The sequence below is a fragment of the Martes martes genome, assembly GCF_963455335.1.
Source record: "Martes martes genome assembly, chromosome: X".
Lineage (NCBI taxonomy): Eukaryota > Metazoa > Chordata > Mammalia > Carnivora > Mustelidae > Martes > Martes martes.
The window spans coordinates 16,321,133-16,465,311 of NC_137897.1; the positions used below are offsets into that span (position 1 = coordinate 16,321,133).

General features: G+C 43.4%; 1 protein-coding gene and 1 pseudogene across 3 annotated transcripts; one reads left to right on the top strand and one right to left on the bottom strand.

The window, feature by feature from the left end:
- Nucleotides 1-21,090: 21,090 nt before the first annotated feature.
- On the bottom strand, nt 21,091-75,509 carry SMPX (small muscle protein X-linked). 2 transcript variants are annotated; one of them, XM_080794993.1, is made up of 5 exons: nt 75,201-75,509; nt 71,561-71,617; nt 60,221-60,307; nt 54,183-54,331; nt 21,091-22,823 (listed from the first exon to the last, which is right to left on the bottom strand). In XM_080794993.1, the coding sequence occupies exons 2-4, from the start codon at nt 71,597-71,599 to the stop codon at nt 54,197-54,199; spliced, it is 261 nt and encodes an 86-aa protein (XP_080651119.1). In that variant the 5' UTR covers nt 71,600-71,617; nt 75,201-75,509; the 3' UTR covers nt 21,091-22,823; nt 54,183-54,196. The 2 variants fall into 2 exon arrangements, with proteins under 2 accessions (XP_080651119.1, XP_080651120.1); XM_080794994.1 differs by lacking the exon at nt 75,201-75,509 and adding an exon at nt 71,746-71,834 and having other exon boundaries at nt 22,117-22,823.
- A 61,313-nt stretch (nt 75,510-136,822) lies between these two features.
- On the top strand, nt 136,823-138,231 carry LOC308337003 (keratin, type II cytoskeletal 8-like; annotated as a pseudogene). The gene has a single exon. The product of its transcript is annotated as a keratin, type II cytoskeletal 8-like (transcript).
- The last annotated feature ends 5,948 nt before the right edge of the window (nt 138,232-144,179 follow it).

Genomic DNA, 144,179 nt, shown 5'->3' on the forward strand with positions numbered 1-144,179 from the left:
ATGATAACTTGACCTATTGATGTGATCGTTTTGTGATGTATAAAATTTTCTAATCATCTGTTGTATACCTGAATCTAGTATACACTTGAGCCTTGAACAACATGGATGTGAAATGTGTGGGTCCACTTATATGCTGATTTTTAAAAATAAATAAAGTAGGGTACCGAAAATGTATTTTCTCCTCCTTATGATTTTATTTTTTTTTAAGATTTATTTTATTTATTTGAGAGATAGAGAGTGAGCAGGGGGAGGGGCAAAGGGGGAGGGAGAGAGAGAGAATCCTGAAGCAGACTCCCAATGAGTATGGAGCCCCATGTGGGGCTCGATCCCACAACCCTGAGATCATGACCTGAGCTGAAATCAAGAGTCGGCTGCTTAACTAACTGAGTCACCCAGGTGCCCCTCCTTGTGATTTTCTTAATCACATTTTATTTTCTTTATCATAAAAATACAGTGTATAATGTATATAACATGCAAAATATGCATTAATCGGCTGTTTATGTTCTCAGTAAGGCTTCCGATCAACAGTAGGCTCTCATTGGAGAGCCTACTGGTTCAGTCAGTGGCGCGAATGACTCTTGATCTTAGAGTTGTGAGTTCAGACCCCATGTTGGGTGTAGAGATCACTTAAAAATTTTAGAAATCTTGAAAGAAAACACAGAATATTAGTTAAGTTTGGGGGAGTCAGAAGTTACATGCAAATTTTTGACTGCACAAGGGTCAACACCCCAGCACTGTAAGGGTCAACTGGAATATTGTATGTCAATTATAATCCAGTTTAAAAATGATTTTTTTAAAAGATACACTGTTGAAACATGGAAAAGTGGGGAAGGAGAGGTGGGGGTGATGAGAAAGTATGAGCATCCTCCTTGGTCATAGCAGGTAGTCAATACTGTCTAAACTTGGAACAGGTAGTTAAAACATTCCACCTTCAACCACTTAATATTTTAGAATCTTCCTTCTTATGCTCAGGAGTCACTTAGGAAATAATATCTCGAGGTGAAGAAATATTGATTAGGAAGTCTTTAGTTTCACTTCAATTTCTTTTTTCTGTGATATTTAAGTAAAATTAGAAGTAACGTTTTAATTAAAATAGCATTTAACTATTTCATTATTTTAGTTAAGAAATAGCATCCTCTCAAAAGCCTCCCTGTCTGTGTCTATCTATGTAATTATGGTTTGTTTTTTGGGTTTTTTTTTTTTTTTTTCTGCCTGAGCCCAGGCAGTTATATGGAATCTTCTTAAGATCAGTGATAAGTGCTCCTGGATGATATTTTGTGGGTGACCGTCAACTTCCCTAACTTTGTACTTCTCTAAACTCTTTGAATTCTTGAAAATAAGCATGTATTGTGTTTACAAAAGAAGGCTAGTTTTTCTTTTCAAAAAAGAAAAAATCATTACAGAAAGAAAGAGAAGGAAGGAAGAGGCAGAGAGAGAGAGAGGAGGAGGAGGAAACTCTGGACACAAACATGCAAAGATATTAGCATTTTATTCTGGATGTGGAAATGCAGACAATTTGTATTTTCTGTTATACTTTTTTGATATTTCCTCATAACTGACATACAGTATTACAGTTGACCATTGAAAAACGTGGGGATTAGGGGTGCCGACTCCTTGCACAGTTAAAAATCCTCATTTAAATTTTGACTCCTGAAAAACTTTACTAATAACCTACTGTTGACTGGGAGACTTAGCAATCACATAAACAGTTGATTACCACATATTTTGTATATTATATGTATTATATAGTGTATTCTAACAACAAAGTAAGCTAGAGAAAAAAAAGTACTTTCCATTTGATTTTTTAATTTATTTTAGAGAGAGAAAGAAAGAGCATGAGCAGGAGGGGAAGAGGGAGAGGGAGAGAATCCCAAGCAGAATCCACGCTGAGTGTGGAGCCTGACCTAGGCTCAATCTCACAACCCTAAGATCACGATCTGAGCCAAAACCCGGAGCTGGACACTTAACTGACTGAGCCACCCAAATGCCCCTTTCCAGTCGATTTTCAAACAAAACAAATGAACAGGCAAAACAGAAACAGATTTCCCATTTTTTTCAATTTTGGCCTGTGTCAAAATTTTGGCCTGGGGAGTTGTGCTTAAGCATGGAATCATGGGACCCAGAATTTCAGATTCAGTGGGCTGAGTTGGGACCCAGAAATTAGCATTTCTAACGAGCTGTTGAGTACAGATATGAATTTCATCCTTCTTCCACATCCAGTGAGCATCACTGAAATATAATTAACCAGAGTGGAAATAGTATCTTCAAGACGCTTTAAATGACGAACAAAAATTACACTTAGAATAATGAACTAATAGGGCAATTTTCTAGTGATGGTTATTGGCCAGTGGAAGAGTTGCCTCAGCTCAGCAGAATCTGGTGGCCAGAGGAAGGAGACGGAAGCTTCAGTCCAGTGGGTGTTTGGGAGTGAGTAAAAGAGTAAGTGGACCCATCGGGGCTTCACTTCTGGAAAGTCCAAGTACAAGGAAGCGGGGGACAGCTTTCTCTGGCACGGGACTCTGCACAAGTGGGTGTGGCTCTGAGCCATGCTCTGAGGCTGTAGGCGTAACCACAGGAAGGGACAAAAGTTCTCAGAGTGGTCATCTGTGCATCTTCTCTTGGCGTCGGCTTCTGTAGCTCTGGAGAGCATGCTACGGGGCTCGGCACTGCATCGGCGGGGCACCGTGCTTCCCTTCATGTCAGGAGAACCCTCACTCACCGCGGCGCTGCTTTTGTGGGTGTGAGCTGCAATTTCTTTTTGAAGATTCAGCACTTGGACGCTCTTTTCCCTTTCCTCTAAACGCTGGTGTCCATGAAGTTAAATGAGCGCTTCTCTCAGAGAAAACATTTTTCACTTAATAATTGGGAACACCGGTCCTGTGAATGGTGCTGGGACACATTTCAGCAGCATGTATCCCCATCGGGCCGCAGCTGAGCTAGGACCCAAGCACAGCCTCCATCCTTTTACCTGGACTCACTTGCACCGTAAACAGGCTTTCTGGCATTTGCTGACTGATTTGCAGTAGGAACTGTTTGATTCAGATAGTAAATCTGGAATAAACGTTTCTGTAAGTCAGTTTAGTGAGTAGTTGGAGAGGGAGAGTTCAGCTAATGAGGGATCGTTGGGTGAACTAAACCTTTACTGTGTGGCAGGCTTAGACCTGGGTGCTGGGGAGGTAGGAATCAACACGATAAATATGGTGCTGCCCTCCCGGCCTTACAGCTAGTGAGAGAGAGACAAAGGCAATAAAGCAGAAAAGAAATAAAATGCATGCCCCTGTGAAGTGTGATAAAGACTGAGAGGAAAATAACAGGATGCTTTTAGAGATAATAATGTAGGGATGGAGAAGGGGGTGGGGAGCCCTTCTGAGAAGGTAATATTTTATTTTTGTTTTTGTTTTTATGGAACATTTTGTTTTGAGTTTTCTATGGAAATGTTTAAAGAGCAAAAAAGTACCAAGAAGAAAATAACAGCCACCCACATTCCCACCATCCAGAAATAACCTCGTACCACTTCAGCGTTGTGGCTTGCAATTAAGGCTTGTAAAAGAGCTCCTTCGCTGCTGGAGGAGAGCAGTGGATTCAGCGGAGAGCTCGGGGTGGCCTGGCTCAGTCTCTTGACTGGCTAAGGAGGAAAGGGGCTTGGGGGTGATGAGGTAAGTGGCTGAGGCAGAGGGAAACAAATAGGATGGACCCCAGCCTGTGTGGTGTAGTCAAATGGGCGATGATGATGTCATGAAGGAGCTAAGAAGGGGGTGTGTGAAACAGGTTGAAGGTGGGGAACGGAGACCAAGACTGCAGTCATTTTGAAGATTCACGTGAAACACCTAAAAGGAGCTGTGAAGTAGGCCACTGGAGGAAAGATTCGGGGGCACAGAAGAGACAGGATATTTGTTAGAGATGTTGTGTATGGATGCTATTTAAAGCAGGGGGATGGAAGAGATGGCCTGGGAAGAAAGTTTAGAGAGAAAAGAAATGGGGTCAGGACTGAACCCCCAAGAAAAGCCAACATGAAAATGAATGAGAGGAATAGCAACTGAGCTAAAAGAGGGAAAATGACTAGCCATGGAGGAGGAAAACCTGGTAAGTTCTGTGGTATGCAGCACAGTGGCCCGGAACCATCCACGTCCTGAATCCTGCAACCTGTGAAGCTTTACCTCAGATGGACAGAGGGACTTTGCAGGTGGAATTAAGGTTCTGGACCTTGGATGGGAATGAATCCTAGATTCCCATTTGGGCCCAGTAGAATCCCATGGGCCCTGGAAGTTGAAGAGGAAGACGATGGTAGAGAAAAAGGCTAGAGAGAGTCAGCGTGTAGAAAGACTCGATCCACCATCGCTGGCTTGGAAGACGAAGGAAGGGGCCATGAGCCCAGCAAGGTACTAGAGCAGCCTCTAGCAGCTGGTAGGCGCCCTCGGCAGCCAGGCCGTGGGGAAGAGGCACCCCTGGTCCTCCAGCCACTGGGAACTGAATTTTGCCTCCAACCTCAGTGAGCTCCGAGCAGATTCCTCCCCACAGCCCCTGGAAAGGAGCCCAGCCAACACCTCAGCGTTAGCCTGGAGGGACCTGTGCCAGACTCTTGGCCTCCAAAACTGTAAGATAATAATACACCGTGTTGTTTTTCTTATGGCATTTAGTGTTCAAACAATAGTAGCTATTATTCTTATCCTTTTTCAGACTTCACTGTTTAACCCATGAAAGTCGGGATTCTCTCTCAGTGGGTGTGGTCCTGTGAGAATTGCTCCTCTCTTCTGTGGCCTGGGGGTGTCCTTACAAGGTTCCCCAAACGACGCACACGGACAGCCTCGGGGGCGTTGGTTGATGAGTCTCCCGTTAGGTCAGCCTGTCTTAATCGGTGGCACGGCTCCCAGCTGAAGGCACAGGGATGCCACCTGCACACCGCACAAGGTATGCTGCTGTGTCACTCCGTCAGTTCTATTTAGGCCATCTGTAGTCTGCTGGCAGAGTCCCTTCCCGCCCCGTTAATGCCGCCTCCTCAGAGAAGCAGCGAGGAGTTGCATACAAAGTAGCACAAGTGTTGAGAAACTGTGCTCTCTGCCTAAATGTCAGCCTTTGACAACTCTGCGTTCTCTATTGTTCTGCCAACACGCGTAATGTCAGAGCTCCCGAGTCTGCTGCAGCCACCCCGGGAGAAGTTGCAGCCCATTGTCTGAGAGCCGTGTTTCTCAGCCCTGGCTGCACAGTAGGAGCAGCTGGGAAGGTTTTGGAAAATACTGGTACTTGGGCCCCATGCCAAAGGCAGTGAACCAGACCTCTGGGTGTGGGGCCTGGGCACAGGTAGGTTTTGAAAGCTCTCTCTGGGTGATTCCGAAGTGCAGTGCCATTGGAGAAGCATTTCCCCCTCCCTGCTGAGGGGCAGGGAGGCAGCCTCTCCACCCAGGTGTCTATTAGAGCCTGAAGCCCGAAGAGCTGATAGACAGAGCGTCCTCGAGGCAAGGATCCCGCTGAGAGACCGGGAGGAGACAGCCAAAGACAAAGGTCTCCAGGTCGGGGTGGAGGTCGCAGCTGCAGCTGCAGCTGCCTTGACTGGCGATACCGTGCTCGGGCTCACCCGGGCCACTGGCAGGGCCTAAAGCCTGGAAGACAAGGATAGTTCACTCTCTCTTTCATAAGCTTTATTCACGATGCTCATTTTTTGAGCTAAGCAGGAAAAGCTCATCAATTCTGGTTGCACAGCGGGGCAGACAGAATGCCCTCCAGAGGTCTTAGTTTGGGCTGCTGTAATGAAATACCACAGACTGGGTGGCGCAAACCACAGGCATTTATTTCGCACAGCTCAAGATCAAGGTGCCGGCCGATTCCGTTCCCGATAAGAGCTCTTATCCTAGCTTACAGATGGCCATGTTCTTACTGTGTCTTCACATGACTACAAGAGGAAGCTCTGGGGTCTCCATATGTGGGCACGAATCCCATCATGGGGGCACCCCCTCATGACCTCATCTAAACCCAGGTACCTCCCGGAGGCCTCCCCTCCTAATACCAACACAGGGGGTTTGAGGGCTTGAACACGTGAACTTTGAGGGAACACAATTAGTCCATAGCACCATATTACCATATGATTTCTTGAGAATCTATAAATTGAAACGATCAGTGTCCTGTAGGTACCTCCAGCAACCCAAGTAGCCAGAGCTTAATAAAGTGGCAGGAAACGACATCTTTTGAGCTCTTGACTAAGACTGACAGAGGATTGCTGTGGTAGGCAGAATGCCCCCCACCAAAGATGTCCATGCCCTCGTCTCTGGAACCCATGACTAGGTTACTTTACCTGGCAAACGGGACTTTACAAGTGTAATGAAGGCTACAGGCCTTAAAATAGGGAGATTATCCCAGATTATCCAGGCAGGTCCAATCTAATCACATAAATCCTTAAAAGCAGAGAAACTTCTCTGGCTGGTGGCAGAAAAGACAGTGCAAGAGGGGAAGTCGGAGAGCCTCGAAGAAAGAGAGAGCCTCCGTGCCCCATCTCCACAAAGAAAACGGAGGTGGCAACATGATAAGGACGTGATGTCCTGAAGGAACTGAGAGAGGTTCTCACGTGACAGCCAGCAGGGACACAGTGACCTCAGTACACTTAACTACAAAAGAACTGAATTCTGCCAACAACCTCAAAGAGCTTGGGATCAGATTCTCCTCCAGGACGTCCAAAAAATTGCTCAGGCTACCCAGCACCTTCACCTCGGCCTTGAGACCTAGACCAGAGGAAGCAGGGGTGCCCACCCAGACTTCTGACCTACAGAACTATGAGGTCAGACTTCTGACCTACAGAAACATTCGTATTGTTTCCAACCACGAATTTGCGGTGACTCCTCAAAGGCAACAAGAGAAAACTAATATAACAGCAAGACACATTCTGAACTACTGCCCCTCTGATAAACAACTTCAGCGATCAGCGAGGACAAGCCACAAGATGAGAGACGCAAAACTGGGCAAGCTTTGGTGGTCAGTTGAACCCTGGAACATGTAGGCCGACTGTTGACTTGCCAAAGATGAGCTGTGATGACAGCAACTTGGATAAGCTTCCTCCGTACGAAGTCCTCAAAACACAGTTAAGGGAAATGCTGATGGGTGTCAAAAATTGCTATGCCTGGCCAGCCCTCTTGGAAAAATACGATGCAGAGCTATGATGATTGCAAAAAAAAAAAAATGTTCACAATAAAACGCATGATTTGGAAAAGAGGTCTAACCATCATCAAGACAATTTTCCCCTGTAATAGACCTAGGAGAACAGTAGGGACTTCTGAGCAGTCTATCCTGGTCATTTCCCATGGACGTTATGCGAAGCAGCCAAACACACCCACAGCCTTTATGTTCTCCTCAATTTCCCGGCAACAGATTTCTAGCTCCTAGCCAAGGGTCTCATTAGGAAATGCCTGCATTTTAGAATCATAGCATGATCCTTTAAAAGGCTTCCTTCTGGGCATATTTTATTAACTCCAACAACAGAAACCAACTCTACTTACCTTAAGCAGAAAATTAATTTATTGCAGTAATTTATCGAATAGCTCACAGAATTAACAGGAAGGTTGGAGAATTGGCTGTGAAAGGGGGCAGGAAACAAAAGAAGCCTGGCAGTTGAATCCACTGCTAAAATTATATCATAGGAAGAATAGATTAAAGAAACCACCCCTGAGCCACTAGTGTTGTCACCACTGACTCTGTCACCTCTGGATGCTGGCTACTGTGCCTTTAGCTGCAAACAGTTCTAAACTCTTCCCTCTTTCTGTCTCCATCCAAAATCCCAAGCAGAAGGATTTAATCTTGCTCAGCTTAGATAATACGAAAAAAAAAAAAAATTTTTTTTCTAGCTACCAAGGGTCAGTAAAAGCACATATTTTCATTTCCTTAGTAGGAGGCTGGACTGTTCTTCCTCCAAAACTCCGACTGCATGCCATTCCTCAGACACGAGAAAAGGTACAAGGTGGAGAGGGCTTTCTGGCCCTTTCATTGTCCAGTATCTCTGAAGATGCCTTTTCACATGTGTCTGAACACACACACACACACACACACACACACACACACACATTCACCATTCATATAATGCAACCTACTCGATTCCCAAAGAAAATAACCCACTATTTCCTCAATTCCTTCTTCTGTCCTCCTGCCCAGGGCATCCGAGGGATATCTAGTTCTGTCTTAATCGCTTCTTACTTGTGTAAATATATACATGGCACAGTGAGGAAGAGAATCTGGGTAGAGGCTCTGGCCCTTGTTTCTGTACCTAATCATGAGGTATTTACCACCTCTCTCCTCCGTTACTCCATTGTGTTCCCATTACCCTCAACCCCGTTGTGACTGACTATGCCAGTATGCTGGTAAATGTTTACCCATAAACTCTCTGGGGAAAAAAAAAGATATTCATTATAAATGTAACTCATATAAAGGACATTTACCACAATGTACAAATAATAATAAAATACACAACGTTCTTTATTGTAAATTCCATATTGTGGGTTGATTGTCAAAGCTTAGGTTTTTTAGGGGCACCTGGTGGGGCTCAGTCGGTCAGGCATCTGACTCTTGATCCCAGCTCAGGACTTGATCTCAGGTCTTGAGCTCAAGCCCCACAATGGGCTCCACACTAGGTGTGGGGCCTTCTTTAAAAAAGAAAGAAAGAGAGGGAGGGAGGGAGGAAGGAAGAAAGATTCCAAAAAAAAAAAAAAAACCTAAGGTTTTTTTAATTTAATTTTATTTTTATTATTATTATTTTTTTGCCAACCTATAGTTGCAGTTCAACCATGATTTGACAAAACTGGACTACAAATGAAGGTTTGAGTACTACTCCAACTCAGCCAAGGAGTTGCTCAAGTCATTAATGAGTATAGTTCTGACATGGATATTGATTGATAACTCTGTTTGCATTAACAGGGAAGATGGCAGGAAAAAATAAAGATACGTGACAGAATTTCATTTATCAGTGACACGAGCAACTGCTTTACTGAATCAAAGAAGTTTTGAAATATTAGAAGACTATTTCCTCAGATTTTTGTGATATATATATATATGTACTAATCATCTAGAATTTTATATTTTATCTCTACATGTCAAAAATCTTTAGACTAACTCATCAGTTATTGTTCGTGCACAATTGATCAAAATGACATAAATGTAAGTACTGATAATCATAAAAAAACAAATTTTAATGGAAATTGCATTTCTTAGTGATATGGAGGCCAATTTTTTTAAAAGATTTTATTGATTGATTTGACAGACAGAGATCACAAGTAGGCAGAGAGGCAGGCAGAGAGAGAGGAGGAAGCAGGCTCCCTGCTGAGCAGTGAGCCTGATGTGGGGCTTGATCCCAGGACCCTGGGATCATGACCTGAGCCGAAGGCAGAGACTTTAACCCACTGAGCCACCCAGGCGCCCCAGGAGGCCAATTTTTAAAAACTCATTCACCTATCTGTGGGTGAATATGAATGCGGCAGGGTTCAGCAGCAATTGAACAATATATTTCTGCTTTTTCATTGTTAGAGATGTAAGTACTGAGAAATCTTGCTCACTTAAATAAGTACATAAAAATGGAGCAATTCTGTCCCTCAATCTGTTGAAGTCTTTCCAAGTATGTGCTAAACATTCCATAGCGACCTAGCAAGACATATTATTTTCAGTGAGGTAGCAGCTCCCAACTCATAGGTTTTTCACTTTTATCAAAAGCCAAGAATTAGAACCATATACTTGAGAAATAAATTGTCATCTACTCTTGGCATCATTTACTTTCTCCCATTTCAAAGAGTATTCTGAAAAGATATTACCGTGACTTACAACACAACTGTTAATGTTACTTGCTGCCCTTTGTGCAACAGTTGTCTCACTTAGCCTTTATTCTCAGAAAAATTTGCAAATACTTTTACCTATATGTCGTTACAGTATTATTTATAAAGTATTTTTATATTGCCATGTGCTTTAATTATATTTTCATCAAAAGCTTGGAACCGCAGCTTTATTGAGCTCTTTCAAGTTTTGGAAAATGTCTGCCATCTCATCTGTATGGGAAAGCCCATTATCATTGTCAAACCAGTTCATCAAATCCTATTTTTCTTTGTCCTTTTCCCTGTGACATCTCATACTGACTTGGACTTCTCATAGTGTGGTGGTCTCAAGGTAGTTTGGTCTTCTTACACAGCCAGTCAACGGTTACACGTAAAACTGGTATGGTATCACTTCCGCCCTATTCTGTGATCAGAGCAGTCACAGAGCACACACAGATTCAAGAGGGTGGAGAAATAGACTCTACCTCTCACTGGGGTAGTATCAAGGTCGAATTTCAGAGCACTATTGGGATGGGAGATACAGCATCCATCCTTGGAAAAGAAAACCAGTCTGCCACAGCCTGTTTCTGAGAATGTATTTCATCCATACTTAGGAACTGAGGCAACAACCCGGGAATGGGTTCCCATAGGCATTACCGTGAGGTGGACTCCATTTACTTTCCGACCATTCTGACTGATGGGCCATGGTAACTTTTAGGGTCCTCAGGAATTAATGTGTCTTAGAGACGGTATCCAGTAATCCCCCAGACAAGCGTGTGTTTCCCTTTCCCCAGTGTGTGTTTCCAATGGTAAACCATAGAGTATCTCTGGTGAGGGCCAGAAGGAAGATCCAAGGGGTGCTGGGAAGGTCTTTGCAGGGTCCCCACTTCAAGGAGCTCTGGTCTGGAAGGGGAGTGACTAAGGTTTTAAAATGGATGAGAGGTCATAGCCTGGTATTTTTATTTTTTGGTCCATGTCTAACCTCTGTTAAGCAGATAAGGAGTTTTGCTATTACTTTAAAAGATAAATAGTACCTTAGTGGACTACCCAAGATCTTCAGACCTGGTGATCCTGCGATCAATCCACTACCGCCAGAGATCCCCATGGCTCCGAATCTTCTGATTCCTGCTCTCATCATCTTTCCTCTGGTGGTGAATTAGTGTCCCCCAGCCTTTGTCACTCTGATGTATTCCTAACATACTGATATCAGGAAGCCATTCTTGCGTGTCATCTCTTGTCAGGAATTCTGGCCTATAGAGAAGAGGCTCTCCCCTCGCCAATTATTCCTCAAGGCCATGGGGAGGGGATTGTCTTCTGGACATCATTTGTGGAAACGTAAAGAAATCAACACAAGCCGGGGCGCCTGGGTGGCTCAGTGGGTAAAAGCCTCTGCCTTCGGCTCAGGTCATGATCCCGGGGTCCTGGGATCGAGCCCCACATCGGGCTCTCTGCTCAGCAGGGAGCCTGCTTCCTCCTCTCTCTCTGCTTGCCTCTCTGCCTACCTGTGATCTCTGTCTGTCAAATAAATTAAAAAAAAAAAAGAAAGAAATCAACACAAGCCTTAGTATGTCTGTAAGTCTTTAGAATTCTTGCACATGAATTTCTTGGATCTCAGCCTCATTTAGGTTGAGACACAACTGACTCCAGGTTTTAGTCAACGTCAAGTGAATTCTTAGACCTATTTTCAGCCTTTCAAGCTAGTTTACTTGATGCACACTCTCTGGGAAGTGGCCCCATGTTGATTAATTCAGCCCAAGATTAAGTTGTGCTTTTCCATTTTTGGTCTAATACCCTCATTTCTACATATTCCCCAGATTTTTGCTGATTATAAGTGAACAGCCTGCAATTATTTTGGTGTAGAAGTCTTCTTGTTCTGGAGTGACTTGGTAATTGGCCACCAGAACATGCTGATCTGATTCTAGTGGTGGGAGGCGTCGAGGGTGACGTTTGCCTTTCTGTTGCATTACTTCCTCTAGGAAGTTGGGAGACAGAAACCACATAGCAATTTGGGGACAAGTTTAAAGGATTACTAGCTAGTGACAGGAGATTAGGTACTAAATAGTATGGACAGCTGTAAGGAATACGGGAATAGTGGCTAGAGAGAGAGCAGCCACTGCCACTCAGCTGAGGCAGAACACATAAGGAAGGAACAGATCTGAAAAAGGCCCCATCCGCACCGACGCTGAGACTCTGACCTCGATGGAGAGAGTCAGGCTGGAGTCCTGGAATGCGACAAATTTGCTGAGGTGCCATATGGCAAGTTGGGAACTAACTGCTGGAGCGTCAGTGAGGCTTGCCCGGAGGCTGCCTGTTGAGATGCTGGTGCCACTGGCTGGAAACCACCAACAGGGACACATGGACACTTGCTGGACTGAGATTCCCCCTGCTTGTCTTGCACCTCACTGGCTTCTGCCTGCTGAAGGTGCAAGGAAGAGCCCACTAGCATCAGGGGGAATAAGCCCCTTCCTCCTGCCCTGGCCTCACAGTTGCCGTCTACTGCCAACACTTAATACCATGCAAGAAGACAAAGGAGGAAAGCTTACCAAGCCCCTGGCTCTAGAAGGCAATGAGTGGATAAAGGGGTAATTGGCACAGGAATGACCTCCCCAAGCAAAGGCCTGTTCCCAATAATCCCTTGACGTTAACCGGACTTACAACCAATGATCCTACCATCTTTTCATTCATATTCGCCCCTCTGGTCCTCATTGCCCTTTTTTGTTCAGCTTTATTTCTCTGGTCAACCATTTCATTTCCCTGCCCTGGTTAAAACCAACTCCGCCTAGTCCATTGTCCTGTGGTTTTATATCCACACCAGCCTCACGTGGCTGGACGGTCAGAATCCAGGGACTAAGCAAAGGAAGTTGTAACATAAGAGGTGATGGTCAGAGAATGGATACTCAAATCTGAGATTAGGGAGGAGTTGTAGTTTTTAGTAATAATAATATAAGGTCTCTGTATGACCATGAGAATGAGTGGCTCGGGTAGGGCAGACAGCCAGAGAGAGGTCAAGGATCTGAAAAGCTGGGATCTAGAAAGGAATACACAAATTCACATACTTCAGATACATAAATCCTCAAATAAAACTGTGCTAAAGAGAACAATAGGGAGCCAGGAGACAAAAAATCCTCAAGTGAGGGAGAGTGGACAAGTGCAACAAGGAAGGCCAGTGGGAACGTAGTCTGATGGCAAGAGATTCAAACTGGTGGGGGGTGGGGGGTTGAGAAAGGAGGGAAGAGTGTGTGTCGGGGTGGGGGGGGGAATGGTCTGAAACTGTTCATGAGGAGCAAAGAAGACTTCTACCCATCTCCATGTTCTGTACTATGTGAAAGATGAAAGTTAAAAAAAAAAAACAAACACAGCCACCATCTGTGAGGGATGAGCAGGAAGTAATGTCCTCTGGAGAAAGCTGGGTTTTCATTACAGTGTGCCCTCTGCTCCATGAGGGAGCCCTGTGCTCAGAGTGTGTTCAGAAAAGAGGTTGAGGACAGAGGGGTTTTGCTGATTACCAACTAGGGCTGCTTCAAAGGTGGGATGGAGGGCTGGGAGGTGGCAACTGAATAGGAGATACGCAGAGCTCTGTTGCGTTCAAGCAGACAATAGGAGGATGACATGTCAGTCTGGGCTTCTTGGAATGAAGGAGGGGAAGGGAATTTAGGACCCAATGAGACTAGTCCTGGTGGTCTTACGGCAGATGATGGTGAAGGGGTGTGTTTTAGGGGAAAGTGAGAAAGATGGAGGCCTCCAGCTGCTTGCCTCTTCGCTCCAGCCATCAGGAAAATGATCCCACCTCTTGTGGGGGTGGAAGGGGTTTCACTCTTGATGTTGCCAGGGTTGAGTCTTCAGTGAGGACATTATTCTGGTGACCATGGATACTTAATTGGCTGGGTTTCCAGTACCTGCCATAGCCCTACCTTTTAGCATCACCTTCAGACCCAGTGAGGACAAATAACTAATTTCAGTAACTTCTGTTTCTCTAAGGCTATTTGTTACAAGTCATGTACAGATGACAATTTCTGTGTGAGTCAGGGTTTCTGATTGCATGCAGTAACCACTGACCCATCATTGGAAGGGTGCTGGATAATTCACATATTCAGTGGGAATGCTGGACAAACAGGACTGGAAGGAGAGGAGGAGAGAAGGGCTAAGTGTGACAGAACTATCACCAAATCATGCCAGAGAAAAGTTTGGTGAGAACACCAGTGTACCAGTGCCCAGTACTCAGCCTTGCCTTAGGCACTGCTGCCATCAGACTGGGCAGGCCACTTCCATCAATCTGGAGTGAATACTAAATAAATTCCGAACTGTCCACTGCTCCTTTTGCCATACTCAAATGACCTGCCTTCATGCATGTGCCCAAGCTCTGGCTCTCCATGGAGGCAAGTATCAGTCCTTTCTGTACAGGGAGGCAAGGAGAGATACAAAATGACTGAACCTCTAAATGTAAGAGGACTGAGTGAGTCCATTTGCTGTTCGAACAGAAAAATCTATTCCAGCAAATAACTCACAGGTTCTCATATTCATCTCCACAGAAGAATGGTACTTTTACTAGTCAAAATAAGGTTCAGCTGTGAGTAACAAAAACCTCAAAGTACAAGAAAGTGGTTTCTCTTCCTTCCCTCAGAAATGTGGGTGGTCCAAGAGGATTATGGTGGCTCTTTGGGTTCCAGTCAACACAGCTTCCACAGCATGGCCCAGGGCAGCTGCTGCTGCTCCTGCCGTTGCATCTGCAATGCAGCTAGGTGGAAGCTGACCTCTCCTTTAGTGATACTTTGCAGGAGTTATAAACACTACTTTTGCTTAACGACTCTTAGCAAGAATTTTGTCCTGGGGCCCCTGTGAGCTGCAAAAGAGGTGGCTGTGCAGGTAAAGTTTAAAGGTTTTACTGCTGAGGAAGAGGGGGAAGAAAGAGTACTGAGGGACCCCTAGCACTGTCTACCGTTTCCAAGACATCTTCACATTTGGCAGCCATGAAACTGCCTTCTGTCTTTTCTGGACTCGCAGTGTCCTGACTCGCTGTGGCCTGGAAGCCACTCAGTGGAAAGGATTTGCTTGCTACCCTTCAACCTCAGGTCTTCTCAGGGCCCCTTGTACTGATCTACTCAACGGCATTTCCACCTAGATGCTTGCACTGCTGATTCCTTCAGGATGTTCTTACGTCCTTTGCCAGTTTCCCTGCAGAGCGAGCACTCCACCAAATCGGTGATACCGAGTACATATTGTGTTCAAGTTCTCTTTCTCTCTCGCTCTTTTTACCACTTTACTCAAGGGGGCTTTCTTATTGAACTGATACTTAAGCCCCAAGTCGTGGACAGTTTTGTAGTGACATAAACAAGAATGATGAAAAGTCAAGGGTGCTTTGGGGCCATGGGGCTTAACCATGAGGATATTTTATTGCACAGTTCAAAAAATTCTAATAGATGAAACTGCATTTACAGAAAAGAGAAATCTGGATCTGATGACCTGTTTTTCTAAGGACACATCCATCTATTTTAAAAATAAAAACAAGCTTTCATCGTTACGTAATCTTGTATGTTAATTATATATGGAGAGCAGATAACATTAATCATGTAGTAATTATCTATATAGATATACTTACATACTTATTTATATAGATATATGTTTAGTTACTATAGATAGATATATGCCTTCCTGGCTTTATGTCTATATCATTATGATGAAAATGTAGCTGGAGAAATATATAGAAGGGGGATGGGGGGAGAGTTGTGAAATTAATTGCAATAAGATGTCCTATAGACTTTCTATTTTTAAAATGATTTTCATCATCAGTATGTTTCAAAATGTAGGGGGGGGGAGAGGATGTTACTCCCCTATCCCTGGGTCCTGGGTTTGACCCTTCACTCATTTGTAGTGGAAAAATACCAGGAATGAGTCACCCTCTGAATTAAAGTAATGACGGATATTTCGCCAGTCGTATCTTCAGTAGAAAATGTGTCCATGATCTACAATAATATTATTTTTATGTTTTTGCCATTTGTACATAGAAGTCATAACAAGCCCTGGGCCTCACCTCTTGGCTTGTTCGTTTCAGCACAGATGACTCAGCTTCCATTCTGCCAGTCTCCGCCTGCCTTTGTCCGGGGCTTTCCCTGCCCGGCAGAGTCCACTTGGGCTGCTGTTGCTGCTGGCATCCCTCGGCCAGTGATGGATGGGAGTTGGCCCATAAATATCCCAGCTTCCTTGTTTGAACTGGGATCACTCTGGGCAGTGTATTCTCTTCAGACTCCCTGAGCTTCCCCTGTGGAGTTAGGCTTGAGTTACCCATCGTCCTAACTGGCTTCCCAGCCTCCCTCCTCAGCTGCCTTCCTGGCCCTATGTCACCTGCCCAGACCCGTTGCTGATGTCTTGTTCTCCACCCAAACAAACTCCCTTCACTTGACTCTTGCCTCAGAGTCCGCTGCTAGGAAAAGAAATGAAGACAGAGTGAACAAACAAACAAACAAATGATTATCGATGTGCTTACTACCCTGAATATTTGCCTAAATCACAATTTGTGATTTAGAGGCATCTGGATTATGGGGGATTTAAATTAAATCCAAATGACTTGATCACGACTTACATCATAAGCTATATAGATTCATATAGATTCATGTTAAGTCACTGTTGGTAATCGCTTCGGGTAATTTGGCGCTGCATATACTCGTCACACACGGCCCTCAGTGTCCCCCTCCAACATAGTCTTTGCCACTCTTGTTTGAAAGTGTCTGGGTGAAGGGACTGCACGAGGCAGTGTTCTTTCCTCCAGTAGTGCCTGGCCCTGCACTGGGTTGAGGCTCACTGCCTATTGATTTGGCTGCAGTTGTCATTTTGAAAACACATGCAGCATTTTAAGCGATTGTTACTCTAATAGAGCAGCCAGGATTTAAATGCAGATCAATCTGAGTTCAGAAACCGAGCTCCTAACTGCATGCAGAACTGTGGAGCTGGTCCCTGAAAGCAGGAGGGAGGGCTGCTCCCCGGGGCTCTGTGGGCTGTGGCTGTGTTAATCTCACTGGAGTAAGGAGAGCAAATAAGGGATTAAGAAAGGGCTGGTGCCTGAGTCACCCCAGGGCAGCTCCAGGTCACATGCGCATCAAGGCTATGTGACATTTAGATGTCTCGGGTCACCCCAAGCCAGATTATCTTTTAGTCCTTGCTTGGCTCCCCCATGCACTTGGAAGCTCTCATGCACCCTCCTTACCCTTCAGAAAAAAATAGATGATGAGTGTTCAATTGTGCACGAAACAGATAGGCTTCCTGGGCTCAGCCAGACCTCAGGGAAGCCACGGAATTTTCCTCAGTGACCTGACTCCAGGGCTCTAAAAGCAAACCCTCTCTCTCTCCTTCTTTCCTCTGTCCCTCTCGGTTTTCTCTTTCTCACTGTCTCTCCCTCCTTCCCTCCTACACACGTTTCTCTTCACTACTTCTAAAGCAGCAAGAAAGCCCTGAAGCTTAAAAGCATGTTCTTTGACATGTCTTTGGGTAAAGCACGTGACGCCAGGCCACCCCTCAGACATTCTTTGCAGCTCCCACCTCTCTGACCCACCCACGTTGCATCTGGGTGTCTGTAGAGTTCTTAGTACATCAGTTATTAGGCCGAATGGGTCAGGTCTCCAGAGAAGAGTTGGTTGTCCTAAAAATCTGATTCCCAGAACCACAGCAAGTGATTTCAGCTTATTTACTGAGATCAAAAGTTGGCAAATAACCACGATGTCTGAGGACGAGAGACTGTTACATAATCATCCTTTGGCGGAGACAATGGGGTCACATGTTTGCCTGTCTAATCACTGATCGGGGACATGTTTGATTGCAGATAATGTGCTCGCTGGCCCACAACTTAATTACTGAGTATCTGAATCAACGAAGCTTTCAGATGTAGGTCTTGCCTAATGGTGCATCTGTTAGAGATCATTGCCTCCATTCAGCCTCTAAAAGAAAGGTCTGGGGGATATGGTGGGTCACTGCCAGCACTGTTCTCTGTGACCTCTCGTTGAAAAACATGCCAATTCCCATGGTTTATTTTCCAGCCAGCAATAGGCGTTATTGTTTATATCCAGGGCCAAATGAAGGAATGACTCCAGGGGGACAGATATTGGTAAAGCCTCTGGTGGACGCACACTCTCTGAGGAAATTAATGCCACAGTCATTTCAGCCTATCTGCAGCCAGAGTCCAGTTATCCGGATGGGAAGTTTCCAGAACACAGAGAGAGGAGAGAGTTCCTTTCCCAGCTGGTAAGGAAAACATGTTGCGAGAAGTCTAGGGAAATAAGCAGTAAGTAAAGTAGGGCCAAAATGTTGAGTCTGGGGTTTGGGGTCCCAACAGTCGACCAGAATCTAACTATACAGTCTGGAGCCCAGTGGGTCTCATTAAGGAACATCTCTCCCGGCTCTTTCCTCCTTTCCAATTCCAGTCTGTGTGTATGTGATTTACCTGGATTCCAAGTGAAGCCTCCAGCCCTACCCCTCCTCAGCCATCATTATCATAATCACAGTGCCTGGCAATGACTTCAAGATTTGAAAAAATAGAAGTTTGGGGTGGGATTTTTTTTGGGGGGGGATGGATTTTTGTTTGTGTACAATTTAAGGAGTCTTGGTCTGTGTACAATTATTTAATCACTAGGGACAAATATGCCAGTTTTCTTGCCTGCAGATTTAAATAAATCCTGCATGCCATGTTAAAGAAATTCTAATAAAGTTGGATTCAGCCAGATTTTAGAACACTAAGGAAATGCCTAATTTCCAAGACTGAGCAGAAAAGTCCATGCCCTCATGGGTGTCCAACCCCCTAGGAGTTGACATATTTCCTTTGGCTTCTTCAAATGTTCTTCACCTCCCACTGAATGCAGGAAAGCTCAGGTCAGGCTAGGTGAGGAGGGTGAGGGTTGCCTGAGCCCAAGAATCTTTCTCTGTGTGGTCAGAGCCAGAAGATGCGGTATCAAACCAAGCCAGAAAAAAAAAAAAAAACAAAGTTATAAGCAAGGCACAAAACCTCTCTTCCCGTTTTTTTAAATTAAAGCTGTAAAACAGTATGGTTTGTGTGAGTGTGTGGCTTGAACGTTGGTGTGTTTCAGAAGGCTCCTGAACAAATTCCTCCAGCATCCTGTCTTGTCTAGCATACCGTAGATGCGTGCGCAACATTAAAAGGCACGAATTGCTTCCAGAGGAGCCTAAAATTTGCATTTTGTTTGTCTAGAGACCATAAGCAACCCGCACTGAGGTTAAGCCCTGCCTGCATTCCACTCCACCCCCCCAGTTGCTCCGCCCAACTCAGGATCACATTTGAAAGTTAGATTGTAGAGGACAGACCTGCTTTTGCTTTGCAGCCCATCTGCAGGCATCCAAACCCCAAAGGGAAAGCCCCTTTCCCCCGTAGAATCTGTTTCTTGAATATATCTTCACTGAACCAGGGAAAGAGCTGGTCATAAAAAAGACCCTTGTTATCTGATGGTGCAGCGTCTCTTAGTCAAGGGTGGCACTGAATTATTTTGCACAGAAGTCAAATGTTATAAGAGTGATTTTTCTCCTTTAATAAACAAACATTGGGTTGAAGGATATGAGGCCAAGTGCCTCCCAGAATCTGAAAATGATTGCTTAATTGAGGTTGTTTTTCTTTCTCTGAAGAACACCTCTAGGTGATGGTGTTGTTAAAGCTATAATCTTATTTTACAGCTGAATCCCCTCTTTTATAGTCAGCATATATATATTTTTTTGACAGTGTGATTTGCCTTCAGTGCAGAATCAAAGCTGGTTTGGTCATTTGCTTAGACAAAAAATGAACTCGGGATATGAACTTGAATGGTTTTCTTCACCTAGCAACATGCTGGTGGGTCATGTTCTCTCCAAGTGGGTGTTCTGTGCGGGGCTTGTTGACTGAATACACAATCGTGTCTGAATGTTATAGTACTATATCCTTCTTTAGAGAAGCACAGAAATGTCATTAATGGTATGTGAGGCAAGAAAGTAGCTGCGGGCCACATTGATGCCTACATTCCGCATCGGCATCGGGTTAAAATCCCAAGGGAGCATCAATTACCAAGTTAAATGCGGTTTCTATTTCAAGCTAGATTGCAAAGCACTGGGTAATGCCACACGCCTTCAAGGGGAACTAGTTGTAATTGATCAACCCGAGGTCCTTGAATCCAGATGAGCCCTGTTCTCATTCCTCATGAAACTTTCCATGTCTTATCTCAGAGGAGGGAGCCCTAATTGTGTGTCAGCCCAAGAACATCAGAGTGGTAGCTGCATGGGATGGTACATTCAGATTAGTAGTGTTCCTTATCAAAAATGAGAGGCTTTTTGTAAAATCCTCTAGCTGTTCTAGTTGGAAATGAGGGATTCATTTGAGTAATTATCATGTCCAATGCCCTGGGCCTAACTTTTAAAATTCTACTTTGTCATTCAGCTACTGAGGAAGTGACCTTGGAAGCAAAGCTAATTACCTTCCAATCTGTGCTCTTAAAATGTAAAGATCATAAAAAAAAGGGGGGTCATTGAGAAGATTTTGGAGAGCCCTGCTTATTCCAGATGGCTTCTGCTCCAAAGAGAGAAGCTTTTCAAGTGTCTCACACAGTCCTGAACCTCCCAGGGCCTTCTCTTTCACTCACTCAAGCACAGTATGGGAAAATCCCATCCGGGGAGGGAGGGGGGAGAGGGGATGTGAGGAGGGGTGGTTGAAGCAAGGTGATCTTCTGGGTGAATGTGCTGTGCACCTCCCAGCACTTAGCAAAGAGCCTGCAACAGAGTAGGTAGCCAGGCAGTGTGGGCGGAGCGACTGTGATCACACTCAAACATCCCCACCTGTCAGCGGAACAGCTGACACTCGTACCATTTACAGCACTTGTACTAAAAATGCTATTGTACCTTATGCTTTACTTTAATTGCTCAAACTGATGTCATTTCTAGTTTTGTTCTCTCTCCTCACGAACCTTCAACTACTTTTATCTGGTTTCTTCCCCATGGAAAAGTTGCGTAATAACTGGTTGATTACAAATGCATAAGATAAATAAGGCTGTTTCAACATGATATATGGGTTTTTAAAGAGCCATTTAGCGAATTTTTTAAATAACTTCATTGAAAATATACTGTTTTTTCCTACATTATATGTGCTGTCTAATGGATGATAGAATTTGGAACTTGCTAAATCCCAAATACAGTGAATTTATGCCTTAGCAAAATAAAATACGTAGTAAATTAAAAGCTCTCCACAGATCGCTGAATTTGTCTGATGCCTCCGCTCTGTATTATGCTTCACATTTGACTTGGGAGACTGCAGGAAAATGTGAAGACAGCTTCTGTAACATCCAACCAGAATGTCGTTTTGAAACTGAATATGGATCGTTTATAAATAAACAAAGGGAATACAGAGATTTAAAAAAAAAAAAAAAACCCTACCCAACTACCCTAATTAGGAAGGAGCAGAATGGCCTGAGGCAACACAATGCCATGTTATTTAGGACCTGTTCTGCTGACAGATGATTAGGCAGTCCAGGCAAGCAAGTTCTGTTCTGACTGATATTCTCCTGCCATGTGTCTATATTAGATTTAGATCGCCAGGCTGAGCCACAGCCCAGAGAGATACCTGGGACCCGCGACCAGATGGCCACCCTTTCAGGAAAAACTAGACTCATCAGGCCCTACTGAATCTACACCCAGTCACGTGTGTGTGCATGACAGTCCTGCTTGGGGAAACTGATCTCTACAAAACAGAAAAGCTAAAGGCTAACTTTTGCTTCAGATGTTTAGAAGTATGTCTGGTTTTTTTGTTTTGTTTTGTTTTGTTATTAATGAGAGGCCCTGAAGCAAGGCAAAAAGTCATGGTGCTGGGTTCTCTGCATATCAGACAGGTGACACACTTGCCTTTAAGACAGTGTCGTTCCCAGAATCTGGTTCCTCGGGTCTTCACACTGTGAAGTCGCCCTGGCATCTGGAAAGATCAGAAGACCCTAGAGGGAGAGGGGTGGCTCTTTCTGGTTTATGATAGCGTTGGCCACTGATTAAGTTTCACAAAGACTCTCCATCTTAGTAACAGGAGACACGTTTCACCTTTCTTTGGATGACTAAGGTATGAACTGCCCCTCTCTTTCATCCTGATCTTTCAGCTTTATTTTGTTGTGCCTTTTGATGAACTCTCTCTATGGGCAAAGGAAATTTCTGAGCCTCTATGGAAGTAAAATGCATTCATTGTAAAGGTCATCCTTGGAGGAGGAATATCAATGATGCCCAGTTCCTAAGGCAATATTTAACTTCATTTGCCATCACCGGTGAACCATAGTTTTATCCGTGGTACCCGGTTATTCAGAAGAAGAAGCCCCCTGTAAGCAACATGGATTTGGCTGGCTCTTTTTTTCAAAATATTTATTAATTTATTTTTTTATTTCAGAGTGGGTGAGTGAGAGTGCTAGTGGGGGAATGGACAGAGGGAGAGAATCTTCAAGCAGACTCCCCACTGAGTGCGGAGCCCAACACGGGTCTCCATCTCAGCCCCCATGAAATCATGACCTGAGCCAAAACCAAGAGCCAGACATTTCACTGGCTAAGCCATCCACGCACCCCTGGCTGGCCCAGATCTCATTTCTCCCCATGTAGGGGAATATGTAGCCATCTGAAGATATGAACATTAATTTCATCTAGATTCACATTTTATATTTACTCAAGTTTGAACTCATAAAAAGTTTATTGATATGATTTAGGATGTGAAGAACTAAAATACATTCCAAATATTGATCAAAATACGGTGTAGAGAACTTTCTATCAAAATCATTGTTACGCATATTGCCTTATCCCTCTCTGTAAAATCCTGTTCCTCCTCAAAAGCACACCCTCCAGTTGGTGAATTCTTGAGCTGATTTACTTTGCAAGGTGCCAAACATGAAGATAAATTATAGTAAGTAGTGCAGCCAACTAGAAGGCAGAGATATAAATGTACAAACAAGACGTTTCGGTTGGAGTCTCAGGCATTCAGGAGGCTCATAATCTTCATACAAATATATAAAATGTTTTCATGAGCTTTTTTCATTTGAATCCATTCTTTCTCTTCAGTTCTTCACATCAAGCCTGCAAAAAGAAAAAGGAAAAAAAAGGAAGCTTTAGTTTTGTTTTCATGAGATATATTTAGGGATAGCTTGAAAATCAGTATGATAGGTGAAAATCAAAATTGAAGACCTCATTTTCACTTGGAAACTTCATCTCTTGTTTCTGTGGATGTAACATGAACTCTGAGTAGGTATAACCATCAGCTTGGGCTCTAGTGATCTAAGTAATTCCAAACTAAATTAGGATGGCTTCCTTCTGAGAGAATTAGAGTATGATGTTAACCTTATGGTTACGACCTGCAAGACCTTTGGTGCTTGTGGTAAATTTGCAATCACAGCTCCAGTTCTCTACCCCTCCCTGTATCCATCCCCATTGCCATATAACTTTTTAGTTTCCTACTATCCTAGATAGGGTATAAATTCCTCGTGTCCGAGTTTGGCCATGAGACTTGCTTCAGCCAACAGGATGAGGCAGAAGTGATGGTTTGCCATTTCTGACCCTGGACCTCAAGAGGTGTCACATGTGTTTGCTAACTCTCTTGCACATCTGCCATTGGCCTGCCTCCTGATCCAGGAAAAGGATGAGAAACATGTGCAGCTGAGCCACCCCAGCTCATCTGCCCCAACCAAGCCCCATCTAGCACAGAGCCCCCAGCTGATACCGATGCGCAAGTGAGCCCAGCCTAAATCAGCTGAGCCATGAACATATGATCCAGGGTAATAAATGGCTTTGTTCTAAGCCATTGGATTGGGGGGGGGGGTTGTTTATGCTCCACTGGCTAATGGATATGGTGCCATTTCTTTTAACGTCTCTTGGAATGCAAAGATCGTTTGACGTTATTTACACATTTATTTTCCATTATTCCTGGGTGTCATTCCTTGTATCCTTTACTTATGTGAACAGGTTGAATCTTTTCTAACAACTGGAATGCTCACATTTTTTTATTGTCAGTGGCTGGAGAAATAAAACTACACAAACAAAGATCCCTGGCTGCCGGGGCAAACACTAGAGCTGGGGGTCTCTCCATATCCGTTCTCAACTACCTTCACCCTTGTTTTTCTCTACTACAAAGGCTAGTGACCAACCACTCTACCTCCTGGTATCTCTTCAAAGTAGGGGTAGCCATGGGACACAGTCATGGCCAGGGAGCCCTGAGGAGAGTTCAGTAGCCGAGGTCTTTTAGAAAGCTTTGCTTTCCTGTGTTTTTTTTCTTAGAGCCCATTGTGTCATTGAACAGTTACAGCACTGCTGCCACACAGTTTCTGTTGATATGGACACACCTCGTTTTCTTGTGCTTCGCTTTATCACACTTTGCAGATACTGCATTTTTTTACCAACTCAAGGGTTGCAGCAACCCTGTGTCGAGCAGATACGTTGGCGTCGTTTGCCCAACAGCATCTGCTCGCTTCGTGTCTGTGCCACGTTTTGGAAATCCCCACAATAGTCCAGACGCTCTCATCATTATATTTGTTCGGGTGATCTGTGATCAATGATGTTTGACGTTACTATTGTAATTGTTTCGGGGTACCGTGTACCGTGCCTATGGAAGGGGGCAAACTTAACAAATGCTGTGTGCCTGACTGCTCCACCGACCAGTCCTCCCCCTGTCTTGCTCGCCTCGGGCCTCCCTATTCCCTGAGACATAACCCAATGGAAATCAGGCCAGTTAATAACCTTACAGTGGCCTCTAACTGTTCGAGATAAAGGAAAACTCCTTTGTTGCAGCAGACTTCACTCTCGTCTTATTTTAAGAAGTGGCCACAGCCACCCCAACTTTCACCCCGCAACCCCCTGATCTGTCAGCAGCCATCCACACCAAGGCAAGACCTTGCACCAGCAAAAAGAGTACAACTTGCTGAAAGCTCGGATGATGATTAGCAGTTTTGTAGCAATAACGTATTTTATTTAAGGCATGTACATTGGTTTTTTTCGACCTGATGCTAGTCCACACTTAATGGACTGCAAAATAGTGTAAACATGACTTTTATAAGTCATGTTTTGGGAAACCAAAAAGTTCATTTCAGTCACTTGATTGCAATGGCCTGGAACCAAACTCACAGTGTCTCCAAAGTATGCCTGTACGCATTGCTGAGATGAAATACATAGAGGTCAAAAGGCAAAGGGAGTGGGCTCCAAGTCTCACGGCTGGAAGCAAAGACAAGCTGGCATTTGAACTCAGGTGTTTTGACTCTGGGGCTTTTTCCACACCTCTAACAGGGAAGTTTTGGATGGTATGCAAACCAGAGGCAAAGAGAGGGAAAGATTAATAATTATACAGCTGAAAACATTACCAACAGCAGTCAGCACAGGCTCTCATATTTCTTTAGCATTTTTTTTTTTTAGAAACTCAGTTTTTGGTCCATGCCAGTCACCAAGAAGAAGCAAGATACCAATTCCTTCCCAGTGCAGGACCTCTGGCTGAACTGCATTTTGTTGACCAGCTACTTCGCAGCCTCATCCGGGCCTTTCAGCTGGTTTGTATCTGATCACTGTCCCTCGTGCACCCCACACTCTGGGTTTGCTGGGCACCTACTGCTTCTGTAACATGAGAAGAGCCCTCAGGCCTCTCCCTCTGTGCTTATAACTTTGGACTAGAGTCCCCTGGCCCCTGGCCCCTGACCATGACATAACATAACACACTGCATGGTAATTATCTGTTCTAGGCGTCCTCTCTGTCCTCTCTTGTCTTTTCTACATAGCTGTCCTGCCACAAAGCTGTCACCTCCGGGAGCGTGTGGACATGTCCTATTCATTTCCACATCCCACCGCCTATCACAGCACCTGGCCCACAGCAGGGCCCTGAGGACTGACGAGTGGGACCACCAGGGACATGAGAACAGGAGGAGAACTGGACTTGCAGTTACAGCCAAAGCCACATTCATCAAGATGCTGCGAGAGACCACGCAGATACCCCAGGAGTGTTGATTTGATGTGCTGGGTCACCATGGTGCTGTCACACCCGCCCTGGGCGCTGGCTCCAGCCCCATTATGGGACGCTCAAGCCATCTGACTGCTGTGGTGACTGTGCTAGGTGACATACGGCCAGTCCCTCTGGCTTAGTGAGAGACCCACAACAGTCTGCACTCAAAGCTGAGACATTCCTTCGGCTTCTCTGAGCAGCATGGAGGGAGTGATGAGTCATAGCAAATTGTCACTGATGCCTCTTCTGTGAGGTGTGATTTCTCTCCCAGAAGTGTCCAGACTGTGAAGTGCCATCTGCAACCCAGAAATGGGAACCATTTCTGCGACAGGCTTGATCTGGACTTTGACCACCACATATATGTCCCCGGCGGATGAAATTATGGCCAGACTGAGATGTATAGCATGAACCATTTACCATGATCCTTCAGGGACCCTATGACTGGGGTCAGCTTGTGGACCTCTGATTTTGAAACAGTTTTGGAAACACAGGGAAATGTTGACCCAGTCTTCCCAGATCATCGTCTCCACTCTAAGAGGGCCAGATGGTTTAGAAAAATAAATGCGTGAAATTCTTTATGCAACACACTTCCCAGGGGAACTGTGCTCTTTCCCCTTCACTTGCCGTGCCCGCGAGCCATGGGAAGCATGTGGAAGCTGGTGGAAGAGGGGGCCCCTGTGCCCAGATCTCTGGCCTGTGCCTCATATGGGGGTGGAGAAGCCGCTGATGGTGTCAGTTCTGACCACCTAATGCATGCCGCTTGACACAGTTACTTCATTTAATCTACGGTGTGAACTCTGTTCTCCCTTCTAGAAGGAGCCGGGCAGGAGGCAGCTGATGGGACAGTGGAGTCATGGCATTTGTCCTTCTGCAGACAACCCTGCCTCCCCCCGCAGTTTTCCTTCTCCCTCCTGGGTCGCAGTGGAATCCAAGAGGACCCAGCAACCCTGGACACAGGACACTGCATATGGCTATGGTCACATACGGTCCTTCCAGCCCTGCCAAGTCCCCAAAGGACCAGAGATTCCATCCTTGGCCTTGTAGGACTCAGTGTATTCTCGGAATACCTGTCAGTTACCAGAATGCAGGAATTTGGAGAATTGGGGTCAGGGCTCAATTTTACAAATGGGAACAATGGGAAAGGATCCAGAGCTAAAAGTGCTCATGCCGCAAAGCACACTTGTTTGTCGGGTTGTTGGAATGCAAGTGTGTTGGGTGGCATCCCGGGCCACGCCGCTTTGCTGCCTAGACAGCAGCTGTCAGCTACTGGGCTGTGTCCTGTTCTCCTGTAGGGACATTTGTAAGAACGATGGGGGCCGTCAGGCACCCTGCTGAAAAGCCACTCTCCAGATATCCCATGCACCTTTTGTACCCAAATCAAAAAGACACGGGCCCCACTTCTAGTTTACACTTGGGAAGAACACACTTTGGTTGGTACAGGGTGATATACCACATGTCTTCCCAGTGTCACCCTAAGTCCAGGCTGAGGAGCATGTGATGTTTACGCCTTGCCATGACCCATTTATAGCTGTATTAGTCATAGTGACCATGGTCCCTCATACATCATTTATGAAACAGAGTCCACTCAACACTTGTCTGCATTTAGTCCTTTAACCAGACACTTAGGGACTGCAGTGATTACTTCCTCCTAGGGGGTGCTAAATCAGAGAGCCATAAACACAGTGACACTCAAAAGTCATCAAGAGAAAGGGTGTACCTCATACTCTGTCTGGTTCCATATGCAATCAATGGCTGACTATGCCCCCGGCGCCAACTGGCAGAAGCTTTGGAATTGATTAGAGGGCGTCGGTAGGGTCCTCTGAGTTGATACAGAACGTTCACACACAGTGGCCCCTGTCGATGCCCACGTGGGGAGGAAGGCAACACAAGCTACACCCAGGGTCCTCTGGAACCTCCCGCACCAGGGTCAGGGAAGCAGGAGGAAGTGCACCGCCTGGAATCTCATTCAGGTCAACTCCAAACCTGGAATTCTCTTTAATCCCAAGCAGCCACTCATAAGGTAAAAGAAGCAAAACTTGAAGTAAAAACTTTAAAAACATTTTTCTTAAACCATGAACCATCCACCCAAATTGGCTTTTTTTTTTTTTAAGATTTTTATTTATTTATTTGACAGACTGAGATTACAAGTAGTCAGAGAGGCAGGCGGAGAGAGAGAGAGGAAGAAGCACGCTCCCTGCTGAGCAGAGAGCCCGATGTGGGGCTCGATCCCAGGACCCTGGGATCATGACCTGAGCAGAAGGCAGAGGCTTTAACCCCCTGAGCCACCCAGGCGCCCCCCAAATTGGCTTTTGTCCATCATGAAGACTTTGGTGGAGAAAGCGAAAACTGAAAGTTTCTACCAATAAGTAGTAAAAGCAGGGAAGATGAGAAAAAGCACAAACAGCAGATTTTTTTTTTTTTTTTTTGCAAAATTCTGCACCTAAAATCCAGATTCAAACAGTGTTCTGTGCTGGACATGAAGAATTTGAGTAAAGAAAAGGGAAAATGTGTGTCCAGGTCAAATCTCAGTAAAACAAGTTCAGAAGGTTTGGGGGTTTTTTTGTTTTGTTTTGTCTTGTTTTGTTTTTTGTTAATCCTATTGTATTGAGAACTTGCTGTACTGGATGATCAAGCCAGAGTTGACAGCCGGCAGCTGAGACAACATTGAGCTTGTTTGGGGAGATTTTAGCAGAGAAAGGGGCCAACGAGACCAGTCACCACTGGCAGCCCCTGGTTTTGTGGTCAGTTTCTCTCCATCCAGCAGAGCGCAGACCTCCCTGTTTCTAAGAGGGACAGTGACTTACTGGAGAAACCCTGACCCAAGACTTCCCACGCAAAGCAGAGCTCACCAGCACCAACAGTAGGCAAAGTGATAAAACAAATGGAGTAGAGTGGTATCCTATCCAAGAGATTCTCAGAGGTTCCAAAGATGGCGACCCCCTTCTGTGTTGTTTAGGTCTGAGCATTCAAGGCCTAGAGACAATGGTGCTTGCATCAGAAATATCCAACATCCTCTTTAGAAACATCTGGCAACAGATCTATGGCAGTCACAAGTTCTGGAACATCCAAATGGTAAACCAATTACTTGACATAAGGTTAACAGAACCAATAAAATATCTACTGCTCTGTCTCTCTCTTCTAAGGTGTCCTGTAAAACACATTGCCATGGAGATGACCTTAGAGCTGACCTTTTTCGTTTGTTTTTGCAGTAACTGATGATGGTACCAAGAGGTCCAAGGACTCAGTATTCAAATAAAAGCCTAGCATTTGATGTTCTGTCAGGCAAAGATAGAACTACAAAGCTTTAAAACTTTTTGAAGATGAGCAGAACTAGAATTGTAATATTGCTCCTCATTTTAGAAATTAGGAAATTCAAATCCAGAGGGTTTGAATCACAGGTCCAAAACCACACAAACTAGTTAATGGCTGGTCCAGGATTAAAAAGCCTGTCTGGAGCTCTTTCCCCAATGCTAAAACTCTTTTTCAAAACTCATATAAAATGGGCACAAGTCATCTGTATATATTGACAGTATTCGAGACACCTTGCAGGAACAACTGATACAAAGAAATACATCCGTAGTGTATCAATAATTAGACTTAAACATTCTTGTACTTGTTCTAATGGACACCAAAATTCAGCTTAAAAGATATTTCTTGCCTTCTCAGAATTTAGCAGTATTTCTTTTTAAATAATTTTTTGTCGAGTAAATGCACAAATCTTAAGGGAACAGCCTGATGGATTTTTTTCTATGTATGTGTGTATATAGCATGTATGACTTTTATTTGTATATGGCTTTTCAACACTACTGTATCTGCCAGCATATCCTCAAGGATTGGTTGGTTTGTTGGTTTATTTGAGAAATACTAGTTCCAAGAGACAATAAAACAAGTTTCACTTTTGAAAGAAAAGGAAGGGAAGAGGACAAAAAACTTGCCATGGTCAGATAAATGGGAAAAGACTGGGTTAGACAAAGATAAAGCATTTTCTAAATTTTAGGGCTGCTCAGAGCTTTATTTTCTTTCATTTTTTAATTTAAATTCTAATTAGTTAACATACAGTGCAATATTAGTTTCAGGAGTAGAATTCAGTGATTTATCACTTACATACAACACCCAGTGCTCATCACAAGTGTCCTCTTTAATCCCCATCACCCATCTAGCCTAGCCCATCCTCCACCCCTCTCCTTCCAGCAACCCTCGGTTTGTTTTCTATGATTAAGAGTCCTTATGGCTTGTTTCACTCTCTCCTGTTGTTCCCCTTTCCCGTATGCTCATCTATTTTTTTTCTTAAACTCCACATATGAGTGAGATCAAATTGTATGCCTTTCTCTGACTGACTTATTTCGCTTAGCATAATACACCCTAGCTCCATCCGAGTCATTGCAAATGGCAAGATTTCCTTCTTTTTGATGGCTGCATAGTATCCCATTGTATATATACACCACACCTTCTTTATGCATTCATCAATCAATAGACATTTGGGCTCTCTCCATAGATTGGCTATGATTGTTGATAATGCTGCTATCGACATCAGGGTGCATGTACCCCTTTGAATCTGTATTTTTGTATCTTTTGGGTAAATACGGAGTAGTGAAATTGCTGGATTGTAGAGTAGCTCCATTTTTAACTTTTTGAGGAGCCTCCATACAGTTCTCCAGAGTGGGTGCACCAGTTTGCATTCCCACCAACAGTGTAAGAGGGTTCCCCTCTCTCCGCATCCTGGCCAACACCTGTTATTTGTTGTGTTGTTGATTTTAGCATCCTGACTGGTGTGAGGTGGTATCTCATCATGGTTTGTATTTGTATTTCCCTAAAGATGAGTGATGTTGAGCATCTTGTCATGTGTCTGTTAGCCATCTGGATGTCTTTGGAAAAGTGTCTCTTCATGTCTTCTGCCCATTTCTTAACTGGATTATTTGGTTTGGGGGTGTTGAGTTTAATAAGTTCCTTTTAAATTTTGGATACTAACTAGATTGCTTTGAGTAGTATAGATGTTTTAAAAATGTTTGTTCTTCCAACCCATGAGCATGGAACACTTTTCCATTTCTTTGTGTCATGTTCAATTTCTTCCATAAGTGTTCTAGAGTTTACAGAGTACATACAGATCTTTACCCTCAGAGCTTTAAATGTGACAGATGTATATTGTGTGTTTTGGGTGGTGGGGATGACACCATGTAGTGTTTTCAAAATTGACTTTATTACTGAATCATTCTTCTGGTTTTCTAATGTTTGTATTCTTTTTTCATTAATCATTCATTAATTCACAAATAGTGTCTGTAGTATTTCATCAAGTGGACACCCTAGAGTTTACTTAATCATAATCCTATTAATGGGCATTTGGGTTTTTCATCAGTTTTGCTATCATAAATGAACAAAGCTTTTTCCACATGAACATTTTCTTTAGGATGGCTTCCATCAAGGCCTAACTGGACTGGGGGAGATAGAAATTTGTCATGGCTGGAACTTTCTCCATTTACTAAGCCCCACACCCTCATTGTGTAGGCTAGCAGGGTGCCTCCTATACGGAAGACACTCAATATCTATGGAGGGAATAAGCAAGCGTCTGTTTCATGATCATTTTCCCACTCCTCTTGGTGAATATTATAAGAGGAAAATTGGTAACTCTTTTTTCATGGAGCATCCCTTTGATTACTAGCGAGGCTGCACATTTTCTCATGCTTCTCTAATTATACATCCACTTTTGTGAATTGTGAGTTCATTTCCTTTATCTGTTTATCTATTAAGGTGTTAGAGTTTTGCTTCCCAATTTTCATGGGCTCTTTATATAATTGCACATTTCACGCAAAACAATTTTCTTGATAGAGCTTGCTGTTTAACGTTTGGATTTTTTTCAAGTACAGACATTTTTTTAAATTAGTAAGATTTTGAGGGATGATTCTGCTGGCTCTTCTTTTTTTAATTAAAGTCTTTAAATTTTTTTTATTTGATTGTAGTTGCCACACGATGTCACATTAGCTTCAAGTGTACAACATATGTGATCGGACAAGTCTATCCATTACGCTATGCTCACCACAAGTGTAGCTCCCATCTGCCACCAGACAGCGCTATGACAGTATCACTGACTATACGGCTTTTACTTCTTTAAGAAGTTACCTGGGGAAGGTTAAACCAGTGCCTTCATTTTCTTTCTCCCAAATTATTCTAGCCATGATTTTAAGTTAGTTATAGCCAGACCCTACCTTTTGAAACCATCATCAAAGGACTTGAATTCTATCATCTTAAAAGGGATAAGAGGTCAAAAAAGAAGGATATTCATGGGAAGGAAAGAAGCATCCCTTTGGAGATGTAAGGTCACATTTATAGGCTTTTGGAAATCACTCCCAAAGCTGTAGGGCAGGTTGTTTTTAAACTACCCTGAACAAGAAGCATAAACTTGGCTGCAAGTTAGAATCTCATGGAGAGTTTTTTTTAAAAGTCCCAAGGCCCCGGCTGCCCCCAGACCAACGACGTCAGTCTCTGAGGTCATGAGCAGTATTCTTTAAAGTTCCCCAAGGCCTCTGATGCTCAGGCAGGGTTGAGAACCACTGGCCTAGAAGGGCTGCTCAGTCTTTAATGTCCATAGGAAGCACCCAGGGATCTAGTTAAACTGCAGATTCTGACTCAGGAGGTCTGGGGTGGGGCCTCGGTTGTGTATTTCTAGCAGCCTTCCGAGAGATGCCGTTACTTTCGGTCTGTGGACTACACTTTGAGAACCCAGGGTCTAGAAGAGTCATTCTCAGTGTGTGAGGTGGTGTTTTGCCCCCCTCCCATGGGCATGTGGCAATATGTAGAGACATTCTTGGTTCCGATGTCCAGGAGGAGGAGGTGCCCCTGGCATCTGGTGGGTAGAGGCCAGGGATGCTCTAATTATCCTCCAGGGCCTGGAAAACCCCCACCCGGAAGAGTCATCCCGCCCAAATGTGAATATTGCTGAGGTTGAGAAATGCTTCTGTGAAAGAAAATGATCCCAAACCTGAGCTGGGACAGCTGGGTGCTCTGGTGTGATGAGTCGACCCTTTTGGTGCATTTCTGATAAAACATAAGAATGATTTTCTGATCAACTTTAATTAGATTAAGAGCCCCTCCTGGGAAATTAGATTTACCTACCTCACTAAATTAGCCTTGTAACAGGGTTTAATGACCACTCCTACCTGGTCTAACAGGGTTATCTAACCACATTGTTTCCTATTACTAGCCTTTTGAAGCCTCTTTAAGCAACTTTGTTTTTGTTTGTTTTATTGAAGTGTGGTTGACGCCCAGTGTTACATTAGTTTCAGGTGGGCAGCATAGTGTTTCAACAAGTCTCTATGCTATGCTGTGCTCACAGGTGTAGCTAGCGTCTATCACTGTGCAGTGCCTACAGTACCACTGATTCTGTTCCCTGGGCTGTACCTTCATCCCCGTGACTTATGCAGCTCACGACTGGAAGCCTGTATCTCCCCCTCCCCCTCTTTAAACAACTTTGAAATAAAGCTTTGACATGTACTTGCAATCAATTCATCAGAGAAGGGGTCCACACCCTTTTGCCTTGCCAGCCTCCAAAACGGTTCCCAGGTGGGACCCTGTTTAAATGCTCAGCTAATGTTTACTGAGTACCTACTGTGGAGACATTTTAGCGTAGACTCTGCCTTCAGATCCCGGCTCTCCTGCTTCCTAGCTGTGTCTCCTTGGGCAGGTGTTCTTTTGAAGTGCAGGAAACTAATAGTATCAAGCGTATAGGGTTGTCGGGAGCATAACTTATTAAAGCATTTAGCAGAGTGCCACCCATGTAGCAAAAGAAGAAAAAAAAAGCTTACAAGTCCCACAAAAAAGCTTCTAAGTCAACACATCCCTTCCTCCCCTTTGCCTTCCAAGCAAGATTCAGTCTTTGTCCTCTTGGCTTGAAGCTCATTGTGGTGCTGTTGGTTGGTGGAGGTCTGAGTGGCTGGAGTGAAGAATTGAAACAAGTGACCTGAGTCGAAATTACAGAAAAAAGAACAGCTAGGGCAGTCAGTGGATAATTGGGTTTCAGGGAAATAATGAAGAGATAGTTGGGGTAAGAGGTCTAAAGGGTGAAGGGATCTTGGGCTGATCACGAATCAAGTCAAGAGACTTTTGGGGTAGTTCTACTGTGTGTTTTGCAATGTAAATCCTGCTTAGATGAAATCTGCATTCATTTTTGAGGCCATTTTTGGCAACCAGTTTATGCTTCTTTCAGATGTGGCTTTGGGCTTAGATGTGCTTAAATGGTCTTAAGGTGGACACCAAAATGCCTGGCTTTAATTTGGTTACATCCTACGTGAGAAAATGTATTAGACACTGTGGCTACCCTAGGGGACACGTTATCCCCATTTAAGAAACTGAACATCTAGAAGGACAGTCATAATAAAATAAATGGTAGCTGCTGTGGGTGCTATCCAGTTAAGAGGCCATGGAAGGGCTTTTCAGAAAGTCTATTTCAGCTGAGACTCAACGAGGGGTAGGAGGCAGCCAGTAATGGGTATGGGAGAAAGACTTGAGAAGAATATTCTGAGCATGTGTAGCGGCCTCGCGTCAGCATGGCACCTCTATGAACTGGGAGAAGTTCGCTAGGGTTGGAGCAAGGAATGCTCTGAGTGGAGCCGAAATCAAGATGGGGAAAGACTGGTGAGTGTGAGCCAGTTCACGCGGGCCCTGGGGGTAGTGGGGAGCCGTTGAAGGATGTTCAGCAGGCAGTGACATTATCACTTTTGTGATTTTTCTTTTTTCTTTTTTTTTTTTTGAAAGGTCTGTTGACTGCAGGGCTCTGGCAACTAAAAACAAGTGAGAAAAGGCTTTGAGAAGTGAAGTGCACAGGTCACTTTGACAGCTGTGGGCCATTAATGCTCCAATTGTTCCGTGAGGTCACCTGTGTGACAGCAGCAAGAATGGCGGGTGAAGGGAGTTTTGCAAACCTTCTTTCAAGGTGAGGAGAGGGGTCAAACATGTCAGAACCTCCTAGCACTTGTCCAGGGGCTCTTGCCTGAGGATTGAGAAAGGAGGCACTTCGCCATTAGCAAAGGCCCAAGGGCTCCTCAGTGAAGCTGAAGCATTTCAGCTCCAGATCCGAGACTTTCATCAAGGGCTTAGGAAAATTCCCATGGGTCACACAAGCATTACTCGGAGAACTAAATACGAAACAAATCGCAAGTGACCACAGACTGCTGGGCAGGCACTGGGAACTCATACCAAGCTCTCACCTGTCAGTTCGCAGTATTTTGTGGGTTAGGAAGAATGTGAGCTTAAATAGAGCAGAAATGGACAGTCTCTCCGATCCCAAGGCTTAATTTATTGAATAGGGGAAATAAGCCTTGGGAAGGAGACAGATCTGCTCCTAACGATTTAACCATTAATGAAGCCCTGCTATAAATGGAACTCAGGAGAGAAGGTAGCGTGGCAGAGGGCAAAGGAGTGGGCCCCATTAGACAAAATAGGTCAGTCAGGGAGAGAGTCGTCCTGTCTCCTGACTAGTTATGGTGATCAGAGATGACAGGCCTTGTCATTTTTTAACTGATAGAAAAGGAACAGAGAATAAAGAAAAGGTTTCTTTCTTGTTGTCTTTCTTAGAAGATGGCCATTTCAAAGAGGATCCTCAAGAGATAAGAACTGATAATATTGATCAGTTCCGGGTTTTGTGCTTAAAAATCTAAGAGTGTGTGTGTGTGTGTGTGTGTGTGTGTGTGTGTGTTTTCAAAGACAGTTTTTCCAGAAAAAAAAATTCTGTATTCTCCTAGGGAGTCCCTCTGGCCAGATCACTGCCCTTTATCTGGGATTAATGAAACCCAAACTCCTAAGGAGGGTGACCTTGCCATTGGTTTGATTTTGGGGGGTTGTCTCTGCTCTTATTTCTTGTTTTCTTGTTCTTGTTCTTGTTTCACCCTCAGAAATCAAAAGAAAGAGTAGGGAAACATCATAATATGGAAATAAGCCGAGGAGTGAGAACAACATGCAAAATGTAAAATTTATCCCTCGAACACTGGATTTTTAGTTCTCTTCTGGATTTGCCTTCCCTTAGAGGTTCTGCTTTTTTTCTCCCTCCTTCTGGAGCACTTCCTCCCTAATGACTCAAGGAAGTGAAGAAAAATCTTTCCTGAGTGCTTGGAATATACACTTTGCTTATACATTGTCTGGTTTCTGAAGGCTTCCTCTGTTAAAACATCAGGGAAACTGGCTTCACATTTGGAAATAATCTTTCCAGTCTTCCCAAAGATAAACAACATTTGGTGTTTTAAATAAATACAAGAAATTGTGGGTGGTAAGGATCGGTGGGGTTGAAAGAAAAACAAATATTGAAATGTTAAGTCTACGTGACTTTGGGCAAACCTCACTTCTCTGGACCTCAGTGTTCTCATTGATTTAAAAAAAAACAGACATTAGGAGAAGGAAGGGGAAAATGAAGGGGGGGGGGTCAGAGGAGGAGACGAACCATGAGAGACTGTGGACTCCAAGAATCAAACTGAGGGTTTTAGAAGAAAGGGGGGTATAAGACGGGTGAGCCCAGTGATGGGTATTAAGGAGGACACATATTGCATGGAGCACTGGGTGTTATCCACAAACAATGAATCATGGAACACTACATCAAAAACTAATGATGTACTGTATGGTGACTAACATAACATAATAAAAAAGTTATAAAAAGAAGGATGCTATTGCAGGCATCCTCCCAGATGGCCCCCAGTAAATCTTGCCTCCTGGTATTCATACCCTTACGTAGTTCCCATCCAATACCTAGCAGGACTGACGTGGGTAATCAGTGCCATAACAGAAATGACAGAGTGTGACTTCTAAGGCTAGGTCATAAGCCACTGCAGGTTCCACCTTGCTGTCTCTTGGATCACTTGCTCTGGGGGAAGCCAGCCACCATGTTGTGAGGGCACACAAGCAGCCCACTGGTGAGGTCCACATGGGAAAGCACCAAGCTCTTCTGATAACAGTCATCACCCATTAACCAGTGGCGTGAGCACACCATCTTGTTAGTGGATCTTTCAGTCTTTGTTAAGGCTTTAGAGGATTGTGGCCCCAGCTGACATTTTGACTGCAACCTCATGAGGGACCCCAGGCCGGAACCACCCAGCTCATCCACTTCTAAATCTCTGACCCCCAGAAACTCTGAGATAATATTTATTATTGTTTTAAGCTGCTGGGTTTGGGGTAATTTGTTATGCAGCAATAGATAATACAGTTGCCCAATAGCCAAATTGTGTAAAGAGCCCAAATGTCCATAAACTGATGAACAGAGAAAGAAGTGGTGTATATCTATAATGGAATATTACTCAGCCATCAAAAAGAATGAAATCTTGCCATTTGCAATGACATGGTTGGAGCTAGAGTATATTACGCTAAGTGAAATAAGTCAGGCAGAGAAAAGACAAATACCATATGATTTCACTCATATGTGGAATTTAAAAAATAAAACAAAGTGGGGAAAAGAGGAAAACCAAGAAACAGACTCTTAACTCTAGAGAGCAAACTGCTGGCTACCAGAGGGGAGGTCAGTGGGTGGGAGGGGTGAATGACACATGTGATGCAGATGAAGGAGGGCCCTTATCGTGATGAGCACCAGGTGATGTATGGAAGTGCTGAGTCACTGAATTCTATACCTGAAACTAATATGGCACTGTATGTTGACTAGCTGGAATTTAAACACACACACACACACACATATGTAATACAGTTGCTGTAAGCCAAGTCCAGCTCTTGTATTTTATGTGTCAATGAATAGGTGTTATTGGTGGGAAGCACAAAAAATGGCACTTATGTCAAAACCCAGATCCTTAGCCACAGGAACATACTGCTTGGAGCATTTCTGAAATGTTCAGCAGCCAGACATTAGAGACCTGGCGTCTTGAGAACTCATGGATTCAGTTTTGTGGGTGCAGGCCAACATAGCTGACTGATCTTGAACCAAAGCTTACAGTACAACTGTTTAGCACTCAGCGATTAGTGCTTTGCACATCATACCAAAAAACATAACCCCCTTGTATTATGTTTACACCCAAAGACTGAACAAGTTAAAAGAAACTCCAATTGAATGGGACTTACTTGGACTCTCCTCTTAATGAGTCACTCCAAAGGGTGCAACTGGGATTATTTGGAGAGAACAGCAACCTGGCAGTTTTTAGAGTGAGATGGATTGGGACAGGGCTTAAAAGTTGCTGAATTCACAGTGAAACCCAAGTGACTCTCCAGTGCAGGGGACATATCCGGAAAGCAGGGAGTATAGAGAGGACCTACTGGGCTGGATTGGACTAAGTGACACTGATGGTCCCCTGACCTATGAGAATATGGCTGGCTAAATACACATCACAACACTGACAAGGCACACAGCACACTCACTAGAGGGGATGAGATTGTCTTCAATATGGGTATTGCTCTGGACTCAATGGCATTCTGGATAACACTATCTCTTCCACATGCCCTACCCCAAACAGAAGCTGTGGCTCACCATTGGATCACCCTATGAATAAGTATACATCTATGCTCCAGGCCTTTCCAACAATGCTTGGCTATATCCCACACTTAGGGACTTTCACCCCAGCAACCTTGACATTCAACCAAAGAAATACTTTCCTAAGCAAGAAACATTTCATTTTGGTTTGTCCTGGGAAGAACTGACAAACATTCTCTAACTCAGTCCTTCTGACCCAAGCTGCACATTAGACTCACCTTATGGGCTTGTGAAATACACTCCTCCCTCAAAGAGTTCATCGGGTTAGTTTAGGTGATTAGTTCATTGGGTTAGTTTGGATTTAGTTCATTGGGTTAGTTAGTTTAGTCTAGGTGATCCTAGGGTGCAGCCCACACTGAGGACCTCAGGTCTAACTGTACCCAGCAATTCACTGCTGCCTGATTCCAAGACTATAATAACTAGAATAAAAACAACTGATTCGGGGCGCCTGGGTGGCTCAGTGAGTTAAAGCCTCTGCCTTCGGCTCAGGTCATGTTCCCAGGTCCTGGGATCGAGCCCCGCGTCGGGCTCTCTGCTCGGCCAGGAGCCTGCTTCCTCCTCTCTCTCTCTGCCTGCCTCTGCCTAGTTGTGATCTATCTCTGTCAAATAAATAAATAAAATCTTAAAAAACAAACAAACAAACAAACAACTGATTCCCACCCAAAGCCCAAGACCTGGGCACTCAGTTGTTCAGAAAGAAACTGGCTTCAGTTCTTATGTCATAATATTTGACATACAGTTGCTTATCAGTCAGCCAAGTAGCTGTGATCCTGGTCATGTCTTGTGTTGGACTTGAAAAGTGTTCAAATTTGGAACCTCTTTTGTGTTTTCTTTCTACTTCCTGGATAGCCCTAACAGTATACCTAAGTGAAGATTATCAAACCTGGCTTTTTGGTCTCTGCATATATTTGAAACATGACAAAGCCTTCCTTAGAAATATTTCTATAAAGATTGGAAAAGTGATTTTTCTTCTTTCTTCCCAATCACTGCATCCGGGGATGTCTTTATAATATTTCTTACAACCTCATGTGAATCTAGGATTATCTCACAGTAAAAAGTTTTAAAAAGGAAACCACATGGTAGGCAGAATTTCGCCTGTGGGCCCTAGTTTGCCAACAGTTGGATTGTAACAGTGTCTGATTAGACACTGTAACAGTGTCTAACGGTTACAGAAATTAACGCTGAATCAGGTTAAGTGACTGGTAGGTGAGTTGATGCCACTGGCAGAATTCCTCATCCATTTTATTAGGGTATTAATACGTTGGAAGACTATGTAAATTTAAAGAAGTCATAAACAGCATTTATTACATTGGTATATTAAAAAATTTTTTTCCTTCTGAATTTACACAACACATTTCACCTCCATGGCGCTTATCCTATCTGCCACATGGGGAGTTGACCTGGCGTAAAAGGTTAAAAGCCAGATAGCGTGGATTTGATTCCTACTTACCCCATTGTCTAGTTGGGCTACCTTGGGGGAAGTCACATAACCTGTCTGTGCCTCAGGTTTGTCACCTGCAAAATGGAGCTCTTACGTATACTCACTCATTTAAGAGTCACAAGGTAAAATAGTTGGCACAGTGCCTGACCCTCAGAAGCACTGTCATAAACATTAATGATTGTTGCTATGTTGATGCTTTGTGTATCGAAATTTCAGCAAAGAAGTTTGACCAAGTTTCTCACTATACCTTTGGATACTAGCTATAAAACTGTGGACCCGATGATGGGTTAGTTAGAGATTTCGAATGACTAAGCCTAAACAATCTTGGTTAGTGGCTCTAGGTCAGTGGTTCTCAAATTATGGTCCCCAAACCAGCAGCAGCAGCCCACAGGAACTTGTCAGAAATGCAGATTCTCATACCTACCCTAGACCTACTGAATCAGAAACTCTGGGTGTGGGGCCCAGCAGTTTGAGTTTCAGGAAGCCCTCTATGTGAAGCCGACACCAGAGAAAGTGAGAATCTGCTGGAGGCCCATCTAAAGGGTTTCCATTGCCACAGACCACAGGATGCTGTCCTTGGTGCTGGCTGGTCCCCACTCTACTCAAGATTTCAGTTTAAAGAAAGGGATGAGCTTGCTTCTTAAATTGGCACATCAGATGCGCAAAGCCAGCCTGGAGGGATAACAAGGCCGCTGGACGCTAGAATATGGACCTGAAATGATGTCAGTCAGCTGGGAGTGCCAGCCGAACTTCACAAAGTCATTTTCATTTTTAATAGAGATAGCTTTATTTTCACCTATCACAAGTTTTTAACTCAAGTTTCTTGGCATTTTAACTCCTACATGTTTGGTGAAGCTGTCAGTGGTGACGTGGGTATCCAGGCCCTGTGTTCCTCGTTAGCACCATGGCCAGCGCTGCAAGATCGTGATGGGCTGACCACGAGTGGGGGAGCAAAGCCCTGCCTGCCATCTCTTGGCATTTTGTAATCTGATCACATCGTGAGAAAGGGTGCCACCCACGAGGGAAAATAGAGTCTGGAGTCAAGTGTGAAAGATTGGTAGTGAGATGGTGAGGAGGTTCAGAGGGCACACTGGCATTTGCCATCTGTGCTGCTCTCCAAACTCTCTCGGCAAATTTGTGTTCTCTGAACCATGAGCTCCTCTACCCACATACGGGGAGTCCCTGCCAGCCAGGGGCTCTGAAACCAGCTGGGTTGGTGGTGTGGCCCATTCCTGGCAGTGGAAGCAGGTCTATAATTGGTCCATAATTGAATTGGATTTGGCTCAGAATGATTCCCAGGCTCTCTCTCCCCTGACAGATAACCAGCAGTAAACTTCATATATGATTCTGTTGGGAATCCAGGATGCCATTTCTTGGCTGATGGTGACAATGGAGAGCTTTCTGGGAGAGTTTACCTTTAGGGCGGTGATTTCGGGGTTTCTTAAACTGGAGTCTTCCCGGGGGCAATTGTCACCTGGTCTTTCTGAAATGAAGACATTTCAACCTGATTTTCAAATCTGAGATCAAATCTGTGTGTGTGTGTGTGTGTGTGTGTGTGTGTGTGTGTGTGTGTGATGTTTATATGTATACAATATGGGGCACCTGGCTGGCTAAGTCAGTCGAGCATGCTGCTCTTGATCTTAGGGTCATGAGTTCAAGTTCCACATTGGGCATGCAGCCTACTTTTAAAAAATTAAAGAAATAAAATGAAGGATACAATATGATTTTTTAAAATGAGACAGCAAGAAAACCATACATAGAGATGAAAGTTCAGATAGTACATTTCCTTTGAGTTATATTTATAGATAGAAGTAGATAGATTAATCCTAACTCTCTTTTCATGTCCATGAGAAAAATTCTCCTACCTATAATCAGAGCCATTGCCTGTTCAGTTCTGGCCCGTGGTGTGGGTTGTAACTAACCCTTCTTTGGCACCTTCTGGGGACTGTGTGGTAATCCTACTTTTCTGATTAAAAGAGATCACACCCATTTTTATAAATGCACTTAGCTAGGCTTGGTTAATAACTAGTCTTAAAGTAAACTTTCTCTGGAAGGAGATGATGACACATCCCATAGTCTTCTACCCTGTGTGAAGTTGGAAGTCACATGAGAAGGACCTGCAAATTCAGTGCCCTGCCTGTCTCACGAACTTTTGTGAGCCTCACAAGAGAACACAGAAGCACTTTGGAATTCTTAAAATCAAGTGCAAGGGCTTGTTAATATTATTGCTACTATTAGCCTTAAATTGTTAAAATATGTGATTTCATTTTTGCCATTAAACTCCAGAACAAGCCTTGTTGCCTGGCTCCTGATGCTCCCCCACCCCACCGTGAGTGGCCTATTCACAGTGGATGAGCTGCCATGTAGTTTGGCTCCTGTGTTTGTTAATGTCTGCCTGCTTGTTTCACTCTTATTGCAAAGTCAACATTACTTAATGATCAAGTTAAGTAACATCAGGAAGAGGGAGAGAACACTCCTGGAGAGTAAGAATGGGTGTAAGTTGGATGTGAATGAGGCAAAAGCCAGGACAGGATGTCATAGAGAAGACACCCAGGACACTTTCTGGATGTTTAGATTCAAACGGATCTTGTTTTTTGTTTGTAGACCAGACCCCAACTGTACATAGTCTGTGCACCAAAGATTCCTAAAAAGATGAGATGCCTCTTTTTTGGCCATCAAGCCCGTTCGAAATGCTCCATAAAATGGTGTCTCAAATGCATTGTTTCCCTGTTCCTTGATAGTAGAATGGCAGCTTGACCTTCCAAATGTTTCTTACACTGATTTTCTTCGGGGAAAAGTCTGAAATTACAAACCAGATGTATTTGCTGCTTAAAAATGGTTGGGGGGGGGGGTGGAAATCCCTTCAAGTCTCCAAAACAAAATGAAAGTGCTCGAGTGAAAATGTTGGTAATCGTACTGCCGAGACAAGGGCTTGGGAAGCTGGAGCTGCTGCATGTTTTGAAAAATGGGACTGCAGTGCCTCCTCCAGGAGAAAGAGTGTCCGTGCAGCCGAGAACGTCTGAACAGGTCAAGCTCAGATGTTGCAGGGTAGGTCGCTGCTGAGAAAGAGAGCCTCTTGGAAGCTTCCACAGGGGCTGCGGTGAGCACCTTTGAGTCACAGCCAATGAATGGGATTTCACTGTCAGTGAGCTCTTTCCTATTCCCTGGCAAAAGATGCAGAGCTACTCTTTAGCAAGTATGTCATTTAAAAACCGACCAACCGACGGATCCCTGCCCTTGGCAGAAAGGGGCAGAGGACAAAGCCTATAGGCAAGGTGTGGGGCCAACGAAGGGAGTGAACACTCTGTGAACACTGGTTCGTGCCGGGTGCCCCATCTGAGTCCACTCCATGTCTTTATGGTTCGCTCTCAAGATGGGTATTATCGCTCCTGTTTATAGATATGGCTTAGAGTAAGCAGCAACCTGCCCAAGGTCACAGAGGCACTACGTGGTACAGCTGGAAGTGGAGCGCAGGTTTGCCTGACTCTAGTACATCTAGTGTCACCGGTGGTGACATGCTGTCGTCAGTAATCATAGCTACCACTGGCCTGAGGACTTCAGACACACCGTGCAATTCAGTGTTTCTCAGTCTCGGCGTGACTGACGTTTCTTGTGGGGAGCCGCCCTGGACAGCACTGTGGGACGGTCAATGGCATCCCTGACCTCAACCCACTAGACGCCAATAGTATCTCCCCTGAGGTGTGACAACCAAACATTTCTCCAAACGTTGCAAAATGTCCGTAGGGTAGGGAGCAAAATCACGCCTGTGAGGTAGCTACTTTTCCTCCTTTTACAGACAAAGACACAGAGCAATTATGCCAAATCACAGACCAAGCAAAGCTGGGGCCTTGACCTACACTCGAGTCACCTCTAACGTGTTTGCTCTTCAACCTCCTTTCAATAGAATATCTGTTTTCCACCTCCTCTCTAGAATCTTCACCACCAACATCCAAAGCCTGTGTCTTTTCTTCATTCATGCTTAGGTTCCCTCTATCATCGTCACCCACCTGACCCGTGAGCTCCTGGAGGGCACCTGCCATGTAGGGCCTCCCTCCGACATAGCGCTACCTGGCCTGTAGTAAGTGCCCGGGTGTTCACTTACTAAATTCGTGAATCATTCCAGTACTTTCCACCTTCCCATTGAAATCTAGTTCATGCTGTTAACTTACATTATGAAGAAAAAGGTTAATTCAGCCAAAGTAAATTCCAAGTAGCCCATGTACAAAATTATTAAAAGATGAAAGGTAATTGAGTCTAAATAAATGGATATTTGAACACTCAGAATTTAATAAACCTGTTTGGTAAGTTCTCAAAAATTAATCACTGCCTCTGGAACTAAAGGGCAGCCATGATCCCTATCATCCGCGTCCAGAATCAGGGGTGAGATGAGAGCTAGGCAGTGCGCTGTGTGTATCCCTTGCTGAGGATTAGGCTGTGCCTGCTACGTGTCAGGGCAGGTCTTCTGGGGAGGGAGGGAGGAAGGGCCACCATCCTTTCTACAGAAGGCAGCCCATGACTCTGGGACAGTGCGACCCGCTTGCTTTCTGCTGTCTTTCCAGCAGTCAAGATGAACCGTTCCGAGCAGCCTTTCTGCCACCTGCCTGGACAAAAGTGACTCCAATCTGTCGACTGCTTAATAGAAATTTCCCTCCCAGAGAAGCCAATTGCCGGACCCTGCCTGGGATGAAAGCAGCCACCACCTCGCCATCTGCATAAAGCCCTAAACCAGAGGGTGTGGAATGATCAGTTCCCAGGCAGGGAGCGGTGGCGAGGGAGTACAAGGGAAATGTGCAAGTCTTGATTTGCTCCTCGTGATTGCTTCTCCTTCTCAAATGCCACAACGTGTGCAGGGAGTTAAAACGAGCAGTGTTGTCACGATGCAGCCAAGCCTGATTAGACAGCCTGGAATTCACTTCCCCAGTTTTTCTGTGTGGGCTGCACACAGCGGGAGAGGGAACGAGAGAAAAGCCTTCAGGGGTAGGAGCCAGCTGCCTACCGATGACACAGAGATGCCTGCCAAGCCCTCGCTCATCCCCAGAGAGGAGCGAAGGCGGCCACTGCGGAGGCCTGGCGTTCCTCTGGGGCCATGTTGTCAGCACGGAGCCGGCGCCGTGTCAGCCCCAGCATGGCCACTGTCGCTGCCGTCCCATCCCCTTCTCCTTTCCTTGTCCACTCCTTCCCTTTGCCTTTCTCTCCATTTCTCTCTTTCATGCTCTCTCTGATATTTATGGGTGTTAACCCTTCCACTTTTTCAAGACCTTTAAGAAGAGCACATTATTATTGTGCTCCTCGGCCATGTTCTGTGCCTTCACCTGAAGCCTGGTAGACAGTCTGATTCGTATTTGAGTTGACAACACTGATATCCTCCGCACTTGGCACATGCTTTGTACTTAATGAATGCTTGTTGACTGAATGAATGCATGCATGAATGAATGAATGAACGAAGGAACGAATGAATAAAGCAACGTGTCACAGTTACAGTGTCACCTCTTTGTGAAGGTGACAGTTTCTGTAGTCTCTTTAGCCTTTGCTTGTTTTACTCTGACCTAACACAGTGAAATATTTGCAAAGCCTGGAAGATACAACTAAGAGAACATGTTAAAAGAATGCAGTTGGTGCGGCACCTGGGTGGCTCAGTGGGTTAAAGCCTCTGCCCCCAGCTCAGATCATGATCTCAGGGTCCTGGGATCAAGCCATGCACCGGCTCTCTGCTAGGCGGGGAGCATGCTTCCCCCGCCCCCCACCTGCCTCCCTGCCTACTTGTGATCACTCTCTCTGTCAAACAAATAAATAAAATCTTTAAAAAAAAGAATACAGTTGGGTGACAGTGATTAAAAGGAGTGGCTGCGGAGTGTGACAGATGATAGTTTGCATCTCACCTCTGTGGCTTAAAATCGTGGTAACCCTGGTGAAGTTTGTAAAGTCTCTTAGTCTTCTTTCCCCCATAAGTGCCCAGGCAGCATTGTATATACCCCACATAGTCAGCGTGAGGAGTGAATGAGATAATGTATATGAGGCACAAGCCATGCATCGGGCATCCCCTGAGCACATACTACATATAGTAATGGTAATGAGGGCAATAAAAATGACATTGACATTGGTGCTGATTATCACAAATGCTTAACATTCATATTTTAAAAGACTTTATGAGCTGGTAAGATAACCTACTGCTTCCTGATATATTTAAGATGAAAAAATAACCTACAAAAATAGTTGTGTTTAAGGCCTAATACTACAACTCGGGAATATTCCATATATACCATATGCCATAAATATATTTTGTTTACCAGTTGACAAAAGAATTCTATTTAAGAGGGTTTTATCTTTATTCCTCAGTCTCTGATGACCGTAAAGAGATAATAAATACTGGGCCATTAATTATTATTCTTTTTATTAATGCTCTCATTTCTGTAAAATACAACACACTGATTGTTTGGAAAGGTAAGTTTGCAAAAAGTCGGTCCTGACGTCAACCTTTAAACCAGGTAAATCAGGGTTACTTACTCTCAGCACCACTAACAGTTTGGGACTAGATCATTGTTTATTTTGGGCTGGGGGAGGGGCCCATCCTGGGCATTGTGGGACATTTCCTACCATCCCTGGTGTCTTTGCATTTGGTGACTATAGCAGCCCAAACCCATACCTCCTTCCAGGTGTGACAACTCAAGCTGTCTGCAGATTTTGCCGCCCCGCCCCAACCAATCCCCAGACTATGGAGATGGGGTCATGAGTTCCCTGTGTTGCAAGCAGGGCAAGTCCTGCCAGCTGTCACCATCCCTTAGCCCATGGAAATCTACGTGCTAGTGTCCAAGGCTCTACAGTGTTGTGTGTTTCTCTACTCTCAGATCTGCTCCCCAATTCCAGCTCCCTCCCACTGGCTCATGCACAAGGCTTCCAGATCTCTGTTTTAATGGAACCCATCTGGATATCGGATATCGTTTGTGTGTTTGCTGTGGAGAGGCTCTTAAAGCAATCAGCTCAAAGGCTTCTTATGTTCACCCTCAAGAGCACTCTGCTCCCAAACGGTTTGTAACCAGGGCTTAGAATAATAGCTTTGCTGGTCAGGAAAACAAATGAATAAGACCTTGATGCAGTTCAGAACCACAGCAGAACTCATCTTTATCCTAACCAAGTGGAGAGTAAAAGAAAAAAAAAAAAAGAACATCACAAATCAAAAGAAATATGGCTCCACTAGAGAGTGAAAATTTTCAGGATAAAGCCATTTCCTTCCAAGAAAGTGAATAGAGCTTCTGTAATTGAGTCAAAGCGGGAAGCATTTTAAAATTAAAGCAAAAATTTCCAGGAAATCTCAGAGAAGATATTTGGAGGTGTTTCTTTTCTTTCTTTCTTTTTTTTTTTAAATATTTAGTTCTGTATACAACAATAAATCAGTCCTTTGTCTTCTGGAAAAGGGAAAAGGTTATGAAATTATGATAAGCCAAACACTATGAGAAATAAATCATCTTAATTCTGGAGACCACAAAGAAGCATAAAAAATATTCTTAGGGGAAAATGTAGAGTGGAAAAAGCAAGATATGAAATCGTACACGTGCTGTAAGTGATGCTATGTAAGAAAAAGTAAAAGCAGAACCGGTTTCCATTTTTGCCTAATTACCCTGTCCCAGGTGCCATGCCCACATATGCTTTCTTTAATCTATACATCTCCCTGATCCTTCACGACTACCCGATGAGGAAGACACCATTTCCTACTTTTTATGAAATGAGGGAATAGAGACCCTGAGCTCCAAACTGCAAAGGTCAAAGGTAATGGGACCAAACCTTCCATGACCCAATAACCCCAAATCCCATATCGTTAACAACTTGGTTGTACTGTATCCAACATGTAAACTCAGAAGAAAATAACTGGAGGGGCAGCTATCAAATTGAGTATAATGCTAAAATGGTGATCTTAAGGGTGATTATTTTGATGATCCCACCTTCTGTTGTTATGGTATTTATACAAATCGATTTTTAAAGTGTATTACATCTCACCATTTGAAAGGAAGGATATTTCCATGTGCACATCAATTTAATCATCTGCCACATACATAGAAATCAGTTAGGTTTAAGATAATCTAGAACATGTTTTCCCCAAATGGAGCGCTAATATGGATTTGATTGGTTGGTTATGGATTTAAGATCTTTCTTCTTTAATGTATGTGTTTAGAACTGTAAATTTCCTTGTGAGCACTGCTTTTGCTGCATCCCACAAGGATATTGTATTTTTGGTTTTGTCTGTCTCAAAAAAAATTTCCCTTGTGATTTCTTCTTTGACTCATTGGTCATTCATCAGTGTGTTATTTAAGCTCCACAACTTGTGGATTTCCCAAACTTCCTTCTGTTACTGATTTCTAATTCCATTCAACTGTGGTCTGAGAACATACTTTGCTTGATTTCATTCCTTCTAAACTTACTGAGACTTACTTTATGACCTGACCTGTGGCCTGTCCTAGACAATGTGCCATGTGCACTTCTTCTGTTTTGGGGTGGAACATTCTATTGATGTCTCTTAGGTCTATTTGGTTTATAGTATTATTCAAGTGTTCTATTTCTGCTGTAGACTGAATGTTTATGTCCACCCAAATTCATATGGTGAACCAGTAATCCCAATGTGATGGCATTAGGAGGTGGGGCCTTTGGGAGGGGACTAGGTCATGAGAGTAGAGCCCTTTGGAATGGGATTAGTGCCCTTATAAAAGAGACCCCAGAGAGCTCCTTTGTCCCTTCCACTGTGTGAGGATCCAGTGAGAAAATGGCCAGGAAGCAGGGCCTCATCAGACCCCAGATCTGCTGGCATCCCGATCTTAGACTTCCCAATCTCCAGAGGTATGAAAGATAAATTTCTGTTATTTATAAGCCCCCCCCCCCCAGTGTATGATATCCCATTATAGCATCCCCAGAAGACTAAGACAGTTTCCTTTTTGATCTTCTGTCTACTTCTATCCATTGTAAAAAGTGGGGTATTGAAATTGCTGTTATTATTGTTGAACTCTCTATCCCTCCCTTCAGTTCCATTAGTTTCTGCATCATGCACTTCAGGGGTCTGGTGTTAGGTACTAAATGCACTTTTCATCAAACGTCTGGGTACATCAATTTGCCCTCCTGCCAACACTCTCAAAATTAGCCCTTGAATCAGCAGGAACAATGATGATGTGTAATATTTAACATTTAAGAATAATGAACAACTTATGTTCTCTTCAAGCAGAAATGACATCTCCTTCGATGAATGTTTGGTAAATATGTCTTATCTGGACCTAGATGGTCTTTGAAAGATAAACCGAAATAACTCTTGATAATTCAATTATTTTCTTCTAGTTTTATATTTTTCCTCCCCTTTGAAGACTATGAGCCAGAGTTGACATTTTCCTAATTTTTCAGTTTCCTATAGGAATAATGAAGTTATAATCAGTGAATGCAAGTCAAATTTCTGAGCCCTTTACTGATCATGGTCAACAGGGTTACTTTCAGATCTTGTAAGAAGAGCTAGTCTTGATTTCGAGTAGTAATCTTCCTGAGAACACAAGGACTCAGGAAGTCACAAGAACACATTTCCAGGGGTCACCAGACTTGCTATGGTCACAGCACCAGTAATATTCTATAGACATGCCTTGTGTGCTCATGATGGATCAGGTACCCTCCACCCCAGCCTTTAAGAAGCTGTATCCTGGCATCATGAAGAATGTATAAACAAGAAAACCAATACATCACTCTGGAAGTGTTGTAACAGCATACCCAAAAGGTGCTAGGGGTGGGGTAGAGTGTTGGAAGAAGGCATACCTCCTCTATCAGGGCATTATAGTGGTTCTTTTCAAATCCACAAAATCCAAAAGCAAGGCTGATTAGCTGACATGGGGCATGGGATAGAGGCCAACTCTAGATCACAGGGCTATGTATGGCTACACAGGCATTGAAGATCATTGGAACTCACTCTCACTGCCCTACCACACAGTGTTTCTCAGAGAATGGTCCAATGCCCACTGGTTGACCTCAGAAGTCTTCCTGATGCAAAAATGCAAGTGCTTTCCTCAGTTCCTTTTTTTTTTCCTTTTTAAAATTTAAATTCAATTAATTAACATGTAATGTACTATGAGTTTCAGAGGTAGAGGTCAGTGATTCATCAGTCTTCTTTAATACCCACTGCTCATTACATCAGGAGCCCTCCTTCATGCCCATCACCCAGTTACCTCATCCTCCCCACACCCATCACCTCCAGCAACCCTCAATTTGTTTCCTAGAGTTTAGAGTCTCTTATGGTTTGTCTCCCTTTCTGATACTTTCCTCAGTTCTTAATGGCAAATAGGGATTAAGTCCACAGTTTTTCCACTTACATGCATGGCCAAAAGCTATTAAGTAATTATTAAGAATCACTAAATTTCACATCGTTCTGAAAGCCTGGTGTAGTGGGTAAGCAGTAAGTCTGGCAGACGCAACATGTGGGCAGGCCACAATGGCTACCACAGAGAGTGAGAATTCTTGCAACCTCAGAATGAGTTTCTTTTTATGGCTTCATCAGTCCAAGGACTTTGGATTGCTGCTCTTTTATGCTCATTAATGTAACTGTAGGCTTATTCTTAGGGTTTACCCTTGTTAATCAAGTTTTTTTTAACTGCTGCATGGCTAACACTTTAATACTTATTTTGTTCCTCTCCAATTCTTTATCACTGAGTTCTTTTACTGCTGGAAAAAAGACAAGAGATGGTATGGGCTGGTCATAGGATGTTGTTTTGTTCTGTTCCAGAAGGTTAAGGATACTGCCCTAGAGGAGTTCTTTGATCTCACTAGGCTTGTCTATTAATCATTTTCTGGGCATTCCATAAGTCCAGAAGCTCATTCCCAGCCTCTGTTAAACTATTCCATTCCCACCACCTCCTTCAAACTGTCCCTGAACCAAAATCATCATGAGTTTCCCCTGTCATAAATCATAACACTGGTTATCTTTACTGCGTACTTAGGGGGTCATAAACAGCCATGGGTGCTCTTGAATCACTGAGCTGCTGTCTAATTCTTTTTTTTTAAGATTTTATTTATTTGCTTGAGAGAGAAAGAGAGAGAGAGAAAGGGAGCATCCGACTCCCCACTGAACAAGGAGCCCAACGTGGGGCTTGATCCCAGGACTCTGAAATCATGACCTGAGCAGAAGGCAGATGGTTAACCAACTGAGCCACCCAGGTGCCCCCACTGTCTAATTCTTTGAATTGCCTGTTTTCCACCAAGATCGAAGTGTCCTGAGAGCAGACACCAAGTATGACCTCTATATATCTTAGCACAGAATGAAGCAAATGCCCATGGTATAGAAGCTAGTCATAAAGGTTCTTTACAGGGCCCCTGTAGTCTGATCTGAGGATTGAGAGGCGCAGAAATGGACACAGAGAGCTGGACACAAGCACTGGGCAGTCCTCTTGGTTCCCCACATCCCTATCTATGAAGTCTGAGGTGGCATTGCTGTAGCTACAAGCAAACAATGGTGTCTTCTGACTGTAAACATGGGGGATTCCTGATCAATCCCCAGACAGCAGGCACAGGAGTGTTGGAGGGCTCTTAGTTTTCAGACATTGCCTCTGGTCCTGTCTCTTCATCTGGCCTTGCTTAAATTACCATCTGGCCACCTTAAATCACAGCCAGGAGAATCCCAAGAGGTACATGACTGAACACCCTACCTGCCCCATACCTTTACCAGCCTGGATTAGGGTACCATTTGGGATACTACCATGTCTCTTGGTCTTGACTCAGTACATGCTGTCCTTGTGTAGTCTGGCTCCAGTTCCCAATTGGGTCCAACCCCTAAGTCCTTTGCCAAAAGCCGTGATTCCCGATCCCTAACTGGCTAGTCACTGTCTTTTTGGTTCCTGTTCCATAAAATTTTTAACCAATTTCCATGAACAATTCTAGCCATGGCACAGGGCCTGGAAAGAATCTGAAATCCCACTTAAAGGGAGTCACTAATCTCAGCTGGAAGGACATGCTGGTCCATCTTATTTGTTGAATTACTGTAATAGTTATAACCTGGACTTTGAGCTTTGGGTTGCATGATATTCACAGTGTGTGATACTATGGACTTACTCAAACTTCAGACAACAATCTGTTTGATCAAATCATTGAACAGGACATGGTGAGGGTAGGTGACAAAGTGGTGGCCCAAGAAGGAGGAAATCAGTCCAACCAGTAAGGGGCTACATGATGGCTGGTCCAGGATATTTACTGCTTAGGAATCCACTGAATCGATCAATGTTTAAAAAAATGCTCTCCCTCTGTGACTACAAACCATGACCATGGAAGTCTCAAAATCTGACATAATTGCAGGAGAAGAATTGATAGGTCAAAAGCAAACCAACCTAATACCTCTCCTACAAGAAATAAAAATCATTCCTTGGCTTAAAACAATGACGGTGCTCATTTGGAATTCGGATCAATTACCCTGACAATGTAGGGTAAGAGTAAGGAAAAATAGGCCTCTCTGAGTGGTTTCACCTTATTAGAGTTTGTTTGGAAAAGAAGAATCATTAAAGTCCTCTCTGAGAAAACGAAGGAACAAAAACTTGTCCTGGGTATTCTCTGATACTTTATCGAGTTGGTATTGTTCCCCATTCCTGTAATCGCTGCCAGATAACACTATAAGATCCTCTCTGAGCTCATTTTAAAACCGCATTCCTTTGAATCTTCAAAACCATGTTCTTCTGAAACTGTAACTGGAGTTAAATTTAGGTCAACATGGATTTCATAAAAGCAAAATCCTTTAAAGTTTACATTACAGATTCATGTGTCTAACTGGCCTTGGTTGGGTGAGGATAATAAATACTACAGAACATTAATTTCCCTTCCCTGGGCTTTCTCACAGCTAAATTCTGCAGCTTCGTCCCAAGCCTATTGGAGTATTTTATCCCAGCTTGGCTATATGAGCAGGACCGAGTGCCATGAGTTTCATCATCAATTTGTTTCATTCTGTCATAAATAATAACAAGTGTGTGTAGCCACACTTCAGGTCACTTCCTGCTGGCATCACTTTGTCCCTGACCAGGTTCCTGGGATTCATTCTTACAGTCAGAGAATCCACGGTATTTTATCCTTACCCCTTTTTTCTTTTACGGAACTGTGCTGAAAATTCTAGGTACTGTTGTGTGATTTTTAACTCCAAACAGCTCCTCTTTCTCTGTCCTATAAAGAAATCTTTAGCGCAGAACTGACTTGAAAATGTCCTAGTAAGCCAACGTAAGTATGACACAAGTAGCATTGCCCCTACACGTGGGATTCTCTCAGAGAACATTCTCTTCTTCGTTATGTCTACGGGAGAAGGCACAGCAGGGCTCCAGGGCTGTGCTTACCTCTGTCTACACAGTCGGAGGATTTCACCCTGAAGCCCACCCGGACAGTGCCGTCCCTCTGTAACGTGTGGTGGGAGGAAGGGATGAAGTGACATAGCAAGTGAGTGACAGCACTGACTTTGAAGTCACACACCCTCTTGAGGACGCAGGACAGATGGGGAAAACCAGTGCTCCGTAGGATTCATCTCAAGAATGCGAGCGATAAGCGGATATGATAAGGCTTAACAGAAGCAGTGGATCCGATACTTTTCACACAGTAGCTGGCATTTGGAATATGATTAATATGTTCCTCAAGCTGAGCCCGTAGCGGATGCTCAGTAAACACTGGCTGAAGAAATGAGTCAGTTGAAGAACGAATGAAGGGGCAGTCCGCCAGATAAATACCTGTTTTATGTTATCAGTATAGATTCCTCTCTCCTAAACTTAAACCTCGCTTAAGAAAAAGAAGAAGCTGTGCATGGTGGGATTCAGTAACGTTGGATAAGATGGATTTGCTGGCAGGGTCCCCCACAGGAGAGTTGGGAAGAGAGGCCAGGCCAGCTCCATACTCCCCCTGCTGGCAGAAGTCACACGCGTCAGGTCTGCAGATGGAGCTCAGGGCTGAGCTCTCACCAGAGGGGTCATCATTGAACAGATCCAGTAACAACGAAAATCAGGTCACAGGTCCTGCCTGCACTGCGTCCTCAGGAGGGTGGCAGGTACAGTTTTGAGCCTGCCCTTCCTTCACGCACATTCTGAGTCATCACTGGGTTCCTGTGGTCTGCTCTACACACACCTGGGTTACTTGTCTCGAGGCCTGAACTGGTCTCTACCCCCTTTACGCTTCCAGAACTCCTCAGCACCTTGCTCCGATGAGCCTCTCCTTAGGACTAACTCATCACTCTTTCTGGCATTTGGGTGAGGAAACCAAGGCATGGAATGACGGAGGCCCTCCCTGGACCCCAAAGTCACAAACTCCTCAGGGCCCCCTCCCAAGCATCTTCCTTCTCCCAACCCTGTCCTCCCCCAGCCACAAAGGTGAGCAGAAAGGAGTTGACAGGCAAACATCCTTGATGGCTCTCTGGCTGGTTATGAGATATGATGGGCCCCAAAGCTTGGCTTTACCAGAAAACCTTTGCACCAGAAAAACTGGTCTAAACTGAAGGCCCTGGTACTTAATGAATGCTTCCAGAATTCCAGACCCGTTCTGTGGAAGGCTTCCTTAATCCATTTCACAGCGGTCTTTTTAAGTGGAAGGAAATAATTTTTCACTCACCTTCTTTCTTCCAACTACTGCTCAGCTTTGGGAACATACTTCAGTTCACTTTTGATATTCTGAATCTCTGAAAGATTGACCACAGGTCCTGGAAGTTTCTTTGCTCCGGGCATTGGCTTCTTCTCCTCATCTGAGGTAGGAGGAACACCCTGAAGAGAAAGAAAGGCAAGAAGGGATCAGCTCACTGAAAAAGGCATTTGGTCCCTGCCAAAGTGTACTTCTAGCTGCGTCACTTCTATCTGCGTCTTCCTCTGCTACTGAGACACCCTCAAAGCTTCCAGAAGATCTGAAGTTTGTAGACTAATATGGAATAAGGTTGGAAGAAGAAAACAAGTAATCTCCACGTGACTTAGAAGACACAAGACTACTAGTCAGCATCTGATAATTAACAAAAATTAGGCTAGTTAAGATGTGTGTTTCCAAGAGAAGCACCTTACGAGAATGAATTTAATTTGGCTCTTTGGATCCTGATATGCCTGAACAGCAGAGATCTGTACAATGTTAGCGCACAGTTGGCTCTAACAATGACTTAGTCCAGAAGCTTAAAATTTTTTCAGTGGGAATGCAGTAGCTGCCAGCCTTTGTTCCAACATCTCTGGGGAGCATAAACAAACTGATATTGACATAAGCAAAACCTTCTTGAATGTGGGTGGCATGAGATGCAGCAACAGAGGAGGCCCAGTTCTCCCAGCTTTGGGAACGATTTCCAATTTCCTATTAGTTAATGTTTTTATGCTGTTACCGCTTTAGGGCAGGACCACGTCCTATGCTTTTTTTGTGGCTCCTCCAATGCCTGGTACAGATGTGTGCACTTATCCATTGTTGTTGAGCTGATTAATCCCAAGAATGTACCATAAGGACAAATATATGCCTCTGTGTATGCACGCCAAACATACACATTCACAGTGACTGTAACACAACGAGCTCAGTTGCTATGTGTGGCTCTTAGAACTCCCAAGTCATTGCTACAAAAGAAAGTTGCCTATTAGCTCATTCCTCGTATGCTAGAGGTGGGGCGTTCTCTGGCCCTAGAGGGAAGGTGTTGGAAGAACACTTGATCACCGTGGCAGCCACAAAAGCACGCCTCCCCGATCAGTTTTCTCCCCGGAGGGTAGTTAAATGACTGGCCCCAGCTGCTTCGCCCGCAACCCGCCCATCACCACACTGAGGTCACACTTCCCACTGCTGCTCCTGCCCAATGACTGAGAGTCACAGGATCCTAAGGCCGGCCCGTTCCTAGGAGACAAGAGACTCCTGGGGAGGAAATTGAGCTCGAGAATTTTCCTTAGACCCACAGCAACGTCTAAGAGGTTTCACCCTCACCCTCTGCCCCTCTCCTCTTCACCCACATCATGGGTCTAATCACACTCCCACTTTTCCTTAAAAGCGGTCTCACCAATAAACATTTTGCATGTCTAAACCCATCGTTATGCCGGCTTCTTGGAGGACCCAAACTGACACAGTCACAGTGTGGGACTGCCAGGGCTTCATCTGCTCGGCCAGCAACCGAGTGAACAGTACAGTTTCAGGGAAGAGGAGGAAGAAACCGCACGTTTGCCTCTGCTTCAAACCCTTGGCCCCTACTGGTTGCCAGCCTAACCAGGCAGCCCTGTGACTTGGGTATTAAAGCTAATGCTGGGCTTTGGCCCCATCTGGCTCCTAGGTCTAGTTCTCAAAATGTCTAGAACCGAAAGGGAAAAGGAAGCAACTGTTTAAGATTCCCAACCTCTAACCAGTTAGGTGGTAGGCATGTCCTTTACAGAGTTGTCCATTTGAGGGGCAAGTAGAAATATAAAATATTGAGGTACTGTTCTCCTAAGAACTGATGGTTTTTCCTGTGGCCATTTTCTTTGAATCTTGGCAGAGCACTGATGAAAGAGCTAATGTGTCTCCCACACAAAATGATAAAGTAATTCAGTGCAGACTGTACCCGATATAAATATTTGGAAAACGGTACTTCCTCAGGCCAACGTACAAAGCCATAGGCTCAGCTTCCTTTTATCACGCACACACATTGATCATTTATAAATGCAGATTTAGAAGGAATCATTAAAACTATAAATATCTGGGGTGCCTGGGTGGCTCAGTGGGTTAAAGCCTCCGCCTTCAGCTCGGGTTGTGATCTCAGGGTCCTGGGATCGAGCCCCGCATCGGGCTCTCTGCTTGGCGGGGAGTCTGCTTCTCTTCCTCGCTCTCTGCGTGCCTCTCTGCCTACTTGTGATCTCTGTCTGTCAAATGAATTAAAAAAAAAAACTATTAAATATCCACTTCGAGGACCAGGTATTCGAAAATCTTCTTTGCTAGGCTTTTGGAAAGAGGTTTGAAACAAGGCTATAAATTGGGGTTTTTTTAATACGTGTAGCAGCGAAATGAAAAACGTTTCCTCACTTACGAATGTTCCCGTGGTTGTTAGGTGGGTAGATCTTAATAAAGAAGTATGAAGAAGAAAAATGTTTCCAATTCCTTCTGTTAAGTTCCTGGGTACATCGTATTCACTGTGTTTGTAATATCAAAACGTGCTATTTTGGCACATTTAATGCGTAAAGCCAATGTGTGTAGTTATGTGTCTATGTGCAAAGACGTATTATGTGAACATACATGAATAGAGGATGATAATATTTAATATCAGGCCCTTTCAAGTTAATAAAACCTCAGTACACTGTTTTTTTAATAAGGTAAGATTTCTAGCACTTAATTTAGTATGGTCACATATAATGGAAATTATAAGTGGATATATTCAATAAGTGGACATGTCATTGACTCGAGAAGGGGTTAATGGTGGGGCATATTCTTAACCAAATTTTCTCTCGTCTTTTAAAAAAATTGGAATCCGATTCCATTTCTTCTAAAATTTATTATAAGAATTATAATTGATAAAGGCATGAGTAAACAGGGCTCCAGATGGCTCCATTTGGCTAATACAGAGTACATTTTTTTCTTCTGTACACAGATATTTGAGTTGAGAAGGGACATGGAAGACATTCTTTGATTGAAATAAAGAGAGCTCAAGAAAGGGCTTATCAGCCCAGGCGCCTTTGCCAGTTTCAGGAATGGTTGTTGTCAGGGGAAACATTCCCCTGGGGAGTGACAGAGCATTTGTAAAATTTGCCAGGATGGTCAACCGTTTTCTGCTATCTTTCCTTCATCTCCCCCTTTACTAGCAGACACTCTGCTGAGTTTTCCCCAACCTCTCCTCTGCTCATTCATGCTCCGACACCGAGGACTTAGTACTAAGAGCAAACATTTACACTGCTAGCTATTCTGAGTTACACATGCTAACTCATTAATCCCCACACCAACCCTATAAATCTGCTACTGTTATCCCCATTTTATAGCTGAGGAAACTGAGGCCCAAGGCAGGGAGGGAAGGAATGAAAACCTTGCCCCTGGCCTCACAGCTAGGAAGGAGTGGGGCCGGAATTAAATAGTGTGTTTGCATCTTGTGAAAGGGACAAGTTGGAGAGGGAAATAATTAACAGAAAGCCCCAACATGCTATTTTCTGACTTACTAATGATGGAATGATGGTCAAAAGAGAAATGTGGGAGGCAGAGTGGAGGCCTGTCAGTGCCTTTCAAGCCACTCGAAGCAAGCAGCTGCCTTGTCTTATCCAAAAGATGAGCCCTGCTTGTAAGGACTTGGCTATAAGACCTGTGTGTCAGGCACATGCCAGACTCTAGCTGGGCTGAGCAGACGGAGAGTGGGCTCCAGCTCTGTGAGCAGAGCAAGGGCTCACAGAGACCATAGGTGGGCTGGAGACCCACCCAGTGCTCACAGGCCTTGTCAGACAGCCAGAGGCTGATCATGACTTCCTACTGGGGGCCATCCTTTTCATATAAGAGACGGTGTCAGGATTGAGACCAGGGAGCTACTGGCTATGATCGAGGTGGCCTGTTGTGTTCAGGGATGGTACGTTATGATCTCCATTTTATACAGTGATTATCTTAATGCAAGGCTAGGCAACAAATCCCAAAACTAGATACATAAACTATTCCAGGTTTGCAAACAAGATAATTTTTTCAACATGTGGCTGTATAAGTTATTTTTATTTCAGATTCCATTTTCCCCTCCAAACTATGGGACAAAAGGTGGCAAACCCACAAAATCCTACTTAACACACCTTGTAGCCAAGCCAGGCTGCCTAACTGGTCCCCCACAATGTTGTTTCCGTGAGAAACTTACTCCAAGGTCCAATCTAGACCTTGAGTCATTAGATCCAACCCCTACCTAAGACCCCACGAGTCCCAAAAGCTCATTTCTGCTCTGACAGGAACGGAATAGCACCCTCAGCTTCACCCTCCCAGCCCATGATCCCCATGTGAAAGGTATAGTTCAGTTCTAGAAACACTCCTGGGGTTTCTGGGTCTCTGTGGATACCTCACCCCCTCCATCCTGTGAAGAATACTGATTAGCCAGTTGTACAAGACGCTTATCATAAAGCAGGTGTTCACAAACAGGCCATATCAGTTCTTGTCTATTTTAGAGTGTGCTGGAACGATCAGACAAGAGTGAGAGCAGCATGCTTTCCCAACCCCCTGACAGGGACACTTGTGAGGAGGAAAGTACCAGTTGCACAGAGAAGAACTGAGGGTCGTCTGTACCACAGAGGGAAGATGAGATATAAGCCTCCAAAACAACTATGACATCCAGCAGTTTAGTGAGAAAACCGGGTCAAGCTACCTCTTGACCGACAGCCATGGTAGTGACAGACACAGTTTAAGGAAGCATGGGAAGAAAAGCTAATTAAAGATCAATGGAGGTGTGGGAAGAATTTCACTGCCCTCTCTTCAACCTCCCCATGCCTTTTTCTTACAACATGCCAAATAACAGACCTGGGAGTCCATCATGAAAATCAGATAATTAGATCAATTGATGAACAATCATTTACTGAATGCTTGCTAGGCCGTGCCATGTCCGTTATATTGCTGACTCCTCTCAGCAATCCTTTGAGGAAAAGAGTGGATCGTATTTGGCAGACATAGACCCAGAAATGCTTGACCCCAGTCCCAAAGGGAAGGCTCACGATCAGGAATGAACTGGGTAGCCAGGTCGGTAGCATCAGAGTTTGAGATTATGTACCAGAAACGCAGGGTAGTGCTGGGTCTTTTCAACCTGTGTGTTCAAAATCCTTATTCATCAAAGGTTACTTAGTGGCAGAAATTCCAGAACTTGGTGGTGTCACTCAAATACTCCATCTCCTTCTTTGAAAAATTATCTTTCTATTGATAGGAGGCTGAAACTCCTGACTTAGGACCATGACAGGAATTATTTACAGGCAAGAAGGGATTAGATGAGAGGCAACCAAAGTTTTATTAGGAAACTTTAGAATGGTGATAGGTTTGGTTTTTTGTTTTGTTTTGTATTTGGCGGGGGGCGGGGGGTGGCAAATAACAAAAAGGTCAACTACAAAAGTTCAAAGAAAAAAAAAAGTCTTTTTAAAAAGATGAAATACACTTGGCTATGCCCTGGTGGCCTTGTTTAATTCCATTTTCCCTGTCTTATGCGAATTGACAAGGTCCAAAACCTAATTTTTTTTTTTTTTCAGAACCAGACCTTCCAGGTTTTATCAGAAAAGTCACAGTTGGTAAAGGAATGCAGACATTTGGGGGGGGGGCTTTTCTATTTACTGCGCTTACTCATTGTAGCCTCCCTTTCAGCCAAGTGGGCATCTGAACTTGCAGGAGAGGTAAAGAATTAGAGGGAAGAAAAGAAGACAGAAATTGATCGGCTCTTTTGCAAAGTCCTCTTTTCAAAGGAAATACCCAAAAAGACTGGGGCTTTTTGTTTGAATCCGCAAGTAATTTAACGTGCTTATTACCTGAGCTCCCCCTGGGGTTTGTCACTCATCGGAGGCTGTACTAAAGATCCTGCTCCGTTCCGTTTAAGCTCTGAGGGAAACTTACCGAGCTAGTGAGTGTTTCCAGACCGAGAGCCTGGTCTTGTTCTGGGGAGCTGACCCTCACCTTGCCTTTGCCCCTGCTCTAGTCAGGAGTCTGGAAGGGAAAGACAGGGGGATCTCTGCCAGCTAAGTTTTCCTCACCTCCTCTGTTTCCGGAGTACACTCTTTTCTTCTGGGAGGTTGCCCAGCTCCCGGCCGAAAGGCTCCCATTGGGATGTTGATATTTGCCTAAAAGAAAAAAGCAGGGAAGATTTTGCTCAAAAAGGGTAGGAACTTTAAATGACACTCAGAGACCCTAATCATTACGAGGAAAAATGCATCTGAAAAGTCCATTTTTAAAGCTTTTTATCTCAAGAAAATTGCTATAATGACAAGACAAAAATACGCAAAGGAAATGTTGACATTTATTACAAATTGCTGATTTCACAGCTCCCTGTTGGATAGAAGAATTTCGAGACAGTTTGTTCTGGCAGTTGCCCTCCTGTGGTGCTTAATATTTTCCTCTCCCGCAGATGAGGAAGGAACATCTAATGATAGGAAAGGAGGAAACAGGATCCACAGAAGCCATCTCACACCTTAGCCCTCCTTCAGCTTCTTTCAGATTCACCCTAGGAGGGCTGCATTCACACCTCCCAAACCACCTCCTTCTTTTCATAATGTTCCAGGACTGTTCCAGCACTTCCTGAGGTCTCTCCATGATAGGCACTCCTCTGCCTTCTCCCCAACACACCACTGTGTGGGTCAGTGTGTCAGGAGAGTGCTGGAAAGTCAAGTTCCCTGGAGTCACATTTCATAGATTCTTGTCCTTTATTAAGATTACATGTGGGGTGCCTGCTTGTGCTCTCTTTCTTTCTCTCTGACAAAGAAATAAATAAAAATCTTTAAAAAAACAAATTTAAAAGAAAAAACTTTTTTTTTTTTAATGGAAGCCTGGGTAACTCGGTTCGTTAAACACCCGACTCTTGATTTCAGCTCAGGTCATGATCTCAGGGTCGTGAGTTCAAGCCCCTCATCCCGTTCTGTGCTGGTCATGGAGCCTGCTTAAGATTCTCTCTCTTCCTCTGCCTCCCCCCCCCCACCCCAACAACCGTGTTCTCTCTCTAAAACAAAAACAAAAACAAAAACTTTTTTCTTAAGTAGAACACAATTTTCCCACTTAAGATAAAGTGCTGCCTTATGAGCAATTAGATATGTGGACTTGAAAAGTGGAAATTGCACTTTGATATTATGCATGAAAATGATGCCTGAGCAAAGGGGACAAAATATTTTACTACCTTATGATAAGTTTGGGCAATTTGGGGGGCACATTAAGGCTGAGCGTTCTGTACTATTCCTCTGCTTAATATCAGGTGGCCTAGAGTGGGAGGAGGGAGGGGCATAAGACGAGGGGGGAAATATGTCTTACATGGTGGCAAATATGGTAGCATACTTCATGAATTCCAAGATGCACCTCTTTTAAATATCTCTGAAATCAAAATGTGTCTTACAACCAATGATTTCTTAAATTTTTAATTGGCACATTTGTTTTATTTTCTCTTAGCAGGACATAACATAATGGTATTTTACAATCGGAAGTGTCTTAGACTGGCTGAAATATCATTAGGGTCCTGCAATAAGATCAAAACCATGTAAATAAGACCCACAGACAATTATCTATATTGAAGCAATAACTATCTCGATTGCTACAGTTTGATTGGAAAGGGGGGGGGAGTAGATATAGGGTCACTGGGGAGAAGGTTAACTAGCTAAAAGTTTAATTAGATTATTAAGCATCTACAGAGGGCATCTTCCTAATGGTGAGTTGAAGTTAACATACAGTTTCTGAAAGACTTGATTGCTAAACCAACCTATTTGATGAAGTGTGCATGCTCTGTAGTCTGTTATAGTTTTCAGTAAAGGGACACATAAGGTCATCCAGGATAAGTCACTCAGTAAAGCACATACTATGGGAACACCATCTTTTCTTGCTCAGAGTTTAATTTTAGCAACGCGCATCGCCTCTCCACGGTAGTAAACAGGTGGCTGCTGCTAGTGCAAAGAGCCCCGTACTAGGAGTTGGTACAGATTCTCTGTACTTGAGAAAGTGACAACTGTTCTGGGTCTCAGCTTTCCCATTTGTGATATGAATATTGGGCTTTGTCAGTGGTTTTCAAACCTTTCAGCTATGTAACCCTTCCTTCGAGTAAAGTATTGTGAGAACATCGAAAATGCAAGCCAGATGGAGGCAGAGGCAGAGTTGTTCTGGCTAAGGTGGAAGGGAGTGTAGAACCCCATCTGTTTCCCCCCAAACCCTGGGCCATGAGCAGTTCCTTCCAGTGGGAGGGGGGTGCCCACTCTGACAACCATTGAAAGAGATCATCCTTAAGTAGATGAGCGTGGACATGTACTTAAAATGTTCATTCTTCCCATTGTTAGGTTGTCTGTAATTTACTTTCAACTAGTATAGACCACGTGCTATTTTATATGTTCAGGTTGGTTTACACTGCAGCTCTAGAGAATTCTATTGCTCTGAGTGGGAGTTTATCCTCATAGGGTGGTGATGAGGTGGTAATATACCACCAAGACCCCATTCCCACGGTTGCTACTTCAAGTCGTTCTGTTAGTCACCTGTCCACTAACACCTGAGGTTTTGATGTATGAAGAAATGTCAAAAATGATGGCATGAGCATTAGAAATGGCTCTTGTTGGAGAAGCTACAGGAGGTTAGGTTATGCAGATTGGTAAAAATGTTTTGGAGACTATCCCTCTCCCTGCCTCCACCGCCGGCCCCCGCCCAGAACAGAGTGTAAGAATCTGACAGTGTATAGATTGTATCTTCCGAGACAGAGCTCGAGGAGTGATCCCTAAATGGGCCTGTCTCCAGCCATCGATAATGAGGATTTCCAGCTGGGTCCTGCCAGTGAGGGGTACAGAATCCCCACCTGCCTCATGTGAGCCTTTCATGTGAGGTGACAGTCACTTGGAGCACTTAACGGAACAAGAGCCGAGGCTTCCCGGAGCTCACAGACAGACTGCATGGACGGTTTTCTGCCAGCTTGCTAATGAATGTGTGTTTAACAAACATCCGTCCATGTGGCAGAGTTTGCTTTGAGACTGGATTTCATCTTCACCCAGTGTGAGTTGGGCACAGTAACTACTCCCCTGGCCATCCACCCCACACTACTTTAGCCACCCCAAACCCCGATTCAGCCAAGGCCCTACAACCTCACAACAAACTGCTGAGGAAGAAAACAGCCTCAGAGAAGCTAGACGTCACACAAAGAGTTTGAGGAAAAGCCAGGATTACAAATCAGAGCTGCCTGACCTTGGGGACAGACCTTTTCACTCTATCAAGCCCTCTCCAAAGAGCTCTTCTTACTTGACCAAAGTGAGCTCCAATCACTCTGAAATGCCCTAAACTGTCACAAAAATTACAGGCTTACACTTTGAGAATGGCCTTGGAAAGGGGGCACATAAAATGGATAATTCCAAAATAGGTGTCAAAGAAAAGTCACATTGAAAAATGAGCCATTAACTCAGTGACTTGATGCTTTTTCATCTTTAAGCCATCACTCAAGAAACCAGGAACCTAAATGGGTTTTTTGACAGCAAATATTGACAGGATCCAAAGCAGCCCAAGAACACGTCAAATATCCAGTCATTAATGTATACCTAAAGGGAGTGTCAGAAGAGTGCTTTGTAAATGATTAGAGACATTTCATTAATATAATCGTAGGGTGGTAATATTCGAGTGACAAGTTATAGACTAAATTATAGCCATAAGAAAAATTCCTTATAACTTGAATTTATAAAAATATGTAGATCTTAGCTCTCTTTTTTATTCCATGGCCAGAGAATTCTGTCATATTCTTGTTTTTCACTGACTCACTCTAATTGAATGCAAATAAAATACCTTTCAATGATTAATTTTTCCATCTACATATTGGGTATGGTATCTGCTATTCAGAATGGATTTCAAATATAAGGTACATTTTTATGGAAGAAAATGGAGTCAGTCCAGGTCATTGATGTTAGACTTTCTCTGTGTTGAGGTAACTCCCTGTCATTGATGTGATGAGACTTTTTCTAGGTTTGTTTATTCTCTAAGGTTGGACTTCTTCCTTCTCTTTATAGACTCTGTATAAAAGCAAAGGAGGCAGGCTTTTGTTTTTTCCTTTTATAACGTATTCCCTTGCATTTCTTTTTCCTCCCCAAGTTTTATTCATCTTATATATTTTCCAAATATGCGCCTGACGCGGCAAACCCAGCACATCACTTGCCCAAGCTATACATAATTTGTTACATCCTCGAAGTTGGGAATGGAAAAGAATCTACTAGATGATCTTTTGCCAGAACAGGATACAGTTCCCCGATAATGGACCTATCTGATGTGAAATGAATACTACACTTGATCTCACCAGGTAAAGAAAAGTAGAAAGAATTCCCTGTAAGTTAATTCCACTACTCCCTTAATTATTTGTATTGTTCTCCTGCTTGGCTCCTTTGAGCCCGAGGATTCTGGAAACAATATTCCTTCCACAGCCATTCCTGTGTGACTTACAGTGGAGTGACATCTTCTTTCTCCAGTGGGCTAGATTCTGATATGAGCCCACCACTGGCTAAGTTCAATCCCTATCCACTTTGCTTTCCATAGCCAGTGTTCTATCTCTCCCTCCCTGTCCTCCCTGTTGGTGCCCACTATGTCTCTCCTTTTATTGTTGAGGCTTTTGGAGTTTCCTCTCATCGCATATTTGTTTGAGATAACCACCACACACACACACACACACACACACACACACACACACACACACAAAATCTATATTTAGCTTTCAAAGGTCTCCAGCTGCTCCAGCCAGAATCTATAGCCACCACAACCTCCCCACCCCATGCCATCCTCCTAGGCCACAAGCAGAAGAAACCCTACAGGGTTGCATTTTGCAGTGTTTCTTTCTGCACTTTCCTATTCATAGTGTCCTAGACCTTCTCTGAATAGAGCAGGATATGACATTTTGAGATTTCTAGCATCTTCGTAGAAGACTTTCAACAAGAGCTTTCTCAATAGCTGATTAGAAAATGAGATTCTTATATGATTTGTTAGCCTAAATTAAGAAAGACAGATGAAACTAACAACTAAAATACAGTCCAACCTATTTTAAAATATAATTCTGTATCACTAGAATATAACTTCTTTATCTTTAGGGATTCTTGAAATCTGGAAAGGATTCAGAACATATAAAACTTACCCTCTCAACACAGTCTTGAGGAACTCCCACTCAACCACTGTCCATCACCCATGGTGTTTCACACTGAAAGGCTTTCTTCTCTCTCTCTCTCTCTCTCTCTCTGTTCTCATCACTTCGCTCTTTTCAGTAATTTCCTGAATGACTCAACTATAGACTTGTCATCCAGGGAAAAGCAGATTTCAAGAATGCATTATGGCTGTTAAGATAATGTTTACATTTGGTTGAGGGCAAGTCATATATCTGAGATACTTGTAAAGGTCAACCTCAAAAAGTGACATCTTGGGGCTCCTGGGTAGCTCAATGGGTTAAACCTCTGCCTTCGGCTTGGGTCATGATCTCCGGGTCCTGGGATTGAGCCCCACATCTGGCTCTCTGCTCAGCAGGGAGCCTGCTTCCCCTTCTCTCTCTGCCTGCTGCTCTGCCTACTTGTGATCTCTCTCTCTCTCTCTCTGTCAAATAAATAAATAAAATCTTTTAAAAAATGACATCTTTTGGCCAACATATAGACTACTTGCTTCACGGTACTAATATGGAACCCTGGTCAGAACAGCAAAGATTATCAGCTGGTGGTAGCCCTGGGCCCCCTCTGGAGTCAGTCTGTTAACATTCAACTTCTAGCTACATGTTAAAGAAACCAGGGTTAGAAATGATAAACAGTGCATTATAGTGGTTTACATAAGCAAGAAGCAGTAGATCCATGATCAAAGAAAAGGCCTTGGCTCTATATTAAAACAAGTGACAAATGAAAGTTCATTTTTAATTTTTAAATTTAAATTAGATATTAAAGGAAGGTATGTATCTTTATTTTATTTAGCTTTAACCGATGAATTTGGTTAACTGCCCAAACATGGGTAGTGCTAGATTATTCCTTTGTGCCAAGGATCGTCATGTACGTGGAATCCTTTTTCAACTAGAAATCCCTATCAGGAAGCACGTACAGTCTCTGACACCTGTCTATAAAGACTTTGGTCAGGCTGTTTTCTTCTTCCATGGAGCCTTTATGCCTGGGCAATGAGGAGTGGAAGAGCAATGATAACAGGTCGGGAAGAGAAAGAAATATCAAAGCTCGGGTGCTCGCTTCGGCAGCACATATACCAAAGCTCGGGACTTCATGATATTCTGTTCTACGCATGGATTGGGTAGCGATGGACAAGTTCCCATAAGAGGCCACAAAGTAATGATGCAGGGTTCATGTAATCATTCCTTTAAAATATATAATAAAAATTAGGTTTAGTTTCACAAGCAGCTTGGTTAAGTGAATTAAGCAGAGAGGTGGTATTTCAGTGGCCACGGCTATTTGTATTTTGAGACCATGCTTGTCACCAAATAACTTTACTTTGTCCTATTCACTCAGAGCCAACTTACATTCAAGATGATTTTAGTCAGGGTGAGCTATTAGTTTCTTCTTCCCTAAAATGCTGATTCTTTCTAATGTCACGTGGGCTCTTTAAAAGGGAGGACCTGGCTTGGTACTTAGATGGTCCCACCCACTCCTCCATCCCTACTTTCTCTGCCAGGGTGGGGGTGGTAAGTAATGAGACTAGAGAATGTTGCAGAGTGGTTCCACACACGGGCTTTGCGATCAGACAACAAGAGTTTGGGTCCTGACTCTCCTACTTACAAGCTGTGTGATCCTGGCCGTGCTGTTTCCCTTCTTTATACCTTTCATTATAATCCATGGAGATCTCATTGCACTGTGTCAAATACATAGTAAACCCTGAAGAAACTGTGGCTGTTATTATCGTCCTAATAATAAACCTCAGAAGTTATTCTCAGGAAGTTCATAGACTATTAGAAGCTACACAGAGGTTTAGAGACCATTTAATGCAACAACTTCCCTTTGCAGATCATGGGGACCAAGAGGTGAAGTCATAGAGCAGACCTAAGACTAGGGAACAGGACTCTTTTCCATTCAACCATGAAGCTCTCAGATCTCATGAGCGAGGACAAATAATACTCAGCTCACTTTGGTCTACGGTAGAGAGAAAAGCCAGAGACGACCCAGAGAACATTGGCTCTGGGTGGGCTGAGGCCATAGGGAGGCCCATGGTGGTTTCCAAAGCGGGTGTGCTCAGGAGGAAGGGGAAGGATGGGCACGTGCTGCTTGTGGCCAGAGTCACTTGGTCTCATTAGAGAGACTTGGCGAGAAGATCATCGATGGGATTGGATTTCCCAGCAGCTCTAGCTTTCCCCACCTGTCATGTCAAATGCTTTCATCTGAAGGGAACAGCCCCACTATGCTGAGTGTGCTGATATTAGCTTGGTTGCAGTTCCATCCCCATAAACAGTGGGGTTTAAGGAGCAGCCTGGAGGGTACAAATGAGGGCTAGTAAACTATGGCCCATGGACCAAATCCAACCTGCCACCTGTTTTTATAAATAAAGTTGCATTGGCACACAGCCACACTCATTCTTCTATGCATTACCTATGTCTGCTTTTGAGCTATTATGGCAGAGTTGGGTAGTTAGAACAGAGACTCAATGATGTGCAAATCCTAAAATATTTACTATCTTGCCCTTTAGAGAAAAGATTCGCCAACCTCTGGTATACAGCCTTATAGCTGCTTAGGAGACAAAGGCCCTGACCAGGCAAAGGAAGGATCAACTGATTCCTTCAGGATATTTTTATGTCCCTGGCATAAAAAGTGATTTCTTTAGTACAACTGAAAGAAAACACTGACTTGGAATCCCCTTCCAATTCAAAGACCGCCTTTTCAATGTGGGTATGAAAGATAGCTGTCTAAGTCCTCTAAGGGTCGGCTGCATTCTGGCCCCCTTGTTAATCTGGGGCATGGAGAGGATGGAACCAGTTGAAGAGAAACCAAGGCAATTCCATGCATTACTTGGACAGTTAGAAGAGCCATCTCTTAAGGAATCGTGTGGTATAAACCAGGCACTTACCATTCATTATTTTATTCATTAGAACAATCCTTTCAAATAGTATGATTGTCCCGATTTTACAGAAGGGTAAACTAAGGGAGAACTGAGGTCCCAGAGTGAGTGAGTGCCAGGTAGAGATTTGTAACTATTTGGCTCCATGTTGTCTGATGCACGTAGGTGCATTAGTTCAACTATCTAAATGCCTAACCGTTTTAAGTATAACTGACAGCGGCTTAAGTTTGCTCGATCCAGACAAAATGGAAATCTAAGTCATTATTTTCTCGAAGTTTGCACCGCAAAATACTCCACTGCAAAATACTCATTTGAAAGTTCCTGTATATTTAGAAAACCCTGCCTACGTTACCACTTTTTTGAAAATATACGAGTCATTAGCAAGTTATGGACTCTGAGAAATTCTACAGTAAAGATCCTATCCAACTTCGCTGAATTTAGTGTTTCCCAAACACTTGATCATGGAACCCTTTAGTTAACAAATGACATCCCATAATACTAGTATTCTAAAAGATGCACTTTGGGAACTGTTGAACTAGATGATGGTGATGATGATGATGATGATGATGACTGACGAGTGATGATAACAGCTAGTATTTATTAAGCAATTCGACAAGCCAGGCACTGGCCTAAACTTTCACATGTATTAATTCATTTAACTCTCACAGCAACCCTGAGATCAGTACTGTTATTAATTCCCCCACTTGATAGATGAGAAAACCAAAGCACAAAGAGGATAAACAACTTGTCCAAAGTCACACAGCCAGTAAGGCCTGGAGACAACAAGCTCCTCAAACGGAAGGATCAGGTATCAATTCACCTTCACATGGCCTGCACTTTGCACAGTGCCTGTCACAAATACGCAGGAAATGACAGTTGAACTGCCTTGGAGATAAGACCCTAATAAAAAGGAACAGCAACTAGAACATGCTGAATAGAACATTTAACATCTTTAAGTGGTATTTAAACAATGAAGGCACTCCTCATCGTTTGGAGTTTCTATTTGTTCCAGACATGACTGTACCCTAGATAATGTTACTACTATAAACCATTGTTATAGTGAAACCATTTTCATATTTTCTTTAATAGACCTTACTTTAGGTTAATGAAGAGATGATAGAAAAATATCAGATAGTACAGATTCTATTTAGCCACAAGAAATAATATTTCATTTGAAGGCACATTAAATTAGACTTTTTGAGTGGCGTAAAATATACTGAAAGAGGCAAAACCACAACCATAAGGAAGCACTCTATTGCCTTTGTTGGTAGAGTGGATGGAATTTTTAAATGTAGTAAAATAACAGTTACTGAGAAGAGTCCATAGCAGCTTTTTAAATATTACAGACCTAAAAATATGTCAAGGTCAAAATGAGTAGATAAAACACTGGTGGACTTTCAGCGTAGATTTGAAGGAAGCCAGAAAGCACTAAGGAAAAAAAAAAAAACCCACACACTTTCAGCTTTAAAAGGAAGAGAAGCAAAAACAGCCTGAGAGAAGACTATGTTTTTGAGTCCTACAAAATAAAAAAGAAATTTTATGTTTAGCCCATTGGGAACTTCAAATTCAGTGACTAATTCACGGATTAAATTTCTCATCATGTTAACGAAGAACACTCCTGAATGATAATTATTATGATAATCGTTGACACTTAATGAGAGTTTACTGTGGTGTTTTAAGCAACTTGTATGTGTAGCTCTAGGACATGAGCGCTATCAACCCCACTTTACAGATGTGGAAAGAGAGGCAGAGAGATAAAGTAGTTTTCCCATGATTCCACACCAGTATGGATTAAGGATTCAAACTCCAGGAAAGAAGTTTCAAAGGCTCAAGGATGCCCACAGGTCTGGGAGGCAAAATTAATTCTACTACCGATGTCAAGGTATGGCAGAGACTCAGTAGGTGGACACAAAAGGGCCACATGTGGCAATGCGGAGTTAGATCCTTGCCAATAGGCTCTTCCTTGATAGTTCATTCTATGACAAGTTTCCAAGGGTTGTAATACACCTTGCCACTTAAGAAGCCCATCCGCTTAAGACTGTGCATTAGTCTTGGGGTGCCTGGGTGGCTCAGTGGGTTAAAGCCTCTGCCTTCAGCTCAGGTCATGATCCCAGGGTCCTGGGATCGAACCCCAAATCAGGCTCTCTGCTCAGCGGGGAGCCTGCTTCCTCCCCTCTCTCTGCCTGCCTCTCTGCCTACTTGTGATCTCTGTCTGTCAAATAAATAAATAAAATCTTAAAAATAGGACTGTGCATTAGTCTTGACAGGTAAAGATCTGTGCCTCCACCCATCTCTGCCGCTGGGCCCATGCACGCCCCTCCAAAATAGCGTCAATCGCTTATGTTTATGCTGTGTTAGTGCCTCACACCCCAAATATCCAGGAATTGTGCCACAGGTCCCGTGGTATTCAGAAAAGTCCAGGGAAAAAAAAGTTTAAACGTTCCTTTAAAGGTAGCACGGAGGACTCCAAGTCAATGCAAGAGAAAAATGGAATTTTACAATAAAGTATCATGACTGGCATCACAGCGTGGGAGCCATTTGAGAGTTAAACACATAAACCTTCAGAGAATAGCAAATCAGATACGGAGTAAAAACAAATACTGAAAGTTATTTTCATAATTGTATTTTTTTTAGATTTTATTTATTTCACCGAGAGAGAGAGAGACAGTGAGAGAGAGAACACAAGCAGGGGAAGTGGGAGAGGGAGAAGCAGGCTTCCCGCTGAGCAGGGAGCCCGATGGGGCTCCATCCCAGGACCCCAGGATCATGACCTGAGCCAAAAGCAGACGCTTAAAGACTGAGCCTCCCAAGCGCCCCTCATAACTGTATTTGTGTTCTAAAATGCCTATGTCCCCCTCCCCCTTTTTGGGGGGTGACCCTTAAATCAGCTGAAGCAACCAAAGAATTTGTCTGCTGGGAAGGCATGAGGAGATATGACCGCACCCAGACTTTGCACAAAGCATACCCAAGCATTAGGAAGGACACTTGACAAGAAAGGATATGTTCTAAACAGATGGGTCAACAAATTCAGTTAAATAGAAAAATGGAAAGTGAATTTTAAAATTCATATCAATGAGCGTATGAAAAACATACACATCAACAAACATATCCAAAAACTAAACACTGCATTTTTGTAGACAGTTAATTCTCATTCATAACTTTGTCTCACAATTCAGCACAATCGAACAAACCAGCTTCTTCCTTCGCAGCTGTACCTTCCCAGACTCAGATCCTGTCTCATTTGCGCCCTAGGAATCAGTTGTTTCTTGCAGTGAATTACCAATGAACAATCAAAAAAGGTCCGATTTATTAAGCAAACAGGCTAGGAGTCACAGAGCTGATGTTAAAACGCAAATACGCCTACTTACCTGGATGGCTCTGACATTGGAAACCGGCTGTTTGGACATATTCGCGGGGTCTTATCCCTAAAAAAACAAGTGAGAAACTGTTAGAGGTGGCGGCATTCAGATTCTCGGGCTTGATAAATTAGAACTTAACTCATGATTCAACTGGGCAGTCACCCCTTTCAGTCTCAGTTTCTGAAGTTACTTACGGACTCTCCTTCCCAATGCCTCCGGGAGAGGGAACACTAGAGCGCCCGGATAAATCATTCAGGAGGAGAAATGCTGAGATGCCTCGCCCCTGATCGAATGATAGGCAATCAGAAACTTGAAAGGCCCTATCATCTCCTTCCCTGCCCTCCTGCCCCCACCACCGAGAGCAGCAAAGCAAAGAGGTTGTGGGAATAAAACACCTTTGTTTGGGGCCTCGGAAGCTCTCTGCTTGAAACTGAACTTCTCATCTGAATGAGCTGTTGCCAGAGCTGCGTGTCAGCCTGTTGGGAGCTCCCCCTCTCCATTGAATGCCCACAGAGAAATGGCCTGGACCACGTTCTCACTACTCACTGCGCACGTGTCTGTTCCAGCTGGGCCCCTGGGAGACACTCCCCACTCTGGCTGTCCGGGGCCCGCTCTCTCTAAACGCAGGCAGCCACAAGCCTCACCCATCCGCTTTGCTTTTAAGGAAACAGTCTCAGAAGGCAAATAGGATTTACATGACCATGTTGTTTCCCCAAGATGTAGCCATGCTTCCTTCCCGAAGGACTTGTGCTTTCTTTCAGATGGGGAGATCTGACTTAGAGATGACTAGCGGCCAAGGTTTGCTGGCGCGAGGGGGACGGGGAACAGCCCAGCTCTGGCCTGTTATGGCACTTCTAAGTATTGTCATAGCTGGGTCGATGAAATGTTGACAGTGCCAATGGAAAAAGTTAAAAATTCAGTGAATGGAAAACATGCTGTTATTTAAACCCAAACCATAAAATGGGTTGACCGACTTTCCTCTACTGCCTGGTGTAAATGCATGTGCGACCCGTCCTGTGTCACGTGGCCTGTGTCACTCAACATTTCTAGGCCCTTTTCCTCTTCCTTAAATTTTACCTGATTCTTGGGCTGTGGTGAGACTCAAAATGACATAATGTTCCCAAAACTGCGTTGGGAACTCTAAAGCATGATGCAAATATTGATGGTTTCATTGCCATTGTCCACGGCTTGTGACTTTCCAGTAATTTACTGACCTACAGCTTCAGGTAAAGAGTAAGAGTTGTTGTAGTGACAACGCCCCTCACCACTTGTGCATATAAAAGATCTGAGAATTCTGAAAAACATTGTTTTTGAAATCTTCAAAGTCATAGGCCCTGTTACATGAAGTTAAACAATTAAATAATTTTTTAAAATCTCTAATGTAGCCAAATGTAAGTCTTTGGAGTCACATACATGAAAACAATGAGATTTTTTTCTTTAAGTTTCACCTGCATGTTTTGGTAATAGATGTAAATAGCCTCCATCTAGAAGGATCCAGGTAGAATTATTTTTGCTTTGGTTAAAAAGTTAAAAAGCAACAACAAATTGAACAAGTAGGAATGCATTTTTCTCTATGATATGTTTCAAATACATTTCTATCTTTCCCACAGTGTCAAAGAGTCAATGAAGGCTTTTTAATTTTCAGATCTCGTATACACAGTTCAATATCAAAAGGAAAAGCTTGGTAGTTTAATTTTTAAAGTTTCTATTCCTCAAAAGCTATTAGAAGCCATGCAAAACAATAATTCTCACAGGACTTTAAACATCTCAGCATATAGTTTTCTCTGTGCATATACAACTACGGTTTAAACAATATCACTTGGGAACTTAACAAAAAGTTACTGTACATCGATTTGAAACATAGGAAGTAGGAAATTTCTTTTGTTATTACAATAGCATGTTGAAAGGTAAAAAAAAAAAATCAGGCAATGAATGATTGTGTTATTTATACTGCATTGTTTTTCTTAATTAGGCTGATTTTGTTTTTTTTCACTAAACTATTGGATCACTTTGATTTTCTGTGGACCTCTGAGCCTAAAAGATAGATAGACCTCGGGCCTCGTCTCCTGTATAGCCTCAGTATATCTCATTTGCATATAAATTCCTTCTGAACATATATGTCAATCTTCAATAGAGACATCTTTAGAAAGTTGGTCAGATCCCAGCTCTCATTCCTTGCAAACAGGCTATATAACATTTGTGTAAATCCGTCCTGTAGCCGTTCCCGCTGTCCTCATTATTCGCAGAGAAATCAGGGCAAAGCACACTGATGAATAAAAATAGACAGTGTTCCCTGGCTGTTTCCCTGGCCCTGCATTCACCTCCGTTAGGGATGTGGTGTAGAATGCACCTGCCTTCTTTATCTGCATGCATCGTCCCGCGACCAAAAAAGACAGCTATGTCTTAGATGCACAACTCTACTCACAGCTGACCACAGCTTTTCATCCGAAGAGGTACCCTTTAAAGTACTCTATTACTGTGTTTCCTGGTTCTAGCTAAAATTTGGAAACGTGGAAACTTTGACAAGACGTATATTGACTTTTACAAAGCCTATACTATAATGGAAATGCTTGCCAGCTTAGCACAGTTGTGTTGGGTTTTCCTGGAAGATCGGCAAGTCAGTGGGGAACTTTAACGGGGGCTGTATGCTGAGTCATAGACAATATATCTCTGCTGCTTTCTTGATTGGGCAGCACCTAATATCTGACTTCTAAATAGCACTCGCTCCCTTACTAAAAATTTGTCAACATTTATATCACTAATTTAATAAGGAAGCCAGAGTAAAACAAATCAATATTTGGAGAGAAGGGGCTTTGTTTGTTCTTTTTAAAGGTCTATTAAATGGCTAGAGCTCCATTTCAAAGGGAATTATCTTCTGTCCTGCAGCTAAAAATAATTCCTGAGAAGGGTGTAGAAAGACATTCAGCTGTCTGAACTGACTAACTCCTTATTCACTTTGCCTGAAATACACCGAGAGGCAAGAGGCACTGATCATCGCCGGGTCTCAGAACCTGGTGCCCTCACGGGGAGAGACAAGTGCTGCCCTCCACCCTGCTGGGTACCTGGAACACCACGATCAAAGCACCAAAGCGGGGCTTTCGAAAAGATGGTTTTGTAATGTTAATCGATCTGTACAGTTGATAGAACTTTATCTCTGGGTCAAGCCTGGCACTGAGGGAAAGGGGAAAAGCATTTTCAACTTGTACTGGGTGACAACTGACAATAATTTGCACTTAGGTAAATCAGAGAGCTAGCGTGATAGCTTTCCTCTGCTGCAAATCCTCCTGATTATTCCTAGGCTACCAGCATGAATCCATATGTAGCTGACTGACTATAACCCTGGCCAGGAGAATGAAAGTGACATAACGTTCAGGGTCACCGTCACCCTATGTGGATTGTGGAAATTTTCTTAATGTCACAATCAGTGAAAACTACTTTTAGTTCAATATTCTGTCAAATAGCTCCCCCCCCGCATACACACACAATTTCTAAAACAGAATCAGCAACACCACCAACGAATAGTGAATTTACAAGGAAGCTACAGCCACTAGTTACAAGCCTACGAAGTTACAAGCAGTCACTTCAAGTTAGGCATCAAGGAAATTTCCTTCAGAAAGCCCAGTTGCCCGAGCTGGGTCCTCCTGCTTACCTGCTCTATGTATTTGTTTACTGCCCGAGGAAAGTCCCGGCAGCCAGATGCAAGAATACAGGGCTCCTCACAAGGTGGAACGGATGCCCGGTGTCCTCTGAGCCGTGATCTCAATTCCGATGCTTTGCATGTGGCGGAAATAGCTCAAGTGCTCAGTGCCTCACTCGGTACTGAGAGCTGCTCCCCACTCGGGGCTGGAGGGAAACTCGGTTTAAGGCTAAGTGTTAAAGAGAATTCCTGTCATAGCTCACAGTTGTTCTTCCTAAATATAGAGTTTGATACAAGCCATACACTGGCTGCCTCCGAAAGGCTTGACCGTGCTGAGAGCAGGGCTCAAATGTCAGCCGGAAGGTGGCTACGGAATCTTCCAGAAGATGCTGGCTGCACTTTCTCACATGTTCTGAGGGGGCACGGTGAAGTTTGAAAAGTAGGAAAAGTTTCTATCTTTAGCATTATTACCTGGAGGCCAGACTATGAGGAGCGTAAGATAAAAATTAGAGAGAAGCAGTGTGGCTCCGAGCTTCTTAGCAGGGACACTGACATCAAGCACTTTTTGAGTCCTAGCTTGGTCACTTAGGAGCTATTAAAATTTTTCATGATCAGCATTCAATACATGCTCACCAAATGTTGATAATTACAATATTATGTGCAACTGTAAGACATCACCCTTTTTGTAGGTCATAGATGGTCTCAGATCATTCCACTCAAATGTGGTTCCAGGGCCGAATCCTTGCTATCTCTGTTTTGCCTCTACTGGTGACAAGGATACGGACCACAGAGCACAGGAGACAATAGCACAAAACCAAACAAAGAGGAAATATCTATTTTAACTACGCCAGGGGTGAGGGCCACGTATGAGGCAGAACACTTTTTAAACAGAACACTACCAAATCCTAAGGCACATGCTCATTATCTTTGTTCTGGTTTGGTTTTTGGGTTTTGGCTATTGAGGACGGTTGGGTGGGTTTTTTTTCTTTTTCTTGTGCTCATCATTTTTAACACTGCTTTTATTAATCAACTAATTTACTTTGCCTCTTTGGTCTCTGAAACTATCTTTACATAGAAGCTCCCTTCAGTAGAAGGTTCAGAGTGAGCGCACTTACAATTCACCCACTGGATGAAGGTGACTCCATATCTGAGCCCCTCACAGTGTGGTCAGCCACTGAGCCACCACCAGCAACCGTCTCCTCTCCCAGTCCTCTCGTTCCATGAGGAAAAGTACTTCTGGTTCCTATGAGCCTCTGAAGTCATGTTTCTGTTCCCTGCAGCTGAATGCTTTCCAAACGGAAGCAACCAGCTTCTTTTCAGGTTGGTGAAAAGAAAACCAACTTTCTGTAGTCAGGAGCTCAGCAGATAATTGTGGTTCATCTCAGTTTGGATCTCACCATTCCATTCTATTCATGCTGCTTAAAAGAATCTTTAAATCTCGTGGGGCACCTGGGTGGCACAGTCAGTTGAGTGTCTAAGTCTGTTTCGGCTTAGGTTGTGACCTGAGGGTCATGAGATCGAGCCCTGCGTCCAGCTCCACACTGAGCACGGTCCGCTTGATAGTCCCTCTCCCTCTGCCTCTCCTACTCGTATCCTCTCTCCCTCTCTCTAAAATAGATAAATAAATCTTTTTTTTTTTTTTTTTTTTTTCAAAAAAAGAATCAGACATCATGCTTCATGCTTAGAGATGATCTGGCACCAAATGTGAGTTATTTTTCATTGGAGAAGAGAAAGAATATCGTGAGCACCTTTCTGTTTCCCCAGCTGTTTGGCTAGTCTTATGTGTAGACAGTAGGTGGCATCACTCCACGGAAAGACAACAACAATGAGCCATCCTCAACTCCTTGCCCTGCAGTGAGTGCATAAATTCTGTCATAGTCCTTCTTCCTTGCATGACTCGTCAGTAGCCAGTGGTGTCATATATGTCAAGGAAAGCGCAATGCCTTAGGGCTGGCCTGATGTGGGTGTGGCTGCCTCTGGGGGCAGAACCGAGGTGAGGGGCATTATCGGACTCCTTTGGTCCTAAGTGACAGAAACGCAGAGAGAACTAGTTAAGGCCAAGAGGAGGTGTGGCAGACGCTGTTGATGCCTTTCTCAATATCACCTCTATCCGCCTGAGTTCTCCTGCAGCTGCAGACAGGTCCCAGGACACTGTCACACCTCAAAAGCCTGAATCTCTGCCTCTCTGCACTGGGGCTCTCCCCATCTCCAAGACAGGTTGTCTGGGTGTGCTGCAGGCATGACCCAGAAGTGCCAGGGAGCAGACACCCTAGGGACAAAGCTCAAGCAATGGGGATGGTGGTCAATGGCCCTGCCTCCCATCCTCTGGTGGGCTGATTCCCCAGTGTGGTCTACAGCTTCCCAGAGGTCCCCACAAAATTGAGCCCAGTGGCTCACAACAGGAACCTGCTCACTGATACACACTTTTGGCTTTCTCTTTTCCCTTTCTCACAGCCCCACTCCCTCACTTGTGTTCTCTGGGATCATCACCCAAATACACTGCCTACAACCAAGACCTTGTCTCCATCTTTGGCTTCGAGACAGTGCAAACCAAGACAAAGAGTTTCACTGGAAAAGTTTCATACTGTGGCAGGGGTGGAGGTGACTCTTGGAAATAACCAGAACTGAGAACTCAGACCTCCCTAGAGAGTACCACATCTATTTCTCCAACTCCAGTTTTTAAAATCCCCGGGTTCTGATGGCCCCCAGCCTGAGTCAGTCACCTAATTCCTGGCCAAGGGCCAGGTCATCCATCTAGCCTAGAGGAGGCTCCTGGGGTTCACATCTGTGGAGGAGGTTCTTTCCAGAAAGGGGAGCAACTGTGAGCTGAACAACCCCCCACCTGGGGTCTCTCAGAAGCACCAAGAAGCCACATATTTGTCCTTGACCTCCTGCCACAGCCCTTGCCATCTCTACTCCTGTTATCACTTCATCAGTTTAAGGCCCCGACATAACAGAAGAAGCCCCAGGCACACACCAGCACGTAACTGGATTGTTGAGTGACAGTTAACTGGGACAAAGGGGATGGGCATAATGTGAATCCATTTCTCACTGGGAGGAACATTGGAAGGAGAGGGACACTTAAACTGTGTTTAAGTACGGGAAACGGTGCTGGGCACTGAGCGGACAGCTTGAGACCTGCAGGAATATTTCAGTGGAGGTCACCGAAGAGGGGCAGTGTGAGGGATTGTTGGCAAAAACAGAATTCACCTACGTCATTCCTGCCTGCATGCCTTTATCCCTCGTCCACTACAGTCCAACAGCCGGAGAATCCCTAACGCCTTATGTCCATAGAGCCGTTGCTGAGTTGCAAGCCCTTTCATTTGTATTACTTTTATTGAGTCCTCCCAACAACTCACGGGATAAGAGATAGTATTCCAATTGTATAGGTCAATAAGTGAAGGCTCAGAGTGTTAAAGCAGAGCCAGTTACCCCCAGGTTTCAACTCTCATATTTAGTGCTCTCTCCTGTTATACCACAATGACTTCAAGGAAACACACTCACACGCACAGCCCCACGTAAGCACTATACACACCGTATCAGGGTGCACTGGCAACAAGTAATGGAATACCGGAGTAGCACTGATTCAATCAGTGAAGTCGTTTAGTCATCTCACAAGCCTAGAAACCTGAAGGGAGGTAGTTCCAGATGGGTTCAAAAATTTTATGAAGTCAGAAAGCCCCAGGCAGTTTCTAGTTCTTTCCTCTGCCACTCTCATCAAGTTAGTTTTTCATCCTCATGCTTCTTACTTCCTGTTCCCAAGATAGCTGCCCCAGCTCCAAGAGTCAGGATCTTGCACTAGCAACCAAATGAGAAGGAACAGCGGGGATGGTGGGAAAAGGGGCTTTCCTCCGCTCAGGGAAGAAACGCTCCCAGAAACGCCAGCAGACTCCCCCTTACATTTTGTTAGCTGGAACTACATCTCATGGTTGCAAAGCAGAAATGAGAAAATCTTCATTTTATAAATGACAAAATACCTTGAAAACGGTAAAGTCACATGACTAAGAAGTGTCCGTGACGAAACCCTAACCTAGGTCTTCAGGATCCGAATTCCAGAGGTTTCTGCGTATTCCTCTATACGCAAGCCAACAGAAAAGCCAGGCTGCCAAAAAAAAAAAAAGAAAGAAAAAAAAAAGCCAAACTCATTCCTTTGCCCCATCCCTGAATGCCCTCATGGACTCTTATCATGTGCCCCAAACTACAGTCTTCTTGTGGGGTCCTCTTTGCTCAGTTCTACTCTATCATAGGTCTGCCTACAGTTTGGGCAAAGTGTAAAATAAATCACATTGTGGGAAATTTTAAATGAATTAATAGATAACAGTCTATACCATTATGTGTAAAGACGTAACACCCCCAAAACTTTACTGGCTGACAGAGATAAGATAATTAATAAATGAAGAATGATTAACTAGGAAGAAAGAATTAGGAAAAAGAAACTACCTATGATCTATGAAAACACTTCATTTTGCAATAACGTTTACTTCTATGTTGAGTTTTAATGTTTGACACCATTAACTGTGAACAAATCAGTGCTTGTTTTTCAAGCAGGTGACAAGGCTTGTCCCCTGGAGTGCATGCTGTGTGATGACTTCCTTCCTTCTGTGATTTCTTGAGCCAAACCACTTCTCTCCTTAACCCTGGTCCCTCATGGTGAAGAAGCAGCCATGTTTATGACTCTTTCCTTGGAATTTACCTTACTTCATGAGTAGCCACAGAGAGGAAAAGCCATTTTTCCGAAAAGAAGCAATGTGCAGAGTTATAACTCTCCCCGCATGAAAACCTCTTTTACAGGGCACCTGGGTGACTCATTCGGTTGAATGTCCGACTCTTGATTTCAACTCAAAAAAAGTTGTGATCTCAGGGTCCTGCGATCGAGCTCTGCATCGGGCTCCCAGCTAACGGGGAGTCTGCTTCTCTTTCTCTCTCTTTCTCTTCCTGCCCCTCTGACCCTCCTCCTGCGTGCGCATGCTCTCTGTCTCTCTCTATCTCTCTTCGTCTCAAATAAATAAATAAATAAATATTTTTAAAAAACCTTTTACATAATTACGCAGAACAGTTTAGAATCTCCTTGTCTGCAAACTTTTCATTTCAAAAAGAGAACTTTTTCCCACATTTTTATAGCTCAACAGCTTTTCCCCGAAAATATTTTCCTTCCAGAAATAAAAGAGCTGTCTAGCCTCAGAAGTGAAATTCAGAATTCCATCTCCAAAACCATGGCGTTGGCTTCTCTGTCCTCAGAGGAAACTGCTGGCATTCACCTCTCAGTCACTCCCAGCTGGGAGTGGAGATTCCTTTCATTTATTCATACATTTATTTATCTTTTATTTTATTAAGTGCTTACTGTGATTCAGGCACTGTGCTAGATACTGAGGGTTTAAAAATAAGTAAGAAATAGTTCTGTGTTCTAGGAGCCTGTTCGCCATGGTCTGGTGGAGGAGAGAAGTAAATAACGTGGTTGTTAGATTTATGTGCTATCTTCAAACTGTTACAGGAATTCACAGGAAGATTGCCCCTAACTCTCCCATGGCGCTGAAGACTTCACAGAAAAGTACCTGTTTACATTCGATGTCCTGAGCATCTACTAAATGCCGACACTGTTCTGTCCCACCCGCCCCCCACCATCACTTGGGTGAAAAGAGTGACTAAGCCTATGTTTCTGCCCTCAGAGCTTATAGTGGGGGGCAAGAGGATACAGACAAATCTAAGTAAACGACTAAACAAGATAACTGTAAATCCTATGAAGTGATATAAACACAAACAGACAAAAGGCTGAGGAAGAAGATAAGCTGGGGTAGGTGTGGCAGGAGCAACATCTCTCCAAGAAGAAGTGAGATTGATAGGGCGAGAAAAGAATACTTCAGGCAGAGGGGACTGCATGGGCAAAGGCCCTGGGGTAGGAAAGTATGTTCTCGGGACTCAAAGGAAAACAATGCAGCCCAAAGATAGAGAAGAACAGCATGAGACAAGGTGAGAGAGATGAGCAGAGGCTAGCAGGGCCTTCGGAGGCCATTTTGACAAGAGATGCTGATTTTCTTCTAAGTATGGTAGGAATCCTTACAAGGTTTTAAGCAGTGGAATTGTTTGATCTCAGCTTTGATGAGCTCACTCTCACTGCATGCGGAAAGAGGACTCTACTAGAATGAGCAGGGAAGAAAGGAGAACCATTAAAAGGCTAGAGATGATGGTGCCCCGAATAAAGGCAAAGGCAGTGAAGAGAAAGACAAGAAGAGAGATTCAAAGTGTATTTTAGTAATAAAGTCAAAAGTAACCTTGCTGGAATGCCTGGGTGGCTCAGTCGGTTAAGTGTCTGACTCTTGGTTTCGGCTCAGGTTGTGATCTCAGGGTCCTGGGATCCAGCCACACGTCCATCCACTGTCGCTGAGCTCAGCGAGAGTCTGCTTCTCTCGGTCTCTCCCTCTGGCCCTCACGCTCAAAAAAAAAGTAACCTTGCTAACTGATTGGATGTGGGAGGATGGAAGAGAGAAACATGGTGCTCTGGGGGAGGAGTGAAGCAATGAATCAGAAAGCCAGGGTTGACCTCGGAGGGAAGCGTTTCCACAGACCGTGAGGGATGGTTCAAAAACCAGGTCGCTGCAGGTTGTGGTGCAAATGAAGAGTTGAGGCTGCACGTGGACTCGTCTCCTCTAGCCCCGTGACTAAGAACAGAGAGGAAGGATAGTGGTTGGCTTTGGAGATTTCCAATATGGAGGGATTTCAGGGGGCTGTATCTTTGAACAGTCTGAACAATATCCCACCCCGTTTAGAAGCTGTCGTGATCAAGATGATAAAGGTCAGAAGGAGGTCACTGATGAGCCGAGTCCAAAGGAGGGGAGGCAGGAACACGTAGTCTTTTCTCTGAGAAGGAGCTAAGCTGATCCCAAAAGGGTCGTAAGAGGGTCTCTGGGGCTGGGGAGGAGGAAGGGTGAAAACAGAGACCACCTGACAGCCTGCCTCACCTTTCTGAGGGTCTAGGAAAAGAAATCAGTCATAGAGCGCGGGGAAGAGCTGGCAGTACCACCCAGCAGAGTTGAGGCTCCAAGTGAGGCTGGGAAACTTGCCGCCTGGGGAATGGCTACTCTGTCAACATGGTGACTGCTTTGCAGGGCTGTTAGTTCTAAAGGACATGTGTCTTCAGTTGGGCTCCTCCAGAAGCTGATCTTGAAATGAGGATTTGTGTATAAGTGATTAATTAAAATGTTTCCAGGAAAAACTAGGGGAACAAAGATGGGATCTCAAGTCCCATAGAAGCTATCTCCCTTTTGATCCTGCAAGAGAGCTCTGGAGTGTGAGAACTTAGACCATCGAGTCCTACCCCAGGCAAGGAGGAGGAGCTATCATAAGTTCAGGGTTGCTGGGGGGGGGGGCGGGGGGGTACAAATTCCCAGGGCTTTTGACTCTCCTCACCAGCTGGAAAGGCATGCTCCAGAGGCCCTAGGGCAGGCATCCAAAGGAGCACTAAGGTGTTAGAAACAAAGGCCCAATGAAGCCAGGAGCAGACAACAAATGTGGAAACGGGATGGGAGGGGACCTGGGCAGAGCTCCGTCACTGTCTGCACAACGCAGCTGTCCTTTATGGCACCTAGGCCTCAGCAAAGTCCTTCTGAACTACACTGGCACCTTGTTTCTAAAAAGCCTAGTTCACTTGAAACAATCTTCCGAAGTTACATTATTGCAGTGTTGAGCACTTCTGTTTCTTATTAGTCGTTTTCTAATGAGTGTTGAAAGGGACTATTTTCGCAGAGTTTGGACAGCCTGCACTTGTATTTAGAATTACTTTTTCCTGCGTTGTCACACGAGACCTCTATAATCTGGCTGTTTTTCAAAAATGGGTAACTCTAGTCCCTTTGGTGACACATGGTAGATGGGGAAGGGTCCTCCTCCAGGGTCTGAAGCAGTAACAGTAGCCACCTGACACATGCATCGGAGATCTGGAATGTGGCCAGAACATCACTGCAGCCCATGTGCCCTTGAACAAAATTTGTACCCAACTGGAATTCTACCCAAGGTCAGGATCTGTACAACTAGAGAGAGTCACAATTGCACCATACACTGTACAGGGCAGTTTCCCAGCTCTCCTTTTCTTCCTGCCCTGAAAAGTTGGTTTTTTTTCTCTAACCTAGACTTTTTTTTTTTTAGATTTTTATTTATTTATTTGAGAGAGAGAGAGAGAGAGAACAGAGCAAGAAAGAGCACACAAGTAGGGGGGCAGGGGCAGAGGGAGAGGGAGGGAAGGAGAGAGGGAGAGGGAGAAGCAGGCTCCCTGAGCCCAACTAGGAGCTCATTCACAGGACCCGGGATCATGACCTGAGCTGAAGGCAGACACTTAACCAACTGAGCCACCCACGTGTCCCTAACTTAGATCTTTGAACATAAATTAAACAATATACTTGTAAACAACTGGGTACTCTTAGAGAGAAAGGAGTAAACCCCTGACTTACAGCGTGTTGCTGAGGCAGTGCTGTGAATTCAGCACACTGTCTTCTCTTCCTGACACGTAGGACACTACATTTTCCAGGCTCCCTCAACTGGCTCGGGCCATGTGACTGAGTTCTGACCAATAGGATGTGGGCCCAATTTCGATAAGCCATGCACCAGTACCCACTTGTAGATTGTTACCAGTTTGCAATGACCTAATACAGAAGCTTTTAAGTAAGTTATTAGGGACTTTTATGGCCATTTGACATTACTACTATATCCAATCAGCGTTTCCTTTTCCTAGCAATTTATTTTTGTTGTATTTTTATAAAAATATTGGTGTGTGATTGATTAGAAAATTTCATCCTGATGGGGCGCCTGGGTGGCTCAGTCAGTTAAGTGGCCGACTCTTGATTTCATCTCAGGTCATGATCTCAGGGTCCTGGGATAGAGCCTTGAGTTGGGCTTTGCACTTAGTGGAGAGTCTGCTTAAATATTCTCTTTCTCCTTCTCCCTCTGCCCCTCCCCCCACTCACACTCAGTCTCTTTCTCAAATAAATGCATAAATCTTTAAAAAAAATTCATCCTGAGAAGGTTTAAGAAGCATTGCCATAAGCCGTTCCAAGCCTGGTCTTTAAAAGCATCCTGTGCAATCCAGACCTGACTCCCCCACCTGTAGCAATCTTAGAAGCCGTTGGTCCTAGATGTCATAGCTACAAGATGGAAAAGGATCACTGGACCCACATCAGACTCTGACATGAGTGACAAATGTTTATCATGTAAGTCTGCAGAAAGTTGGGCTCGTAACTGGCACAGCCTAGGATTATTTGACTTACATAATTATGGATGATTCCCTCCTATGTCTGATGTGCTTTGGCGGTGATGCCTGGAAGCCTGGGTCAGCTGGGACTGACAACCAGAATGCCTACATGTGGCCTCTCTAGGATGGCTCCCTTAGGGTAGTTGTCTTCTTACATGGAGGTTCAGCGTTCCAAGAACAAGGGATCTAGTAAAAAGAACAGAGGCCGCATGACCTTTTGTCTTGCCTTGGAAATGCCATAGTGTCACTCCTGTCGTACTCTGTGACCCAAGCAACCACAAGCTTGCACAGGTTCAAAGGAAGGGGGACATGGACCTCCCTCACTATGCGAGGAATGCCATAAAATTTCTGGCCACATCTTAAAATCACCTCACCCTGATTATAATTTGGGGTTCTGGTTCTGGATTATCTTATATTCCTTTCAAACCATCTGACTCAGAGGTTTATCCATAGCAGGTATCCATTAAGTGTAGATCGATGATAAGGAAAGGGGAGAGGCAGGGATATTGCTCCTGCTTTAAGGGTAACTGAGTATGTGGTCATGGGAATTTGAGTTTGCAATAGTTCATGGATTCGAAGATTCACATTTTTCACATTTTAACATCTCTGAAATTGACACTTGTTAAAATCTGTGGCATCTTATAATGATGTTTAGCAGTGCTTTCTCTTTCTTGGGGGTACACAAGATGACCTTGTACCAGCCAACCAGTAGCTTATCAGTTGAAATGCAATAAATGCCAGGGACTCGATATCTGTAAGACAGAGCCCTAACTAATGAGAAGCAGTCAAGGAAAGTAAATGATGGGAAAATGTCCGCTGCCTCCAAGCTGAAACTGATGAGCCAACAAAGGAGACAGTAACACATTCCTCCCATTTTAAGGAACACAGAAGGACATGGTGTCCAAACTCCCATGCAGTGGCTGCCTCACCACCACACTTGCTCCAAATATAGCCAGTATCTGGATGCCCCTGCACCCCCATGCTGTATCAGAAAATGTCGTAAGCCTTGGAGAGGGGCCACTGAAGTTCATATTTGGGCTTTGCCATTTCCTCTTGGAATTTCAATCTCTTCACCTGCAAAATGGGTAGTTATAATGACACCTACCACCAAGTGAGCCAGTGGAAATAGGGCAGAGGGCCAGGCACGTAGGAGGTGACCCATCAATGTTATTTTCCTTCCCGTTTCCTTCGCTAAAGTCTCCCACTGTTTACAACTTGCCTTTCTTGAAGCCCTGAGATAATCCTCTTTGTTACTTTGTAGCCTTGAGTCTCTGCTTTGTTAAACAAAACTATTGAGAATGTTCTCGGACTGTATTTCATATGCCACGGTCCTAATCTTCCAAGCATGTAGAATCTGACAAAATAGGCCCATTTTAGGGGTGCCTGGGTGGCTCAGTCTGTTAAGCCTCTGCCTTCGGCTCAGGTCACGATCCTGGGGTCCTGGGATCAAGCCCCGCATCAGGATCCCTGCTCGGCAGGAAGCCTGCTTCTCCCTCTGCTTATTCTTTCAAACAAATAAATACAATCTTTTTGTTTTGTTTTTGGGTTTTTTTAAATTTTTTTTTAATTTGACAGACAGAGATCACAAGTAGGCAGAGAGGCAGGCAGAGAGAGAGGGAAGCAGGCTCCGTGCCGAGCAGAGAGCCCGATGTGGGGCTCGATCCCAGGACCCTGAGATCGTGACATGATCCAAAGGCAGAGGCTTAACCCACTGAGCCACCAAGGCGCCCCAATACAATCTTTTTTTAAAAAGTTGTTCATCAAGCTGTGTGATGCTACCCCACTCCTCCATTACACAGCGCAGACTTCGTACCTGATGATTAGGAGGCATGAAGGGGTGAGGGGTGTACAGGGTGGGGCCTACAGTGGGGCTGCTGGATATACATGGGGCTGGACAAGGGGGCCAGTGGGGCTGAAAGCCAGTCAAGCATATTTCATTTGCCCAGCCCTGTGTCTGTGGGGCTGCACCGCCCGGACGTGAGGGCTCCCCTAGTTTATGTTCCTCCCCATTTCCGTCGATGTGCAGCAGTCCAGGTTGTGACTGAGCTCCAACTGCATGTCACTGGGCATAGTGCTGGCTGCTGGGCTTCCATCATCAGCAAAGCGGGTATGCTTGCAGTCTTGGTTTCCACTTTCAAAGGGCAATTCCTACCCATTCTTGAAGTCACAGCTTAGTCACCATTACACCCTCGGGGAAGTTGCAGTGGCTGCTGTAGGTGTCCAGCCCCACCCCACCCCTGCCGCTGCATCCGCCCCTCCCCCCCCCCCCGCCCCGCCCCGGGCCCTCGTCCCGTCTCCGCTGCTTACCCCTCATCGCCAGCATCTTTTTCTTTCTTGAACTAAGAGAATGTTCTGATACCAGAGCCTCGCTCAGCTGCATGTAGACCAGGGGATGCTTGGCAGTGTCTAGAGATGTTTTGGGTCATCACCTGTCACCGTGTGTGTGGGACTGCTATTGGCATCCAGTGGGCAGAGGCCTGGGAGGCTGCCGAACAGCCTCCCACCCTCCCCCACCGAAACAAAGAGCAACCTGGCCCAAATGTCAGTCGTGCCAGGCCAAGAAAGCCTGATGGTTATACAGCTCAGAAGTGTGAGTATGTGTATGTGTGGGGGGGGTGTGTGCGGGCCAGCGCTAAAGCTCCTGGGGGCAGGCCTCAAGAACAGAGGACAGAGGCATTAGGTGAATACCCGAGGCCCCCTGTGCTCTGCTGAGATAACTCTGTGGTGTGTTCCACACAGTTTCTCGAAGGGTCCCCTGCAGGACTGAGCCTCAGTGGCCCACAAAGGCAAATTGCTCACTAGGGCACCTCTCCCTGGCTTTTATAAAAATCTTTCCATCTCATTCTCCCTGCTCCCTTGTTCCTGTTCCTAGGGATGACTTCCCAAAGCAACTGCCTGCACCCAGTTTCTCTCAACGTCTGCTTTTACTACAGATTCCATTTCGGATTCTCCAGCTAGATTAGCTTTCTCTGCCTGGAGTGCAGCCACCCCCTTTATAGTGACTTTGTGTTTACTGCCTTCTTCATAGACCATGAACTCTATAAGGACGGGGTCTATGCCTATCTTTATTCATTGCTTTATTTTCATGGCTTAGTGCAGTTTCAGGCACATGGTAGATGCTCAAAGGATATTTGTTGAATGGCTGAATGAACAAATGAATGAATTTAGGCTGTTTGCTTCCTCTGAACTGGGAGCCTCTTCTACATGTTCATTCCCCGCAGCTTTGAACGGCTTACCGAGACGGCTGGGAAAACCTTCAGAAACGGGGAGAGATCAGGCCCTGGGTGACTTGATGGCAATATTACTAAGTTTAAAATGGGCCCACTTAAAAAGAAAAAAGGTTTTATTTTTATTTATTTTTTAAAGATTTTATTTTTGTTTCTTTTTTTAAAGATTTATTTATTTATTTATCTGAGAGAGAGAACCTGAGCACAAGGAGGGGAGGGGCAGAGGGAGAGGAAGAAGCAGAGTCCCCACTGAGCTGAAGGCAGATGCTCAAGTGACTGGGCCACCCAGGGGGCCCCCGCCCTTGATAAATGACTTTAAGCTACTGTCCCAAATGTCTTCAGCTCCTCTTGCTGTGGGTATCACTAGTATAAAGTGTCACTAGCTGCCTATCTCCCCAGCCTCCGAGCTCTGCCCTATTGCTCTCTCTGACCAGCTTGCTCTCCCCAGGTCTCTTTGTGGTTATCTCTATCTGTGGCTCTGTCCACACCTGTCTCTCTCTCTCTCTCTTTTTTTTTTAAGATTTTATTTATTTATTTGTCAGAGAGAGAGAGAGAGTGAGCACAGGCAGACAGAGTGGCAGAGGGAGAAGCAGGCTCCCTGCGGAGCAAGGAGCCCGATGTGGGACTCGATCCTAGGACGCTGGGATCATGACCTGAGCCGAAAGCAGCCGCTTAACCAACTGAGCCACCCAGACGTCCCCACACCTGTCTCTCTTTATCGCTCTTTGGCTCTCTGTCTGTCGGTCTCTGTCTCCCCCTCCGCAACTTCTGATCCTTCCTTCTAGTTTTTCATCTCCCCCTTTATTATGTTCTCTCTCCACCATTGCGTCCCACCCAGGGCCATTTGTCTTGCCTTAAAAAGTTTGGGGAGGCAGCTCTAATCCCTGAAACAAACATGCCCATTTGCTGGGGCTCTCTCACTCCATTTCCTCCTCCTGGCCTTCTGCACTTAAAAGGGCCAAGATTCAACCTAGATTTAGCCTCTGAAAAGAAGGCTGGCTTTTAAGGTGAAGCTAGACAACGTAAAGGAATTTTCTGTGATATCCATGAGTTGGCACTGTGATGGGAAGCCACAACTCCACGTGGTAATAGAGTCTGGTTTGCCCCCTGCGTGTATCTGTTTCCCTTGAGGACCGTATCCGGGGGTGGAGTGGAGGAGATAATGACGAGTAAAAGATCACTTTGGATATTCCTAAGCCCCCTTAAGAATGTTCTCTTAAGTTCATATTCTTAAAATCACCCCAGAACTCGGTGGAAGAAGAATAACTATAAAGATTCTAAAGTAGGCACCTGCTTGTCATGCTGAACCAAATGGCTATAGAGCAGCAAGCCAACGGGGTAGAGTAAAAGGTTCATCCACATTTAAATTGTGTAAAGCCTTAGAGAATCTTCTATGTACCAGGTGCAATTCTAGGTCTTCAAGGTACCTGAATAGACAAAACAGGAATCCCTGCCCTTTTGGATCTTATATTCTAAGAAGAAGCCCCAGCTCCATGCCTGAGCAAATCAGTGAATGGTGAGGTGGGGAATTCTGGGTTGGGGCCACTATGGAAGAAGCAGATTTGGGGGAAGAAAACAAAGTTTGGTTTGCATAATGTTAAGTTCATGATGCCTGTTAGATGTCTAAATAGAGATATGACAGAAGTTAGAAATCCAAATACGGAGTTCAAGAAAGTCCAGGCTGCAATCCAAATTTGAGGGGTCACCATTGTGGAGTTGGTACCTGACACCAGGTTAGATGAGATCTCCCAGAGGAGTGTAACTGGAGCAAAGATAGGGTCAAAGCACTGAACCGTGGAGCATGACAACATTTAGAAGTCCAGGAGAGACTGAGGAGTGGGGGAGGCTTGGGGGTTAGGGTTTCATAGGTCCAGCACTTCCATTTTGCAAGGTGAAAAGAGTTCTGTGGTGGAGGAGGGGTAGTGATGGCAGCACAACATTGTGATTGTACTTATTGCCACTGAGGTATACTCTTAAAAATGGTTAAGGTGGTAAATTTTATGTTATGTGTATTTTACTACAACCTTAAAAAAGGAAGAGAGAGAGAAGGAGAGAGACAAATGGGTACAAAAAGTCCAAATGAAAGAGGTCTTTCCAGAAAGTAGGAGGGATCAACGAAGTCAAATACTGCTGAGAAATCAACAAAGAGTTAACCATTGGTTTTGGCAATGTGAAGAGTGGCAATGACCTTGAGAACAAAACAGGTGGAGGTAAATGCTTGCTTGAAGTGAGCTCAAAAGCATCAGGAGGATGAGTTAGGGAAGATGGAGCAGGTGGCTAACTCCTAAGGCAGCAGAAAAATGGGCGCAGTGGCTGGAAGTGGTCATAGAAGGAGTCTTATTTTAACACGAAAGATAACACATCAGATTTCAAGGCTGAGGTTAAAATGGTCCCCCAGAAAAAGAAACAGTGGTGAAACAGGAAAGAGAATGTACAGTTGTTGCTAAGCTCTGAGTAGCAATGAACGGTGGGGACCAGATTTGCAAGGATGGCAGGGCTGGCCTCTGTAGGAACAAAGGCAGTTGGCCAATGTGACAAGAGGGGGACAAGGCATGGGGATACAGAGGCAGGCAGGTTGATTCATTTGCTAGGAGGATGTGCTTTTTTTTTTAAGATTTTATTCATTCATCTGAGAGAGAGTGAGAGTGAACATGAGAAGGGGGAGGGTCAGAGGGAGAAGCAGACTCCCTGCCAAGCAGGGTGTCCGATGCAGGACTCAATCCTGGGACTCCAGGATCATGACCTGAGCCAAAGGCAGTCACTTAACCAACTGAGCCACCCAGGCACCCAGGATGTGCTTTTCTGATGGAAAATAATATTTCAGCAAAATAAGCAAGGTTGGCAGCTGAGAGTGAGGACTGAGGAATAAGTTTGGGGATTTTGAGAAGGTTTTAAATAGCCCTCTTAGAGAGAGAGAGAGGCAATTGCCCTGGAAAGTGTAGTTGGGCTGCGAGGTGGTTCTTGAACCCAATTAAGATCATAAATTTCAAGTGAGACCAGAATCAGTCTTCATCCGAAGATATTTTCCTTAATATTTTTTTTTTTTTTTTTTAAAGATTTTATTTATTTATTTGACAGACAGATCACAAGTAGGCAGAGAGGCAGGCAGAGAGAGAAGGGAGGAAGCAGGCTCCCCGCTGAGCAGAGAGCCCGATGCGGGGCTCGATCCCAGGACCCTGGGATCATGACCTGAGCCGAAGGCAGAGGCTTTAACCCACTGAGCCACCCAGGTGCCCCCTTAATATTTTTTTAATAGTGTGTCATTTCAGTTTTGATTTCCTCTTTTATTCATGTATTATATACAAGAATTTTTTAATATTTCTTTTTTTGGGGGGACAAATAAAGGGTTTATTTTTTCAAATGTTAAAAACCTAGCAAAGTTTTTTTTTTTTTAATTTCTTTTCAGTGTACCAGAATTCATTGTTTATGTACCACACCCAGTGTTCCATGCAATATGTGCCCTAAGAAGTTAGGAGTATTTTTAATATAAATACAAGCCACCAAAATATATCAATCATGAATCTCTAAGTACTGATGGCATTTTATCAAAATAAAGAAAGCAGAGACTATTTTAAATACAAAAAAAAGTTCTGACAAAACATCTCTTCAGAATTGGGAAAACCATCTAGTTAAAAATAGATACAGAAGAGTATAATACTACAGTTATTAAACCTGATTGACTATATAAGTATATATATGTACATACATACATAATTATTCACACATACATGTTTAATTTGGCATTCATTTCTTACTGCCATGAAATATTTTTTATAGATTTTATCCATCCATTTTTGAGAGAGAGAGAGAGAAAATGAGCACTAGTGGGGGGAGGGACAGAGGAAGAAGTACACTCTCCACTGAGTAGGGAGCCCAACCTGGGACTCGATCCCAGAAACCCGAGATTACAGCCAAAGCTGAAGGCAGATGCTTAACCCACTGAGCCACCCAGGCACCCCTGTCATGAAATATGTTAGAAAGTGTTAAGGTTGGGGTGCCTGGGTGGCTCAGTGGGTTAAGGCCTCTGCCTTTAGCTCAGGTCGTGATCCCAGAGTCCTGGGATCGAGACCCACATTGGGCTCTCTGCTCAGTGGGGAGCCAGCTTCCCCCTCTCTCTTTGCCTGCCTCTTTGCCTACTTGTGATCTCTGTCAAATGGATAAACAAAATCTTTTTTTAAAAAGTGTTAAGGTACTATGAAACCAAGAAAACCTGAAATGCCCACATTTAGTACTTGTATATCCAATCTCTGATCCAGATGCTAAAAAACTAGAAGTTAGCAACAAAAAGAAAAAACTAAAACTATTAGGAAAACTCCGAAATACTCTTCAAATAACTCAGGAACTGAAGAAAAACATGAAAATTACAACTACAACCCATTTACAAATTAACCACAGTGAAAACAATTCACACTCAGAGGCAAATTCATAGCCCTAAAGCTCTACTTCTTGATGCAAGTAACTCCAAAATAGTGTGGCCATGTTTTTCAATCACCATGAAGGCAAAAAATATAAAGGTTTATTGAGCTAACTTGGAAACTTCTGCAGGGTATATCTTCCCATTTAGAAGATACTTTTGAGATGTAATTTAGTAAGCTCAACTACTTCCTGCTTAGGAACAAATGACTCAAAATGGGGGCCAGCGGCAATTCATCCCTTGGTCCAAAACCATCACTGAAACACCTCATCCTGTCCATCCTCTTCCATCTCAAGGGCATGGCCAGAACAAGAGAGCATCCTGCCTTGTCTCCAACGTCAGGGAAATAACGAAGTAGGGGATTCTGTCTTTCTCTTCCTTGTCCGCTGTGCCCAAAAGAGTAGTCCTTGTTTCCTTTTTAACTGTCTGGTGTTAGATGCTCCATTAGGTTCATCCACACAGGCAGGTTACATACAAGGAAGAAAACTCTCTGACTCCACCCTCATTCTTTAGGTCAACTGAAATATCTTTAGGAATACAAATAGCATACATATGGAAGATTCCAAATGTACAGGACTCAGAGGAACAGCTGCTTTGAAGAGTAAAATGCATCGCTGAGACAGAGCAAAGTAGTACTCTGTCTATACTGAAGTAGACAGAGAAGTACAATTCATGCGTTGAGTTCACAGGAAATGCCCTGAGTTGATTCCACACACACTGCAGGGCCCTGGAGGACTGGCTATGAAACCTGCCTTCAGGAAACTCACGGCTCATAGAGGCTCTCATACAATGCTCATTAAAGCTGTCCTCCTCGGTGGTGAGAAAAGAGTATCTATAGTGTTATTTCTCCTGTGTACTGTGTAGTACTTAATCATGACAGCCTCCCTAATGGATACATAGGAGCAGCTGGCAAACTATGGCCTGCTGGTGGTGTTTGTAAACCAAGTTTTACTGGCCCACAGCCATGCCCATTCACCTACGCACTGTCCATGGCCACTTTCCCCCTACAGAGGCAGCGTGGAGTAGTTGTAATGGAAATGGCCCGGCCCACAGAGCCTAAAATGTTTACTATCTGCCTTTTGCCTCCCAAGTTTGCCGATTTCTGATACACTGTGACATTCAGATGTTCCCTGGGTCACTCATTTCTACTAAATCTTCTTTCTCTTCCCTGTGGGGAATAACTGTATTTGCTTTCATGTGTGAAAACAACCACTTTCATTCATACAAATTCTTTATAATGATGTGAAAAACATGGGATGGTAGGTTCTCAACTGTTCCAGCAATACATATAACTATATTTAGATGCTAATATGATGAACATGGAATTATAATTACTGTTTCTTTCTATTTTACTGAATTATAGGAAATAAAATTCTGCTTTTATAAATGAAAAAAATATATTTTAACAATATGGTAGTTTGCTTTTTTCTAATTTTTTAAATGAAAGCTTTTTTTCCCCTTAAATTATGACAGTCTTTCTTGTAGAAGAAATAATTGCTTTGTGTTAAGGTGGCTTGCTTTATTCTGTTTTAGTATTGCCAAGCAACCTCATCTTAAATCCCAAAGTTCTAACTTCTTTTAATAGACATAAAAGTATTATCTGAGTTCCAAGAATTTATATTAAGCTCTTACAAAGTGTATTATGAATGTAGCCCACAAAAACACTGAAACATAACTCTGGGACAGCTGCATTAACACAAGGTTGGTTTCAGTTACCACTTAATCTTTGAATATAACAAATATCCAGCAGTGAAAAACTCCTTGAGAAACTAACATGTCACTTGGCATTGAATTAGTCCCACATGGGCCTTGGTGATCATCAAAACCCTGCTGTCATAGCCACGTAACCTAATCAAGGCAGCAGCATGAAGTTTCTTCTTCCCTGCCAAGTAGTACTTTGTATGTATTCTAAAAATCATCACTCTACCTAGGTTTTCTGTCCTTTGACATTTGAAGTAGGTTTTAGGGGGAAAAAAAAAACCTTTGGCTTATGAACAAGAACTTAGGCCTTGAAGAGATAGGAACTAGGCAAATGTTAGCTTTGAAAACCTCAAAGATAGTCATACTTAACATTCACAGTTCTGTTCATTGCTGCCATTTGGACACATTGCTTCCCCAGTCTCTGACTTCTCTTCTAATAGTTTGTTCTAGTCACCATCCATTGAGTAGTTTTGGGAGTGTTCCGTCACCTGTTGCAAGGGCTGATATCCTCCCAAAATAGAAACGAAAAAGCAGCCTAGGGCAAGAAAGGCCTTGGACAGAAACACATTCATTAACATGAGAATGTTTTGGAAAGTAGATAAGAGGAATATCTTCAGGACAAAGGAAGGAACAATCCTGCCTATTTAGAGAAAGATGTTAGAAATATTCTTGCTAACTCTGTATTTTATGTCTACATTTTATCTGAAGAGTTTACCCATTAGCAATTCTACTTCTGGGGCACAGCCAAGCTTTAAAATGATGATTGGTACTTTTCCCAGTAATAGATGTTATGGATTGATTTGTGTCCCCCCCCCAAAAAAAACCATACGTTGAACTAGTGACCCCCAGTACCTCAGAATGTGACCTTATTTGGAAAGAGGATCACTGCAAATATAATCCGTTAGATGAGGTCATACTCATGGAGTACAGTGGGCCCCGAATCCAATATGATTGGTGTCCTTATTAAAAGGCGAAATGTGGACACAGACATGCACCTGGGGGGAATGCCATGGGAACATGAAGGCAGAGATCTGAGTAATGTATCAATAAGCCAAGGAAAGTCAAATATTGCCAGCAATCCACCAGAACCTAGAGGAGAGGCATGGAACAGATTCTCCCTCACAGCCCGCAGAAGGAACCAAACCTGCCAACACCTTGATATTGAACTTCTCACCTCCAGAACTGTGAGATACTAAATCCCTGTTGTTTAAGTCCCCCAGTTTGTGGTACTTCGTTATGGCAGCCCTAGCAGATGAACACAGTTGAGTACCCGCCCCCACGCTATTCTCAGTCGCCATCTGCGTGTCTATAACAGCACTGCTCCTAGATCCCAGGGCATCCCTCCTCACTTTATTCCTTCTGTAGACCACTTTGGAGAAAACTCAAGTCAAGTGTATGTAAGTTTGTTGTTCCTATATCTGGTAATGGTTAGTTCACTTTTTCATTCCTCTATTAAAGCAGCCATTTCCCAACTTACTAATTTTTTACTTCTGGTTTCCAAACTAAAGTTCTTTGGCAAATTAAAAACAATGCATACGTTCTTTCCTTGTCCCTCATTGGATTAGAACGAATGTAGTATCTGAAAAAAAAAGACACTAATTTCAAAACACAAATAACCAGAATACTCACTGAATGCTTTTCTAAATCAGTATATGCCTAATCACCTCTGTATATGATCTCAGTTTCTTTCATTATTTTTCTCCTGATGAACAGTAAGTAACTATACAGGGATCTACCAGATCTCTACATTTGAAGAGTTGTGTTTCACTGAGACAAGTAAACCTCAAACATGAATTATTGAAATTCTCTCTTTAAAAGTAAAATTAAGGTGAGGCACCTGGGTAGCTCAGTCGGTTAAGCATCTGACTCTATCTCAGTTCGGGTCTTGATCTCAGGGTTATGAGTTCAAGCCCATTTTTTTTTAAAAAAATATAAAATTAAGGTAAGAAAGGAATCTTAACAGACATATAATAGTCAACTTTGTGAGAAAAAACAGTTCACAGACTTTGGCTATGATCAAATTCATAAGACATGAATAAAGTAGAAAAGAATGTACACATAATAAGAGGAAAACATATTTAATGTTTCTATACTGAATGTGGTTACATGCTTTATTCCACTGCACAATCTTATAAAGTAGGTAGTACTAGTATGTTTCCCATTTTATAATTGTAGAAACTGAGACACCATAAATTAATTGCCCAAAGGTCACAGAGCTAGTCTTGGTGGTGCTCAGGCAGCCCAACTCCCCAGTCCACTCACTAACCCCTCTGTAACATAGCCTCTCAACATTCTGGCACATACACATTTATATTTTGTTTCTCTCTTTCTGCATGTGGGAAGTAGAAGGCAGTATTTTTTTTAAAAGACAGAAATCTGTAGTCATTTAAAGACATTTTGGGTCAAGAACTGAGAAAATTGAATTTAATGCTTTCAGAAGCATTTAATCATCATATTTTCTAATTGTCAGTCTACCATCTTTTTAAATTCTTGCTGTAATTATGAGAGGTAAGAGTTATTTGCCTTTTAAAAGAGATGAGGAATCTGTAAGAAGGATTTTGTATATACGTCACATTAATAAGATCAGGTACCAAGGAAATCTATGGCATAAGTAGGAGAGACTTACTGCTTTTCAAGGCAACTGATAAGCTTTTAGGCAAAGGCACTGATTATACAAAAATAGAGTAATCCCTGTCCCAAATCCAAGGCAAAATTATGAAGCCAGTGAAACTCAGGTTCTGTGTTCTGATGCCTCTTGTTTTTTGCTCCTGCCTTCAATAAAACTGGCCTTAGGAAAGAAGAGAGAGAGGGAAGGAGAGAAGGAGGGAGGGAGGGAAGGAGGAAGGAAGGGATGGAGGGAAGGAGAGTGGGAGGAAGCAAAGGAGGGAGATATAAGGATCTAGGTCCTAGTTTGGGGTCTCTGGAAGTAGAGACTGAGATGGTACTCTTGTTCACGTGATTGTGGTGGGGGTGCTCTGGGGAGAAGTGGTGTGAGGGAAACAGGATAGGAAGGGGCAGATATTTTGCAAGAATGTGGTCTCAGCTGGAGACCAGCTTTAGCCTGATGCAGTAAAGAGCTCTGGAGTACAAATGGCAACACACCAATAAGGCAACAGCATTGGCACCCCCGTGTCTTTTCTGCGGGGTTGGAGGTGGAAGAAGCCACATTGAGCCAAGGGCAACTCTGGAGAAGGGGCTCCCAAACTCACAGGAGCTGGGTGGCTAATGCACTTAATAGTAAAAGAGATATGGGCAAAGCACCAACAGCATCCCTTAGGCTTCAAGAGGTTGTCGGGTGAGTTCCTTTTCAGAGGTCATTTCCACCAAGAAACCTCCGCTGAACCTCCCGTGTGGGTCTGAGAAAAAATGCAGCAAGACCAAACTTTCATGCATTTTCCTTTGCCTCTAGCAAGCAAACAGGCTTCTCATAATAAAAAATACTGGATTTCTACAACTACAGCTGAATAATGCCCGGATTAGGGGCATGTGCTCTTCACACAGTAAAAAATCCAAGTGTAACTTCTGACTCCCCAAAAATGTAACTGCTAAGAGCCTACTGTTGACCAAAAGCCACAGCCAATAACATAAGCAGTGAGCACATATTTCGCTTATGTAGTATATACCGTATTCTTACAATAAGGTCAGTTAGAGAAAAGAAAATGTGATTAAGAAGATCATAAGGAAAATACATTTACAGTACTGCACTGTAAAAAATTTCCATATAAGTGGACCCGCATACTTCAATTCCATGTTATTCAAGGGTAAACTGTAATACAAAACTGGAAGGAGGGCTAGCTGCCTCTGGTACATCAAAGATATCCTACCCAGTGGCATGAAGAATTGCCTCCCTATCCTTCCTCTATCTTTTGTTAGTCTGCTTTCTACATTGGCCTTCCTCAACCTCTGTTACTTTTTCTCTTCTGCTTCTGTTCTCTATTGCTCTCTCTGACTCCATCCAAGGTTATAGGTAGTTTATCACGGACTTACTTTGTGACATTGCACAGGGCCAACTTCAAAATGACAGACCACAAGATGGGGCTGTGGGCTCAGGGTCCCACCTCAAACAGAGCACCTATGCCTTGATCTGCAGTCTACATTGGCCTTCCGGAGAAGCTATTGTTTGAAGACAGGGCTTAATGACTTTACAAAGATTCGAAAACACTGGTCCACACCACAGCTGCATTTATAATGTTTCATTTGAGGAAGCTGAATCCTTCTGGAGACCATGGATTCTTACTTTTCTGCCATGGACCCTTTTGCATCTAGGAAAGCCTATGGGCCCTTCCTCAGAGTAGTGTTTTTAATGCATAAAATAAAGTAGATGCTACTACAAAGCTAATCAATTATGTCAAGATAGTTATTAAAATACTAAAGATAAACTTGTGATATAATATATGTGCCGATTTATTAATGCATTCACTGATAAAGTCCAGAGGTATTTCCATTAACTATCATAATTTCCAACTGATGAGCTTAAACAGTGTTTCAACAACAATTGCAGCAGTTATAATGTCCTTGGAAAATACATGTTCCATTGGTGATAAAGTTACAGACCAATGCCTAATTGTATTGTTGTGGTTCATTGCCTATATTCATAATTGAGGTAAATACGAAATTTTGGTGAGAAGATAGTGAAAAGGAAGATATAAGTCCTTAAGCTCCCTAAATTAACTCTAGGTTAAGAAGCCCCAGGATGGGTAGAATTTAGAAGACGGCTATCAGGTCAGTCGTACAACTGTAAGGTAGCTCATACAAACACACACAGCAGAAGAGACATTTTTGTAGTGCATTCCATCAGATCAAATGCCATGACCAGTGACTTGGCTCCCAGGAAGCCCCAAGGTCATCTTTCGGGGTCCAGTTCATTTTACAGCCCTACAAAACAAGGTCAGACACTAGATGGATGCCCTGAATGTCCTTAAAAATTAAAACTGAAGGGCTTTTGAGAACATTTACATCTAAAATCCCCCCAAATTTGGAATATTAAATTGAGTGGTAGAACGATCACTTGCCACCACAGTGTGAACCATGTGGTTTGCAAGATGTTACTTGCAATTGGCACTTCGGGGGGCTGGTGTGAGATGTGTTGTTCCTCATCTCCAGAGTTGTTTCTGACCTGCTTTCTCCCTGACCACCCCACCAGGAAAAAAGGAGGAAAAAAACTTTGAATTTACTCTGAGTGTTTTCCTGAATACTTTCAATTAAAATATTTTGAAGAATAATGTGCTTTCATAAAAATCATAATGGCACTTGTCTTTAGAGCTCACATTTTATGTCAGAGAGCAATTATGACCCAGATTCAACAAAGTTTGGGCCTGCCTCCTTTTTCTATTAATATAGTAATAACCCCTCATGAATATTCATAATTCCTCCATTCTTACTATTTTTACATATCTCCCTTAGATGAAATAGCCTAAAATTCCCACTTTATCATGGAGGAAATAAGCATAGCTAATTTCAAACAGGTAATGTAAATTTTTACAAAACTTGGGTTTGTAACCCAAGTTTGTAACCCATTGATTTTTGTGTAAACATATTTAATTCTCAAATTCAAGTCAGAGTCCCAATTCTTGAAGACTACCTAACACTTCAATTTCTTTCTTCCCACTCCCATATGATCTCTCTCCCTCGAATAAAAGTGTTTATTTTCAATCCTTAGCTACTAGAATGTTCTAAACTTCAGTTTATTCATTCAGCAAATACTTACTGAGACACTCCTCTCTGATGGTCATTGAACTAGACCTGGGAATACAATGAGAAATGAAACATGTTTTGATTCCTGAGAGTTTCATAGTGAGGAAAACAGATAAAGCTAACTAGACTGGGGGTGGAACAGAGGCAGGGACTAAATGCTCTGGAAGGGCTGAGGAACTCACCATTAATCTGCTTACGGGATTAAGGTAAGACTTCAAAGAAATAATAATTTTTGGATTGGGCTCTGAAGGATGAGAAGGAGTTTTCCAGGTGGAGAAGCCTAGATGAAGACACTCCAGCTTTGGGATATAAAATGTTCAGAAAAGAAAATTCTGCTAAAAATTTAAAAAATAAACCTAAATATATTAATCCAAAAATTGAATGATAAGGATACATACAAAACACACAAAAACAATTACCTCTAGGAAGGGAGAAAAAATGCAGAAACAGATTTCAAGTTTAGCTATAATGCCTCTTCTATATAAAAAATAAATTTGATGTTAGTCATTAGCAAACTATGGCTCATGGGTACAAAGGTACTTATTATATTGGTCTCTATACTTTATCATATTTCTAAAAAATTGTCAAAATTAAAAAACAAATAATGAAAAATACTAAAGACATTTATTTTATTTACTCTAAGATGGAGACGGTTAAGGTAGCTAAAAAATTCAAGTAAAAGAAAAGCAGAGATCATCTTTTACCCATTCCTTATAAGGAAACATTCCCCAACTCATAAATTGCAGATTTACCAGGACATTGTGAAATTTTACTCAGTCCATCTCCAAACCATTTGCCAACACAGTACCTTCCCTCTCTGAACCCTTGCCCCTGCACCTCCAACTTGCACCTTCTGAATCAAGAATGTTGAAAATAAAGTGTATAAAAATAGATACCAACATAAGCGTATAAAAATAGATACCAACATAAGTACAATGACATCTCAGGGAGGTAAAGTATTATATTAAATTACTAATGAGGTGGTGATTAAATCAGAGAGGTCAAATTACACAGGCAAAATTATAGAACAAGATCAAAATGAAAATAGCTTCATTTCAATGGATTACCTGATTCAAATTCTTTTCTAGGGTTCTTTCATGCCATTCTTTCAGTCGAAGACTGGCCTATACCTCTCCACCACCTTTTAACTTATTGTGCTATGGAAAGCTATTATGAATCACGTACCTGGTCATGCTTGATGTACCTTTGATTGGTCGTCTTTTTTTTATCATGCAAATAAGAGTTCAACATGATAATGAGTTGAACATAATGAATATTGTCATTATTTGTCCTCCAGGATGTAGTTTGGTTATATATAATTGTATACCCTCAAATTTCAATCACTTCCTAACTTTTATTGCTGCTCTCCCAGTATTGGGACAATTCCCAAACTCATTTCTGTTGAAAGTTTCTCTGACTAGACCCATTAGGTTAGAGCACCTGTAAAACAAAATTCATATTTCAAAACCAATTTCAAATCAATATGAATTTGGTATAATCCTATAAACATTTTTGGAACACATAATTTCATGGAACTCTTTACTTGGGGAAGAAATACAAAGAGAAATAACTTCTGTCTTCCCAAAATTCACGTTCTGTATGAGGAAACTAACACAAATAAATACTTAGGATGTTTTGTGATAAACACTATACTGTTACAGAGCTTTACACACAGCATTATGACAGCACTGAGGAAAGGGGGATTAATTTGGCTTTGCAAGGTGTCATTACAGAGGAAGTGATATTTGAGCTAGGTATTGAAGGATGAGTCAGCCACATGCAAAATATGGTAAAGGCATGAAGAGAAGAAAGGCTAGATTTTGAGGTCAAACGGTTGGCAAAGTGACAGGATCAAATATGTGTTTTGCAAACACACTAGTGTTTAGACCACCTGTATGTCCTTCAGATTTGCCCAGGAGCGAGACTGTCGTAGCCTTCAACATCAAATGAGAGTGCCAGAGAGGAAAGAAGAAATATGAGGAAAGAGGAAGTGTGAGGTATCATGGTATGAAGTAGTACAATGAGAAAAAAAAGAAGAAAGCTGAGGAAGAACAGACTTGATGCAGATACTAAAGAAGTTGTAAACATGCTGAACCTGAATCTGTTGATCTGCGTGGTTGGGAGCAAGAGTATGGTGTGACTTCACTCTGCTATGTACTAGCCAGACTTCCAGCCATCAGCACCCGTAGTCCTGGGCTTCAGGGCCTTCTCTGGCTACCATAGCCCATTTTGCCTGCAGGCTAGAAGTGGCAGAGAATTAAGAGTCCCTGGGAACAGTCCTCAACCAAAGACTGGCGGGAATTGGTAGATCCAGTCTCTAGCTCCCTTCCTCCTTGGATGGCATAACTCTGAGGAATGTGTTTACCTTTTCAACCAGATTAAGCTCTAGTTGCCCAGAGTGGGCACCCTTGATAATGCATCCTTTATTGTCTGCCTTCCCTGCCCTGCCTTATTTCCCCATCCCCAAACGGAGATTTCCCAGGATCACCTCTTAAAGGAATGACTTGTATTTGAATCCTCGTTCCATACGTTGATTAGAAATAAAGTATGTGTGAGAGAATAAATAAGAATGGAAAAGTGAAAGGTTGAAAGGTGAACATGAAAATAAATTAAGAGGCAGGAAAGATAGGCGTGCCTGGGTGGCTCATTTGTTTCAGTGTCTGCCTTTGCCTCAGGTCATGGTCCCTGAGCCCTGGGATCAAGCCACATGTCGGACTCCCTGCTCAGCAAGAGAGCCTACTTCTCTCTCTGCCTCTGCCCCTGCTCATGTGCTCTCTCTCTCACTCACTCTCTCTCTCAAATAAATAAATGAAATCTTTTTAAAAAGAGAGAGAGATAGAAGCAAGAAAGACAAAAAGGAAACTTGCCAAGTCCTAGAAGAGATGAAACAGAAGAATCCAACCACAGATCCCTTAAAGCAGAGGTTTTAAATTTTGGCTGCATGTTAAAATCACTTGAGATAAAAAACAAACCATTCCTTTTATGGCTGAGTAATATTCCATTGTGTATATGTACCACTTCTTTATCCACTCGTCTATTAATGGACACTTAGGATGTTTCCATACCTTGACTAAATAATGCTATAATAAACACAGGGATATGTATATCTTTTTGAATTAGTGTTACTTAGGGGTGGAATTACTGTACTTTTCATTTTTTGAGGAACCTCCATGCTGCTTTCCATTGTAGCTGCACCAATTGACATTCTCACCAACAGTACACAAGAGTTCCCTTTTCTCCACATCCTCACCAACACCTATTGTTTCTTGTGTTGTTGATTTTAGCCATTCTGACAGGTGTGAGGTGATATTTCATTGTGGTTTTGATTTACATTTCCCTGATGATTAGTGAAGTTGAACAACTTTTCATGTATCTGTTGGCCATCTGGATGTCTTTGGAAAAATGTCTGTTCAGGTCCTCTGCCCACGTTTCAGTCAGATTCTTTGTTTTCTTGGTGTTGAGTGGTATGAGTTCTTTATATATTTTGAAAGTTAACTCCTTATCAGATATATCGTTTGCAAATATTTTCTCCCATTTAGTAGATTGTCTTGTTTTACTGATGGTTTCCTTTGCTGTTCCCTTTCCAAAGCTTTTTAGTTTGAAGCAGTACCAATTGCTTTTTTTGTTTTGACTTCTCTTGCCAGAGAAGACAGATGCAGAATAATATTGCTAAGGTTGATGTCCAAGAGATAACTGCCTATGTTTTCTTTTAGGAATTTTATGGTTTCAGGTCTTGCATTTAGGTCTTTAATGTACTTTGACTTTATTTTGGGGTATGATGTAAGAAAGTTGTCTGCTTTCATGCTTTAGTGTGTCTTTAGTGTTTGGTCTAGTTTTCCCAGCACCATTTCTTGAAGATATGTTTTCCCCATTGTATATTCTTATCTCCTTTGTCTTGGATTGGCTGACCATATAAGCATGTGTTTATTTCTGGGCTATTTTGTTCCATTGATCTGTGTGTCTGTTTTTATGCCAGTACCATACTGCTTTGATTAGTACAACTTTGTAGTATGTTCTAAAATCTGAAGTTGTGATACTTCTAGCTTTGCCATTTGCGAGAGTATGAATGAACCTAGGGAATGTTATGCTAAGTGAAATAAGCCAGACAGAGAAAGACAAACACCATAGGATTTCACTTACATGTGGAATCTAAAAGGCAAAACAAACAACAACAACAACAAAAACGGGAGAACCAAACTCATAAATAAAGAAAACTAATTGGTGGCTGCCAAAAGGAACAGAAGAGGAATGGGCCAAATGGGTAAAGGGGATTCAAGGGTACAAGCTTCCAGTTATAAAATAAATAAGTCACAGGGATGAAAAGTACAGTATAAGGAATATGGCCAATCATACTGTAATAAGCTTACTGTGATGAGCATTTCATAATGTATATAATTGTTGAATCACTATGTTGTATACCTGAAACTAGTTTAATATTATATGTCAACTATACTTTAATTTAAAATTTAAAAAAAAACAGTGCCCAGGTCCCATGCAGAAATTCTAATTTAACTGGTCTGGCTGGGGTCTGGGGCCTCTGATATTTTATAGAAATTTCCCATGTAATTCAAATGTGCAGTGGGTTGAGAACTACCACATCGAAGGGACAATGACACTGTTTCCAAGGTAACAGGGACACAATAATTGTAAATATACAAAGTGTGTCTCCTGACTCTTCTGCCCCTCCACCCCCTACTTTGTGCTGCTCTGATATTTGGTATCATTGTGATCAGGGGAATAGGCTAGAATGCACACTTTTAAGGTCAAGTGACTGAACATGAATGGAGAAGGAGGAAAGAACAAAAGGAGAGCTGGCGGAGCATTGAATAAAGATCTGCACAGTTCTTGAAGGCTTTAGAATTAGACTGGATTTTTCTTTTAAGTGTATAACCGCACTGAGGAGGGCCTCGGGGTGATCTAGATTTTTTCAGGTTCAAGAGAACATTTCTTTTAATGAGCATTTGATTGACAAGATCTGTAAGAGGAAGGAACAGAACAAATGTGCCTAAGGAGAACACAGGGCTGGGGCTGGGAATTCCTTTTACCCCACTGGGGACAAATCCAGTAGACTAGGTGACACTTACTCATGATCTCTACCATCCTGATTTGGAGTAGAAGATAATTTCCTAGTTGATTTTGGACAAGCTTTTAAGGAAAATAATGAAACTACTCCATGTTTGTTGGGGACTGGGTTGCCAGAGAGACTAGTATGGGAATAGATTGAGGATCAAGTCCAAGAATCATCACTGAGTGAGCCAAGTGTTCTTCCTTCGATAAATGGGATGGAAATAAACACTGCAATAAATTCAAGTGCCCCAAATGTCATCTTCTCAAGGAGGAGTACAAAAATTGTGGTACAGACAACCTATGAGCAACCCCCAAAAGAAATCTACAGCAAACTTAGAACTAGAAGAAAATTAAGCTTATTTTCATTCTTCAACTATTCTTTTTTTTTAAGATTTTATTTATTTGACAGACAGAGATCACAAGTAGGCAGACAGGCAGGCAGAGGTAGAGAGGAAGGGAAGCAGGCTCCCCACTGAGCAGAGAGCCCGATGCAGGGCTTGATCCCAGGACCCTGGGATCATGACCTGAGCCGAAGGCAGAGGCTTTAACCCACTGAGCCACCCAGGCACCCCATCTTCAACTATTCTTCATTTATATCTTCAAATTACCAATTTTACAGATAACTGGTGGTGAATGACACTCTACAGTGCAACAGAAAGAGCTGGACTTTGAAGTCAAACACACCTGGATATAAATCCCAGCTTGCTAGGTGTGTGTTCTGATGTCTACATCATTGGGTTGTTGCCAGGATTAAATGAGATAAATACAGAGCATGTGGCTGGTGCATAGCTATTGCTCAATAAAATTAACCAGCCATTTCAGTGGTAACAATAGTAATTGCATTCATATTCATAACCTTTCTCAACTGTACTTTCTACATCTGTAAAGTGAGAAAAACAAGACCCACCTTTCAAGGGTTTTGAGAATAAATTTGCAAATCAACTAACTTATTTAAAATACCTAAGCCTTGGGGCGCTCAATCGGTTAAGTGTCTGCCTTCAGCTCAGGTCACGAATGATCTCAGGGCCCTGGGATAGAGCCCCGTGTTGGGCTCCCCACTCAGTGGGGAGTCTGCTTCTCCCTTTCCCTCTGCCCTTTCCCCCCACTTGTGCTCTGGCTCACTCTTGCTCACTTGCTTTCTCAAATAAATAATTCTCAAATAAATAAATAAAAATAAAATACCCAGGCCACTGCCTGGCTCAAAGTAGATATTCAATTAATGTAGTAGTTATTGTTATTGGTGTGCTGTTATTTCCCTGGGACCTCGTGATGTTCCCTTACTCATCCCGGTCCCCAAATCCCTGGACATGTCCTCAAACTTTCTGCATGTCAGCAGTTTGACCACCGGACCACAGTTCTTTCTCGACCCAGGTGAGCATGACATGCATTGAGAAATGCATATTATCCTCACAGTAGAGTAGATAGAAACGTTGGTTTGGTCTGGTCCTCACTCTAAGTCATCTGTCTCTGATTCCTTTGGCACTCTTCCCCTCACTGGCACTCTTTAACTGTTACCAACCCCTTTTAAGTTGCTGCTTAAACATAAGAGTTTTTATCTGAGGAAAGGAAGCGGGATTATTACAGAAGACAAAGTCCTCAGGGCAGTGACAGTAGGAGACTGGTGGAGCCTTTTGCTTGGACAGTGAAAGGAACAGCCCAAAGGAACAGGTACAATGGGGGAAGGACCCAACTCCTGGTCCTGCAAAACACAGGAGGCGCCAAGTGGCATCAGGCAGCTGGTAAAACATGAAAGACTGCTTTTTCTTTTGTAGCTTATTTATAAACCTCAAGTGATCTGCATTTTGTTGAGGGGGACCTTGAATCTTTGTAATAGAACAAATTCCAGCTTTGATTAAACACCTTTCCTGTGAATTTGTAAAGCACCTGAATTTACAAAAAATGGCTTTAGCAAAGCTAAATTGTGCAGAGAAATCTGGCACATGATGATGAACTCAGTCAAGCACAGAAGAAACAACCATTTCCTGTTCCACTCAGGTTGCTGAGGTAACTATCTTTTTCATTTATCTTGAATTTCTTTTGGCTTTAATGCTAATTGTTTCAAATGAGCAATGAATACAGGATAAACATGGCCTAACTTTTTTTAATTAACTGTGGAATCCTGCAGGACTAACACTCCCATTTTCCATTTCCTGTCATCTGTCCCAATTAAGCACAATTATGAAATGATGTACAGCTTGATGCAATCAGCTCTCTTTAAAAACATATATATTGGGGCGCCTGGGCTCAGTGGGTTAAAGCCTCTGCCTTCGGCTCAGGTCATGATCCCAGGGTCCTGGGTTGTCTGCTCGGCAGGGAACCTGCTTCCCTTCCTCTCTCTCTGCTTGCCTCTCAGCCTACCTGTGATCTCTGTCTGTCAAATAAATAAGTAAAATCTTAAAAAAAAATCGTTCAATGTCTTTCTCAATATGATTTTTAATGACTGCACAGTTTTCTGTCAAATGGTTACTTTAGAAAGCCAGTCTCTAATTGTTGACCATTTGGGTTGTTTCGAGGTACTTTTGCTATTTTAACACTTAAGGGAACATTCTTATACATACATTTGGGGACAACTATGATTATTTCTCTAGGGTAAATTCCTAAGGGGAAAGTTTCTGTATAAATGGCATGTTCATTTTAAAAGGTATTTTTTTACTTTGTAGAACCTATCACAACTACAACTAAATGACTATTATTGTAATTATTTTTCAAATGACTGACTTCCCAAATAGTAAGTTCTAACAATTTGGCTTCCAGTCTCTATCTTCCTTGCTTTCATGTCTGAAAGAAGTGTAAAAATCTTTTGTTGAGAACATGTGTCTATGTTTTTAGTTTGGGAAACATAGTGGCCATAATAATGACATGCCACAAAAGTAAAGTGTTCAGTACAGTCCCACATATTGGCACACCCAACACAAAGTAGAAACTCAAAATCTCCTTCCTGAATTAAATGAATGAATGGATGATTATCTGGTAAGGATTATATCATTCTGCATTCCCACCAATAAGGAGAGGAACTTACATCTTACAATTTCAGTCAGCCAACTTTTAGCCAAATTCTATGTATTCTGTATATGCTCAGCTGTTTAAGAAAATATATTTTAATGGCTTAAGCAATAAAGCTATCTAAAGGAATCACTCAGTCTCACCAAAGTAAAAAGCATGTGGTGTTAATTAACCTACTTCATATGTGTCATTCTAGAATAGCACTAACCAACAGAAATATAATGTAACCCACTTATATAATTTTAAATTTTCTGGTAGCCACATAAATAACAAATAAAAAGAACTCAATGGAATTCATTTTAATAATATCTTTTATTTAATCCAATATGTCTAAAATATTGTCACTTCAACATGTAGCAAATACAGAGTATTAAAATTTTACATTCTCTTTCATACTGTCTTCAAAATCCAGTGTGTTTTAACTCAGAACACACTGCAATTCAAACACCAAATTTTCATCAGAAATTCTTGACCTGTGTTTAGATTTCATAACATTTACAGTTATTCCATACTGAAGGTGTTCCAAATACTCACAATGCAAGTCATTCCAAATATATTACAAAGTTTTCCAATAACTGAATCAAGTATCAGTTTTTAAATTTTAATTCAAATAAAACAAAATTCAATTCCTCAGTGGTACCAGTCATATTTCAAATGCTCAGTAGACACACATGGCTAGTGGCTACCATATTGGACAACATTGCAGAGGCCAGTCTTTTTTTTTTTTTTTTAATTTTCAGCGTAACAGTATTCATTGTTTTTGCACCACACCCAGTGCTCCATGTAATCCGTGCCCTCCCTAATACCCACGACCTGGTTCCCCCAACCTCCCACCCCCCGCCCCTTCAAAACCCTCAGGTTGTTTTTCAGAGTCCATAGTCTGTCATGGTTCACCTCCCCTTCCAATTTCCCTCAACTCCCTTCTCCTCTCCATCTCCCCATGTCCTCCATGTTATTTGTTATGGTCCACAAATAAGTGAAACCATATGATAATTGACTCTCTCTGCTTGACTTATTTCACTCAGCATAATCTCTTCCAGTCCCGTCCATGTTGCTACAAAAGTTGGGTATTCATCCCTTCTGATGGAGGCATAATACTCCATAGTGTATATGGACCACATCTTCCTTATCCATTCGTCCGTTGAAGGGCATCTTGGTTCTTTCCACAGTTTGGCAAACGTGGCCATTGCTGCTATAAACATTGGGGTACAGATGGCCCTTCTTTTCACTACATCTGTATCATTGGAGTAAATACCCAGTAGTGCAATTGCAGGGTCATAGGGAAGCTCTATTTTTAATTTCTTGAGGAATCTCCACACTGTTGCCCAACGTGGCTGCACCAACTTGCATTCCCACCAACAGTGTAAGAGGGTTCCCCTTTCTCCACATCCTCTCCAACACATGTTGTTTCCTGTCTTGCTAATTTTGGCCGTTCTAACTGGTGTAAAGTGGTATCTCAATGTGGTTTTAATTTGAATCTCCCTGATGTCTAGTGATGATGAACATTTTTTCATGTGCAAAAATAAAACTGGCGGCATCACGTTACCTGATTTCAAGCTTTACTACAAAGCTGTGATCACCAAGACAGCATGGTACTGGCATAAAAACAGACACATAGACCAGTGGAACAGAGTAGAGAGCCCAGATATGGACCCTCAACTCTACGGTCAAATAATCTTCGACAAAACAGGAAAAAATATCTAGTGGAAAAAAGACAGTCTCTTCAATAAATGGTGCTGGGAAAACTGGACAGCTATATGTAGAAGAATGAAACTCGACCATTCTCTTACACCATACACAAAGATAAACTCGAAATGGATTAAAGACCTCAACATGAGACAGGAATCCATCAGAATCCTAGAGGAGAACATAGGCAGTAACCTCTTTGATATCAGCCACAGCAACTTCTTTCAAGATATGTCTCCAAAGGTGAAGGAAACAAAAGCGAAAATGAACTCTTGGGACTTCATCAAGATCAAAAGCTTCTGCACAGCAAAGGAAACAGTCAACAAAACAAAGAGGCAATCCATGGAATGGGAGAAGATATTTGCAAATGACAGTACAGACAAAAGATTGATATCCAGGATCTATAAAGAACTCCTCAAACTCAACACACACAAAACAGATAATCATATCAAAAAATGGGCAGAAGATATGAACAGACACTTCTCCAATGAAGACATACAAATGGCTACCAGAGGCCAGTCTTTTAAATGAGTAGGGGCTGTCAGCATTTAACAAGTTATCCCATAAATTAGATCTTAATATCCCCGTTTTCAGAAAATGACACGGATGCTCTGAGAAGTTATAATTTGTATAAGATCACACAGCTAGAAATTATTTTAGCCTCAAACTTCAAATAAGATCCAGAATCTCATTATATAATACCAAACACATCCAAGTGTCAACCGAAAATCACTTGTCACATCAAGAACCAGAAAATCTCAACTTGAAAGAGAAAAGACAATCAACAAACACCATTACTGAAATGGCACAGATGTTGGAATTATCTGACAAGGATTTTCAAGCCACCATCATAAAAATGCTTCAATAAGCATTTATGAACATGTTTCAAAAAATGAAAAATTAGACAGTATAGGAAAGTAATAGAAGACATAAAGAGGCATCAAATGGAAATTTTAGAAGTAAAAATACAATGACCAACATTCAAAATTCACTAGATGAGCTAGACAGCAGAATGTAAAGGATATACAAGAGAATTGGTGAACTGGAAGAGAGAATGATAAAAATTACCCAATCTAGGGGCACCTGCATGGTTCAGTTGGTTGAGTGCACAACCCTTGATTTTGGCTCAGGTCATGATCTCAGGGTCTTGGGATCAAACCCCACCTCAGGCTCTGTGCTCAGCACTGAGTCTGCTGGCTCCTCCCCCTCTACTCCTCCCCACTACTCTAGCTCTCTCTCTCCCTCAAATAAATAAATTCTTTTTTAAAAAATTACCCAATCTGAACAACAGAGAGAAAATATACTTATAGAAATAAATGATAGATCAGGGACCTGTGGAACTATAACAAATCTAACATTCATATCATCAGAGTCCAAAAAGGGGGAGGGAGAAAGGTCCAGGCTTATGAAGTATTTGAAGGAATCATGGTGAAAACTTTCCAAATTTGACAAGAGATATGAACAGATTCAAGAAGCTGAGCAAACCCCAGACAGGATCAATCTAAGGTATTTCACACAAAGACACATCATAGTGAAACTTCTGAACATAAAAGACAAAAGGAAAAATCTTGCAAATAGTAAGAGAGAAATGACACATTACCCACAGGGGTTAAAACAATTCAAATGACAGCAGATTTCTCATAAGGAACTGGGGAGGTCAAAAGATTTCTCAAGTGCTAAAGAAAAAAAAGAACTGCCAATCCAGAATTCTACATCCAGTGAAAATAACCTTCAGGAAAAAAGGAAATAAAGACATCCTCAGATCAAGGAAAAATAAGGGACTCTGTCACTAGCAGATCCATGCTAAAATAATGGCAAAAGAAAATCCTCTGAACACAAAGGAAATGATAAAAGGAAATCTTGGAACATCGGGGAAGAAGGAAAAATAATGAAAGGAATAAAAATATGGGTAAATACATTAGACCATCCTTCTCTTCTTGAGTTTTCCAAATTATGTGTGACAGTTAAGGCAAAAATTATAATACTGCCTGATGTAGTTCTCAAAGTATGTAGAGGAAATATTTAAGATACTTATATTATAAATGAGAGAGGGTAAAGGGGGTTAAGGGGAAGTAAGATTTCTACACTTCACATAGACTTTTAAAACATTGGTACTAGCAGACCGTGATAAGTTATGTATTTGTAATATACATATTATATACCATTTACAACGTCATTTAGAGGGATACATTGTGAAACACAGTAAATCAAATACAAATCACAGAAACAAAATAAATCAAAATGGGATTCTTAAAGAATGTTCAAGTAACCCACAGGAAAGCAGGAAAAAACAAAACAACAAACAAAATTAAAAAAGAGTGATGAAACCAACTTCTTCCAAGGATATAAAGTAATGGGATGTCTCTTACACTGCTGGGAAGAATGTAAAATGGTATATAGTCTTGCTAGAAAATAGTTTCACGGTTTCTTAAAAAACTAAACATATACTTACCTTATGACCCAGCAATCTCACTCCTGGGCATTTATCATAGAGAAATGGAAACTTAGAACCACACAAAAACCTGTACATGATTTTTCATATACAACAATTTGGCTGGATCTCAAGGGCACTATGCTGAGTGAAAAAGGCAAGCTCAAAAGTTCGCAGACTTCAAGAGTCCACTTACGTAACATTCTCAAAATGACAAAAGTATAGAGACGAGGAACAGATTAGTGACTGTCAAAGGTTGGGATGGTATGGGGAGCATGGTGGGTAGAACTATACAGCTCTGTATCTTGATCATGGTTCTTCCAATTGGTCATTATTCCAAGATAAAAAGTTTAAAAAAAAACAAAACAAAACAGTGATCAGACTGAATCATATGAAACGCTGGTAGGAATGTGGAGTAATTGGATCTTTCATACACTGCTGATAGAGGAGTATAAATTGATATAATCACTTTGGAAAATAGTTTGGCCATTCCTACTAATGCTAAATGTGCATGTCTCTGTGTGTGTGTGTGTGTGTGTGTGTGTGTGTGTGTGTGTGAATGCACGTGCACGCATGCCTGTGAACCTTTTGGTTTGAGATATACGCACACAGAGAGAGAACTTTTCATTTGACAACTCCATTCCTCGTTATAAACTCAAGTGAAATGAAATCATATGTCCACCAAAAGACGTGTACAAGATGTTGTACTTTTATTCATAATATCCAAAAGCTAGAAATAACATAAACATCCATGAACATTAGAGTGGATGAGTAAATTGAAGTATATGCACACAGTGGAAATGAGACCATAATGAAAAGAACAGACTACTGCTACACACAACCACACAGAGGAATGCTAGGGACATTATGATAAGGAAAAGCCAGATGCAAAAAAACCACATACTGTGTGATTCTATTTGTGTGAAATTCAAGAACTGACAAAACCAACTGATAGCGATGATAGAGATCATACCCTCAAGAGAGGGGTATGGGGACTGACTGGGAGAGGACATGAAGGAACCTTCTCAGGCTATGGAAATGATTTATATCTTACTCTGGATGGTGTCTACATGGGTGTATCCCTTTAAAGAAATTCATCAAGCTGTACACCTAAGATTAGAGCACTTTAGTGTATGTAAGGAAAACCTCAATAAAAAGTAACAAAGAAACAAACTAGAAATGACAAACCAAACCTTTGGTAGTGGGAGACTGTTCTGTAATGTCCAGGCTCCTGGGTCACTTGGAATGGGGGCACTGAGGTGAGGAGCTTTGCATGATGGGCCCAGAGCCACCTTCCTGCTCTTGGGGGCCCCTGGCATGGAATGCCCTTCCCACTTCTGTCAACTCCCTTAGTGGCACCATTTAAGCCCCAGACCTGGTGTCCCTGACTCTTCAACCCAAGCCATGGTTATGTTTTAGTACATTTACTTCCCTTAAAGATGTTGTCATACCTTATGTAAATACCTGTTTGCAGATGTTTGCAGGGAGAAATGTGGCACAGTGCTTAGCCATGTGGGCTGTGGAATCAGGTGAGATTGCCTGGGTTTGAATCCTTAAGCAGTCACTACTAACCCGACTTTGGGCAAGACCTTAAATTCTGTGGCTCTTCACTTTCCACCTGACAGCGGGTTATGGTATCCAGTAAACTCCAAATTAAAGATAGGTGAGGGGCAGCTGGGTGGTGCAATCGGTTAAGCCTTCCACTTGCTTTCGGCTCAGGTTGTGATCTCTGCATCTTGGAATGGAGCCCCGCATCGAGCTCTGCACTGGGCACGAAGTCTGCTTGGGACTCTCTCTCTCTATCACCCCTCTGCCCCTCCCCCACCTCAGCCTCTGAAATAAATAAATAAATCTTTGGGGCAAAAAAAAAAAAAAAAAAAAAAAGATAGGTGAGAGAGGCATGATATGCCAGTCTCTCAACTTGGGGACAAGAAACAAATCTGGTTCACAAACAAATCTGGTTCCTGTGTTCCTAACAATCCAGTGCTTGCCACACAGCCATGACCACCATAGACTAACGGTTAAAAGTAAGGACTCTGGAGCCACAGAAACTTGGGTTCAAAAGCCAGCTCTACCACTTAGTAGCTGTGTGGCTTTGGGCATAACAGTAAACCTCTCTGATATCAATCTCCTTGTTTATAAAACAAGAGAAGAAATGACAATTGATAATGCTCCGCACAGTATCTAGTGTACGGTAGAAGCTCAAATAAACACCTTAAACTTAAAATAAACATCTATTTAACTGAATTGAACCGTCGAGGGGCTGTAGTTGAATCTACAGTATGAACAACTGTACTTCTCTGAGTAATCCGAACCTAAAGCCCGCATGCGGTATAGAAGAAAATATTTGCCCGCAGAGTATCTATCATAGCTGAAATGTAAAATGTATTATTCAGGAGGAGGGCAACTTCTTTTACTTCACACTCAGCCAGTGTGGGGAGACAAGATGTGAATTGTCCCTTCCACTGGGGACGAGATGGGTGAGCCAGAAGGATGGGAAGGAAGAGCAGTCCTTTCCATCCCCTCCCACGACTGGAGGCTGGTGTGTGGCACTGGGCCCACTGAGGGGTATTGATTTGCTCTTTCCAGGAAGAAATGCACATTATTCATTTTTTAATAGGCTGTCTTGTTCTGGAAGGCAAGTCTGGTGACTTTGAAATAATGCATTTGTGTGGTTTAGGTGTAGCCTGCTTTGGAGGAAATTCTGCTTTGGAGCTATGCTGTTTTGATTAAGTGGGTACACAGGAGCGCTCTGTGCTCAGTCCCATGATTAATGGGGGAAATGTCCTTAGTCCTGTTCTCCGCCTGTTCCTCGCTTGACTCTCATGGTACACGATCTCCCCAGAGCTCATTATGACTAACAACTTGTTCTAGGGTGCTGTCTTCTCCCATATGGCCAAATGTGTCATTCTACATGAGGGTTTGAAAAATTCCTAGTCCAATCTCACTTTGTCTGGCACCGGTCACTTCCTTACAGCAAAAACGCAGTGAGGTCACATACTGACCCGTTCCACTAGCAAGGAAAGTGAAGCACGGGCAGTAGAAAACAGAGGACAGGAAAGAATGAGAGTTAACCACCTTGAAGAAGGAGGAGAGGCAGAGGCATTTGAGACCTAAATAATCATTTATCAATTAATTAAGTAACACTATATAGCAGATGGTTCTTTTTCTACTAAGAAAAAGGAGAAAAAATAGATATATTGAAACACTGGGAATGTCAGATACTTAGAAACACATTCCCAAAATACACTGGCACAACTTTATTGGAATAGGGATTCCAGAAAACTATACTAAATATAATTTCCTTCTGTATCTGTGAGTTTATTCATTAATTGTCTATCAATACCTCTTGTACGCCACTGAAGTACAAGACACACTGGAGAAATGGAAAAACGAAGAAAATCATGTGACCTCAAGAAGTTTCTCATCTAGTAGAGGAGAGTTTAAGATACACAAATAAATCAGAATATGGCAAGTGACTCAAGGTTTGCAGAGGAGGGAGAGGCCCATGGGAGCAGCAAGCAATCCCAGGGAGGTTTACGTAAAAGGCATCTCAGAGCCTGGAGGAGTTCAGAGACAGCCCCCAGAGAAAGCAGCTGCCATAAAGAAACACATCAAAAGCCAGAAAGCAGAGGACTTTCTCCAAGTGTCAGGTGACTACAGTGGGACCTAATACTGTTGAGGCCGATTTTGGAATGTGTCAGAGAAGGAACCCGAACTACATTCTCTCACAATGTGGATTCTCCGCAGGGGTTATGCAGTATGCAAATTCAGAGCAGTGTTCGGGAGCTTTCTGAAAGCACTGGTGCGATTCTCTGCGACAGGGATGTGGCAGAGGAAACTTGCCTAATCACACCTGGTTGCTAGTTTCAGTAGAAACGAGTCCCAGGGAAGCTCACAGATAGAGCCTAACCGGGCTGTGCAACTTCTGACCCCAGAAATGATCTGGTCTCGAAGGCCACTCTGAAAACCACCCGGGCTTCCAGCCAGGCGGGTTTTGTTACCATCCAGGATTTGTGTCGCCATGTTTGGTGAACCCGAACGTGGAGAGCCGTACAGTTCTGGGCTGAGAGCAACTCTACCCTGGATTTGGCCCCGGCAGCTGTTCTGGCTGTCTTTGCTACGTGACCTTCTCTATTGTTGCCTCTGCTCAAGGGATAAACCTGGAGAGGAGGTGTAAATTCCCTTCCCAGCAGGCTGTAGCACAGGGGGATTAGGACGCCACCTGGTTTGTGCCCTCCTAGAATGACTGACCTCTGTGGCCTGGAGTGGCCTCTGCTGTTATTTTTAAGCCAAGTAGTTGGGAGTTAGTCATCATCTAGAATTTAGTATGTGTGTTTCTTGGCCTCCTAACAGAACACTTTGCTCTGTACACACGCAATATATTTACCCTTGGGTCCAACATATAATAAAACGGCGCTGTTGTGCAGTAGTCCCTCACGTCATAGTCCAGGATGATGGATCATCGTGAGCCTTTAGCTGCTCACTTTGGTCTCAAAAGGGAATGGCTTCAACGATCCTTCCCCACAGGTAGGTTTGGGTCAGGATGTGTCTTCATCTAGATGCCCTTCCTCGCAAAGCAAGATCCATCCCGGTTTTCTCCCTGTAGCAGTAGGAGGGATACAAGAGGCCTTCTAGCTTGGGAGGATGGCCACAGGATCAGAGCTTCTTAGTTTCCAGGTCCTATAATGCCTTCTGGATGATCAGTTTGGACTCTGACCCCTACTCTGCCCAGCAACTCGGTTTCTGTGGATTCTCTGGTTCTTTACTACACGGCCGCTATTTGACACTCTGCCCATTGCCTTCCTGGCTGCTCAGTCTCCCTGTCTGTCAGCTCTGTTCTACTCTCCCTTGATCTCCTGCAGTCTTTCTGCAAAGGGACCATGTGCCCAGCTCCTGACTTCTGGTTCTGCCTTCACTGTGGATCTGACCGAATCTCAGCATCTTAGAGGACGACCATATGGTCCATCTCTTCCAAACTTTTCTTCTTCCTCTGGATGTGGCTACGTGTCTTCTCTTTGCAAATCCCTGCTGCCTGTGTGGGTGCTAATGACACCATGGCCACATGTAAAATCCTTACCGCTCAGCACTCATAGTTCCCAAAGAACTGTAAGTAGGGACTTGACCAGATCTCTTTACATGAGTGCTCATAGCAGCATTAGTCACAACAAACAAAAAGTGGTAACAACCCAAGTGTCTGTGGATGGATGAGTGGATAAACGGAATGTGGTCTATCTGTACCATGGACCGTTACTCAGCCGTGGGAAGGAATGACGTTCTGACAGCTGCCACAGCATGGATGAACCTTGAAGACACTATGCTAAGTGAAAGAAACCAGACACAAAGGACAAATATTGTATGATCCCACCGATACAAAATATCTAGGATAGGCAAATTCACAGAAATAGGAAGCAGAGTAGAGGTGACCAGGAGCTCGGGGAAGGCGGAAATAAGGAACAGTCGTTGAATGGGTACAGAGTTTGTATTGGGGGTGAGGATAAGTTTTGGTAACGGGTACCCAGTATTGGGAATGTAATTAATGCCACTGAACTGTATGCTTACAAATGATTAACATGACAAATACCATGCATATTTGACCACAATTTAAAAAAAAAACTTATCTAAAAAGTCTCTATTACCAGCTCTGTATGAGTGACCCCAAGTGGGCTTTCTTCTCTTGGTGCCCTGCACCCACTTTGCCTCTCAGCACATGTGTGGGCAGTTGCTGGTGCCTAGCAATGCTCAGATATGAAAAACTGAGGAGCTTCCCCAAGGACAGGATTGACTGTACACTACAGGCCCCGCCACTTCCAGCAGAGCTAATGTAGCAGGCCTGCCACCGAGGTTGGCCCGGGCTTGCTTTTCTTATCAGAGCAGAGAGAAGCAGCAGAGTAAATTGAAAAGGAGAGAAGGTACCTCACATATGCCAGAAAGCAGGAACACAGAGATCGCTGCCCCACTCCCACTCCTCGTAGGAGAAACCTCATCCCCAAACAGCCATTCTGTCCCTGGCACCGTTGTTTCCCCCAAGAGGGCAGTGTCTCTGGAATTTGTCCAAGAGCAAAATGGATTTTTAGGGATCACAGACTTAATTCACATAAAAAGCAAGGTTTACAGCTGGGAAGAATTACTCTTTGGTGTGTTTTTTTTTTCTCCTTTCTGTAATTTATTTCTGGTGTGTTAGAAAACCCTGGGGGAAAATTAATGTGATTTGTTTAAAATTAAGACAGGCTCCAGTGAAATTTTCATTATACTCCCCAAACCTCAAAATTAAAAAGACAACATGAGACCTTACAGAAATTTCCCTCAGTGCCCTCAATAATTTCTTCAAGGTGTACTCTGTAATTTTTATTGTGTCTCTGAGTTTAAAAATCACTCCCTAAAATGTGTAAATGGCAGTGTCGGGCAAAGGAAGGACACCCCGTTTTGTACATAGAAAATAGAAGCCCAGAAAGGAACAGGAGCAGCCTGCTTTGATTTGTTTGTGGGAAAGGCAGGACCAGAGCCAAAACCTCCTAACTCTTCAAATCCAGGCCTCTTTTCAGAGAAGCCGCTCTGAACAGATGCAGTGTAGGGGCTAAGATCAGGTTTCTTGGCTAAGGTCAAAATGACAAGTCAGCAGCACAAGAAATTCTGAGCAATGAGGGATAAAGCACCCTGAACTCAACATCTTCAGCCCCAAGAGGAGCAGTTTCACGACCTTAACCTTCCCAGCTGTGTGGGTGCCAGCCAGTGTGGGCCTAGCTACCAGCCATGCTAGGATGTCGCCTCAGCTAAAGGCCTATCAGGGAAGCAGGAGTCAGGCAGAACTGGGCAGGGCTGGGACTCAAGGAACTGACCTTGCCTTGGGAGGCCTGTAGTTCAAATCAGAATGTTCCAAATAATAGGGAAGACTTGGGTCTAGAAGGACTTCAACATAGCAGGGGTGCGATTCGGTGAATGTGACACCAGGGCAGGACTATCGGCCAGATTCTGCATGTGAGAACAGGTAAGCAGGGCATCCTTGGGTCTCAGCCAATGGCCAAGGACAGTTGACTCCACCACCTTGGAGAGAGAGAAATAGAAAAGCTGGTAAGGTAGCCAAAGCCGGTCAGACAAGGGCCTGCCTCCTGGCCAAAGGGTGTACAAATCAGAACAAAGGACCGCAGTTCAAGTACACAACTAGACACACAGAGTGAGAGTTAAGGCACCATTTAGAAATGCTTCCGGCTGTTAGTATCAGAAAAACAGCTAACGGTGGTTTAAACCTTAAGAGCATTTATTATTTACTTCGTAAAGAGTCCAGAGATAAGCAGTCCCAGTATTCATTCAGGAGCTCAACAAGGAAAGAGAGATTTTGGGGGGTTTTCCACCCTTCCCTCCTACCGTTCTTCAGCATATTGGCTTTTCTGCCCTTGAACTCGCTACCTGATGGTCACAAAATGGTTGCCACAGCTATCGGCATTTTATCTTCAAATAACTGTCCCCAAAGGCAGAAAGTAGGGGGAACTATTTCTCAGAAGAGTTCTCCTTATGTCTCATTGGTCGAAGCTGTCACATCAGTACCCACAAGACCATGTAGTATTTGACTTTGCGCTTCTCCAGTGTGACGTAGGCAAAGGAAACAGAGGAATGGTTATGGAATCACCAGCCAATGGTATCTGCCACGGCATGGCAGGAAGGCTGCAGGTGGGTGGGACCTGCCGGGGCCCAGGGTCTCCCCATCAAGCACCCCAGACACCAGGCTTGGGCAACCAGACCAACTCCAGACCCCCATTTCCTAGTAAGGATGGAGGTACTAATACTCTTGTTCACATGGCACAGGGCCTGTGTAGGACTAAATCTTTGGTTGTAGGTCTTTAGCGCAGACATATGTTTTGGAGCAATCCTCTTAACCTAAAACCATGTATGTGAAATCCTGTCTTCCTATAAGAAATAATGGCAAAGTCCATCATCAGGGATGGCCAAGCCTACCTTGGCCCTACCCAGTGACAAAATTTAGTGAAATTGCCCCCCCTCCAAGACTCTAGTCTCTTTGGGTGGCCTTTGGGAGACCAGGGCCTCAAACTGGTTCCCATGATAGTCTTTCTAGCCGTCTTGGCACCTGAGTGTTCCAATAAACCAGACGGACCCGCTCCTGACAGATGTAATTCCAAATCACAGCAACCAGGGGCAATGACAGCTAACCAGTGACTGCTAGCACTTACAGAGCATTTCCTATGAGCCAGGAACAACATGTTCTATCCCCTTTCTGTTCCCAGAGTCACTTAACCCTCGTAACAACCCTGTGAGTAGGTATAGTCAACATCATACCCATTTTACACATAAGAAAACTGAGGCATACAGAGGTTAAGGAACTTTTAGTAAACGGCAGGGCCATGATTTGAAGTAGGACAGCCTAGCGCCAGAATCCATGCTCTGAACCACTACCCTGCCTCTGTTCCAGGTCAGCTTTGCTGTGCTTTGAACAACACATGGCAGACATGCAGCGCACAGAAGCAGGAGGAAGCATATGGTTGAAGAAGGAATGCCGGGCACCGCCATTCATTCATTCATTGTCTCCCGGGATCTGTTGCCCTCCCCCAGTGCTGTCATGGTAGGTTGTGGTGGCACCCACTGGACAGGGAGGATCACTCAATCTGGACAGTGGCACACTGTGTTAACAAGAAACCTAAACGGAGAGTGTCTAATCCAAATATTTGTGAAAAGAGCAGTCTCTGTAGCTAGGTTGCTGTGGGCCAGGCAAGATCGGCCACAGCCCATGTTAGGATAGAGTTGTCACTTGGGTTATATTTAACATTCCCACATAATGGAGTCTTTGTGAACTTTTTACAATACATAAACAAAACATCTTGTTTCTCATGCAGTTACTTCAGAGAGATTTTATGGCTCCTTGCCTAACGCTGACGTGAGATCGCTTTTGTCTGAACTGCCAGAGTCACAAGGGACAAAAAGCTTGCTCCTATCTGTTTTCATTGCTTTGTGACTTTTTGTCCATGAAGTGCCAAGTATAAAACTCATTTTAAAAGGGTTTTGCATCCATATAGGTTTCCTCCAGGGTTCCTTTTAAAGGGTACTCACAACTCTATAAAATAGAGGAAATTGGGATTAAAATATGTGGCTGTTTAATGACCTAGCGTTTTGAGGTTGTAACGATGCCTCTGACTTTGGCAGCACCTTTAGGTAACTCAGACTCCGTTGAGGGGAATGCCAAAATTCTAAAAGCTTAAAAATAATATTTCAACTAAATCGGGTGTTTGGGATTTGCTTCTAGGTGATGTGTGCATCACAGGGCAAGTATACAATATTTTCAGCCAAAGGGTGACTCTCTAGTGACATAATCTACTTTTGGGGCCATCATTACCTCACCTTAAGCTGATTCACTTTAATGACACAATGGGTGACATTAATGACAATGTGATAAACAATCACCATTGAACACCTTAATTTGAACTCTTTCATCATTTAAAGTTGGATTATGAAAAAAAGCAGCAATATAGAATGAAGACTTTGTTTTATACTGCAAAGGTGGAAATTGAAATTTAATATTTAGGATATAGTCCAAAAGCCACCATCTTAAAAGTTCCTTCTGCCCCTGATTAGAGACACGGAATAGCCTCTTGTGAACGGGTCGGCCACCTGGAATAGTACCAAGTAAGGAAGAACCTTCTAAGGGTCAGGTACAGAGCTAACTCTCAAGGTTGGCCCTAAGCAAACATACGAAGTTGGTAAATTTTGCCTGTCTGCAACCCCCATGTCCCTTTCTTGACTTGACCCCCTTCCCCTCACCCTCCCACCCCTCTCCCTTGCTTTCTCTCTAGTGGAGGAAGCGATGGTCAGGGAAGGCCTCAACATCACTGTTTCTTTTCCAAACTCTTGACTCTTACTTTCCAGTTATCCAGGTTGATTAGATCCATTCAGATACAACTCAGGCAACCCAGACTCAGAGGAAATGAATGTGTAGCAACATTCCAAATGAATAGCTTATAGGAGAAATGCAGTTTCTAGGCCAACCGGTGGATAATACATTCCCTTACTTGCAAGATGGCCTGCTTACAAGGCAGAAGAAAACGGCAACAGTCAGGATAGACTAAGTCAGCCCGTGGTAACAATCAACTCCAAACTTCAGTGGCTTACACTGAGCAAAAGGTATTGCTCACTCACGCCCGATGTCTGGCATGGCTCTGCTCCTTGCCATATTCCCTCAGGAATATGTTGAGGCAAAAGGAAAAGAGATATCATGAGCCACAGGGAATGGGTACTGAAGAGAGAGGGGAAAAAGGGAATATTTGGGGGAACAGTAACACAATCTGCCACAAGTACATGGGACTGTTTCTCAGAAGACCCCTAGGCATAGAGTCAAAAAACAGGGTTCCCCTTCCAGCTCTGTTGCCTAACAAACTCTTGACCTTGGACAAGTCTCTTCACCTCTCTGAGCTTCATTTTACAATCAGGAAAATAAGGGCATTGAATCCCATGACTCTCAAGGTGCCCTCCAACTGGGAGACCTGAGGTTCTGATTGCTAGAATAAGGACCCTCTCACCAACCAGGACCTTCAATACACTGCCGAAGTTTTTCTCTAAACTCTTCTGACTCTATCAAAAGGTACCTTATTTGGGCTATAAAAGCCTAATGTCTCAATTGGGAATCCATTTCTGAACCCCAGAACACAGAAGACGATTCAGGTGACCGTGTTCTTAATTCTCCCAAGGATAGTTGAGAAAAAGCACTATTCCACATGCACAGGAAAGAAGTTAATGCATTACAGTCAATGTGTGATGTGCACCAGGGTCTAAATCTCTTGGAACTGTCTCCTAATTATCACCTGGGTCTGTTCTTTGGATTTGAAGGAGCTCAGGCAGCTCAAGCCTCTCCAAACCTTGTGAGAAACTCAAAGCTGTCCCCAAATGTCTGCAAATGCGTAGGAGTTCATAATTTCCTGACCGCTTCTCAGTAGGAATCCCAGCTCTTCCTGAGTCTCACTCACACATTTCTTCCGATTCTGTTACCTCACCTCATCTCTGTCCAGGTGAGAAAGGCAATGCCTTTATCCTTCATCTACTTGAGGGAAATTAGCTATCCCCAGAGCAAAAAAGTTGTTACATGCCCCATAAGTTAAAAACCCAATGAACAAAGTAGATCCTTAATGTTTTGTTCCCTCAATGTTTAATTCCTAGGTTCTTAGTGAATACGGCAAATCTCTCTCTTTTATTTAGGATTTTATTTTTAAGTACCCTCTACACCCCTGCATGGGGCTCAAACTCAAAATCCCGAGATCAAGAGTCACATGCTCTATCAACTGAGCCAAGAAGACATCACTGCAATTCTTTCTTTTTAAGTCACCTGAATCTTTTTCTAGGTGAACACTCATTCTGTTTACTTTGACTTCCTTTGTTTTCAAAATGTATACTTTAATTGCTTTCCAAAGCTGTATAAATCTGCTTATGCATACAAGAGTCTTCATCTCCTGCGAATCCCAACACAATTTCTGGAAGCAGGGGGTGCACATCTTGGACCACACACATGATTTACAGAAGTGGCAAAACTGGTGCGTTAAGAGCTGAGGCAAATCATCATTTGGTTCTGGCTTGCAGGTGCTCTCCTCCTTTCTTCTCACATGAATAGTTTTAGTAAATGCCAAGTGTTTCTATTTGAAAAACTCTTGAGTCTGTGGTCTCATTCCCACATCAGTTTCAACAGAAAACATTCCAAAAAGGCATAAGTATAGAGCAAATACTGAGTACTGGACGACCTTGTTCTCAAAATTTTCCACTTGCTCACTGCCAGGAACTTCTCCAGAATTCAGCCTCCTGCCCACTGCCTGGCCCCCTGCCCACTCTCACTCTCAGGCTCACACCCACCTTGGGTCTTCCTGTCTTCACTCACTCCAGGAATACCCATCCATTCCCACAGAGGCAATATTGCTGAGACCTTTCTCATCTCTTCACTCTGTCCCAGTGCTTCATCTTCCATCCCCTAAGCAGCCCTCCAAAGGATTTCAGACACTTCCCTAAATTCTGGTAGCATCGAGGATAATCAGATGTTCATGCTGGTATGCTGTTTTACAAGGAATCATTTGGTAGAGGTACAAATGCTTCTAGGATGGGTTTGACCAACCTTAGTAACCATGTTCCCAGGTTTCCTATCAGTGATCTCATCCTCCCAATATCTGGGAACTGGTCTTTCTGTCTGATTTCATTCTCTCTTGTTGCATACCACATACTCTAGAACCTAGGGGCTTAAACAGTCATCTCATTCTATTTCACCATCCCTTAGCTGACTGAGCTCAGCTGGGTAGTTCTCCTGTTCCACCTGATGTCAGCTAGGACTATAGTCATCTGGGCACCCAGCTGGTCTAGAACATTCAAGATGGCATGCTCATATGGCTGACAGCAAATGCTGGCTGTCCGCTGGGCTCTCAGCTGGGGCTGTTGAGCAGTGGATGTCAGTTTGCCTTTATGTGGCCTTGCCTTGTGGCCTGAGTTTCTCATAGCACGGTGAATGGGTTATGAGAGGGACGGTCTCAGGAGGGAGTAACCCAAGGGGAAGAAGCATAAGCTGGCAGTTGTATTAATGACTGGGCTCAGAATTCCCAGAATATCACCATAAAGCAAGTTACAGAGAAAGCCCAAATTCACAGGGAGGGAAAAGAAGTTCTACGCTGATGGAAAGAGTGGTATGTGTGTAAAGGGAGGGAAGATATTACTGGGGCCAGCTTCAGAGACCAGCTAGTACAATGTCTATTACTCCCAGGCACTCAGTTCCTGCTTCCCCAATACCTGCTGTCACATCACTGTAATAACCAGATTCTGGAAAATCTTCTAGTGACCTGATATAGGCCTACCATACTGACATTTTTGACCTTGGGCTATCCAGAGATAATCATATACTCTTAGTCCTTTCCTTGTAACGCAAGCTTTTGGTTTGACATTTTCTTTGCAAAGCTCCTAGAATTTTTTTTTCTGCTTCTGTTTTTCTATTTAGACCCTGACTGTATCATTTAGGATCCAGTCTGGAAAACAGAACCCAGACCAGTTATTTTAACAGAGTGAGTTTAATATAGGGGTTTAGTAGAGCAGGTACTGGCGGCCTGGAAACATAAAACAGGAACAATGAGGTAACTCAAAGACAGTAACTGCCAGAAACAGATACCCACCCTAAGGCTGAAGAGACAAGGGGAAGAAGTCAGTTCCCAGAGGAAGGGTCCCGTGGAGCTGGGACCCAGACCTCTGATCGGGGAGGGGTTACGCTGGTGCTGGTGCATCAGAAGCATGACAAGGTAACACTGCTGACAAAGTGAAGTGTAGTTTGGGCCAAGGCTGGACCCAGGAAGGAGCAGTGCTTTCTTCTTCTAGCCTTGTGGTCCCTCCCCGGGGCCCCTACAGGCAGAGCCTAACAGGGACGGCTGGCGAAGCAGGCGTGCTCGCAGAGTCCCCACGCCAGCATCACAAAGAGGAGTTTGGAATTGAGGAACGATGGCTAATAACGTGCACACTGCTTTACTGTGAGGGGCAGGGATTTTATTGAGTTATTTTATTTCCGTGAAGGATGTGTATAATATCGTTCATTATACGCATGAGATGAGTGGGGGAAAAGGAGCATAGGAATTGCTACAGGACTGAAAATGTACTTTAATCTACACCCCAGGGGCAGTTAGCGAACACTGAAGGGCTCTCATCAGTAAACCACATTCCAGGGTAGCTGTGCAAACACGGCCATCTGAATCTTCCCTGGGGCTTTTGTGTGAACTCAGGGGACGTTGGAAATCATTGCTCATTGGTGAAATGAGTGGTGTTGGAGACACATGAGGGACCAGAAAGATTCCAGGAGCCTCACAGCTCTTGCATAAATAAGAAAATAAGAATCTACTACACCTAACAGCCAAGCAGGTCGTTACACCCATCTATTTGATATGGTGAGCACTCCCTTCCAAAAGGACAACGGGGGCCTGATCTCACCGAAAGGCCCGGTCACCTGTCTTCACAGCAGGACCAGGTCTGCCTTGCATGAAACCTTTGGGACCAGGGGCTTGTTGGAAAGCCTAAGGAACTGACAGTGAGCTCACTGAACTCTTGGGGACAAGTTGTCTGGTGACTGTTCGCTCTAAGTACTAGTTACGTTTGGCAGAATTCGGTTGGCTTTGTAGTGGTATCTACCTGCTTGTGGGGGAGGAGATCCATAACTCTCATCTGTCTCTGCTCATTAAGTATTTCCTTATATTAACCAAAATCCCTGGCAATGACCGAACAACCACACTGGGTCAGGTTCCTTTAAAGAACGCCAGGAGGCCTGCAGGTGTTGGCAGAATAGCCATGAGAGGGCCCCAAGGAGGTCGGATTCAGGAAGCAAGTCAGAAGAGCATGGTCCGCAGAACACCCATCCCTGCAAGTTCGTCTTCCAGGGCTGCTCCCTGGAGCCCTGGAAATGTGTGCATCGAGAAGCCATTTCTTCACCTCGTAATCCATGATCTTCCAGTCCTCCAGATCCCGGAATAGCCGCTCCCTGCAGCCTCAGCCCTCTCTCCCTCCCCTGCCCTCCTCGACCAGCCCTGTCCTGCTGGGCTCCTCTCTGTGGCCACCAGAACAGGCTCACTGTCCTGTGAATGACGAAATGCGAAATGCGCAGAGGGGACGTGCCCAAGGCCGTTGTGAAGTTCAAGCAGCTGTGCTGAGAATTTCACGGCAACTTCTGCAGTAATTGGGAGATAAAGGCTCACAACACAGAGGATGGGAGACATTTCGGAAGAGGTTAAGCATGCAATTTGGAGTCCTCCACATCCCTGCTTGCACATGTAAAGTGTTTCCACCGCCTCTTTATAACCACTTCCCACTGCTCCCCGACACACACGAGCCCACATGCTTTTCCGAAGAGATTATTGATCTCATCTGAAAAACAGTCAATTCCGTGTTGCCAAGCAGGGAAATTAGCAGGGAAAAACCAGGCTACATTTTAAAAGGACCGAGCTTTGTATAAGAAGAAATGCAGAAAATAGAAAAAATAAATAAATGCCATGAGTCTATACTGTAACCTAGGATGATTTGGGCCCTTTGGCAGAAGCTGTTTGGCAGCTTTGGTTATGATATCTGTTCTACTGTTTGGCCAGGATGGGATTTTTTAAGGCATTCATGCAGCTCATTAAATATGTTATTATGTTGGCTTATGTTTCTCTTTCAATTTAAGAACTCAGCTCTTAGAAAACATTTGCCTGAAATGAGTCCAAGTAGTTTAAGCCTCAGAAGCAAATCCATTTTGACTAATAAAAGACTAATTCTCTAAATAAGCAAGATGGTTTTTCTTAAATGAGAATCTAATTGTGAAATCCTATATCCTTAAATTTAGCAAATTACTAGCATAGACATTTCTAAGCTTATGCAACTTGGATCAGATTTCTCATCATCAGAAAAAGGAATAATTTCTCTATCATCAGAATTTGAAATAAGCTGCAAGAACACAGGCCTCAGCTGGCAATCACCTCTCGAAGTAAACAAACCCATATGCTGGGACCTGGAAGGTTTGGGTCTGCCATGACTTCTTCCATCCCCCCCACCCCGCAAAGCACACCCCACACCCACCAGCCAGTCACCTTCAGATCTTTACTTGGTCGTCTTGTCTGCCCTTTGCTGGGGACTAGGAATGGCTCCTGTCCTTAATGAAATTTTCTTCCTCAAATTCCAGAGACAACACACTAGTTCTCATATTTTCATGTAGAGCAGGTAGTCAGGTGTGACTGATATACTCTCCCAGCCCTCAAGACAGAACTGCATAAATTGACACACTCTAAAAAAGAAAATTAGCATATAACATCTGGGTCTCTTCACTCAGAAATGCATCAATTAAGAATTAGTCTTCTGGCTATAAACAAATAACTTAGAGCCTGTGTATCTTAACAAAGGCAGATCTCACCACTCCATCCTGGGGGAAATGCTTTTGTCCCTTGGCGTACGTTCAGCCACAAGAGCTGATCAATATTCGGGCTGTATCCTTTGAATTGTTGCAAACATCGTCAGCCCAGTTCTGTCTTTTTATTACAGCCACAGGGTAAAGTCTTTCCTCACACTACCGGGCTCACCGGCAGGCTGTCTTGCAACGTCGTGCGCATATGACAAAAGTCTAACAAAGGGGAGATTTGTGTAATGAAAATAAGCATCAGAGACCAGAGAGGACTCTGAAAAAACGAAAAGGCTATGCACATATTTTGAGCCTTTTGGACATGTGTATATCCTAGACTTTTCAAAATAAATTACTTTGAGCAGACCTTCAAATCAAATCGTATTCTCTGTTGTCTGTTCCCGCTTATGTGTACCTTCAATGAATTAAAAACAGAATGAGTACCTGTATGCAAAGCACTAACCGGAGCCAGGCTGGTGAAACAGAGTCACAGTCTCCCAACCTCAGGAAGGTCACAGTCAGCCAGGGGAGCCAGTCAATTACACACGGAAAAAAACAATGCCTGGTGATAAAGACTCTGATAAAATCAAGTGCTGCAGCCATGGCAATGCAGAGAAGGAGCGACCCGCTCAGTCCCACGGAGGTATGGCTTACACCCACAGCCAGGAAAGGTGAATCCCGTGGGGCGAGTGGGAGCAGGGAGGTGAGGGTGAGGGAGAGAGACGGACGAGTGCATCAGGAGACGGCGGGAGCATGGATGAAGGCTTGCAAGTGAGAGGCAGCATGCCCTAGTATTGGACCTGATCATCTCCTAAGCATCTGAAGATGGAAGAAAATGCAGTGAGAGAGGTGGAGAAGTTGCAAAAGAAGGTGGGAAAGTAAGCAAACAGATGGAGAAGGGGTTTTTGGCCTGAACCCTAAGATTGGGTTGTTGCTCCCAATTCATTCCCCCCTTCATGTTACAGAACTGACCACAGCTTTACGGTGTGCAGAGCAAACGTCCCTGCCCCTTGACCTTGGGTTTAGCAATGTGACTGGCTTTGGCCAATGAAATGGTAGCAGAGAAGGCCCATGGAAGCTATGAATGAGCTACTGGGGTTCACCTGCCCTTTTGTGCCCCTGCTGTGGTCTGTGTCATGAACAAGCTTCAGGGAGCCACTGCCCCTTCAGGCTCGGCCCTAGAATGACACCTAAACCCAACCAGAAACCTGGAGTCCTACCCAGCTGAAGCCAGCCTGGGTGAGCCAAATTGCTGCCAACCTGCAGACCTAAAAGCATAAAAATATTTATTTTGGTAAGTCACTCAGATGTGGGGACTGGTTATACAGCAAAAACTGACGAAAATACAAAACCATGGCAAATTTTGCAAAAAGAAATGACACAGACATAGTCGTATTTTAAAACACTCCCTGGCTCCATTATGAAGAACAGATTGAGGGAGAGAAGACCGGTTGGAAGAGGAACACAGCCAAGCTGGGAGATGGTTTTGTTAAACCAGAGAAAAGTAAATGATGGTGGCCTTGCCTTGAGTGTCAGTGATAGGGGGCAGAGAGAAGCCCTGATTCTTGTTTAATATGTATTCCTTTAGTGCAGTATTCCTATATTGTGGGGTTTTTTCTTCTTTTTAATATAAAATCTGGTTTCCCCTAAAATCAAGATAAGCACAATCTCTCGAAGACATTAGTGCTCAGGACTGTTCAGCAACCCGGCTTCATTTGTTCATTCAGGATTAGTTCTACTGACATTTATGGAATGTCTGCCAAGTGTCAGCATAATGAAATACACCATGCCTGCCATCCCAAAGGCCGTAGTCCAGGATGGACAGACAGACACATACGCAAACAATTGCAATAATATATTGAAAGTACCGGGGCACCTGGGTGGGTCCAGTCATTAAGCGGCTGCCTTTGGCTCAGGTCACGATCCCAGGGTTCTAGGATGGAGCCCCACATAGGGTTTCCTGCTCAGCGGAAGGCCTGCTTCTCCCTCTCCCACTCCCCCTGCTTGTGTTCCCTCTCTCGCTGTGTCTCTGTCAAATAATTAAATAAAACCTTAAAAAATAATAATACATTGAAAGTACTATAATAAAAATGAGAATAAAACCTACAGGGACATGAAGGGGAGAATAAAATCCTTTATTCTATTAATGTTCCTGGAGACATTTCTATTCATTTGCGTAGGCAGCAGTCTTTGTTTTACCCACTGATACATCACGGGTGCCTGAAAGAAAATGCTTAGCATGCATAATTACTGGATGCCTTATAAATATTTAGGTTTCATGCTTAATTTCCTGAACTGTGGCTCAGATTCACCCTTCTGTCTCTCTGTAGTCTGGACTGCCTCAAATAGGATTCCTGTGAACTGAGACGGTGGTTGGCAGGTTCAAGCAGCAAAGCGAGTGTAGGATAAAGACTGAGAAGACATTGCATTGGGCCACCAGGACGATCCTGTTGACTTTTGAGGGCAGAGTTTCATTAGAGTGCCGGAGTAAAACACCACACTGCAAACACTAGCTTCCTTGCCTTACTTCTTTTCGATCTAAGTTCTTGAGCAGTATGGACTGGAATAGTCACCATATGCACTGTAGACGGGATAGGAAAGGTACACAACCAAGAAGGGCTAGCAGGATGGCTACTCCCCTGATGGTGTTTATCTTAATGAGTTCACCCTGGTCTAAGTCTGGCCCTTGGTTGTTACTGTCTATGAGCTTTATCCCCGAGATCATGATTCAGACTACCCCACAAGGGACTAAATATGACACTCTAAGATGCTTCATGATGAATTTTTATTGGGAAATATAACTGCTGAGTGGACTTTTTTATTCTTATCTGTCTAACCAGTACATTTTTCCCTTTAAAGAAGCTATATAGGATATCTAATCATTAGAAGGTGGCTTGAAAGTGGCTTGAGATATTTGGAATTAGAGTAAAGAAAGAGGATTGAAGTGTTAAAATGGAATCGGGTTTGTTTGTTTCTTGTAGTTGACAATGTTACATTAGTTTCAGGTGTACAATGTAGTAATTCTACAAGCTTATATGTTATGCTGTGTTCACAAGTGTGTTCACAAGCTCCCATCTGTGCCCATATTTCTGTCCCCATACATCACTATTGCAAGATCACTGACTGTATTCCTTATTCTGTGCCTTTTATTCCCATAACTTATTCAGTCCGGAACTGGAAGCCTGTATCTCCCACTCCCCTTCCCCCTGCACCCTCCTCCCCTATGGCAACCATCAGCTTGTTCTCCGTTTTCATAGGTCTGATTCTGCTTTTTGTTTATTCACTTTTTTTAGATTCCACTTATAAGTGAAATCATATGGTATTTGTCTTTCTCGGTGTGACCTATTCCACTCACCACAATACCCTCTAGGTCCATCCATGTTGTCTCAAAGGGCATCATGTCATCCTTTCTCGTGGCTGAGTAATATTCCATTGTGTGTATATATCACATCTTCCTTATCCACTTATCTGTTGATAGGAAATTAGGTTGCTTCCATATCTTGGGTATTGTAAATAATGCCGAGATAAACATGGGGGTGCATATATCTTTTCAAATTAGCGTTGTTTTCTTTGGGTAAATACCCAGTGGTGGAATTATTGTATCCTGTGGTATTTCTATTTTTAATTTTTTGAGGAACCTCCTTACTCTTTTCCACAGTGGCTGCACCAATTTACATTCCCACCAACAGTGTACAAGGGTTCCTTTTCCTCCACATCCTCACCAACACTTGCCGTTTCTTGTCTTCTTTGCTTTAGCCATTCTGACAGGTGTGAAGTGATACCTCATTATAGTTTTGATGTGCATTTCCCTGATGATGAGTGATGTTGAGCATCTTTTCATGTGTCTGTTGGCATCTGGATGTCTTCTTTGGAAAAATGTATGTTCAGGTCCTCTGCCCATTTTTTAATCAGATTGTTTGGATGGGGTTTTTTGTCTGGTTGGTTGGTTGGTTGGTTTTGAGTTGTCTAAGTGCTTTATACATTTGGATATTAAACCTTTATCAGATACATCGTTTGCAAATATCTACTCACATTCAGTAGCCTGCCTTTTCGTTTTGTTAATGTTTTCTTTTGCTGTGCAAAATCTTTTTTTTAGGTGCAAAATCTTTTTAAATCTTTTTATTCTGAGGTAGTCTCCCCCCCACTTTTTTTTTGCTTTTATTTCTCTTGCCTTTGGAGACATATCTAGAAAAATGTTGCTAAAGCAAATGTCAGAGAAATTACTGCCTGTGGTTTTTAAGATTAAAAAAAATTTTTAAGTAATCTCTACACTTAATGTTGGTTTCAGACTCACAACCCCAAGATCAAGAGTTGCATGCTCTACTGACAAAGTCAGCCAGGCACCCCCTGCTTGTTTTTTTCTTCTAGGATTTTTTATGATTTCAGATCTCACATTTAGGTCTTCAATTCATTTGGAGCTTATTTTTGTGTATGGTGTTAAAAGGTGATATAGGTTCATTCTTTTGCATGTAGCTGTCCAGTTTTCCCAGCACCATTTATTAAAGAGACTGTTTTTTCCCCCAAATGGAATCAGGTTTCTTTAGATTGCCATAATTTCAGGGTTTGAAGAATCACACATTTTGGACATTTGTTGAGACTCACAGCGGACCCACTCCCCAGGACAGTGTGTAGAATATTTACCTAGCTCACCATGCTTTTTTTTTTTTTTTTTTTAGGGCTCCATTACTGACCAAATCTTGCTTCTGATTGACACTTGGGTTTCTACAAAGCTTTTGAGGACAATTCCCTACCTCAAGGCCACGTAGCTCTCCCACATGGCATGTTCCAATCCAGAAAGTTTGAAGAGGTGAATGCAATTTGTGAAAACAATCTGCAAGTGAAGTAATGCTAAATAAATTAAAATTTGACTGGCTCTTCTTATAAAGCAGGTTGTAGGACCATAATGTTGGCACCCTGCTTTTCATTTGGGGTTATACCTCCATGACAAAGAGTTAGGGAAAATTTCACAGCTGTTTGTTTGAACAGTCTTTAGTCTTTCGGTGAACCACAAATTAATAAATTGTTCTGTTAGTGATGCATTCACCTTTACATCTCCCCCCAATTTACCCTTAATTGACTCAGCAGTTTCAAGATAAAATTGTATAGTACTGAATAAAATGTAAGCACACACATTTAAATAATATCACCATAGATCACCATTCTTATCAAATTTAGCCTGTCTGCATTTACCCATGCATTTATTGCTCTGCGGGTTATTGGAACAGAATAGCAGATTTCGATTGGTGGTTACTTTCAAATCACCTGGTCCAGTGGGAATGGCAGTATCTTGCAACTTTTTCCATCTTAACTGGAAGGGGAAGTTCTTTCTCACTTACTTAAAATACTTGATTGGCTTGTTAGTATTTCCACTACAACTGGTACTTGGTTTCCAGCATAAATTGTTGTTTTTCTTTTGAGGTATCCGTACTCCTCGGATGTTGGGTTATTTTGCCCTTTGAACTCATATTCCCATGGAGGTCCTGGCAGCTTGGCCTCACATCAGCGGGTGATAGCTGAAGGCCAGCCCTAATCTGAGTCAACTCTAAAGTTCAAGGGAAGCAGCAAGGAGTACTTCCTATATGCAAGTTTTCACACAAGGCTCTAACTATATCATTTGCTGGGGACGGTGGATGGTGAAAGAGTCACCTGTTTACTCTCATCCCACTGAACAAATTCTCAGGCTTAGGGTACACCTTTGGACACTCAGAGTAGTGGCACTTGGAGAAGGCAGTCCACCCTGTCTTTGGCCACTCTGTACCCCCAGGAGCACCTGGGCTCTGCTTAAATTACTCCCACAGTCCCCCACAACCTTGTTTTGGTCTCACTTGATTGTGCCCCTCAAGAGAAGTCCTGCATTTGCTTTTTCCAAGAGCCCTGAAAATGATCCAGTCTACAACCATCTCTTAAAACTAATTTCCTAGCATGGGGCTGCCAGACCACAGAGGTAATATGCATTCGGACTGAAAGCTACCCTCAGGAAAGGTGATAATTATTCATTCCCATGGATGTGTGTGTGTGTGTGTGTGTGTGTGTGTACCCCCTCACTCAAAGGTCAGACAAGCATAGCAAGCTTCTTTGTTTTCTACCTCAGCTAATGAATAGCTTTGCTTTCTAGTCCACTGTAGCCCTCTCAGGGTCCCAAGTTTATACAAGGTTCTTAGTTCCAGTTCCCCATCTTGTCTGCTTCCAGGCCCTTTTCTCTGGACCCTCAAGGCCCTTAAAATCTAAGCATCTTGGTTACAAAGATAAGAGTTCTCTCTTCCTCTCCAGAGGGAAACAGTGTCAGCAGCTCCTTACCATGTGGAACTGTAGGTCCAGCTCTGATTTTGGCCTTGAAATATTTTCCTTACTCTCCTAATGATGCATTTAAAATGATACCTGCCAGGGCACCTCAGTGGCTCAGTCGCTTGGGCTTCCAACTCTTTTTGGCTCCAGTAGTGATCTCAGGGGCATGGGATCAGGCTCCAAGTCAGGCTCCAGACTCTGTGCAGGGTCTGCTCCAAATTTTCTCTCCCTCTCCCTCTGTCCCTAATCCCCATTCATGCCATAAATAAATAAATAAATAAATAAATAAAATCTATAAATAAAATCTGTAGATAAACAGATAGATAAAATGATACTTGCCTCCTCAGGGTGCCTGGGTGGCTTAGTTGGTTAAGCGTCCAACTCCTGATTTCGGCTCAGTCATGATCTCTTGAGTCATGAGATCAAGCCCCAGTCTGGCTCCATGCTCAGATGAGACTCTGTTTGAGATTCTTTCTCCTTCTGCCCCTCCCCCCACTCACGTGAGTGTACGTAGCCCCCCCAATAAATCAATCTTAAAAAAATTATATTTGCCTTCTAACAGAAAGTAAATAAACTTTAAGAAAAAGGTTGGGGGGCACCTGGCTGGCTCAGTCAGAAGAACATGTGACTCTTGATCTCAGGGTTGTGAGTTTGAGCCCCATGTTGGGCATAGAGATTAATAATAAAAAGAATAAAATTTAAAAATTAAGAAAAATTTTTTTATAAAAAGGGTGCTTGCCTGATTTCATCCAGCACTTCTAGGTGTTCTGTGGCGGAAGGGCTTTCCATTTACCCAAACTGCCACGTGGCACAAAATGGAGGTCTACAGTAGGAGCCTAAAGAATATGTAAACACGAACATTTCCATGCTCCAGCCTCAGACTGTCTCAGCCTTGCATCCAGCCAGCGGCCAGGACCAGGGCTATTGTGAAGATGCACCCCCTTCCAAGTGATTCTGATGCGTGTCTCCACTTAAAAACCACTGGAACAGAAAATAACAAGACTGGATCATTACAGCATGCAAGGAGACTGTTTATATTTTGCTGGAGAATAATCTTTGTCTATTTTTCCAAAGAAATGAAACCTTTATCGGCATCTGCAAAGATAAAATGCTTTTGCTAGAGATGATTGCCTTTTGATGGTTAGTTCTTTTTATAGCTAATTGGATGCAGAAGAATTTGTTGAAATTATGTATTATTATATAGTAGACAATTCCATTTTCTGAAAGGTAAGAGAAAATAGATGTTCATCATGTTTCCTGCATGAAAACTTTTCTTGGCCAAAATTTTGCTGAGCTCTGAAAACAGTTTAAAATTTTTGCATCATTTCCTTTGGCCTGTCAGTATGCCAAAAACCGGTATCAGAGGTTTTGACCTTTGGCAATTTTGTAGCTGAATGGATAATAATTCAGCAATTTTTAATTGTGCCACTGATAAGATAACTGAATAAGTAAATGAAAATTTCCAAGTGCCAAGTACAGATACCCAGTTTGCAGTTCTCACCAACACCCATTGAATCCAAGTGGCAAAAATGTCCATTGTGAATACTGTACATAATGCTGTACAGAATTTGTCCAGAAGATACAAGCTAAATTTTTCAAGTCAGAAATTATTGTTGACAATCAGAATTATTGTTGACACAATATATGCTTTGTGTGAAAGTGATAAAAATTGAAATTTTAAAAATTAGCTTTCTGCAGATTTCTTAGTTATCAAAAAATATTGGAAAATAAATGGAGGGGTACCTGGCTGGGTCCATCAGTGGAACATATGACTCTTGATCTCAGGGTTGTGGATTCAAGCCCCATGTTGGGTGTAGAGATTACTTAAAAAAATTAAATTTTTGGGGGCACCTGGGTGGCTCAGTGGGTTAAAGCCTCTGCCTTCGGCTCAGGTCATGATTCCAGGGTCCTGGGATCGAGCCCCGCATCGGGCTCTCTGCTCAGTGGGGAGCCTGCTTCCCCCTCTCTCTCTGCCTGCCTCTCTGCCTACTTGTGATCCTTCTCTCTGTCAAATAAAAATTTAAGAAAAAAAAAAAAAATTAAATTTTTTAACGGGAAGAAATGGAGAATTTTCTTCTGTTGTTTTGACAATCCTCATTATAGTATCTAAGCAGTGTCTCCTTGCCCCATTTTGAACCAGGAAAAAATCCATATTCCATATACCGTAAGTTTTTTTTTAAGATTTTATTTTGGGGGTACCTGTGTGGCTCAGTAGGTTAAGTGGCTGCCTTCAGCTCAGGTTATGATCTCAGGGTCTGGGATGAACCCTGCATCAGGCTCTCTGCTCAGCAGGGAGTCTGCTTCTCCTTCTTCTTCTCCCTCTGCCCCTCCCCCAACCCCACACCTACACACACACAAGTACTCCCTACTTGTGCGCTCTCTCTCTCTCTCTCTCTCTCAAATAAATAAAATCTTTAAAAAAAAAGATTTTTAAGTAATCTGTACACCCAATGTTGGGCTAAAACTCACAACAATGAGATCAAGAGTCCCATGATCTTCTGACTGAGCCAGCCGGGCACCCCCATGATAAGTTTTACAGGAGGTCTCTCATTAATTCCTTGCAAGAACTCCCTGCTCATATTATCCACATTTTACAAATGAGAAATGAAGTAATGTATGAGACTGCACAACTGATAGGTGGTAGAGTTTTGATTTGAACCTAGAGCTTGTATGTTTAAGAAAACTGCACTGAGGCGTGCTGGGGTGGCTCAGTCAGTTGAGCGTCTGCCTTCGGTTCAGGTCATGATCTCAGGGTTCTGGGATCGAGCCCCACATTGGGCTCCCTATTCAGTGGGGAGTCTGTTTCTCCCTCTGCCTGCTGCTCTCCCTGCTCGTGCTCTCTCTCTCTGTGTTTCTGACAAATAAATAAATAAACAAAACCTCAAAATAAAATATAAAAAAAAGGAAACTACACTGGCTCTTACATTTAAAAAATTAAAAAGCCCCCACATAGAAGCAGCTTCTTGTGTCCTTCTCGAACCTCTCTCAGGTTCAGCCTACTCACCTCCACTCTAGCCTCCACCATGTCCATCAGGGTGACCCAGAAGTCCTACAAGGTGTCCACTTGCAGCCCCCGGAGCCTTCAACAGTCACGAGTACACAAGTGCACCTGGCACCCACATCAGCTCTTCAGCCTTGTCCCAGGTGGGCTGGGCACTGGCGTGAGGATGGTCTGGAGCCACCGTGTGGCCGAGGGTATGAGGAGCCTCACTGCTAGCTCAGTGCCTGCTGAGCCCCCTTAAGCTGGAGGTGGACCCCAGCATCTAGGCTGTACACCCCAGGAGAAGGAGCAGTTGGAAACCCTTGACAAGTTTGCCTCCTTCCTCAACAAGGTATGGCACCTGGAGCAGCAGAACAAAATTCTAGAGACCAAGTGGAGCCTCATGCAGCAGCAGTGAACAGCTTGGAGCAACAACGACCACATGTTTGAGAGCTATAACAACAACCTTTGGTGGCAGCTAGACACCCTGGGCCAGGAGAAGCTGAAGCTGGAAGTGGAACGTGGCAACATGCAGGGACTGGTGGAGGATTCAAAAATAAGTAGGAGGAGGAGATCAAAGAGCATGCAGACATGGAGTATAAATGTGTCCTAATCAAGCAGGATGTGGATGAAACTTACATGAACAAGGTAGAGCTGCAGTCTCACCTCAAAGGACTGACCAACAAGATCAGCTTCTTAAGGCAGCTGTATGACGAGGTCAGTGGGATACAGACCCAGATCTCAGACACGTTCGTGGTCCTGACCGTAGACAACAGCTGCTCCGTGGATCTGGACAGCATCATTGCCAAGATCAAGGTCCAGTACAAAGACATCACCAACCACAGCCAGGCTGAGGCTGACACCGTGTACTAGATCAAGTACAAGGAGCTGTGGATATTGACTGGAAAGCACGGGGATGGCTGCTGTCGCACGAAGATGGAGATTTCCGAGATGAACAACAATATCAGCTAACTCCAGGCTGAGACGGAGGGCCTCAAAGGCCAGAGGGCTTCCCCAGAGACCACCACCACTGATGCAGAGCAGTGTGGGGAGCTGGCTCTTAAGGATGCCAATGCCGAGCTGGCCAAGCTGGAGGCCACCCTGCAGTGAGTCAGGCAGGACATGGCATGGCAGTTGCATGAGTAAGAGGAATTCGTGAATGTCAAGCTGGTCCTGAACATCGAGATCACCACCTACTGCAAGCTGCTGGAGGGCAAGGAGAGCCAGCTGGAGTCTGGGATGCAGAAGGTGACTACTCATGTGGGCTCAGCCTACAGTGGCCTCATGAGCCCTGGCCTCAGCTATAGCCTAAGCTCCTTCCAGTCCAGCTTCCAGTTCCTTCAGCCAAGTCAGCTTCTCCAAGACCATGGTTGTGAAGCTGGTGTGCACAGTACCTGCTGTGCAGTCCCAGTGAACAGCCACTGTGATCCCTTCCAGCCTCTCTGCTCCTGAGGCTTCCATAGAGCCTTTGGGGGAAGGAGCTATGCAAGGTTGCATCAGGAACAAGAAACATACCTGAGGCTCAGCCTCAGCCCTCAGCCTACCCTTGGAGGCATCTACTGCCTTGGGTACCCCCTCTTGCCCATGGCCCCAACCAAAAGCCAATTCAAGTGTCTTTTTCCAAATAAAGCCATCTGAGGCTCAAAATTTTAAAAATTTTGAAACAAACAAACTAAAAAGCAGAAACACACAAAGAGGAAACCTACTTAAAGAACAACCTAGGATCACAATGTTTAATATAAAGTTTCATTGGCTAGACCCCTCCAAATATATCCTAAATCCAACAAGCTGTCACCTCTACTGCCTCTCACTGGGACATCACAATCAGGGACCTCAGTGGCTCGCACAGCACAGTGTGCTCTTGGGACCAGCAGTATGGGCATCACCTGGAAACTGATTAGAAATACAGATTATTGGGGCACCTGGGTGGCTCAGATGGTTGGGTGTCTGCCTTCGGCTTGGGTCATGATTTCCAGGTTCTGGGACTGAACCCCATGTTGGGCTCCCAGCTCAGTAGGGAGTCTGCTTCTCCCTTTCCCTCTGCCTCTCCTCCTTCTTGTGTTCTTTCTCTCTCTCTCTCATGAATAAATAAAATCTTTTTTTTTAATGCAGATTCTCTACCCCCTCTGCCACCCCACACCTGATTACTCAGAAACTCTGGGGGGTGGGAGTGGTGAGCTGTGGTTTAATGAGCTTTCCAGGGGGCTCTGATGCACATTCAAGTTTAACAACTGGCCTGACAGAAAGATGCATTATCCCCTCTTCTGACATTACCTCCTCTTAGCCAGTCTTTACTGAGCCATCTGTCTTTTAAGAGCCATTCTTCTATCTTCTATCTTTACAGAATAAAATTTCACCTTCAAGACCACAATGATCTTCATCAGTTCTTCTCAAATATATGCTTACTTCAACAGCTCAACTGGATCTGCACAAACCCAAAACCTCAGGTCTCCCGTGACCCAGATAATTTTCAAGGCTTCATGTATCTGTCTACACATAGAATTCTTTACACTCAAGCATGGAGTGACTGGGTGGCTCAGTTGGTTGAGTGTCCAACTCTTACTCTTTTTTTTTTTTTCCAACTCTTAATTTTAGCTCAAGTCATGATCTCAGGGTCGTGGGATCCAGTCCCACATCAGGCTCCATGCTGGGTATGGAGACTGCTTAGGATTCTCTTCCTCTCCCTCTTCCTCTGTGCCTCCCCACCCCTGCTGGTCTCTCCCTCTCTCTAAATAAAAAAAATTAAATTAAATTAATAAATAAAAATAAGAAATAAATAAAAAAGAATTCTTCATACTGAAACAGAGTTTAACAACAAAAATAGTTAAAAAGGACTTCTAATCTCTGCTTGTGCCCCTCAAAGAACACTAAAGGTGACTAAAATTAAAGAGCTGAACATATCAAGTCCTTATATGTCAACAATATTGCAACGCAGCTGGAAAAAATTATTTAAACATCAAGTCCGGGCAAGGACACGGAATAACCAGAACTCTCTCACGTTGTCGGTAGGAATGTACATTGGTACATCCCCTTTGGAAAAATATTTAACAACAAATACTAAGATACAAATATGTCCATTCTATGACCCAGTAATTCCACATCTGGATATATACCCAACATAAATGAGTGATTATGTCTATAAGACATAATCTACAAGTGATTATGTCTACACACACACACATACACATATACATATATACATTTTATACACACACACACACACACACACACACACACAAACAAGAATGTTCATAGCATTTATAATAGACAAACTCTGGAAATATCCAGATGTCTGTCAAGTAGACAGAAGATAATTAATTTGTGAAATACTACAAATAACCTGTTTCTAACTTTAAAAAAATAAAGGTAACTTTTGCTACCTACCAACAGTATTGATATCTTTTTTTTAAGAATTTATTTATTTATTTGGCAGAGAGATCACAAGTAGGCAGAGAGACAGGCAGAGAGGGAGAGGGAAGCAGGCTCCCTGCTGAGCAGAGAGCCCGATGTGGGGCTCGATCCCAGGACCTCGGGATCATGACCTGAGCCAAAGGCAGAGGCTTTAACCCACTGAGCCACCCAGGCACCCCCACAGTATTGATATCTTACAGATGTAATGTTGAGTGAAAGAAAGCAGACACAAAAGAGTACATACTGTATGATTCCATTTTTAGGAAGCTGAGAAAATAGACAAAAACTAATCTGTGGTGATAGAAACTAGAAGAGTGATTACTTCTTAGGGAGCAGACTGGGAAGGGGATGAGGAAGGCATGTGGGGTGCTGGTATGTTCTTTATCTTGATCTTGGTGGTGGTTACACAGGTGTAGACATATGTAAAAATTCATCAAGCTCAATCCTTGAGATTTGTGCACTTGACTATACAAGAGTAACGTCTCAAAATACAGGGAAAAAGTGAAATCAATGAAGAATATTAAAGGGGATCTGAGTCATAGCTACAGCAACAGCCTTAAGGTCAGCGTTCCTCTCCTCTCCAGTTGACTAACCAAACCCCCAAACTTCCCTGGCATCCAGCACATAGTTTTTCCTTCCTCTCTTCCTTCTTTCAACCTTAATCCCAGGTTTGACTTGGCTTTTCACTAAATCTTTCCCTCTTGCTCACCACCTCTCAGGTCTAGCTCCTCCTAGGTCCATCTTATTCTTCCAATTCTGCATCCTGAAAGATCTCTAGTAGGATATCAAAGACAAAATTCTCTTTACTAGACACTTATGGGGAGAGAAGTAGAGAGTCCTCAGCCAGTAATGTATCATATCTTCTCCTACACTCAGCTATGAAGTTAATTAAACTTTCCTGTGGAAAAGGTACCACTGAGTAATTATTTCTTTTTAATGATAATGGGTACCCATACAGACAACAGACTCTTCGCTTAAAATGCAGTAAGCTGGGGCGCCTGGGTGGCTCAGTGGGTTAAAGCCTCTGCCTTCGGCTCAGGTCATGATCCCAGGGTCCTGGGATCGAGCCCCACATCGGGCTCTCTGCTCAGCAGGGAGCCTGTTTTCTACTCTCTCTCTCTCTCTGCCTGCCTCTCTGCCTACTTGTGATCTCTGTCTGTCTAATAAATAAATAAAAATCTTTTTTAAAAATCTATTAAAAAATACGGTAAGCTTTGATCTCGCTCTTCTTAGCAATATCTACTAGCCTGTACCAGGACCTCCATGCCTCATGGGGTTTTTTTGGCTGAAGGTTATAAAGGTAAAACTGGGAAACAGCAGGGCTTCTGGAGAATGGCAGAAAAGCCAAATTGCAATTTCCTAAAATAGGAATATTGGCAGCACATGTCAACTTTAAAAGGAACTGGTCATTGGCACAGAGCACAGAAATAATCAATAGCACTTGCCTGGTATAAGTCCCCAATGTTAAATTTATAGTCTTTGACCCTTTTTTCCTCAACCTAGGACCTAAGGATAGCTGGGGTTTGGCAGATGTATTCTTAAAGATCTGCAGTAACTGGGGCACCTGGGTGGCTCAGTGGGTTAAAGCCTCTGCCTTCTGCTCGGGTCATGATCCCGGGGTCCTGGGATCGAGCCCCGCATCGGGCTCTCTGCTCAGCAGGGAGCCTGCTTCCTCCTCTCTCTCTGCCTGCCTCTCTGCCTACTTGTGATCTCTGTCAAATAAATAAATAAAATCTTTAAAAAAAAAAAAAGATCTGCAGTAACTTACCCCTTTAAAAGAAGCCCATATGGGGTTACCAGGGGCTGGGAGGAGGAAGGGATAGAAAGTTTTTAATGGGTTCAGAATTTCTCTTTGGGATGATGAAAAAGTTCTGGAAGCAGTGATGATGATTATATACCATTGTGATTGCACTTAATGCCACTTTGAAATGGCTGAAACTGTAATTTTTATGTTTTGTGTATTTTACCACTATTTTAAAAAACAGGTCTGTAGGGACTTCCATTTCTAGTAATATAGCATGTTAGTTATCCTGGAAAACTTCCTAGGACAAAAATGCATAAAATATTAGAAAAGTATTTTAAATATTTCATAAATGCATGGTTGAGGTAGTGGAAAGTAACGGAACTCCTCAAAGGTTTTGGTTTTTTTTTTTTTAAAGATTGTTTTACTTATTTATTTGAGGCAGAGAGAGAGAGAGCAACAAGCACGGGGAGAGGTAGAGGGAGAGGGAGAAGCAGACACCCCGCCAAGCAGGGAGCCCCATGTGGGGCTCCATCCCACGACCCTGAGATCATGACCTGAGCCGAAGGCAGACACTCAACCGACTGAGCCACCCATGCACCCCTCAAAGATTTTTTTAAAAATTCAAGATGAGGGGATGCCTGGGTGGCTCAGTTGGTTAAGCGGCTGCCTTCGGCTCAGGTCATGATCCCAGCGTCCTGGGATCGAGTCCCACATCGGGCTCCTTACTCGGCGGGGAGCCTGCTTCTCCCTCTGCCTCTGCCTACCACTCTGTCTGCCTGTGCTCGCTTGCTCTAACAAATAAATAAATTACAAAAAATTTTAAAAAAAATTCAAGTTGAGAAAACATGAATTCAGAGAGGGGAGTAAGCCTTAAAACCAGTGGCCGCCCTGATGTCATCTGCTGACCTTAGCTATTTGAATGTGCCCTCAGTAGGAACAGAAGGTGTAGAAACTGGACCTTCGGTGAGGGAACTAGAACAGACCAACCATCCCCAGAGTGTGACATTAAAGAAGAAACTCGCCCCTCCTGGCCTTGGCTATAGATGGAAGAGGGGAAAAAAAGTCTCCTGTGAAATTTTCTGATTACAAACTAGCCTCCAGCAGCTTTGGAGCCTGTAAGTCTCCATAATTCCTATTGCTCCCAAATGAGGCTTCTTTTCAAACACCATCTTTCTTTTAGATGTGAAAAAAAATCATAATAGATACATTTTTCAGGTAGAATTCACCTAATTCATTCACCTGTTCTCCATATGACGTATTTTCCAGACCTCTTACCGCGCTAACAGTCTTTCTTTGGGTACTTTCTGGCTTGTTCCAGTATCCTCTTCAGGAATGATGGCCACAAGGGGAAATAATAACATGGACTTGGCTCAACCTGTACAGAATGGAATAGGACGGTTACTGCTGGTGATTGGTGTGATACTTATCTACTACTTGATAACAAATTACACCAAAACTGAGTGTCTTGAAGTAACATTCATGACCTCACCGTTCTGTGGGTCAGGAATCTGGGCACAGCTTAGCTGGGTCCCCTGGCTCAGGGTCTCTCACAAGGTGAGTCGAGTTGTCAGCTGGGCTGCAGTCATCTCAAGGTTCTGTGGGGGAAGGATCTGCTGCCAACCCTGTTCATGAGGTTGTGGATAGTAGTCAGTTCTTCAGGCTGTTGGTCTGAAGGCTTCTCACTAGGCGTTAGGCTGAGGCTGCCCTCAGTTCCTTGCCTCTTGACAGGAAAGCTTAGATAGTAACTTGTCTCATCAGAGTGAGCGAGTGAGAAGAGCGAGAAAGAGAGAGAGAATAAGGAAGACAGAAGGCATGGTCTTTTTTTTTTTTTAAGATTTATTTATTTATTTGACAGACAGAGATTACAAGTAGGCCGAGAGGCAGGCAGAGAGAGAGAGAGAGGAGGAAGCGAGCAGAGAGCCCATGCGGAGCTCGCTCCCAGGACCCCAGGATCATGACCTGAGCCGAAGGCAGAGGCTTTAACCCACTGAGCCACCCAGGCGCCCCAGAAGGCACAGTCTTTTATAACATAATCATGGAAGTCACACCCCCATCATTTTTGCAGTATTGTATTTGTTAGAACCACGTCACTAGTCTAGTCCACACACAAAGCAAGGGGATTACACGAGGCACGATCACCAAGAGGCAATGATCATTGGGAGCCATTTCAGAAGCAGCCTATCACAACTGGATTCCACACCTCTAATCCATCTCAATGAGACCTAAAAAATTAATGATTTAGGTT

Excerpts from the sequence above, each read along its gene's own strand:
- SMPX (XM_080794993.1), bottom strand. The coding sequence starts at position 71,599 with ATGTCCAAACAGCCGGTTTCCAATGTCAGAGCCATCCAG. Across the intron at positions 60,308-71,560 it reads CCAATGTCAGAGCCATCCAG|GCAAATATCAACATCCCAAT; the intron begins GTAAGTAGGCGT and ends TTTTTCTTTTAG. Across the intron at positions 54,332-60,220 it reads GTACTCCGGAAACAGAGGAG|GGTGTTCCTCCTACCTCAGA; the intron begins GTGAGGAAAACT and ends CTTTCTCTTCAG.